We start from the raw sequence: 143,514 nt of genomic DNA on the forward strand, positions 1-143,514 counted from the left end.
CTGATCAGAAGCATGCACCCAGATTAATTACAATTATTTTAAATAACCTTATTGTCAATATCCTTAGGAAAGCCATTCATGCTATGATTGTGTATTTGTATTATATAAAGTCTCATGAGGCTGTGATTATCTTTCACAAAAGGTTTTTGATTTATTTTATGTTGGGTCAATGGTCTCACTAAATTAAATGGTTACTAGGGGGATTCATTCTCACAAAAATGCAATTGGACTCATTAAATCCACAAGAGTGTCATCCTTCCTGGTCCCTGTTTTGGGACTAGTGTGCAAAAATAATCAAATACATTATTTTTGGAATATGCAGAAAGAACAAATTATATTGCATGTTTTCCAAAACTGCATAGGATTATCATAAAGTGGGTAATTCTATGAAGGAGAGGGGCTTGGGTACCTTAACATGTCTTTTGGGGAGAAGTTCAGGGAATCCTGACAATACTGCCATGACTGTTTTTCCGCAACAAACTTTTGCCTTACTTCTGAGCGTTCTTTAGCCCTCTCCCGAAAACCATGACATGGTTGGTAACAATGGATTTTTTAAATTATCTGATTCCAATAAATAAATAAAAAACAGAAAAGCCCATCTGACACCTGGTGTCGACTTTCTTTTTTCTTAAAAACATGAAGTAAAACAGTCATTATTTATTTTTTCACAATTTCTTTTCATTTCCTACTCGGCTAATTTAATTTAACATTACATCATCTGATGAATCATGGACCCATACGTCACTGTAATAAGTACTTTGACAGATATAAAACAATGGACATTGGAGACGTTGCTATTATGTGCAACAATGTCAGCCTAATCTGTAGGTTTCAAGTAGTATTTCAAGTTATTATTACATTACATTACATTACATGTCATTTAGCTGACGCTTTTATCCAAAGTGACTTACAATAAGTGCATTAAACCATGAGTCCAAACTCAGAACAACAAGAATCAAGAAAGTACAATTTCTTCAATAAAGTTAAACTACAAAGTGCTATCAATAAGAGCCATTTAAGTGCTACCAAAGTGCTACTACGGCGCTACATTCCTTATTCAAGGTATAGTCGAAAAATATGTTTTTAGTTTGCGACGGAAGATGTAGAGACTTTCAGCTGTCCTGATGTTAATGGGGAGCTCATTCCACCAATGAGGAGCCAGCACAGCAAACAGTCGTGACTTCGTAGAGTGTTTAGCTCGTAGTAACGGAGCTACAAGCCGATTGGCAGAAGCCGAGCGAAGTGAGTGAGGTGGGGTTGCCGCCACGACAGGCACCGATGACCTTCTGGCCACAGCCCCGAGCAGCCGCGTCCACAATAGAGGCTTTGAACAAGGTCCACTCAGATTTCATGTCCCCAGCCTCCCTCGGGACTTGTGAGAAGTTCTTCCGGAGGTTGGAGTTGAAGACCTCCCGGACAAGATCCTCTGCCAGACGTTCCCAGTTCACCCTCACTACACGTTTGGGCTTGCCAGGTCTTTCTAGCCGAGTCCCCCGCCATCAGGCAGAGATTCGTGCTGCTACCTGTGTTTCAGATTGGGGAAACGAGAGGATCAATTGGGTGTCGTCAGCGTAGCTATGGTAGGAGAAGCCATGCGAGCGAATGACAGAGACGAGAGAGTTGGTGTACAGAGAGAAGAGAAGAGGACCAAGGACTGAGCCCTGAGGGACCCCAGTAGTCATAGGACAAGGCTCAGACACAGATCCACTCCAGGTTAACCGGTAAGTGCGGTCAGTGAGGTAGGATGAGACGAGTGAGAGTGCGGTGCCTGAGATACCCAGGTCCTGGAGAAAGGAAATAAGGATCTGGTGGTTCACTGTGTCAAAGGCAGCGGAAAGGTCTAGAAGGATAAGGACAGATGAGAGAGAGGCTACTCTAGCAATGTGAAGCTGCTCAGAGACAGCAAGGAGGGCAGTCTCTGTTGAGTGGCCTGCCTTGAATCCAGACTGGTGAGGGTCAAGAAGGTTGTTGCTGTGAAGATAGGAGGAGACTTGGTTAAAGATAGCTCGCTCTAGAGTTTTGGAAAGGAAGGGGAGGAGAGAGACAGGTCTGTAGTTATTGACTTCAGATGGGTCCAGAGTGGGTTTCTTCAGGAGAGGGTTGACTCTTGCCTCCTTCAGAGAGTTAGGGAAACAGCCGGTTGAGAGGGAGGTGTTAATAAGATTTGTGAGAAAGGGAAGAAGGTTAGGAGCAATAGACTGGAGAATGTGAGACGGGATTGGGTCAAGGGGGCAGGTGGTTGGGCGGGCAGAGGTTATCAAGGTAAGAACTTGATTGGGAGACAGGAGGGTGAAAGAGGAAAGCGAGGGGGAAGAAGATGAAGTTAATGGAGGTGTAGTTAAAGAAGATGGAGTAGTAAATGAGGAGCGTATGTCGTCTATCTTTTTTGTGAAGTAGTCAACAAAGTGGCTTGGTAGAAGGGTGGAGGGAGGGGGGGTCCAGGGGGGTCAAGGAGGTTGGGAAAAATAGAGAAGAGCTTTTTGGGGTTAGAAAAAGAGGATTCGATTCTGGATTGGTAGAACAGACTTTTGGCTGCAGAGAAGGAGGAGAGAAGAGAGTGATAGGCGAGCAGGTCGTCGGCGTGTTTGGATTTTCGCCATTTCCTTTCCGATGCTCGCATAGTGGCTCTCTCGGTGCGCACTGGTTCAGACAGCCACGGAGCCAGAGAGGACTTGAGGACCTTTCAAGTCGTAAGAGGACAGAGAGAATCAAGAGAGGAAGACAGAGTAGAGAGTAGAGTGTCAGTGGCAAAGTTAGGCTGCATGAGTGAGAAGGAGTCAGTTGAAGGGAGGGCTGACAGAACAGACGAGGCCAGAGAGGAGGGTGAGAGGGAGCGGATGTTGCGACGGACAGGTGCAGAGTTCGTTGTGGGAGGGTTGTCAGTTCCAAAGAGTGGGAGAGAGTAAGAGATGAAGAAGTGGTCAGAGACATGAAATGGAGTTACAGTGAGGTTAGATGTAGAGCAGTTTCTGGTGAAAATATAGTCAAGGTGGTTGCCAGCTTTGTGAGTAGGAGGGGATGGACTGAGCGAGAGAGCAAAGGAAGACAGTAAGAGTAGCAGGACTGATGACTTCTCTGTCTGGATGTTAAAGTCGCCCAGAAGGATGAGCGGGGGGCCATTTTCTGGGAAGTTTGATAGGAGGACGTCAAGTTCTTCCAAGAAGTCTCCCAAGGAGTCAGGTGGACGGTAGAGAACAACAATGGTTAGTTGAACCGGATGAGTAACCGTCACTGCATGAAATTCAAAAGACAGTGGGGTAAATAATGGAAGCGGGTAGAGAGAAAAACTCCATTTGGGTGAGATGAGTAGACCTATGCCACCAGTTATTAGCTGGTATTCTATGTAAACAAGCGTCATCGATCAATAGACCATTGATAATATGCTAAATATGTTATGGTGTTCACGGACCCAGATGCAGGATGGCTGTTGTGTTCGGGAGACCGAAGTAGAGCGGCACGAGTCTCTCAGACTCTCCAGCCGATGGTTTCTCTAGACAAACGGGACAGAAATCTCGGCCTCTTGCCTAGGTAGAAGGGGAGGTTGGTAGCCAATGGAGGCCTCAAAGGGTGAGAGACCTGTTGCCACGGAAGTATGGCTGTTGCAGAGCTGCCAACTTTTCAAAAAACCTTGGAGTGAGATTTTGTCGGGGGTGACCAACATTTTCCCGCGCACGCAGCCACACAAGTTGGTGGCTCAAATATCAGGAAATTTGAATTAATTTGGCGTTGTACCCATGTTGTGCCCTGCATTCTGGTGGTTTGTGGGGCCCATAGTCGTTGATAGGGGCGGCCTATTGGAGATGGACAACATTGGTTACATTCTGTGAAGCAAAGACATGGTGGTCCGCCTCCAGGAAATGTTAAGTAGGTGTTATTTCATGCATTCTAGTGGATTTGTGGGTGGTATGCTAAAGATGTGCAATACCTGACCTTATTCTGATTCATGCCCATCTGCTCATGACTTGCAGGGCCTTCTAGACTTGAGCTGAAACTATTGTTGTGCCTCAATGACTGTCTTTGTACCACAATATAGCCTAATTAATAGACCTGTGTTTAAGATTTGACCAAGGTAGGTTGATTGACATTTTGATTACAATGGTATTCAACTAATTCTTAACTGAAACATAACCTATATTCTTAATAATTGTATTCTTAAGAGCAAAAAAGCAAAAAATGACACAAGATTAGTTAGGGAGAAATATTTTCATTATGAAACAAAAAAGTGCAACAAATAAAGTGCTTAAACAGTAGCCTTTTTAACCAAAACAATGGTTCAACACATAAATACAATTTTAAAAAATGAGGTATCAGAGATCAGAATGTTTTACGATTTGTGGGCAAGGTTGTACTGGCCTGTGGCCTTCTTGGAGGCCTTGAAGACCGTTGAGGGGGGCTCACATCTGAAGCAGGGCTCCAGGTCGGCCATCTTTATGGCCATGATGGAGGACAGGGTGCCATCCAATGCCAGGCTATTTCTGGTCTTTGTTTTATTTAGTCCCACAACTGAAAACACCCTCTCAGCATCTGCATTTGAATGGGGCAACACCAGGACCAGCTTGGCGACGGCAGCAAGACTCTGAAATTCTTTGGCTCCTGTCACCTATTGAAAATGAACCAAGAACAAAATGGAAAAACATACCACATTTTGTTTAAGTATACTGTAACAAACTTTAGATATGCATAGTTTGCATCATGTATGACACACTATATGCATGCATCAATAAAAGCAACAGATGTAGTCAAGCCACACCTGCCAAAAAAAATGTATACCTTATGTTTCCTTGTTGCCATATCAGCCCAGAAGCTGTCCATATTTGTCCATATCTCTCTCTGTCCTGTCTGTTGCTCCTCTGTCTGTTGCCCTGTTGTTTCTATAAATTGTTCTGGCTGTTCTGACAGTGGCTGGTTCTTTAAATAATATAATAAATGTTGCTTTTGTCCTCGGCCTGGCAAAGGTCTTGTATAAGACATCTTTGCTACCTTAAATAATTAAAATGGTTTTCAATAACTACTCTCATTTACAAAAACATGCCTAATTCTATTGCACAAATTTCCTGTCTTTATGTTAAATTCTTTGGAATACATCTTACCTGTTCAAAGTGCTGTTTGGAAAATGATTGAGAGGGTCTTTTTCTTTGGCCTGTAAATAAAAAGATAAATTCTATGTGAGCAGCCTTAATAAACAATGCTATGATGTTTTGAGCATGCAGTATACCAAGAGGTTAACAAGGTGCTCTCCTGCTGCTTGTTATGACAGCTGAGTTTACATTCACCACACAAAACACAACAAATCATTTCTTTAAGAGAGTTAACATAACTTAGTCTCTAAGTTTAAGAGAGTTAACATACCTTAGTCTCTAAGTTTAAGAGAGTTAACATACCTTAGTCTCTGCTCCTCCAGAGTGTCTCTTTGAAAATCTTCTTCTGTTGCTAACTTCAGGACTCTTTAGGAATAAATAGGATGTCTATGCAGCGAATAGGGTTACAGATGCGCTCCTTAGCGCCACCTATCGTCGGGGAGTTTGAAAAGGAACGAACGTGTCTCGGGGACAGACCTCCCACTCTGCCCAAAATCATACTTTTTTTTTGCTGTGAGAAATTGGTTGTGTGGCGTGAGTGCGCGTGGAAACATGCAAATGCATGTGTTGCACGGCGAAACCGTGAGAATTGTCAGCTCTGCTGTTGTGTGCGTACTCTATCCAGACCAGGTGACGACGCCAGGAGCACGGATTGGCCGCTGTTAGACAACAGAGATCGAGAGGCTCCGTTGTCTAATGGCGGGATGAAAGCCGGAGGAGAGGCTAGCGGTGGCCAAAATCATTCAGTTTATTTTTCAATTCAGTTTATTTTGTATAGCCCAAATTACAAATTTGCCTCAGAGGGCTTTACAATCTGTACACATACGACATCCCTGTCCCAGGACCTCAAGAGAAGAGCAGAATGTTAGCATTGTCATTATGAGAGACCGAAAGCCAACGGGGTCAAACCTGATGTTATCCACAATGTCTCAACCCCTCTGGTGTCAAAGGTGAGTTACATCAAGAGCAGTATGTTAGCGTGCTGATGTTAGCATTTATCTCAAAGCACTGCTCTGTCTGACTATATGTGTATACTGGTTATATATAGTATTGTATATATGTTCTGAAAGATTGCGTACATTTAGTCACATAGTACCATAACATTAAATTATCTCTCATAACAATAAATCATCTGATGATATGATATCACTCGTATTATTTGGAGCTAGCATTGTCCCTCCAGAACAGGAAATGTCCTCTGGTTGTGCTGGAGGCCAGACCTTCAGCTCTCCTTGTCATGTGACCTGGATAATGTCTTTTCCATTGGCAGGCACTCAGCAACAAAAGCCAGCACAGCATCTCCTACACACTGTCACTGAGCCACTCTGTCATTGTGGAGTACACCCATGACACCAACACAGACATGTTTCAGGTCAGGTTTTGCACACCCACACACACACACACTGCATGTGCACATGTGCCATACCAACTCTGCATTTTAGCTTTGTGACCTGCAGAAAAGGACATTGGAAGTCAAAAGAAGATGCATGATAACTGTAGAAAGTAGAGAAAGGGAGACCCACGCTTCCCGCCAAGCCAACAAACACCAACAATTGTTTACCTAATTCTGTGAACATTAGGGAAAATGAATTCAATTCAATTCAGTTTATTTTGTTTAGCCCAATATCACAAATTACAAATTTGCCCTCAGAGGGCTTTACAATCTGTACACATACGACATCCCTGTCCCAGGACCTCACATCAAATCAAGAAAAACTCCCCAAAAATAACCTTTCACAGGTAAAAAAGGGAAGAAACCTTCAGGAGAGCAGCAGAGGAGGATCCCTCTCCCCGGATGGACAGATGCAATAGATGTCATGTGTAGAGAATGAACAGCATTACAAAGTTACATAAACACATTACATGAATATGACAATATATGAATGGAACTCCAATCCATGAAACAGAAGGAGGTAGAGAGAAGGGGGGCGGGTCATCAGCAGGGCCAACGTGGGAGGCCGGCTCACCAGGCATCAGACACCTCCAGGTCCAATGGACCCTATGAGACGTGAAGTCACAACGACTCCGGGGAGGAAGCAGAGTTAATAAGGTGCAATGGAGAGATGTAAATTCATCCATAAGGAGAGAGAGAAGAGGAGATAGGTGCTCAGTGTATCCTAAAACATCCCCCAGCAGCCTATAAGCCTATAGCAGCATATCAAGGGGCTGGACCAGGGCAAACCTGATTCAGCCCTAACTATAAGCACTATCAAACAGGAAAGTCTTAATTCTATTCTTAAATGAGGTGACTGTGTCTGCCTCTCGGACTGAAAGTGGAAGCTGGTTCCATAAAAGAGGAGCTTGATAACTGAAGGCTCTTGCTCCCATCCTACTTTTTAGGACTCTAGGAACCACAAGTAGCCCCGCATTTAGTGAGCGCAGCTCTCTAGTGGGGCAATATGGTACTACAAGCTCCTTAAGATATGATGGTGCATCACCAATCAAGGCTTTGTAGGTGAGGAGAAGAATTTTAAATGTGATTCTTGATTTTACAGGGAGCCAGTGCAGAGCAGCTAATACAGGAGTCATGTGATCTCTTTTCTTAGTTTTTGTGAGTACACAAGCTGCAGCATTCTGGATTAACTGGAGGGATTTAAGAGACTTATTAGAGCAGCCTGATAATAAGGAGTTGCAGTAATCTAGTCTGGAAGTAACAAACGCGTGAACCAGCTTTTCTGCATCTTTTTGGGACAAGATGTGCCTGATTTTTTAAATGTTTCGTAGATGAAAAAATGCAATCCTTGAGATTTGCTTAACGTGGGAGTTAAAGGACAAGTCTCGATCAAAGATAACGCCGAGATTCTTTACAGTGGTGTTGGATGCCAGGGCAATGCCATCTACAGAAACCACATCACCAGATAATTGATCTCTGAGGTGTTCAGGGCCCAGTAAAATAACTTCAGTTGTGTCTGAGTTTAACATCAGGAAGTTGCAGGTCATCCATGTTTTTATGTCTTTAAGACATTCTTGAATTTTAGCGAGCTGGTTGGTCTCCTCTGGTTTGATCAATAGATATAATTGAGTATCGTCTGCATAGCAATGAAAGTTTATGCAGTGTTTCCTGATCATATTGCCCAAAGGAAGCATATATAAGGTAAATAAAATTGGTCCAAGCACAGAACCTTGTGGAACTCCGTGATTAACGTTGGTGGTCATTGAGGCTTCATTGTTTACAAATACAAATTGAGATCGATCTGATAAATAGGATTTAAACCAACTTAGTGCAGTACCTGAAATGCCAATCGACTGATCCAGTCTCTGTAATAGGATGTCATGATCAATCGTGTCGAACGCAGCACTAAGGTCTAATAATACCAGTACGGAGATGAGTCCTTTATCTGATGCAATTAGGAGGTCATTTGTAATTTTCACTAGTGCTGTCTCTGTGCTGTGGTGTTTTCTAAATCCTGACTGAAACTCCTCAAATAAACTATTCTGATGTAGAAAGTCACACAACTGATTTGCGACTACTTTCTCAAGGATCTTAGAGAGGAAGGGAAGGTTAGAGATCGGTCTGTAGTTAGCCAACACCTCTGGATTAAGAGTGGGCTTTTTCAGGAGAGGTTTAATTACAGCTACTTTGAAGGAATGTGAAAAATCATAAATGCCACACGGGTGTTTGTGTCAAACAGGTGAACAAAAAGGGTATTACACTGGACACAATCTTCATGTTCTTGCTTCTGTACAATGAAAAAACAAAATCAAAATGACTTCTGTTTCTGTATGTCATCATCCCATTACTATCCAACTGCATTAGAAAGGAGTGCCACAACGTTGGTAAGTTCACTATGGTTTTTTAACATGTTTAAAGTTAAATATTTTCTCTAGAAAAATTATCCATACACATTAATATGTTAAGAATGTTTTATGGTCTACATATCTATTTTGATTTTATCTATATGCTCATTGTGTTTTTTCTTTCGTTGCCTCATGGGCAACATTGTGCCATTAGACAACTTGTGTCTTGGCAATATTGTGTGGAGATGATAATTATGACCATAGTCATTGTTTTTTGTTTACTATCTACTGATAATTACAGAAATGGACACAGGAACATAGTATAGAGCAAGTAAGATAATCAGGCAGTTGGGGTCCTTTGAGAGACAATTTCCTAGGTCAGGGGTCAGTCAGCAGAGTAATGTGTGTGTGTGTGTGTGTGTGAAGCTGTGTTTGTTTGCATGCATGACAGTGGATGAAGAAGGGTTAATGACACTTAACAATGTGTGCTTCTGCTTTCTTACAGGAGAATGTTTTTCTGTTGAATGACACTGAGTCTGTTGATGAAGACTAAAGTTGAAAAGGTGGCAAATCCTGGTGGAGAATGTCCCACAATGCATTATACAATGCTTACCAAGAACGTCAGGGTCTTTCCAGATGTGACACACACATGTAACTGCTGACTATAAAAAACCTTGGAGTTTCAATACCATCATGGCACAGTGTGGCACATTTTAACCCCTAAAACAAAGTGACACCATAGAGTGGTATATGAAAGTCCTCTAGTGGGCGAGAAAAAAAAAAAGTATCTGAAGTGAAATTATTTAGTAACTATGGACCATTTCCTTTCAAATCTAATCTGAAATTAGAGATAAATTGGCACCTTGAGATGGTCTATGTGGTGGAAATCAACCTTTTTCATTTCCTTGGAAAAAACAAAAGTGATGTGAAAACTCTTAAATGTCTTTAAGTATTTATTTATTTTATTGAACAGACACCTGGGATAATTAAAGTGAATGGATAGAGCGCTTTCCCCACAGATGGTTCAGATGTCTATCCACGTGAAAAGTTTTAATAGTCTATATGCACATTGTTTCACCCCCTTCGCAGGCTTCCTCTGTCCTCTGAAGCACCAAGATACAAGTCCCTGCCTTGGTATGTGCTTGGTAGGTGCTGCTGTCTCCAAAGAAGAATGTTACATCGAAAAATTAAAATAGCATTCATTTTCACAACATCCATCCATCCATCCATTTTCAATACCGCTTATCCTCATTAGGGTCGCTGGAGCCTATCCCAGCTGACATAGGGCGAAGGCAGGGGACACCCTGGACAGGCCGCCAGTCCATCGAGGGCACAATTTTCACAACAGTTTACTATTAATCTGGAGTGGAATCAGTTTGTAGCTATGGACCATTTACTTTAAAATCTGATCTGAATTTACATGGATATGAATTGAAGCTAGCTCATGAAGGATGTTTTGAATTCAACATCAGAATGTCTCGATTGTCCCTGGGTGACACCTTGAGGTGGTCTACTATTAATCTAAAGTGAAATTAGTTTGTAACTATGGGCCATTTCTTTCAAAATCTTATGTGAAATTAGAGGTAAATTGGTTCATTAAATGTGATTTGAAGTTAGCTCATGAAAGAGACTTTGACAGGTTTTAATTTGGAAATTCAACATCTGAATGTCTTTATTGTCTCTGGGTGACATCTTGAGGTGGTCTACCATTATTATGAAGTTACATTAGTTTGTAACTATTGACCATTTCCTTTTAAATCTAATCTGAAATTATAGACACATTTGCTAATGAATGTGATTTTCTAGAGCTTTTATTTTGAAATTGGAAATCAGAAAGTCCCGATATTGGTATGCTAGCGAGAATAGGTACAAGTATTTACACAATGGAAAGACAGTTTGCATGTGGTATTTTGTATTTTTTTCAATTCATCATTCATAAAATGTATGACTTTTCACTCATTAATTTACTTAAATGTATGACTATCTGTATTTAAAAGGGGGCTGACTATCACGTTCGGTCATATTTTGAAGTCAGTTCTTACTGTAATGCCTAGTATACACGCATATCGAAAAAAAACGTTTGGGGTGAACCGCAGTCCCATACGCCAAGTTAACGCTAGCCCCCGCTACGGTCAGCCAGACAGGGTAGTTTGTTAACTTTGTTAGTTAGTTTGTTAACTTTGTTAGTTCAAGTTAAATTGACTTAAATGAAATATCAGTAACCATAAGCCTAACTAAGTGTCTCTATTGGAGAACAAGCTGTTAGATACCGTTATACAGTGATAGAACAGGTGACGTTATAACTACATTAGCTAGCGGGTGAGCTTGTTACAGAGCCACGAGTCATTCATTCAAATATCAATATATCTCAAATAATTTGTATTGATAGATAGAAGATAGAAAGGACTGACTTACTTTGGCAATCTTGTTGATAAAAAGAAAACAATCAGTCGGCCGTTCTGGTCATTCACCGTAAGTGTCCGTGACCTCGCAGTTGAACTGACAATCTTAGTCGGGCTTTCTTGTCAATCATCGTGAGTCTCCGGGAGCTCGAAGACGTTGATTGGTCATTTTGTGGTTACTTCGTGGTTGCGAAATACGAGCACCGATTGGTGATGGGTGATACGAGCACAAGATGGGTGAAGGGAATAGACTTTCTATCAGCATCGGGGCGACACCAGCTGGGGTGGATATAACAACCTCTATTTTGCCCAAATTCAGCTGTAGAAAATTATCTGCCAACCAATTTTTTATGGTGTTGAGGTAAACCGACCTGAAGGAGAGCAAAGTCGATGTGACCCGTTAGTCGGAATGGCTACACTTATGAGCACAACACCCGGGATGATAAATGCAGTGATTTTCAGTAGCACAGGCAGAGAACTCTTACCGACAGAACATTTTGCTCCTTTTGATTTCCTCTGCCGCTGGGAGATCCATCTACATTTTAATGCAGCAAAAATGAACATAGCAAAATGCTCCTTTTTCCTCACTGTCAACTGTCAATCACAAGTTTCCTTCTCTCGAGTGCAAGCCTATAAAAACCAAACAGGACTTGGGGAGATCAACTTGTACATCTGGAAGTTGAGATATGACAAGAGCTGTGAAATTCAAGCCACATGACCCACCAACACAATCAGAAAAGCCAGCGCAACATTTTACCTCTACTTTGAGTGCTAGTAATGGAAAATAAGGACGAAAATATATGGCTCGTCCGCATCCACCCACACCACCATTTTATGCTGCTTTTTGTTAGTTTAACAGGTGAAACTTGCAGGAAACAATCCTTCTGACTCAAGTGGTTCTAGAGAGTCACTGTCATAACATTAATCCATTTTTGCAGAAGCCCATCTACTGTACACACACACACTGAGAATTGTACAGAAAGGGGGGTCTGAAGACCAGCTGTAGGTTATTTTTATTATGAACATAAAAGGGTCCGAAATTGAGCCCTTTCATGTTCATAATGTACATTTCTTGTAAGCTCTGCTCGAGTGTGTACGGTAGATGGGCTTCCGCAAAGATGGATTCAAATATATTTACAACACAGCCAAATGTAGTATTTTACATAACCAAGTAAAAACTAAATACAACTACGTTGGAGGTTTAAGCGGAAACTATAAGTTTCCTTTGAACAAATACATTTATTTTAAAAGACACTGAAATGAGCTGAAAATTAAAATTCCCTGTGGACAAGGAAGTTTATTCTGAAGAGACACTATGATATGAGCTGGAAGAGATTGTCGCACAAAGAATTTATGACTACAAAATAATGAAATGAATCGTTGACAAAGATCACAGATAAACTGCAGATGTGCCAGGGTGTGCAGATGTGCCAGGGTGTATTGGCAAACGAACATGAATATGATGAGGTATCAATAAGGCAGACACTGAACAATGTAAAAAAAAAAAAAGAAAAGACATTTATTTACAATTAGATATTTCGCAGAGTGACTGTAAAAGATTGTCATACCAAAACACGGTTCAGTCGTCTCTAACTTGAATTGTACAACAAGTGTGACACGGTGAGCATAAAATACATGCACATATCTATACACTCTGTTCCCGTCACCAAAATAGATCTGATTACAAAAGATAGTGCTTAATATAAACATCTGTGGAGTTCGGTTTCACCAGCTCACTCACTAGTCGCTTTTCACAAGTTCTGAAATATTCCTCCTCCGTGTGCTGTGTATTAAAATAACGGAGCTGCTAAAGCTTAGCAAAAATAGACTCTGCAGTGTCTCTCGCTGTCGCCGTCTGAATATTAAAAACAGGTTTTCCATTTTCAACCGCAAATACTGATGTGTTGTTGCTGGCTGAGGACGGGGTTCAGGGGGAAATACAGACGTTTCTTTTCGTTCTCTTTTTACAGCAGTAAAGGCCAAACTAGTGTTTCCCTAACCCCCGATTGTGTCTGAGGTGAAGCCGGTGACAGGAAACTGAAACGCTCAAGACCCGACACAAGAAGAAAAAGAAAAGTGTTTGGGATGTTGGCCAATAATATGTGGAGAGTTTGTGTGTTGGAGCAGTGCATGAGCACACAGAGTTAGAAAGAAAATAAAAAGGGGAGAACTTCGACCTGTGCCCCGCTTACAGAAATAAATATATAGATATTTGGATTAGCTGATTGGGGGGGTAGCTTAGACAAAGGACTTTAACAGGAAAGGAAAAGCTGGCAACATGCGATTCAATCTAGAAAGTCTTCAGATTCTGGAGGAGCACTATGAAAATACTATCCGAGACATCAGAGGAACCCTATCAGTCACAACAGGACCACCAACAAGCATGGCAGGTGGCCAACAAAAGGGATGAATAAAAGAAATCAGCCACATGAACAACGACACATGAAGAGCTGCAGACGATATATATAAAATTGGAATAAGAGTCACCGGACATAAACAACTCCCCAGAAACAGGGGCTTCCCTCCAACCGGAAATCTCCATGACCCCGGAAGTAACCGACCAACGGCGACTCACGGCCAGGACAAAGATCCCACAACCAAAGGACCCCACAGACCAATCAATAGACAGAATCCCTCCCCATCAGAGGACATAGGCGATTTTCACCTAAACCAGTCTACACACCAAGAACCATTCAATAACTAAACATGGGTACCCCAACATGACAGGGTCCACACAACATCCATTGGAAATAAGATTAAAAAATTATATATCCACACCCAGTTCCCAACCAAGAACCCCCATCTGAGAGATACAGACCCTCCCATAACAGAGACCCTAGACCATAACCACTCCAGTACACACCGGGAACCATACCGTAACCGTCCCCATAATCAACCCTCGACAATGCAAGTAGCCCCACGATCCAGATCAACACCACCTCCTCAGCCACCACGTGTTTGCTATTAAATGGCGCCCACCAGTGGTAGCATCGAAAAGGACATGGTGTGCCGACACCCACAGAAAGACAACAGTAACATCTGTCCCCTGCACACACGGGTAGTTTCATGACACATTAACACACACAGCATCGCAGCGTCATCGAGTACGCCAACATGCACAAAATATTCTGTTTTTTTGCCCTTATTCTGAACAAAGACGATATTCCTGCCAAGAATAAGGACTGCCTGCTTACTTTGGCAAATAAAAGGACTGGCAAGTAATAAAGCCTTGGTCTTTGTTGACATCTGACAACAATTCATGAATAAAACAATTTGTATAGAGCCAACTAAGATTTCTGAACCACTAACGTAGAACCCTCATTGAAAATGTATATTCTACTGATATTCCTAATAGAAATTTACATACAAGGCACCATGACGTACGTCCTTAAATAATACTTCAGTTTAAAAGCAGGTGTGTTTCTACGTCCGGGCTTTTTGGCACACAGCCTTAAACAGGCGAGTAGCAATCTGCCGTAAAAAAATAAATTTAGACGCATTCGGAATGCAACGTGTCCAAAGATATTAAATATTGGCATATCCCTCGTCTTAAAATCAGAAAGATACATACACCTTATTTCATAAAATGCTGCAACAATGACCTGCATCACATCTGGAATAATAGTGGAACATTAGTGTGCATGTAAACGTAGTCGCTACCGCCAGGAACCAGAGGCCAAAATCTGAAGCAAATTCTCAATAAAGAAAAATATGCTACGATTCATCTTAAATGCATTGAGAAATCTACACATCGCGGCTTTAAACAAGCGTTATCATTTCAATATAGTCCAATTTAATGTAAAAAAAACACAAAGAAGAACAGGAAACCGTCAAGTCACAAACTGGTTCAGCCAGCACCTCAAGATGATCCATTCGTACGTGAATGAAGTTTCATCTTGGGGCGAAGCTGTTCTTCCATTGTTGCACAGCTCATTTGTAAAGTTGAGAAAAGGAGTCCAGCACAATGTGGGAGGCAGAACAAGGGTTTGGGAACCGGATCGAGCAGCAGTGAGATTCTCCCCACAGGGTTCCTCCTCTCTGCATCGATCTCCTCTACATAATTGTGTTGAAGCTGCAGTGAAAATAAGTTAGAGCGGATTGGTTTCCCCAATGACGGATGACTGATGTCAGACAGGCCGATAAACGCAGAGTTCCCCTCAGCAGCCGCCTCAGGCGCCCTCTGCTGGCAGCTACAGGGAGGTTCAACTCACGTCACAATAGTTTTCTACATGCCAATAAATGACCTGCCAGGAATAAGTAACATACATATGAGAATATGACAGTCTACCGCTTTACTCTGTCACATGAAATGGGTCCAATATTGAGGATGTATTGCTGAAGACCCAAAGCAGCCCACTTCTTCTTCTTCTTCACAGTATCAGCACTCGCTCTCAGAAGCAGGGAGCAGCATACACACTTCTCACCAGTGGAGCGAGAGGTCAGCGAGTCAGATGAGGAATCATCTTCTAGTTTGACACCTTAATCAAATAACATTCATATATCAAAAAACAGGAAGAAAACAAAACCCAGTGATGCGACCTTGATGTCCCACATAGAGGACGAGAATATTACCGACCGCAGTCGTCTAGAGGTCTAGTGCACAATAACAGTCCCCAACAAAACTTTTTCTTTCTTAAATCTCGTTTTTTGGTTTTGTTTTGCCGGTTATGACATCTTATGACGAGCTATTGCTGAGTTATGGTGAAGCAGAATTATTTATTTTTTCAGCCTGGACTGTAAGTAACCATATTGGCTACGCTAAGGTTATTTTTATACACGTATAATAATTATACGTGTATAAAAATGACTCAATCCAGTCTGTTATTGTCTGACCACGTCTCGCTCGAAGAAGTCTTCTTCGCATATCTCGCCAGCTAAATATTCAGCTGTGACATTAAAAAACATTTTAGATAACAGTCTGACAACTGTCACTCACGTTTCTGACGTTGTCTTCCGGCAACAAGTCGCCTCACGAGATTTCCGAATGAGACTTCTTCGAGCGAAGGATTACATTACAGCCCGTTTAGTGGCGGCTGCGTTCTCCTTCAAAACTGAACCAATTGTAGGACCTCACAGGAAAAGATCTTTAAATATTTGACAACTAATAATCTCAAAGACCAAAACATACTCTGTGATGACACAAACGTTTCGGGCTACACAAACTCAAATTTGGGAGCTGCAGTGTCAGAAAATATGTTGCATAAAAATCCCAAAGCTGGAGATTACACTATGCACATGGTCCCTGCGGTCCTTCAAGGACACCAGCAGACCCAAGCAGCACCCAGACTGGGAAAGGCCGTCTTTTACGTCCTTAAAAACAAACTAACACGCAGTATGTTTCAGCAATAATGAACAACGACCCCCTTTTAAAACATACCAATACCCAGATAACCAGCCATGAAACATACAGAAGGTAGATAGAGAGATAGATATATATAAAACTTAATACATTGTATAAAACACTGACCGCGTCCAGCAGAACGTTCCTCGACATCAGCAGAGTCGTGGTGTCCGACTTCACGCAGAGAAGAAATCCAGAAGAAATGTCGCAGTTAAAAACAACGTTGTAGGTGATGGTGCACATTTCAACATCCCCACCAAAGTGTCCCACTACAGCCGGGGGTTTGTGAGCCTCCATGGACCACAATGCACTGCAGCCATAAGAAAAAGGGATTTCTCCAACAACCCACTTCAATGATTTCCATGCGTCACTCCAGAGATGCTCAAAGGCAACAAAGAATCATTCTAGCCTATAAGAACACAATAGAAACCTTAACCCGCTTCTTTGAGATTCAGCTGAACCCAACTAGTCCCGCCTCTTACCGTCACAAACCTGAACCCAAGCCTCTCGCAACTAAATGAGCCCAACCCGACCCGAAACCCCAATGAGACCTGGAGCAGAACACTACAGCTCAGGTCTTATTTGTATAGATTTAGCCATCGTTTCGATTGGATGAGAGGAGTGGACATGGATGTTTATCCAGATTACCTAATGCACTTTGTTGGAGGGCAATCTAAAAGAGAGCACACCTGAAATGTGCCCGAGTACCAGAGCCCACCCAACAATGGTTTCTTTTGGCCAAGATGTTACCATTTAAAAAGTGATGTCTTGGTCAATGTTTGACATTCAGCGTTGAGCATGTATCCTGTCAGTGTGACGGGCATTCTTAAAGACGTGACCATTGGATTAATCAATTAATGAAAAACACAATCAGCTGTTGCAGCCCTGATGCAATACAGCGGTTTAAAGTTGAAACTGTCCAAATGGACTTCTTTGTGACAGATCTCTGCTTATTGTATACTTACTGATAGACGCGGATGCTCACATTACAGAAATAAACTAAAACTATCCTTTAAAAAAAAGGTGGAGTTAGACAGAGTGGAACATGAGTACACCAACAAGGTACGTTCTCAAACTGAGAGCTTCATAGACCGCAGAACGCGGCAACTTAGTCCAAATGGCTGTTAGCGCTGTCGGCCCAAACTGGACTTCACCTGAACTCTTAAACTTGGCATAAAGAAGAAGAAAAACATGACAAGACAATAGCAGAGAAGTGGGAGGGGGTGAGGGTGGGTCAGGAGCGGCAGAGAGAGCTGGGGGAGGGGGTGAGGGTGCACACTGGTGTGGGGAGGCCGTAGTAGGAGGGGTCGGTGAAGGGGAAGAGGAAGAGCAGGAAGAGGAGGACCCCCATCAGGTAGGAGGAGAGGACGCCGACGCGGTGGGGGTGCTCCATCGCCGTGCTGACGGCTGGGAAACCCATGTAGTTACAGAAGGAGTGGCAGAGCACTGGACCTATCAGGTGACCTGCAACACACAAGAGAAGACACCATTGCTGGAGACAGACCAGTACACAGCGGGCGGGATGTAAGAGGACGTGGAAACATTTGGTACCAGGCGTTCGGTAGTAGACCTTTTTGGCTCTGGATAAAAGGTAGTGCTGGGGTGATTTGTCGCAACTATTTTATTTAAATACATCAATTCGCACAATATTAAAAAGGCGTTGCTGCTGGTCGTAGCCACTTAATAGATTTTTTTTTCTTAAAATCGCCTAAAAGTAATTTCTGCACCGCTGTTATGGCGACGTCACATTGCACCATGCATCATCTAATGTTTTAATTTCTGATTACTTTATCGGCCATGAATGAGTGAGAAAATGTCTTTCACCAACCTAACAGACTGTTGTTACTGTCTGTATATTGTTTATCTTACTCCCACTGATGCAACAATACATTTGGTTATCTTCTCTGATATTACTCCAGAGTCATAACCTTTTGAAGTCAAGTACTTCAGTAAAAACAGTCCTGTTCAGGGAAAGCGTTGCTACATACAGATTAAATTAATCTGTGTCACAACAATGCTCTAGAATTTGAGGTCCAGTATTTTTAGGGGGTGAGTCTATAATCGTGTTACATTTGTTTGTTTTGAAGATAAATTAATAAAATGTTGACATAATAAAAACAGACAATTTGGGTAAATGCGTTTGTTATATCAATCATGAATTTTAAAAAAAATTAGAAATGAAAGATTTTCTTCCCAAGTAAGGACTAATTGTTTTGTTTGTGATTTGATTTATTTTTTGGTGTGAAAATTATCAAATTTAAGAATCGGCATATCGCCGTCCAAACGTTATCAGCAGGTCAACAAAAACGACGTGTGACACAAGATGTCACTGAAAGCACCTCACCTGTTCGGATGAAGAGGAAGGCAGTGTAGGCCCCAAACACCGCGGTGTAGGAGAACTGGAACACTGAGGACCAGACAAACAGGGTCATCATCACATGATATATGTGAGAGTGGGATCGGCCACAATGCAAAGGAAAACCTCCAACACGGCGCTAACCTGCGGAGAGGAAGATCCCAGACAGCGTCCCCTGTCTGAACCTCAGCAGCTCGATCACGTGGTGGAAGTGAGCTGGAGGAGAGACGGTGGTGTTAGAGACATCAGGCGACCGATCAGCTGCTTTACGTAGATTCAAAACAGGAATGTTACTTTTAGACATGAAACCAGACCAAAGGCCTGATGGCAGCAGAATAATAAAGGGCAGCAGAATAATATGCGAACGCAGCATTATGTTGTTTCTTTTATGGGATGATTGCATTGGCATCCGTTGGTCTGGCCGGATTTCCATGATCAACTCATTGGAGTTATTGTTTGTGTCTACCGGAACAATTTCAATACAATTTTGAGTCTCCACAAACTCCAGAGAAAAATATCAGTCTCTGTTGCTCACCAACTGGTCTCCATTTGGAGTATCCTTTTGTATTACGCATCATAATACATTTTCTATATACACAAATATTGATCATGACTCTTCCGAGACTGCACTGACCTTTCCATATTCAAATCACAAATCAAAACCCACCTGTTCAGAATTGCTTTTAATGTGTGCTCTATGTTCTTATTTACTGTAATTTTAGTTAATTTTATTGTATAGCTTTTAGTATGTTTTAAATGTGTTATGTAACATGTCTTTGAGTACCTTGAAAAGAGCTATATCAATTAAATGCATTATTATTATCAAATCAACACAGAACTACATTTTAAGTGCAGATTTGTTTAAAAGCTCAACACGACATTAAGACATTCACTATATGCAGACCTGCGTGGTGACAAGATACAGAACAGAAAATCTGGAAATTTGAGGGATCATAATACACAAATGAAGCTTTGATCCTTTTAAAAATCAGAATACAACGAGAAAATAACGTCTCGTTTTGATGATCAAATACATTTTATTGCATTGCTAGATAGCTTGTGAATTTCCTCCTAGGGACAAATGACACCTCAGTGTTTCAATAATCAGAATTTTGATATTAACCATTTAATTAAATGGCATAATGTTGATCTGAATCGGCAAAGTAACTAAAGCTGGAAGAAGTAGGGTCAAATGTTTCCCACTGAGATGTAGATGGAGACTAAAGCTGCAAAAACACTGGCAAAACCCTCGCTTTTCCATCCCATAAACTAGACGTACGTCTACTACTCGTTCACTTGAGCACGAGCAACGCTGCGAGTCTCGTGAATCCGACGCCGGCAGAACTCACCCACTCCAAAGAAGAGCGGGCAGGTGAAGATGGCGGCGAGAGGACCGGCACACGGCACCAACATGGGCAGCATGCAGGCCCTGAACACCAGCTCCTCAGTCAGCGGCGCCACCACCTGATTCCTCAGCCAGCGCATGTCGCTGAGGCACAGCATCCAGAACCACGGGTCTGCAGGAAGACAGGCACAGAGGAGGGGCTTTAGAGACCACTGGGGGCTTGTACGGAGACATTTGTGTCATCAGCCAAAAAGAAAGAAAGAGAACGCAATCCAGCATGTTGCCGGTCTCACCCAAGGCCACCCGGATCCCATCCATGAAGCTCCAGGGACAGTCCATAGCTAATTGCATAAGGGGGCCCAGAAACAGGACCTGCAGCACGGGGCGACACACAAGAAAGGCTCTCAGGATTTGACCGTTATCACTACTTACGAGAAGAAACGGCCGTTGGTTTTGTTAAAAGATGCAGACTCAGTATTTGCTGTGTGTGTTTAAGTCGTTAAAGCGATGTAACAAGAACTGTGTGCAAAAACAAAAGTGCAGTCATTTTGTGTAACGCAGCAGGGCATTTTTATTTCAACTCTCGTCCCAAATTAAAACAGAAAACATAACGTGAAAGTGGTGGTTAAATTCTGACTCGTGACTGATCATAGGAGATGTGTTTCTTACCATGGTGAGCATCAGAGGAAGGAGGATTGCCGGAATGAGGCCTTCAAATCGGATCCCCATGAGAGCCAGTAACGATGGGCCAGTCTGACACACAAAAACACCAGACGGCAACATGACTAAACAGCACGTATAATAACTAATTAATCCGTTAAATCCTCAGGTGTTATGGTCAGTGGTTTCTGAGACCTGGACTCACCCTGACGTCGGTGAATTCCCTCCATGCAAACACGAAGAGAGGCGACAGGCCCGAAACGATGAGCACACTGGTGAAGCGTCTCTTTATCACGGTGGGGTGATCCCTGAGAAAGACCGGAAGAGACCGGAACCACGCATCACATCATAAGAGACCATGCTGAGAAATAAAAACTCCAGTTCTTTTTAATCTACATACTGAAGATCTGTCCGAGAAACTGAAAGCCAACGATGATGATATTTCTAGACAATGTCGTAGGATGTACGCACACGCAAACCCTCTCTCACAGGGATTTATTGTGAGTGTGTGTGTGTCCAGATGGAGTGAAGATGGTCTGTGACTAGAACATTGTGTACACAAATATATACACTGCACACAAAACAAGCTTATAGAGACTTCAAGTAGCTTATAATGCTGCTATGAGAATATCATTGGAAATTATTCCAAACCATTTTAAGAAATCTGATGTATGAATGCATTTGCCATCTTAATGACTCTGAAAATGAAATCCTCTTGGTTGGGTCAACACAAGGTTGAGTACTGCAGGCTCCCAGTCATTATGGGCCCATGGACTTCTTATTATTGGCTGTTGAATGTAATTGTATTCCATTTCTTGTTCCATCTCATCTCGACCCTGAGTCTGAATTAAAAGTTGGATTGACTGACTGATTGCTGTAAAAAGGTTTGTGACGTTGCTTTAGAAGTGAGCCATTTGATCCAACATGTCTAGTCCGAATGAACCCCGGAGCAGAGAGCGATGCGGCCCCAGAGAGGGTCTGCGTCCCCCCGCTGTGTGTGTGTGGTGGGGGTGGTGGGGGGGGGGGGGTCACTCACCTCGGCAAGTCACTCCTCCACACGTACAAGCTCCCGACATAAGAGCACGCCAGCAGCAGACAGGACAGCACCGACACCCAGCACAAGCCGTCCGGCGGTACGAAGTCGCCATTGCTGCGTTTCGTCCCGTCTGTCAGCAGACTGAGCGACAGATCCTCCTCCTCCGCCATGACGACTGCCGGTTGAGGCTGAAGCAAACGACTCCTCGGCACCGGGGCGGTCGGTGGACCATCTAACGAGATGAAACAGCCACCGGCCTGAGGCGTGGAGGTGTCAATACTCTCCCCTCCGAGGCGTGAGCTAATGTAGCTAGCTGGAGGGCGCTTTATGACGACGTCATCATATGTTGCTTTTTTCTACTTCTTCTTCGTCTTCTTCTTCTTCTTCTTCTTCGAGTTATTTTTTGCGGCTGGCTACTGTATCATTACTGCCACCTTGTGTCGTGAAGTGAGTTCTTCACTGGTATTTCCTTTGTTTCAGTTAGTTTTATATAATCAAAAAACAAGCTTTACGTTACCTTTACCTTTACGTTACAACCTTTACGTTACAACCTTCACGTTACAACCTTCACGTTACAACCTCTACGTTACAACCTTTACGTTACCTTTACGCTACCTTTACGCTACCTTTACGTTACCTTTACGCTACCTTTACGCTACCTTTACGTTACAACCTTTACGTTACAACCTTCACGTTACAACCTTCACGTTACTACCTTTACGTTACTACCTTTACGTTACTACCTTTACGTTACTACCTTTACGTTACTACCTTTACGTTACAACCTTTACGTTACAACCTTTACGTTACAACCTCTACGTTACAACCTTTACGTTACCTTTACGCTACCTTTACGTTACCTTTACGCTACCTTTACGCTACCTTTACGTTACAACCTTTACGTTACAACCTTCACGTTACAACCTTCACGTTACTACCTTTACGTTACTACCTTTACGTTACTACCTTTACGTTACAACCTTTACGTTACAACCTTTACGTTACAACCTCTACGTTACAACCTTTACGTTACCTTTACGCTACCTTTACGCTACCTTTACGCTACCTTTACGCTACCTTTACGTTACCTTTACGCTACCTTTACGTTACAACCTTTACGTTACAACCTTTACGTTACAACCTTCACGTTACAACCTTCACGTTACTACCTTTACGTTACTACCTTTACGTTACTACCTTCACGTTACAACCTTCACGTTACTACCTTCACGTTACTACCTTTACGTTACTACCTTTACGTTACTACCTTTACGTTACTACCTTTACGCTACAACCTTCACGTTACAACCTTCACGTTGCAACCTTCACGTTGCAACCTTTACGTTACAACCTTCACGTTACAACCTTTATGTTACAACCTTCACGTTACAACCTTCACGTTACAACCTTTACTTTACAACCTTAACGTTACAACCTTCACGTTACAACCTTCACGTTACAACCTTCACGTTGCAACCTTTACGTTACAACCTTTGCGTTACCTTTACGCTACCTTTACGTTACAACCTTTACGTTACCTTTACGCTACCTTTACGTTACCTTTATGTTACCTTTACGTTACCTTTCTGTACTACCTTTACGTTACTGCCTTTACGTTACTACCTTTACGTTACCTTTATGCTACCTTTACGTTACAACCTTTACGTTACCTTCACCCCGATTGACAAGTTTTACATTCCAGACTATGAAGGGCTCAATATGAATGACAATTTAAGGAATATGTATCCACACATAAATCTGCCACGCTGCATCCAATTGGTAAATGGGAGGTAAACCCTCTTTTTTTCCATAAGCATTTTCTGATTTCTTTGAAAACTGCACACTTTATTACTTTTCTTTCATTCATCACTTATCTGTGGTCTGATTTTGTAGGTATTTCTTATGTTTTGTTTCGTTCGAACTAGAGGGGCCTCCTGTAATTAGTGTTTTGATGGATAATGAATTGAACCATAATTATAGAACAATAATCACATTTAATATAAATCATCCTCAACCTCTGTTCTCAACATATCTTTGTGAACTTTAACAAACTTTCTCACAAATAAAACAGTTAAAGTTCCCGTAAGTTAACAACGTAGACCCTTTGTCACGGAAGACCTTTGGACATGTCAAGGTCAGAAAAGCAGGTTTGAAATGCAATCGGCTGCATTCCATTTAGGTTGGGCTGCACGGTGGTGTAGTGGCTAGCACTGTCGCCTCACAGCAAGAGGGCCGCGGGTTCAATTCCCGGTCGGAGCGGTCCTTCTGTGTGGAGTTTGCATGTTCTCCCCGTGGCAGCGTGGGTTCTCTCCGGGCTCTCCGGCTTCCTCCCACAGTCCAAAGACATGCTGCAGGTTAATTCATCTCTAAATTGCCCATAGGTGTGAATGTGAGAGTGAATGGTTGTATGTCCCTATATGTGCCCTCGATGGACTGGCGGCCTGTCCTATGTCAGCTGGGATAGGCTCCAGCGCCCCGCGACCCTAATGAGGATAAGCGGTATTGAAAATGGATGGATGGATGGTCCTGGTGTTGTTCCCTCTCATGTTTACTGGGACTCTTGAATGTTGTGGTTTTTAATGCCTAATGTGGCCAAGACCAGAGAGATGGTGGTGAACTTCAGGAGGAAGACGATGGCTCCATAACCGCTGAGAGTTCTGGGAGAGAATGTGGACATGGTGGAGGAGGATGTGGACATGGAGGAGGAGGATGTGGACATGGTGGAGGAGGATGTGGACATGGTGGAGGAGGAGGATGTGGACATGGTGGAGGAGGAGGATGTGGACATGGTGGATGAGTATGTGGACATGGAGGAGGAGGATGTGGACATGAAGGAGGAGGATGTGGACATGGTGGAGGAGGATGTGGACATGGTGATGTGGACATGGTGGAGGATGTGGACATGGTGGAGGAGGATGTGGATATGGTGGAGGAGGATGTGGACATGGTGGAGGAGGATGTGGACATGGTGGAGGAAGAGGATGTGGACATGGAGGAGGAGGATGTGGACATGGAGGAGGAGGATGTGGACATGATGGAGGAGGAGGATGTGGACATGGTGGATGAGTATGTGGACATGGAGGAGGAGGATGTGGACATGGTGGAGGGGGAGGGGGAGGATGTGGACATGAAGGAGGAGTATGTGGACATGGTGGAGGAGTATGTGAACATGGTGGAGGAGGATGTGGACATGGAGGAGGAGTATGTGGACATGAAGGAGGAGTATGTGGACATGGTGGAGGAGTATGTGGACATGAAGGAGGAGTATGTGGACATGGTGGAGGAGGATGTGGGCCTGTCTACCTGTTCTACCAGTCTGTTGGACCAGTGCTCTGGGATGTTGGAGATGTTCTACCAGTCTGTTGGACCAGTGCTCTGAGATGTTGGAGATGTTCTACCAGTCTGTTGTGGCCAGTGCTCTATACTACTCCATAGTCTGCTGGGGAAGCAGCATTGGAGCCGGAGACACCAACCGACTCACTAAACTGGTGAGGAAGGCTGGCTCCATCATTGGCTGCAAACAGGACTATAAGGAACAGGTGGTGGAGAGGAGGACACTGAAGAAAGTATTGTCCATATTGGAGAACCCGGACCACCCTCTCCACCACCTACTGCAGGGACAGCGGAGAACATTCTCTAACAGACTGTTTTAGCGCCACTTCACAAGGACAGATACAAGAGAACATTCCTGATACAGGAGAACATTCCTGATACAGCAGAACATTCATGATACAGGAGAACATTCCTGATAGGAGAACATTCCTGATACAGGAGAACATTCTGCTACAGGAGAACATTCCTGATAGGAGAACATTCCTGATACAGGAGAACATTCTGCTACAGGAGAACATTCCTGATACAGGAGAACATTCTGCTACAGGAGAACAGTCCTGATACAGGAGAACATTCCTTATAGGAGAATATTCCTGATACAGGAGAACATTCTGCTACAGGAAAACATTCATGATACAGGAGAACATTTCTGATACAGAACATTCTTCTACAGGAGAACATTCCTGCTACAGGAGAACATTCTGATACAGATGAACATTCCTGATTCAGGAGAACATTCCTGCTACAAGAGAACATTCCTGATACAGGAGAACATTCCTGATACAGTAGAACATTCCTAATACAGAACATTCCTGCTACAAGAGAACATTCCTGATACAGGAGAACATTCCTGATACAGTAGAACATTCCTAATACAGAACATTCCTGCTACAGGAGAACATTCCTGCCCACTGCAATAAGACTGTATATTAAATCACCTGTGGCCAGATTCTCCTCAAATTGAAAATCAATTACCCTTGCACTGCTTTCACTTTATACTTTAGATACACTTAAATACACTGTGTATGTTTTTATTTTTACATTTTCATTTCCTTTATTATTTAAATTCTTAAATGTAATAAGTCGTGCTATTTTATTGTATTGTATATATGTATACATGTTTGCTGCTGCTTCAAGAAATTTCCCCCTGGGGATGAATAAAGTACCCATCTTATCTTAGCTTGAATTTATGGTGCAGTTTATTACTACTTACAGAATTACTGCCGAAATCATATTTATCTGTTAGTCAAATGTAATATTCATGAATGAACTAGCAGTGCTCAAATGAATTAGGCCTCCGCGTACAGATGTGTTTATGAGACTGTAGTCCTCTGATGCCATACCTTTGTGTTTGTGGAAAACTGAAACTTTCGCCACCAGATGGCGCCAGAGTAATGAATGTGGTGCTTTGGTTTGAACTTAAACCAGTAGTTTATTAAAAGGTGATCATCTGGATCCTTCTGTGCTTTGTATGCAATGTTTCAGAATGGTATACGTGTGACACACATTGGTGACCATGGTTCATCCTCTGTGACCATGTATCGTTGGGATTCATCCTCTGGGGACCATGGATGTCCATGAGGTCACGACAGTGGACATTTCCGTCTGGGCTGATCTCTGAAATGTTTTTTGGGATCGAGGAGGATAAAGAACAACCTCAGCCTGGCAACCCAACCGTTGTTCCACATCAATGGCTAGTAAGTGACATGTTAAGCATTATGAATACATTATTTATTAACCAGTAGTAGAGCCATTGGTTAGATATTTGATATTGAAGCGATGCATTATGAGTTCTTGAAGGCACCAGATTTTGGAAACACGAATTTACCGGTTGCACTTAAAGGCAGCACAATATTCGTGTGACAAATTTATTTTTCTTTCTCGAGCCGAGAGAGAGAGAGAGAGAGAGAGAGAGAGAGAGAGAGAGAGAGAGAGAGAGAGAGAGAGAGAGAGAGAGAGAGAGAGAGAGAGAGAGAGAGAGAGAGAGAGAGAGAGAGAGAGAGAGAGAGAGAGAGAGAGAGAGAGAGAGAGAGAGAGAGAGAGAGAGAGAGAGAGAGAGAGAGAGAGAGAGCGAGAGAGAGAGAGAGAGAGAGAGAGAGCGACGTAGGCGTGACATCGGGGCTGTCCGTTCTATCCGACGGAGTGAAGGTGTCTCAGTCTCCGGTGTAACGTGAACGGAGGAGAGGCGATGCTACCGATCCTGATGCCCTGCGCTCCTTCTGCTCCTTTTGCTCCTTCTGCTCCGCTTCCCAGGCCGTGCGGGAACTGACAGACTCGCGCGCACCCACCCAGAAGGAGGAATTACACACAGATCCGAGCCGGTCCCGGACCTCCATTGGCAAACATCAGCGGGTACGGGCCTGTTTATCTCTCCATCACCTGTCTTCTCCTCTCGCAGCCCCGTGACACCGGAGCAGATGGCCGGCTGGCCTGCTGCTCCTCTCGCGTCCCGGTTTACGGTCGAGTCACCTTTGTGTTAGAGCATTGGGGTTCTCTCCGCCTGACGAGAATCTTTATGAGGTACATGGAATTGGCAAGTGACGCAACAACGGGGCTCTGGTGGTACTAACGGGTACTTTCGGCTCTATTATCGAGCGTGTGTTATTATCATTATTCGTATGATGTCCCTCTACATCTGTGTGCGTGTCAGGGAGATGCGTGGCTGTGCGTAAAGAGGGCGTGTGCGCGCGTGCTGCTGTCTTTCCTTTATGTAGGGTATGTTGTCTGTGCGGTGGAATCCCCCGTGTACAAGCCCCTCGCGCACGATGGGCGGATATTTACATGTTTAAAAAGGATGGATGTTCTCATCCCCTGTTAAAGCCTGTCAACGGTCCAATCCCATCCGGTTACTACATCGTGGCTTTAATGGAGACGACAAGAGGAAGTACGCGTGCATCCATCCACGCGCGGCGTGGCCCTGGGAAAAACGCAATCCGCTGCAATCCGCACAGACAGAGCGGCAATAAAGAGAGGAGACAGAGGCCATGTTTCAGTCATCTGGACCCGACGTGAAGCTCTCTGCGCATCAACAGCTCCCAGCTGCTTCCAGATGGTTCTGGGATGCTTTCAGGAGGAGAGGATTTAGTGCTATGGTTCACACAAAAGTAGCAGGATGTTATTCATGATCCAACAATATAGTAGTTTTGCTGAGTAATGAGTCATATGTGTAGCTTGCTGGGGAGGTGACAGTGTTTGGCATATGGGCCTCAACATACTTGGCGGTGTTATGATATGGGGGTGAGGCAGATATTGGGTGGCCGGAAATATGTAAAAGCAGATGGTAAGGTCGGTGTCGTCCACCTCTCCATTAATGGATGTGATGCAGCCAGGTTATTAATTCATATTGTGTGGGGATTGCCTGTCTAGAAGACAGCTGTGAACCTGAAGGGATTTATTCTGACAAGTTTGGATCAAATTACAATGTTTTACTTACTTACTTAAAAGTTGCCACAATTACATGTATGTGCCTCAAATAAAAAAAAAGGCTAATAGTTAAAGAGTCTGTAAGAAAGAAGAAATAACACAATATTCCTTATGAATTCCCAATAAAACTCACTTTTATTCAATTCAATACACGGTCTGGTATGACCATTAGCTCATGGTGGCTAATGCTATCTGTTGACAAAGTGTACATAGCTGTTGCTACATAACGGACTTAAATCTTCTTTCTTGTTACACTACGGTTTGAGCATCAAACCGCCGGGCTAGCTTTAAAGGGACCCTGTTGTCCCAAGAAATGTCCTTGACAATGATTGTTTGTTACTAAAACACATTGTGTGTATTTCTGAGGTCTAAACAAGTAGATACTTAGATGCAGTAGTAATAATATAAGTAATAGTGTTCTAGTACTTTAGTACCATTGACCTCAGTGACAGTAGCAGCAGTGCTAGTAGCATTAGCGCAATTTAGTCAAATCAACAGTCGTAGTATTGTTTGCAGCAGTAGAAGTATTAACATAAATAATATCAGTCAGGACTCAGTACCCAGTACCCTAAGGAACTAGAAATAAGAATAACCTATATTTAATTGACTCTTGAAAGTGATACAGCTGTTTCTAGAAAGATCTGGCAACAGAGGAAACTCAACGAAAAAAAGAGATATGATGCCGTTTGGTTGAAAGAGAAGTGGGAGCTATTATTATTATTACTAAGTACTGTAAGTCCACATATGAGCATCACTAAGAACTGGTTAGGGACGTGAAAAGAATGGAAATAATTTGATTACAATAAGTACACCCCTGATCATCTCCAACATGTATTGCGGTCTCCAAAAAGAAGTTGTGAAGTGTGTTTGTGTGTCAGAGAACGAGTCGGGCTCTCATGAAGCCCGAGGGGTCAAACTGAGATTTAAAATAACACGCAGAGAGTTTGAGCTGCTGGGAAACGGTTCTGGGGGGTTCCTCCAGCTCCAGTTCATTTCAATCTGAAGCCAGTTCTCTTGCAGGCAGCGGCAGTTTTCTTGGGCTACGTAGCGTTCACTTACAGGTTCCTTTAAAACACACATGACCATTTGTGTTAACTGGGCATGCCGGTGGAAACAGGAAGGAGATTGTCTAGTGTGCTGCTGGTTGCTTGGTTGCAACTCAACGGTGTAGAAGCAAAACCAGTCAAATATGTATTCTTTGATACTTAAGACCTACCTCGGTCATCCACACATGCACATAAACAGAGACACATTTAGTGGAAAACCCACAGTAACCAGGCGGCCACTATCTCAGGCGCACAAACTTACAAATCAAACTTTTATTATATTAGGTCAACACACATCTCACACGTTTCCCCTCGGTTTCGTCGTCCTCTGTTCTTCATAAAGCTGCAACAATTAATCGATACGTTTTCAAGTATTAAATTAACTATTTTGATGATCTAATGATCAGTTTAACTATTTATTTTAGAGAAAAAAAGTTAATTCTCTGATTCAACCTTCTTAGATTTGAATATTTCCTGGTTCCGTTACAGTACACTGGATAACGTAACAGTGATCAACATTTTGCACCATGTTCTGAGACAAAACAACTAATCGAATAATCAACCATGAAAATAATAGTTAGTTTAATAGCCCTGCTGGGTGGCTGGAGGTTGCTGTTGTAGTGCCGCGTTTATGCTTTGTTCCTTTACAGTTTCCCAATAGTTGTGCGGAACAGGGAAGGAGTGTGGTGAGCCAACCGGGAGGCCAACGTGGGTGTCTGCGTCATCCTTTCCAAAAGGTCTCCGTTTCTGCCCGTCCAAACGGAAACTCAACCCTGGGGTATTTAAAACTAAAACGTTTCAGTTTTAGGGGGCTCTAAAGTGTCTAAAGTGTCAGAGTTAATTTTCAAAACAAAAATGTATTAGTGTGGATGTAGCCTGAAGGAAAGTGAGTTTGTTGCGGGTCTAGGCTCCATTAGGTGTCGTCTTAGTGAATGCAGTTGAATGTATACAACACCATCAATCTGATATACTGCACCTCCATGCTGTACACCCTTCAGCTGAGTAACACTCACACCAGCAGCCAGTTCTGGAATTGCATAGTTAAAAAAATGCTGACTCATTTCCACAATAACTATGTTCCACTTTTACTCGAGTTTGATGTTGTTCATGTAAACATCGTATTCTGTTTGGATATTCTGAATTAGGCTTTATTCTGAATGGAGCTTTTTCAGATTAAAACATATCGGATATTATTCAGGTTTTCAGGAGCATTATTCGGACATGTATCCAGCACATTGGGAATATGCGTCTCAACGGGGGTTTCTACCTTTGCGACACACGGCCTGTTCGTTGTTTACGATCATCAGCTCAGAGCGTTGTACACAAGCCAACTCACCAATAGTTTGCAAAACGGGAGTCGAGATCCTTGCCCAAGCGAAACACAGAGACTTTACAATTTTATGTTTTTTTCCTTCTTTTTTTGACATAAATAGAAAAAAAACTGGATTCTTGGTCCATGTAAACATCCTGAACGATGGTCTCTCAGAGAGCCTGTAGCTCGTTAGAGCTCAGCACCCAGCCGTCATTGGTCATCACTCAGAAACCCAATCCCCATGAGCAAACGGGTTGCCCCTCCATAAGCACAAAACCCCGATCGTGACCTTCAGAGAGCCGTGAGGTTGGCGGTGCGTTAGCTTCTCCGTCAGCCGTTTGCATCTCTAGTTGACTGCCTTTTGAATTGCAGCGAGTAGTGCTTAATGATGAGAGGAGAGAACAACGGTTTCGCTTTCATCTCCACTGCCAGGGTTAGGCCTGTCTGCTGACAGGGTCATGTGAACCGGCCTCCTTTGATATTCAAATAGAGCCGGTGAATGCTACAGGTGCATTCTCTCCGTCTGAGCGTTTACCCGTTCTCCAGCTTTCTTGCACTTTTTCCCCCCTTTTCTATCGCCTTACTGCGTCAGGCAGGGCTATTTAAGCAGACAGGACTGCAGGATACATACTCCATCACAGCATAGCAGCAGCCACACACACACACACACACACACACACGTACGCACTCTAATATATTTACGTTGCTAGATGCATAATACATAATCGGTTTATAATCATGGATAGAAACGTCTGCATAATGTATGTGTGGTTAAAGATTTGTGTTAACACAGTGGAGCTGCTAAAGTAGCAATAAACGAGGTGTATATGATGCCGTTTGATTAATTACATAGTGGCATGCCCTTATAGAAACACCGTTGCATTTTGGGACATAGTTCTGTTTGACATCTGGTGCCTATTTCATACAAAAAAACACAAAAGCAACTAGTTTGTGCGTAAAATGAAGAGCATTGCCTATTCCTACAAAGCGTCAAAACTAGGACTACAGACTGCACCAGAATGTAAACAATCTAATATTCCCATTTTGTCGAACGAATAACAAAACTTTTTGTTTTGGTGCTAATTATCAAATGTTAGCATGCTAAACCAGTCTAAACTAGCATTGCCTTGGTGAGCGAGTTAGCATGCTGATGTTAGCATTTAGCTTCAAGCACCGCTGTGTTTAAGAACAGCTTCTCAGAGCGGATAGCATGGCCGTAGGCTCTTATGCCTCGGTTATACTCCCAGAAGGGCAGTTATACTCCCAGAAATACTCCCAGAAGGACGGTTATACTGGTTATACTCCCAAACGAAAGGTTATACTCCCAGAAATACTCCCAGAAGGAAGGTTATACTTTCAGAAGGAAGGTTATACTTTCAGAAGGCCGGTTATACTTTCAGAAGGCCGGTTATACTTTCAGAAGGAAGGTTATACTTTCAGAAGGCCGGTTATACTTTCAGAAGGAAAGTTATACTCCCAGAAGAAAGGTTAGTATAACCGTCCTTCTGAAAGTATAACCTTCCTTCTGTTATACTTTCAGAAGGAAGGTTATACTTCCAGAAGGAAGGTTATAGTCCCAGAAGGAAGGTTATACTTTCAGAAGGAAGGTTATACTTTAAGAAGGAAGGTTATACTCCCAGAAGGAAGGTTATACTCCCAGAAGGAAGGTTATACTTTAAGAAGGAAGGTTATACTCCCAGAAGGAAGGTTATACTTTCAGAAGGACGGTTATACTTTCAGAAGGAAGGTTATACTTTCAGAAGGAAGGTTATACTCCCAGAAGGAAGGTTATACTCCCAGAAGGAAGGTTATAGTCCCAGAAGGAAGGTTATACTTTCAGAAGGACGGTTATACTTTCAGAAGGAAGGTTATACTCCCAGAAGGAAGGTTATACTCCCAGAAGGAAGGTTATACTTGTACTTTCAGAAGGACGCTTATACTCCCAGAAGGAAGCGTGGTATTTTGGTTCAGACTATGCACACAAAGTGATGCACACGTTCCACGTGTACACAGGAGGTCGCTTTGTTTCACTTGAACAAATCACTAGCAAGTGAAGCATCTATCTTGCCAATTTCATTTCCAAGTCGACAAAGAGGCTGCAGCGTTTTCTTAGCAACAGTTTACTTGATTCTTCTTTTCCGATGATTCAAGAAGTATGTTGATTCATTTTGGCACATTTATGGATTCTACACATGAAGTTCAGTTAAGCCAGCTAGTTGCGAGGAGCCTGTGAAAACAGTTGTATGAGTTCTTCTGTGTCTCTGGAGTCTGAATAATAATAATAATAAACAATAATGATGTCATGAGGACTAGCTTATCTCAGCTTGGGCTTGAGACTACACATTTATGACAGAAAGCCTTTGTTACCAACTGGAGGTTTGGATCAAAGGTTTAATCAAAGAGTTGCATTATGGGACATGTAGAACTAAGTGTTTTGGGGTTTGGCGCAAGATATATGGACCTCTTTTTTCCTTTATATATGTCTAAAGACAAATCTCCTAACGGTATAGCTCCATCAATCTCATTCACACGTTGCATCTTTCCTAGATAGGTTCATAGATAGGTTTGATGCAGAGATCTGGAACTAGTTCAGATCTATCCTATCAATATAAATAGTTAAACTCAAGTTAAATCCATATATGTCATAGGTAAATTTAAGAGAAAACACTGAATGGAAGCAATTGTATGCAGAAAGAGAAAAATGAAAGAAAAGGAAGGAGTGGAGGCTGGGTTTGGTGGTGAGGGGGAGGAGGGGGAGCTGAGACGTTTTCATAACACTAGCTTGTAGGATTTGTACAGTCTAGTGTTACATAATGTGGAGCAGACATGCTCTCTGGCTCTGTCATGCTTTCAAGTATGAAAACATACGCAACCAATCTGTGTATGGTTTGCTGTTTCCCACTTAATTGTTAGATTTCTTTTGTATCTGCCTGTAATTGAATTAGATGTATGACTATAACCCTTCTCTTTATAACTTACCACCCAATAGCACAGTCTCGGTTCCAGTGACTAAGAATACATGCGGAGGGAAAAATCTTTATTTAAACAGGTTGAAGATGTAAAAATAGTGTGATGAGTTTTGTCATGAGGCCATAATTCACCGCAGAGTTCATTTGTCACTTGGAGTATATTTAGCCCTCTGTTCATTTGAGGAGACACGTTTGACTCTTCCTTTCTTTCTCTCTTTCGTCTTTCTCTCTCTTTCTCTCTCCCACACACACTCGCCCTGCAGTGGGCGGTGAGAGAGAGTGAAGGAGAGGGAAAGACAGAAAAAGAACATCAAATGTCCAAGAAAAACAGGATGGGGGGGTTAAGCTACAATATCGTAACCAATGATAATATTATAGTATACATATTTAGCATCTTCAAATGGTCCTGCTTCCTAATTGTAAAATCAGGATTAAAAAAAAGGACGTGAGTCAACTGACACTGAAAAAGACTTGTTGGTCTGTGTTTTTATCGTTCTTTATGTAAAGAAAAAAAAGAACTACATCATATCCATTGTTGATATCTTCATGGATGAGGTCATCTACCCTTTTTTAGTAAAAAGTAATTTGGTTATTAACCGAGTTACAGAGGCTGGACAGGAAGTGATGTCAGCAGATCCTTGATATTATTTTACTCTGTCTAGCTTATTCATTTATTGTTATATTAGTATTATTGTAAATATCAGCTGACAAATAATAAGAAAAAATAAATACTAAATGTCTTCTTTTTTTACCCATCATTTAATAGTTTTCATAATTATTTACAGGTCTTAAAGGCTTAATCCAATACTCTTTTATCAAATACCTGCTGGCGGTCCGCTAGACATCCTTTCTGTTGAAGCAGGATATTTCGTTAGATTAAAGCTTGTTTTGGAAATTGTAACATTGATCTCTTTTTAATACATTTTGAGTTTAGAGAGTACCGAGACAGCGGCACACACGGTGTACTGTATGTGTGTGTGTGTTCTTTATATGTAACTACATTATGTATTCATAAGGGAATGGAGAAAAAATGTTGAACAGAGTGACGGCTCTAGAGAGAAAAATCCAAGCTGAAACAGCAGCCCGTAGTTTACTGAAACATGTATGATCCTCCACACTGGTTGGACATTAAAGGTGGCACATCCTCTCTTTAAGATAAGATAGAAATTGTGCCAGCGTTTGATCAAAGATTACAACAGAAGAATAACAAACAAAACAATAGAATACAAATATAAATACACATGAACAGTAGAGTAATAATTAATAAGTGTAAAATAAGTAAAACTGACAGCTGTGCAAAATAGAAAAGCAATAAGAGATATATGTAAGATATATATATATATATATATAATTATATATTATATATTGTAAGATGTATATTGTAAGATATATGTATGATATATACAGTATATATATATATATATATATATATATATATATATAATTATATATTATATATAATATAATCTTTTAAATCAACTGAAATAGAATAAATTACAACAACAAAATATTCAAAATAAAAATATACAAGTACAAGAAGTAATACTTAAGAGATACTCATTAAACACAATTGGTTATTTTAAGAAAATATCAGCCAATATTAGATTTTTTAAATTCTTAAATAATTACAGGCTTCCTGATTTTGGCCCTGGTGTTTTGTTCCATTGTATTGAGTTGCGTGCACAACACTGGTGTGTGGTGCTGTAATGCTGCGCTCCAGATTGATGGAGTGTGATGTTGCGTCGGCTTTGCGTGGTGTACGGGGCGGTGTTATTCGCAGTGTGTTGTGTTGTGTAACGCCGTGTGTGAGTGTGAGCAGCTCCTACCACAAACCCTCCAGCCACTCCACTCCGCTCCTGTGGACTGCATTCCCTTTATCTATTTCTCTCTATTATGCTCCCCTTCCTTTGTCTTCCTTTGTCAGAGAGCTTTTCTTTGTCTGTCTCTCTCTCCCTCCCTCTCTCTCTCTCTCTCTCTCTCTCCACCCCCAGGATGTGGCTGTGGGTTGATTAGAAAATGCGTGGCACAGAACAGGCCATCCATCACCCTGCCAAAGCGCGCCACTTCCGCGCATGCGCTCGCTCCTCTTCATCATTTCCCTCCTCTCTCTTCATCATCCACACAGATTGTCCAAGCTTTGGTGTGTGTGTATATATGTGTGTGTGGTTTTTTTTTCTCCAGAAAGACCAGCAGCATCTCACATCTGCCCTTCCTTTCATCTTATTCCCTTCACCTCTCCCTTCCCTTCAAACCCACTCCTCCTCTTCCTCCTCCTCTGACTCCCACCTCCTCCTCCTTCTCGTCTCATTCACCCATGACAGTCACGGCTCTTTTGCTTTTATGGATCATGGTGAATCTCAGTGAGATCATTTGCAGTGCAGAGACTAAGAAAAGTGCAAAAGAAGCGGGGGACACGTGAAATATTGATTAACCTCTCACATCAGACGGGAGGTTAATCATTTCTCTGTGATATTGCTGTGGTGATATCTACTTTTTTACAACAGTTTTAAATCACCTTTATATTGAAAACCATTGACAGACCTTAAGGATAAAAGCTCTTAACCTTAAGGTTAAGACCTTTTATCCTCCTATCTTCTATGAAGTATGTCAGGACTCGTTGTTTTATTCCTGTACACATTTGTCTGTGGAAAAGCTACAGATTTGTTTGTTATCTTTTTAAATTATATCAACTTTGTTTCTTAGCATAGACTGTATACCGTAAAATGTGAGTTATAAGCCGCTACTTTTTAAATGTTTTTCCCTCAACTTTGACCCGGGGCGGCTAATATAAGGGTGCGGTTAATTTTGGGATTTATTTCCACCATCGCTCATCCCCAGAAATAAACATGTTGAATACACGACGTAATGCATACGACGCAGCTTTTAAACTAAAGGCTATCGATGTGGCCGTTTAAAAGGGAAACCGAGCGGCACTCGAACACAGAGAGCAGACGGCCGTGGGGTTTCCACAGTTCAGATTCGTCTGAAAGCAGAAAAGAACATGGAGGCAGACCATCGTGGTGTCGACGGTTCTTAAAACCAAAAGGCCTGAGCTTCAGAGCATGCATGCCTCTCTGCCAACAGCTACCTGTGGACTTTGAAGAAACACTGTCCGACTTTAGAAACTTCAAAGAGAGAAAATAACCAAGCATTTTATTGGCCCGCAGGATGTCATTACTGTGGATGAGGTTCCACTGACCTTCGATCTTCCTCTCACTCGTACTGTGAATAAGAAAGGCGAGTCGTCGGTAACCGTGAAAACTACGGGGCATGAGAAAACGCACTTCATTTGTTCTAAGCTTTGTTCCGTTCATTACAGGTGGTCGTTTTCCAGGGTTTGTTCGTGGCGTATAGAGTTTGGCACTTTGGCCGTTACCATTTTATTCAATTTAAACAAGCCTCCTTTTGCAACCAGAGGAGTCGCCCCCTGATGGCCATTAGAAAGAATGCAGGTCCAAGGCACTTCAGCTTTGGCTTTTTTGTTATTTTAGTATGGCGGAAGCTTTAATTACTACGACACCCATGAGTCTCGGCTCGCTTTAGAGAAGAGGCTAGTCAGGGGTGTAGGGTGTTTACAGCGAAGAAATGTCGTCATGTCGTCATGTCGTCCCACAACATCTAAAGGCAAAAATGTTAATACAGCTTCCAAGTGGCCACATTTGGTAGGGGTTTCCAGATATGGGGTCAGATCAGTCTCAATAATTGCAAATGCACACAGAGAGACTTACAAATGCAAACACAAAGATTTACAAATGCGCACAGAACAATTTACAAATATGTTTGATTTACAAATGCACACAGAAGGATTTACAAATAAATTAGACTCACAAATGCACGCAGAACGACGTGTCTGTGTTTATTTATTTGTCAATCGCACTGCATTTGTTTGTGGATTCTTCACATATGTTTGCGGATTTATGAGACTCCCCTGCCGTGGCTAGATTCGCAAATGCATTTTTTTTAAACAGACCTATCTGTAGCCAATCAGATGTCACCCTCATTTTCAACCAATCACATGAGCGTCATTCACTTTATTTGCGCCTTAGAGGGGCGTGGCTTATCTCCGTTATAACTTCCGTCATCCACTATTTCTGCTTTATACTTGTTGTGGACATCCCACAAACGTCGGAACATCTAATGTCCTCGTGTTTGGGTTCATAACATTAATATCATATATATATATTTATACATAACATCACAGCTCGGTGACTTTCACCGACGACGTCTGAATGACAGCGGGCGAACTTTTCGCTTCGCTCTATTCGCGTCATTCGTGCAAGATTTTCTACAAGATTTACAAGATTAAACCGAACTTTCAATGACTTACAACAATGGGGGGGGGGTACATTAATTGTGTATTCCTCTGCAAATTGCGCAACTGTAATGTTGGCAGCCCCGTGGGGAGGGGAGGGGGAGATGCGCTCATGTGATTGGCTGAAAATGAGGGCGACATCTGATTGGCTACAGATAGGTCTATGTTGAAAAAAACGCATTTGCGGATCTTTTCCATGGCATAAATCCACACACACATGAAGAATCCACAAACAAATGCAGTGCGATTGTCAAATAAATAAACACGGACACCTCGTTCTGCGTGCATTTGTGAGTCTAATTTATTTGTAAATCCTTCTGTGTGCATTTGTAAATCAAACATATTTGTAAATTGTTCTGTGCGCATTTGTACATCTTTGTGTTTGCATTTGGAAGTCTCTCTGTGTGCATTTGCAATTATTGAAACTGATCTGACCCCATATCAAGATGCTGTTGAACAAATTGATAAGCACTATAAATACTGAGGCCTTTTGTGGTCTATGCAGCAACATTTTAAGCTAGGTGATTATACGTACCAAAATGCAACTTGGAATTCGAAGTTTTTATTTTTATTTTTATTTATTTTTTATTTGTTTATTTGATTAGGGACAGTGCACATTAATATAAACATTTCTGTAAATGTGCCATAGTTAGCCAAGAGGCTATTTTTCATTTGTAGTCCCAAGAGGCAGATGTTATGAAATAAGTTAACTCCTCTCTGTACAGAGGCTTGTACCTTGTTACTATAAAAGTGTTAGCAGTTAACTAGCAACAATTTCCTCACGTTTGTCAGTAGCAGCAGGTGCTACGATTGTTAGTTTCCCATTGGAGATTGTAGCTGGCAAGTTGTTATAGAGTTTGTTCAGTTGTCATCTTTGTCTGGAACAAGTAAAAACAAGGGGTCCATTAACGGACCATGTGGTACGAATGAAGGCTCTGGAAAAGCTAACAGGCTTACCTTGAGTTAAGATTATTTTATTGAAATACTATTAACAATATATAGAATAAATGCTTTAATGAAATTTGGTTCATTTTATTGTCACTCCAGGGCTCCTAACATGTTTTTAACTATTGGATGGAGTATTGGCCGTATCTTCGAAGTGGTATTGTGGGCCGATAATATGACATTGTATCACCTGTTCAGGAATTAGTATTAGGAGAGAAAAAAAAACCTAATGCCTAATTTTCCCCACAGAGACCAAATATCAATGGTGTTTGGCATTTAGATTTTACAATGAATCATTTTGAGGCTATAAATATTTTTTTTTTTGTGAGGATGTAGAGGGCCCTGGAAGTTCCCCACAATTAATACAGCATTCTGCCAACCAGAGGAAGCCCCCTTTTCTATTTCTTCTCTAATCGTTATTTCTTCCACTTCTTATTCTCTTCCATTTGCTTCTGTCCACCCAGCCTCCCTTGAGTTCACTCCACCTCTGCATCGCTTCCACCGCTCAATAAGCAGCCAGGGCAAGAGATTGGGTAATGAAATGGCCACTAGCTGCCTGAATCTGCCTTCTGCCATCCATCATCTGATTATGACGAGGTATTCTCCTCATCAGGAACCATCAGATGGCCAAAATTCGATCAGGTCTAATAACGGCCATGCAGTTCACTCACAAGAAGTGTATTCCGTGTGGATTGGTTTTGTGTAAAAAGGGCCGTTCCTTAATGCTGACACAGAAAAATCAAGACAGGAAAGGAAGGAAGCGTCCAAACACGGGATAATATTTTCAGTATTATTACGTTCACACTCCCAGGATGATTATCTAATCTGCTCAAAAAGGAAAACAAAGCTTGTAGGGCTTTGTCACGCTTTTGCACCGCTCGCTTTCCACCGTGTAGGTGGTCTCGCCCACTTTTGATTAATAATAGGCTTCAGCATTAAGAACAGGCTCAGATCCTGTATGCAGAGACAGGGATTGAGTTTTGTTTTAAAATGTCCACATAGTGACTCATACTGTATGTGGTAGAAATGATTTAATGAGTTAATTAAATGCTTCTCAATTACATTTTGTTGGTGTATTATGAATTTGTTATCCCAAAACGGTATGTTGAGTCCAATGTGACAGGACTGCAATCAAACGCATGGAAATGCAATTGTAATAAAGCTCTAATTGAAATGAAAGGCAGTGATAGTGAGCCTGCTCCACCTCTGCTTGCTGCTTGCTAATCAGGGCCTCCTTGGCTTCCTTAAGAATCTCGGATACGACAGTTTGCCAGTTGATGTTTATCTGGTGGTAACTGCAGGAGTCTGAAGGGGACATGCTCTCCTCTCTGGGCTCCGTATCAGAAACCAGAAGTCACAAAGTGTAAATCACCAACGGGTCATGCATTTTAAGTATAAACAGCGTTTAGAGGTAGGTATCAGTTTATCTGCCTTGGTGGAAAAAGCTGTATCGCTTCCAATCATATTAGGAAGTTCTCTTGAGGCGCCGTGTCAGCAAACAGAAAGCACTTCAGTCACATAAAGAGGATGACAATTACCAGAAGAGCCATCGTCACAAAGACTGAAGCCAGCCAACCATCCTGCGCTACAACATTGTTTATTCCTGAATTACATTTGTTGGCTATTTTAGGGACTTTCACAGGGATGCAAAGCTAAAGGTCTGGAAGTGACCGATATATCAGCATCGCTAGTATCACCATTTGACAAGGACCCCAATCATTGCGCCCAGTTGGCAAATAAAATCAATGCTGTTAGCAGGCTCTTTTGCTGCTGTCAGGTAAATCTGTATGTGTGTTTGGATGTTTTAAAAGATAGCGTGTGGATCGTGGCTTTTGGTAGTCAGTCAGACAATAAACAATCTCCCTGAACTGACCTGTCTGCTGAGTCTCTCACTATCACAGTCCTGCTTCTGACGGAGCTCACGGCTCACATTAACGGAGGTTACGTTACATTGACTAGCATTATGATGCATTCAAATGTTATCTTGCAGAGTGTGTTAAACAATCATTTATTTCCTAATTATTTGAATTGTGGGTTTTGTAGAAATAGCCACTATGGAAGATCATTCAACAAAGGTTTCAAAAGTATCCGTTGGGTCACGTGGGTGATGTCATTATGACATAATTTCTCCACACTCTATGGTTGGAATTATTAATGCCTACAATCTGGGTGAATATGATAATTGTATTTACCCTTCGGAGCTGCACTTGTTTATCTATTATAAGTTTGACCCCAAAAACATCTCGATTCAAAATGAAACCTGTGTATACCGGTACCGATGTTTATGATGCTGTAATGTGATAGCTTTGTACATGTAATTTGTCCAATCTTTGACGAGTACCTACTTACAAACTAAAGTTTAAATATTTTGATATAGAAAGTAGCGGGCTAGAAACATACATTGTGTGAGACAGCGCAGAACTCACGAGGAACTAGTTGATTCTGATATTTTTCGCCACTTTCTCTCCCAAAACCTCTTTCAGGTATCTTGCAGTGTTTTATCGCATGCTATTCTGACACTGAATTGAGTTTAGCAGTAACAAAACATTCTCTCTCTCTCTCACTCTCTCTCTCTCTTTCTCTCTCTCTCTCTCTCTCCCTCTCCCCAGCAGCGAGCCCCAGTTGTGGCCGGTGGGCATGGTTTTGGAGGGCAGCTCAGAGGCGCTGTGTCCCCCCCCATCTCTGGAGCTGCGCCCGTCCTGCAACAAGAGCCAGCCCTCGCCTCCTCTGGGCTCAAGCTCACAACCCCACGACGGAGTTTTCCCTGAGGACAAGGAGCCCGTCAAGTACGGCGAGCTCATCGTATTAGGGTGAGATATTGAAGTGCCAAATGTAATCTAATCAATCTAAGAGGCTGCCTGGAGCTTGTGATGTGCATGTGTGAGTTATAGGGAACCCTGAACTTGAGCCGCATCTAAATTATATTCAGCCTGATCGGGTATGGAAGGGGCTCTGGTCTGGGTGTGTCCTTTGGTTCCCCGTCAAAAGACATCCTGTGTGAGTATGGCTTTTAAATCTCAAGCCCTGCCCTGTCACCAAGGTCTCAAGTAGACCCAGATTGGGTCGGGTTCTGGGATACCATTCACACACTGAGCCACAGTGGCCAAATGAAACCTTCACCTCCAGGAGGAACACCAATCAATTCCTGTGGCATTAAACATCATGAGAGAGAGTGACCAGTTTCTTTCCTATTTAAGTAAGCACAGTATTCTTTATCTGGACAATTGACATTCCAAAGACATTCAATACAGTAAATGTAATGCAATAAATATATTGGGTGTGATAACCTAGGTGGACTAGTTGGTTTCATTTTGCCCTCAGTAGTCATATTTAGCATGTATTGACAATCAAAAAAGTAAAAAGGTGCCTTCTGCCCATGAGGCTATAACTTAAATGCTCATTTACACACACTCACCCCGATGGCGCAGCCTTTGGCAGCTATTTGGGGTTCTGTATCTTGCCCAAGGACACTTCTACATGTGCACTGAAGGAGCCGGGGCTCAAAATGCCGATCGTCATCCGATTGGTGGACGATCCACTCTACCTCCTGAGCCACAGCCGGCCCAAAAAGGACAACATATTCTTCTGGAGAGTAAAGGATAATGCATGTATCATCAATCTAACCAAGTTATTAACATTATCACAATTACAGGCACAATGGGTCTCTGGCCAATGGGGACAAGGGTCGCAGAAGAAGTCGCTTGGCCCTCTATAAGAGACCGAAAGCCAACGGGGTCAAACCTGATGTTATCCACAATGTCTCAACCCCTCTGGTGTCAAAGGTGAGTTACATCAAGAGCAGTATGTTAGCATTGTCACTATGAGCATGTTAGCGTGCTGATGTTAGCATTTATCTCAAAGCACTGCTCTGTCTGACTATATGTGTATACTGGTTGTATAAGGTATTGTATATGTATGTTCTGAATGATTGCGTACATTTAGTCACATAGTACCGTAACATTAAATTATCTCTCATAACAATAAATCATCTGATGATATGATATCACTCGTATTATTTGGAGCTAGCATTGTCCCTCCAGAACAGGAAATGTCCTCTGGTTGTGCTGGAGGCCAGACCTTCAGCTCTCCTTGTCATGTGACCTGGATAATGTCTTTTCCATTGGCAGGCACTCAGCAACAAAAGCCAGCACAGCATCTCCTACACACTGTCACGGAGCCACTCTGTCATTGTGGAGTACACCCATGACACCAACACAGACATGTTTCAGGTCAGTGTTTGCACACACACACACACACACACACACACACACACACACACTGCATGTGCACATGTGCCATACCAACTCTGCATTTTAGCTTTGTGACCTGCAGAAAAGGACATTGGAAGTCAAAAGAAGATGCATGTTAACTGTAGAAAGTAGAGAAAGGGAGACCCACACTTCCCGCCAAGCCAACAAACACCAACAATTGTTTACCTAATTCTGTGAACATTAGGGAAAATGAATTCAATTCAATTCAGTTTATTTTGTTTAGCCCAATATCACAAATTACAAATTATCCTCAGAGGGCTTTACAATCTGTACACATACGACATCCCCGTCCCAGGACCTCACATCGGATCAGGAAAAACTCCCCAAAAATAACCTTTGACAGGGAAAAAAGGGAAGAAACCTTCAGGAGAGCAACAGAGGAGGATCCCTCTCCCCGGATGGACAGATAGATAGATGTCATGTGTACAGAATGAACAGAGTTACAGAGTTACATAAACACATTACATGAATATGACAATGTATGAATGGAACTCCAATCCATGAAAAAAGAAGGAGGTAGAGAGGAGGGGGGGGCATCAGCAGGGCCAACACGAGAGGCCGGTTCACCAGCATCAGACACCTCCAGGTCCAATGGACCCTATGAGACGTGAAGTCACAAAGACTCCGGGGAGGAAGCAGAGTTGACCCTTTATGCTAAGTTCCGCCCCTCGAACGTAGACTGGCCAATCGTAGCGTAGCATAGGTCGGCTCCGATGAGGGTCAGACAACTAACCGGCTGTGCTCCACAGTGTTTGGGTGGCATGAATAGAGGTTAGCCGTTTCTCCAGGTCTAAGATAGGCGAACACCGTCCTGGGCTGAGTCCCAAACCTCGCCCATTCTATACCTCTTCCTTCCTTCCAAGCTGAGTTATTACATCCTTGCTGTCTCTTAATGAAAGCAGATCAATCGGCTGGTGAACATCCATAATATATACAGACATGCGAAAGAACTCGGGAGGGAACGTGAGTACCTCAGGAATGAATGAAGAGGAAGCGCTGGAGAGAATGTATCGGGCAGAAGGAGGGAAGACAAAAGACTGAGGAGGTCACGGTTCACGAGAAGATGAGTCAGACCTGGTCTGCTCTCAGTAGCGCACAGTTGTGCTTTCTCCAACCACCTTCTCTCAACTTCAAGGAGATTCATACAAAGACACAACCAACAGGGCTCTACTCCAATCCATGTCTGTTTGTCTGTCTGGTCACATGACATCTATTGCTTCTGTCCATCCGGGGAGAGGGATCCTCCTCTGTTGCTCTCCTGAAGGTTTCTTCCCTTTTATTTTTGGGGAGTTTTTCCTGATCCGATGTCAGGTCAAAGGTCAGGGATGTCGTATGTGTACAGCTTGTAAAGCCCTCTGAGGGGAGTTTGTAATTTGTGATTTTGGGCTATACAAAATAAACTGAATGGAATTGAATTGTCTGTGCTGTGTTTCAGGGTCCTTTCCCCCACATGGTTTGTTCTGTCCATGTTTATAGATATGCTAGATATATTTCCTTTCTCAAGTTCAGTAAGACGTTCAGTCTGTTAGGTCATTATTTGTGTTGGTACTCATCAATCATACTTTTTCTAATTGGAGGAGGTGAGGGGGCGTATTGTAGCATTAACTAATCATGAGGGGAAACTGACCAAATTGAACAAAAGGGAGATGAAATTATCTAAAAAAAAGCCCCAAACTATCTTTACGCACACACTAAAATACTAATATGGAGCTCAAATGGGTGGAAAACCCATCCAATCTGGCAACGCTGTAACACAATGGAACTTTTAGTCACCATTGAGGGAAGCTACAATTTAAAAAAGAAGTGATGTAGTCAGTGACATGGTTGATTTCGTATTCCAAGGTGGAAGTCTCAGAGACAACCCCCACTAATAAAAAAAACATGGCTAGATAGTGAGCTAACCCTTAAGAGCAAACGTGACTATCCATCTTTTGGTCATTGCTTTATGATTATGATTCCCCTCTCTGGCTTCTCTCAGATTGGTCGGTCCACAGAGAGCATGATCGACTTTGTGGTGACGGACACGGCGGGCAGCAGCAGCAGTCAGGGCGGGGGCTCAGCAGGGGAGGGCGGCGGCGGAGGCCAGTCGGCCCAGAGCACTATCTCCCGCTACGCCTGCCGCATCATGTGCGAGCGCAGCGCTCCCTACACGGCCCGCATCTACGCCGCCGGCTTCGACTCCTCCAAGAACATCTTCCTGGGGGTGAGTGTTCTCCCTCGTGGGCTCTCCTGCTAAAAAAATGAAAGCGCACGGGGACCGGTAACCACGGCAACCGTGGTGAGAGCAACATCAGGGACGTGACTGTGCCACCCACGGGTGACATCATAGCTCCGAGGAAGAGTGTCAGTGTATGTGACCTGTCTCAAGGAAGCATGGGAGAGGAAGGAGCAGTGTGTGTGTGTGTGTGTGTGTGTGTGTGTGTGTGTGTGTGTGTGTGTGTGTGTGTGTTAATATGCTGCTTCTGGTCGGATGTCTGAAGCTATTGGAGATGTATCTGTTTACATAACCAATAACATAGTCAGTGAACATACATCATGTTATAACATATAGTGCATCAGCATATACGTATGTGTTGCTGTAGGTCATAGACCAAATACAGTCCTTTTTAACTTATTTAATTATTCTGCTATGATAATATTGTTCTAACCAAAATAGATAATTGAGCTCTGGTAATTTGGGGGTTGCTGTTGGCTTGGTGCCAACCAGCTCGCTCATTTCTCACCCTGTTGGACCTATTTTTAGCGACAAAAGTCACGCTCCTCCGAGCTCTTACTTTGATGAGTACAATATTATCATAAGCATAAGGATAAGGATTGTTATTGTCATTGTAAAAAGATACAACGAATAATAACATAACCAGTGGTCGAAGCTACAAAATTCAAACAAAAAATTGCAATCCCTCAATTTTATCCCAATTGTATCATTACTGGTAGGAGAGACTGCAATGGGAAGACCCCACGTGGAATGGAGCACAAGTACCCTGAAATAGAAAGCTTGTGTTCATGAACACAGCCGTGCACCATCCAGCCGACTCAGCACAATGCTCCGCTGTATCTCCAGTTCAGTGAGTCTGGTCACAGAGCTTTGCTTCCAGCCAGTGGCACATTATAAGAAACCCCAACCCTATCCCATCTGAGTATTGGAATGGCATTTGAAACATGTCATTTTTTCCAGTGACTGATCCAGAGAGTTATTATTTCCCCCTGTATGCTACTCAGTTATCAGACTCTTCTTTGATATTGAAAGGTTTCCAAACCTCTGCGGATAGCTGACAGGGCGGGGCCGTCTAAAATGTGACATGTAGGTGCACTGAAGGCCACGCAAGCCCATAATAGCCCTTTCTCACGATGGCATGACATCATCCCATGCAAGATTCATCAGGAACCCCGACAACTAGGCCAGCAGTCAGGGAGATAACGTCAGCAACCAGCGCTCAGCTAACACACACACACACACATCATGACGGAGGCTTGTATAACTCCACCAGCCATCAGGACTACATTCATGCTGATATACGGAACACATATTGTCCTTTTTATTAAAAGTCAGGCTCTGAGGTTCACCTCTGAACTGGATGAGATTATTGTGAATGAACATCATGCTGTATTGAAGAAGACTTGAAACTAGAGATTGAGACCATAAACTCATGTTTACAATGTTTACTGAGGGAATAAATCAAGAGAAGTAGAGTCATTTATATAGACTTCTATACAACCAGAGGAGTCGCCCCCTGGTGGACATTAGAGAGAATGTACATTTTAAGATATTTCCACATATCTGCAGAACCAAGGTACTCCACCCAATGCAGTCCTCAACATGCAAACCAAGTACTTGTCAGATAGTCAGAAACCTTCTTTCCAACAGTTCAAATGAGTCTTTTTCTTTCTAAAAGAGACAGTCCAACAATGACGCAGAGACACAGCTCATTGGAAGCCTTTCGTCTTCTTTATTAATTCAATTCAATTCAATTCAGTTTATTTTGCATAGCCCAATATCACAAATTACAAATTTCCCTCAGAGGGCTTTACAATCTGTACACATACGACATCCCTGACCTTTGACCTCACATCGGATCAGGAAAAACTCCCCAAAAATAACCTTTGAGAGGGAAAAAAGGGAAGAAACCTTCAGGAGAGCAACAGAGGAGGATCCCTCTCCCCGGATGGACAGAAGCAATAGATGTCATGTGTACAGAATGAACAGCATTTACAAAGTTACATAAACACATTACATGAATATGACAATGTATGAATGGAACTCCAATCCATGAAACAGAAGGAGGTAGAGAGGGGGGGGGGCGGGGCGCATCAGCAGGGCCAACGCGGGAGGCCGGCTCACCAGGCATCAGACACCTCCAGGTCCAATGGACCCTATGAGACGTGAAGTCACAACGACTTCACATATTAAAGCAGCTTGACATGATATTCATCCTCTTCTCCGTGGTTTGTTTGGCTGCTTTCTTAACAGATAGTTACTGTTTTATATCTGACACATCTATAGCTTCAGGCAGTGCGTCCTGCTGTCTGCCACAGTGTCTTCTCTGATAACATCACATGGGGCTTTAAAGTCTTAGTGAAAGGAATACACAGGCAGGGGGTTTCAAATGTGAAAGAAAGATTCACAATATTACACTGCTAGCTACTACGAGCAGCAAGCTAAGCAGCTTTAGTTTGGTTTTAAAGACTTCAAAAGGGGAAGCTGAACCTGAAAGGGGAGGTTTTAGCTTGTCACCCCAAAGATATCACATTCGATCGAATGCATTTATGTACACACCCTGTGCAACGTTTCAAATATTGTTACATGTTTGATACCAAATACACATATCAAGAGACAGCCCACCAATTAATGCGGGGACACAACATGTTTTTTATTTTTGCAGTTAATATAGTTTTCTAAGTTTTCTAAATAATTAATTTGGTCTCCACCACCTCCTGAGAAAGATGGTACACAGCTGGTCTCTAACATGTCTGTCTGCTGTTTGCTGCAGGTAGAGCACACTGGCTTCATCACTGCTTAGATAAGCTCTTGAGAATCATGGGGGACTGAACCCAAACAGTACATTTGGGAACCATAAAAAGAGAAACAATGAGCTTGTATTTTAAATCCAGCACAAATAGGCTAAAAGGAAAGTGCAGACTTGGTAATGATACTTCTTTACGGGTTTGTCTGTACAAGTGACACCTTTCACATTAGTCTTTTGACCCGTTGTTCATATGGTGTAATAAGAGCAGCTTTAAAGGACCAGTGTGTAGGAGTGTTTGGTTTGTCCCCTCTGGGCTACTGTAGAAACATGCTGCACTCCCTGTGAAGGGCTCATTCTAAGCTCAAGGAGAAACAAGGATGCTTAGTTTCAGGTGAATTCAAACCAATCCATTTCTGCTAACAGCTCCCCCTTAAATGCTAAACGCTGGTCCTTAATGTTTGGAAACTTTTTTATCTTTAGCCTTACACATTAATGTTGAACACATCCAGTGAAATGCTTCTTTCCTCCAACAGCTTCAAATAACTTAATCTCCAGACGTTTCTTTTACAAAGAAGCTACACACGGCAAAAAAGGTTCTGTTTCATTCCATCGGAGCTTATTTGTGTGCTTAATACATCCTTTGGTTCTGTCAGGGACGGGTTCTTTCTGAAGCGTGGGCGCATCTCCATGCATTAGTCAGTACAGTAGTCATTCTGTCTGAGCTAAGTATAGCAGCAGAGAAAAGCAGCATCAGCGCTTCTCCTCGCCAGCCACCCCTGACATCTACCTCCACTACCATCCCTCAGTATCCCTGTAACCTTTACGTCTGCCTGCTCCGTGTGTGTTGGTGTGTGTGTCTCAGGAGCGTGCTGCTAAATGGAGGACGTCGGACGGCCTGATGGACGGCCTGACCACCAACGGGGTGCTGGTGATGCACCCGGCGGGGGAGTTTGTGTCTGAGCCTGCTCCGGGCGTCTGGAGGGAAATCTCCGTTTGCGGAAACGTCTTCGCCCTGAGGGAGACTCGCTCGGCCCAACAGAGGGGCAAACTGGTAAGAATAAGGGGGTTGATGGGAAAATGAGTCCCGGGTTGTACCCGATACGGTCACAAAGTCTGAGGTTACTGACCTTGATTTGACCCATGACCTGCAGAGATTTCTGTAGAAATTGGTTCCTCAATGTAATGTAAAGAAGTGAACATCCTGACTGTAGAACCTGGCTGTCTTATATACTTGTCATTATTTTAAAGAAGATAGGAAGACTTGTCCCTTTTCCCCATTGGTGTAAACATCGCAGTTACCGCCAATGTGTGGATGCCCTCGATACCAGCATGATCATATACATCATACAAAAACTGGTGTTTTAGCTCTATATAGATAGAGATAGTTATATCTTTTGGTCCCTACTTAGGGGTCAACGGCTGGCCACTGTGGCTGTGACTCCGTCATAAGGCTGGCTCACCAGTACACCTTCATTGTGCAGTGTCATCCACAAACTTAAACCACTGGACAGGGAGTGGGATGTGTAAGAAGTTGTGTACAGCAGTACACAGTACCACCACGTGCACCCTCTCCTGTAGGGAGTCAGGCTGTCCAGGACATGCTGATGCTTTGAGGTAAGCCATTACAATAGATGGGTGTCTGAACCATAACCATCGTGCAGCACAGTGCCGTCATGTGGTGCTACGGAGGGGAACAACTCCAGTGTGGCCCAAAACACATTTGTCTTCTTCTTCTTCTCTTCTGCTCTCCAGGTGGAAAATGAGTCAAACACCCTCCAGGACGGCTCACTGATTGATCTGTGTGGGGCTACCCTGCTGTGGAGGACCCCCTCCGGACTGCGCCACACCCCCACCCTCAAACAGCTGGAGTCCCTTCGCCAGGAGCTGAACGCCGCCCGTCCCCAGTGTCCCGTGGGCTTCAACACCCTGGCCTTCCCTAGTCTGGCCCAGCGCGAGATCGTCGACAAGAAGCAGCCCTGGGTCTACGTTAACTGCGGCCACGTACACGGCTACCACAATTGGGGCTACCGCAAGGAGAAGGGTCCCGCCGGCCCCGGGGGCACGTCACCGGCCAGCACCGGGGAGAGGGAGTGCCCCATGTGCCGGCGAGTGGGCCCCTACGTGCCGCTGTGGCTGGGTTGTGAGGGAGGATTGTACCTGGATGCTGGGCCGCCTACTCACGCCTTCTGCCCCTGCGGCCACGTATGCTCAGAAAAGACAGTGGTGGGGTGGAGCCAGATCCCGTTACCCCACGGCACCCACGCCTTCCATGCTGCCTGCCCCTTCTGTGGCACCTGGTTGACAGGGGAGCAGGGCCACATCAAACTCATCTTCCAAGGCCCCGTCGACTGAGGACCACGAGTGATGGTGGAGGTGGACACGCTGAGTCAAGAGCGTGTGCTAGAACAAAAATCTGAACACTCAAGTGTGGGACGAAAGAGAAAGCAAAGAAAAGGACCGCTGACATGATGAACTGAATGTGCCAGGCAATAGTAGATCGCCAAGGCTTCAAATGGAATATGAGGTGTATGGAGAATATGTAAATAAATTGTGTTGAAATGAGCAGGCGTTGAGTGATCTTTTGTTCTTCTCTTTGAGTAACTGCTCCACACTTCATTTGACTGGATGACAGCAACACGACAAAGAAACAGACACGATGTTGGCAGCCGAGTGCGAGGCTCAAAGAAAGCTGGAAACAAAGGATGACCAAGACTGTCCAACCTAGAGTAGCAGCACTATTGAGAGGTGACCTGTGGAATGTTCTACAAAACAAACCTTTTTTTTTTTTTTAAAGTCTTCTTCTTCCCTGTCCTTGTTGGCGTACTGCAGTTAACCTCGGTGTGTCGCTGCCACCTGTTGACCAGTGGAGAGTGTGATGGGTTGATCCCAACAGTTGGGTGGTGGATTCAAATGTACAAAAGAAAACAGCTGTGTTGTTATTGTTTTTTCTCTCTAACACATCGCCTGGACCTTTTCTACTACATCCACCATTCTTTGATGTGTGCACCAGGTGCACTCGAGTGGTTCAGATGATCTGACCAAACTGTCCGGCTGCCTTCGCTGTAGCGTCAAGCTACAGACTCCACAGAGTATCTCTCAGCCTTTGCTCCCACTTTGCAGCGCCCCGATGCAGCTAAAAATAACTCAAGGTCACTGAGCACCCTGTGCCTCCCCACCAGGGGGGGGGGGGGCAGGGCAGTGTTGTCATCACGTCACCTTTTCAACACCAAAGCACTGACAAAGCCTTCAACTTGTCCAGGTTGAAGAACTCCACAAGGAGCTGCACCTTCACACACATCTCCAACACATATGCATATTCTGGATTAGATATGAACACATTGCTCATGTGATATCTGCTGAAAAGGTCACGCTGCAGAGCGGACGCAGAGGGCAGCTGTCATCATCCCATCCAGAGCCGCCGCAGTGTTGTTGTTCTTTATATCGGTGCCAGACCCCCAAACAACAACTGGCAACTTCAATGTCAAGTATCTCTTCATTTGCCCTCCATTTGACACGGTGATGTACTTCAGCCGAGCTGCTCACACCTACAGATGATCTGCTGTGTGTGTGTGTGTGTGTGTGTGTGTGTGTGTGTGTGTGTGTGTGACAGGCAGTCGGGGGAGATCTACAGTATGGTAGCGGGGTAACGGATGGTTCCTGTGGGGGCTCCAGTCGACCACAACGGTGCACGTACTGTATGTGTGTATGTAAGAAACATCCCTAATGACTGTCGAGAAAATTATGCTTTCATTAGAATTCTAGATATCTCAACTACTGGCCGGGTGGACATCAGATGCACCTATCCGGACAAAAATAAGGAACTTTAGTGGGACTTGCGAGGTAGCAGCTCCCCCTGCTGTCTAACAGTGTCTTTTTCCATGTTACCACTTGGAGGCGCCAACATGTTCACCCCCAACACCATTGTGTTCCTGTTCAGTACACATCCATCCCATGAGCAGAGAAAGCAACTTCATGCTTGCCATGCTGACCAGCTTTATGGAGATGCAGAACCTGGCACCTGACCAACAGTACCAATAGCAGCTTTCATGACCAGTGTGCTGTGCTTGATTGGCCAGTGAACTCACCTGACCTAAACCACAGAGGGTGCTGCGCCGCATTGATGTATTGAGGCATACTGGATACAGTACATGGACATACCTTTACATAGGCCAACATTGCAAATCCTTTATTTTAAAATGGTCTAATGTAATATTGTAATTTTTAGATACTGAATTTGGGGTTTTCATTAGCTGTAAGCCATAATCATAAACATTTAAAGAAATAAACGCTTTAAATATATATATATATATATATATATATATATATATATATATATATATATATATATATATATATATATATAAAAATAAATAAATAAGCAGTATTGAAAATGGATGGATGGATTTGATAATTTTTCCTATACATTGACCACTTCCATTCCAGAGAATATCCAAGATTTGTTGAGAATTATTTTTACTTTAATCTCGGAATATCCCCCCCCCTTCCCGATTGTTACCCACATTAATTGTTACCCACAATAGCGTTGTGGGTAACAAACATTATATAACCTGTCAAGTTGCAGTTTACATCTGTGTCTGTCCAAAATGTCAGCATTTGATCTTTTTAGATATTTCAGTGAAATTGTCATGATTAGCATATGAATTCTTTAGTTATGACATTTGACAACCACATTCCAACCCTCCGTGAGTCCAGGTGGACATTAAAGCTACATTTGAAGAGATTCCCTGCAGGTGTTCCAGAGACATGGAGTAGAATATGAAGTGAAACATAAAGCTCCCCAAGAACCCGTTACAACAATACCAGACCAGCTCTCATGTTGACGTTGATCTTTTTCATCATTTTATTATATATAGTATATTTATAATATGTACAGAAAGAAAAACATGATCAAACTCAGCAGGGAGAGCAGCCGAACAGAAAAAAAAGACAGAAGGTGACTTGACAGGCGAGCTCCCGCCTGGTGCTTTTTATTACCAAACAACACCTAGTGAGTGCCTTTATTCAGCCAACGAACAACGACGGACAAAGTGTGCAAATGACGTGGGACAAATACCCCTTTCATAACTGAACCAATACAAAAAGTGAACTTAAGAAGAAAAGTCAAGTGTTCTGTTTCATCAGAATCACATTCATAAGCAAAAGCCCTACTACCCCTGCGTGTCTTTGACCCCGCCCCAACGGGATACCCCGCCCTACCCAGCATCCCCCTCATACCTCCGTGGAATAGACGACACAGTAGTAGGATTCAATTAATACATTAAAATCAATAGAATATCAAGACTTGTTGAAACAAAGATTAAAAAAAAAAAAAAGAAAAGAAAAAAATCTGTCGTCAAACCCCAAAACATCCGGTATTATATATATATATTTATGTATGCGTGTGTGTGTGTGTGTGTGTGTGTGTATATATATATATATATATATATATATATATATATATATATATATATATATATATATAATATAGGCAAATGATTGCTTGTTTTGCATTTACTCTAGAGAGACTGGTGTGATGCCAACATGTGTCCAAAGAGCTCAGGAATGACTGACTGACAGACACACACGCGCACACACACGCACACACACACACCTGTATTCAGGTCTCAGGGGAACTGTGTTGGTGTCCCAGGCTTTTTCTTGCAGAGAACCAAAGCCCGAGCAAGGGGCGGCACTCGCGTAGCAGTGGTTTGCTGGAGAGGTGGGGGGTGAGAGGTGGGAGTTCATATCCAGTCAGCAAACCAAGACCAGTCAGTCCCTGGACCTCCGGAATGCCCCCTCCCCACTGAAGTGATGAAACTACGGAACAGCTTCTGCTCAGCGTGATGGAGGATGAGTTCTCACAATGCCCAGACGCTACTCTAGTACAGCATGTTGATCCTTTAACGATCTGTTCCAGGTCTTTGTAAAAAACTAAAGTTGCGACTTGAGGCCCAACCGAACCGTTTTGGGTGTGGAGGCCCCTTTGTACGGGCAGGGGGACGTTCTCCTACTCACATTCCTCCCGGTTTCCCAGGAGATCCGGCTGAGACCCAACACAGCTATGAGCTTCAGCGCTCCATGCACGTAAACAACAAGCCCATTCTCATCGTCGCCACGCCGACCACGCAGCCCCGTGTCTGATCCAAACAGTTCACATGAATGTCTCGTACAACAACGGCTGGCTCCAGTTCGCTCCTCTCAGGTGAAGTAACATCATCCTGCCGACGAGCACGGTGAAAAGACGGTAAGCGGACCTCGAGTTATGATTAACTACACTGAAAACTTCTTTTTGAAGATGTGTCTAGAGGGAGTCTCCCCGTGTGCACATGGGGGCCGGCGTGCTCGTGGAATCCCCCAACAGTGCCTGGAAAAGCTTTGGACAGTCATTTGTGTGAAGGACTCAAACAAAGAAGAAGAATCACAAGAACAAACAAAACCATAAAGCATCCGACGCCGATGGTGATGGACCAACAGGAGCCCCTGCACATGCCCCCCATGCTCAGCCAACAGACACACCCCATCTCCCCCTCGGCTTCATCTGCAAACAAGCAAGAATGAAATGACGCCCTTAATCCTCCTCTGTCACATACGGAACAGGAGCGCTTTGGGTTATTGGAAAAGTTGCATCAGGAGTATCAATGACAAAAAACTAAATAATAAAACCAATAATAAAAGTCATTGTAAGATCAATGCAGAATTTTGCCAATCGTTTCTCTTTGAGTTAAACTGAGAGTGCCCCCTCAAAACACACACAGGAATATTTAGTGTCATTCCAGGAAGTGGCCGTGTTAAATGTTACAGCATTTTCTCACGTTGCCTTCTTTTGTGGCTGAAATGGAGACTAGAAAACAGAAACACTAACACCATGTATTCTCCAACCCAGCTCTATATGTGGAATCAACAACAGTCTGTCTTTGCTCCTGTGTGCGATGTCATTACAGGTCCAAACCAAAGGGGGGGGAATCACAGCGCATTCACAACAAATGCAAAAAACATTTCAGTAAATCTGCCCAAAGCTTTTTTGTGAATTTCTGACGTTGAGCCCGTGAAACCATCCCAGCAGTTCTGACTTTGGGGTTCAAAGAGAGCCGAAGAGTCAAACACTGGCTACACATACTTCTCTGGGAACGTTCCCCACAAGAGACACCGCTTGCAGACCAGATGGTACAAACTGGTCTCTTGAGCAAAGTGTGTTCCTTCCGTCTAGCTGGCTCGCAGACTGGTTAGCACTTAGCCAACGATGCCAACTAGTCGTGAACAGAAGCTCAGAAAGGTGTGTCGGACGCAGTGAACAGGCACGGGGCTCGAATTCACCCCAATGACGTAAAGCGAGAATTTCCCCTCTGAACACAGCTGTGCCGAAAGGCCTTCCCCAGATCTTTGTCAATAAATAGCGATGATGCAGCAACACTTCCTAGAGCGTGTGACTCCGGCACACTGCAAAATGTGTGTGTTTGTGCGCGCAGGTAAATGATTCCAAGTTTGGACCTAAAATGAGATCAGCAAAGACAGACTTTGGCCAAAAGGCTTGAATCTCTTTTAACATGTGCCTCCCCACTAGTGAGTGAGTGTGTGTGTGTGTGTGTGTGTGTTGTTTGTTGTGTGGGTGTGTGTATAGAGAGAAGCTCAATTGAAACCTAATCTTCCACTGGCTCCATTCCAACCTAAATCAATACCCCCCCCCATCCGTTTTCTTCCTGCCCTCTTGGCAGAACGTGGGCGTGGCCCCGGCGTCTGTCGCTCCCTCACAGCGTTCCCCTCTCGGTTGTTTGATGGGTGCCCGACATGTTTAATCTGTCCTCTGTTGGAGCCAACAGTCTCTGGGTCTCCTGATGGACGGGGGAGTCGGGGAGTCTGGTAACAGGGTGTTTTTCTGGCAGAGCGGTGGTGTGAGGTTATGGGCGGAACACAGAAATGGAGAATTCAGTGGAGGGTGGTGGTCAGGGGTGGTAGTGGCGGTGGTGGTGGGGGGGCAAGGGGGGTCTCTTAACAGCAGCCCCCTCCGGACTGCCGGACGGGGGTGCTCTCGATCTTCAGGTTGGGCTTGTCTCCGCCGGCCGTGGCCCCGGGTCCCATGCGCTTCTTGATCTCCGCGGCCATGGTCATGAAGGCCTGCTCCACGTTGGTGGCGTTCTTGGCGCTCGTCTCCAGGAAGGGGATGGCCAAGGAGTCGGCGAACTCCTGCCAACGGGGAGAAAGTGTGCATTCAGAACATACAGGAGGGAGTCAGACAGTAACACGACTCTAGAGGACGAGAGCACACGTTGATGCTCTTGTGGGTTTTTCACTATTAACTATAAGAGGACAGGCAAAAACATTGTTATAATCATGCACTGGTCATTTTTAGGGACTTTGGGAAAACGTCTTCTTTTAGACTGGTGGTGAAATCTTTTTTGTATTAGTATATTTGACTACTTCTGTCTCTTTGCATCTGTATATTGACTAAATTCACCAAAAGTTATCATTAGATAATACAACACATTTCTGAAAACCTGTAATGCAAAAGATGACTGTCAGTGATCAACTGGAGAAGTTTCATGGTGATATCTATTTGTTGTATTTTTTACCCAGTCAAAGAATTTAATAATTTATGAGCTTTTTCTCAGCCAGAAATCTCCACTTTCATTCTTCTCTATATTTTGAAGGTTTTTCATCATTCATTGCCTGATTTATGCAGCAATTTAGCTCTAAAACACAGCCTAAAAATATATTTGAATGTCGTTACATTCTGATTAATGGAGTGATACAAAGAGACATAAGCACATCTTATATGCCTCATTTACACATTTAAACTTCAAATACAACAAATGTGTCTTGATGCAAGTAATAAAGTGGGAAAGATGAATAATTCCAATTCAAAATCCACATTGAACGCTGCGGTGCCTCTTTTTTCCTTTGTGTGTCTGTTCGTTGTGATGTGGAAGCTCACACCAGTCTAGCAGCAATCTAACAACATTCATATAACCACAATACGATTAGGGGATAACTTCCTATTGCATAACAGACATTTGAAGAAAGAAATAAGAAAATCAGTACAGCCCTAGAAATAACATTTTAAGAAAAAAACACAAACCAATTCAGTTGGATGTTTTCAATATAAACATTATAATAAAGTACATTCAATAATAAATATTATTGGCGGTTTTCGGATTGCTGATCATAACAAATACATTTCCCTGCACAGGTGTTTCACATTATAAGACCTCTGGCAATGGGCATAATCCATCCTTTTCCTTGTGGGCTTTTATTGTGACAGATCACAGCAATTAAAAAGATGGCAAAGCAGAAGCTCGTATACGTGTTGGAAAGGAAAACGTGCTTTCAGCAGTGATATGTTAATGTGCATAACGCTGAATTTACCATCAAAGATAGATAATTAAGACCATAAACGTCTATTTTATTAACTGATCAAAATGATTGTATAAAATCCAGAGGGATATCAAACGGGTTGACAGAAAGCAGCCTCACCTTGGCTGTTGTGTAGTCCACTACTTTCTTCGTGGTCAGGTCACACTTGTTGCCCACCAGCAGCTTGTTGACATTTTCACTGGCGTAGCGGTCGATTTCCTGGAGCCACTGCTTGACGTTGTTATAGGACTCCTGCGTGGCGACGAGAATGGAAGCGGGTCAGTTTACAGCTTTGTATCACAGCTGTGACTGTGCAGTGGCATTTATACAGTGGGGGGGCGGTAGTTTGTATTTTACCAACTGTAAAAATCAGAGGGTTTTCTTTTTTAGTTTGCCCCAGAAATGAAGTCGGACCAGATCATTACTTCTGCAAACTTATTCTCCTAATTTAAAAAGGCACATTGCAGCCCAAAATCAAAAACACACATTTTCCCTCTTCCCTGTACTGCCATTTATTAATATAGATATTAGCTGGCTAGAGTAGCCAAGTGTTGGAGATATTGGCGGTAGAGATGTCGGCCTTCCCTCCAATACAACGGGGACTACACGGTACGCACCTGTGGTCTGATGAATGTGAACCAAACATTGTGTTCGGACCAACCTCACATTAACAGAACCTCAACACACACAACAAAACTAAACTACGGCGTCACTTCCTTCTCTGAACCCACCTGATCTGTCACATCATATACAACTATGATGCCGTGGGCTCCGCGGTAGTAACTGGAGGTGATGGTGCGAAACCTCTCCTGACCGGCAGTGTCCCACTGAGAGAGAGAGAGAATGATGAGAAATAGATACCATGAAAACACGACATCATAAAGAAATCTGAATAAACAAATAAAGAACAAGTCTCTTGTGTATTGTTAGGAGCAGCACGTGATGATGAGCACATTATACTGAGTTGACCACATTCCATACAGGCTAATAGAAAACAGCTGACTTCAACCCCTCAGTGGTTTTCTTCATTCCCGCTGACTACAACACACTTATAGGAGAACTGGCTATTAGTTCATCTGAAGTATTTATGGAGTAGGACAAAAAACTGTGTGCTCTAGAACTTGTGCTTTTATGTAGTTGGCGGTTGAGGCTGCAGGTGTATGCCAGACTCCTCACAGTATCACCAGCCCCATGTCTGCGCCTGTGAGGGACACAGTGGATTCTTTTGTGGCCGGTTTCCTGCCACCGATGATTTGACGCGAACGTTCCTCCTCCTTCCGATTCAAAGTCACGGGAGCGCTCGTGTCATCTGACCACACGGACCCGACTAGCGTAACTTAGTTTCAGGAGGTCCTTCTTAATGAAGCAGGTCTTTCATTGCCAAGTCGGACCTCTCCTAAACGCCGGTTAACCATCCTGGGGTGTCCTCAGACTTTGTGAATCAAAATGAACAATATATTTATTTTCAACAAGCACCACCCAATGATCATATTTGTTCTACTGCAAAACAAAAAACTAAAATGATGTAGTCACCTCCTTTGAGGAGAGGTCCTGGAAAGAAATATGAGTGCTGATGAGGAAGTGATCCTGAATCTAAGTGCCAGGTGCTGTCACGTGATTGGTCGAACAGATGTGACATCACAAAAAGATCCAACGGCTCAAATCATTATGGTCCTGTGTCTGCAAGGAGCAGGTCACCAAATTCTTAAAAAGAAAAAGAACAGAACGCTTGATGGACGTGAAGCCATGCAGAGGGCGCTGAAGTCAGGGGGCTGCACACCAGTACTACCAGTACCAGTTTGAGAATACAATGTAAACACACAGAAGAACCCAGTACTGAAGCTTCACAAGGTTCTTAAAGCTTCAGTCGATGGGAAGCTAGAGAGAAATATGGAGGGCTACCTGTTTTATATAATCTTCCTGAATAAAAGCAGTTTAATATGAATTGAATATTATGTATTTATAATAGGCTACATATAAATATGCAGGTTAAATTATTTCTGTCAATAGTTAACTTGTTTCAACATATATTTTTACAAAGTGTTTTTTCTATTCCCAGATGAGAGCACTTTCAGTTTCAGTGTTTTTTTCTTTTTTTCACAGAGAGCTTTGGTTTCGTCTGGTTGCTATGATACAGAATATCCACAGCAAGTAAGTCGGCACTAGATAGAGCCCACTTGCTCTGGATGAAGGGAAAGCTAAATAAAACTACTTTAATGCTATTTGTCCTACCGCCTCAAACACTGATTGAAAGCTTGGATAAAAGAGTGACGAGCGCAGTGTTTCACCCAAAATGGAACAAAGAAAGCTGACCAGGTGTGTGTATGTGTATAAGCAGAGTTACAGTGTGTCTGCTTTACAAACTGGTTGTGTTTGGGATGGCAGAGCCTGATCCCCTTAATTAAGCCAGGCTCTCTCACACACACACACACACACACACATTGTGTGTTTTCATCGCAATGGTTGGATGTAAGCCCCGAGCTCAGGGGAGGGTTATGAAGTTCTGTCTGTCTGTCTGTGTGTGTGTGTGTGTGTGTGTCTGTGTGTGTGTGTGTCTGTCTGTGTCTGTGTCTGTGTGTGTGTGTCTGTGTGTGTCTGTGTGTGTGTCTGTGTGTGTGTCTGTGTGTGTGTCTGTGTGTGTGTGTCTGTGTGTGTGTCTGTGTGTGTGTGTGTGTGTGTGTGTCTGTGTGTGTCTGTGTGTGTGTCTGTGTGTGTGTCTGTGTGTGTGTGTGTCTGTGTGTGTGTCTGTGTGTGTGTGTGTGTGTCTGTGTGTGTCTGTGTGTGTCTGTGTGTGTCTGTGTGTGTCTGTGTGTCTCACAATCTGCAGTTTGATGGTCTTGCCGTCCAGCTCGATGGTGCGGATCTTAAAGTCCACTCCGATGGTGCTGATGTAGCTCTCTGTGTAGGTGTCGTCCTGCGGAGAGGGAGACAGGTTGTGGTCGGAGCATAGACATTTAGAGGTGACGGAAACACAGGCTTTGGGAGGGTCCAGGCTCTGGTCATCTCACAGCTAGACTACTGCAACTCCCTCCTGGCAGGTCTACCTGCTAATGCCATCCGACTGGTCGTTAACCTCCCGAAATTTACCCACAATCCTCCGCGACCTTCACTGGTTACCGGTGGCCGCCCGCATCCGCTTCAAAACATTGGTACTTGCGTACCGTGCTGCGAACAGATCGGGTCCGGTCTCCATCCAGGACATGGTCAAACCGTACACCCCACCTCGTTCACTTCGCTCGGCTTCTGCCAATCGGCTTGTAGCTCCTTCACTTCGAGCTAAACACTCTACAAAGTCACGACTGTTTGCTGTGCTGGCTCCTCATTGGTGGAACGAGCTCCCCATTGACATCAGGACAGCAGAAAGTCTCTACATCTTCCGTCGCAAACTAAAAACACATCTTTTTCGACTATACCTTGAATAGGGAAGGTAGAGCCGTAGTAGCACTTTAGTAGCACTTAAATGTCTCTTACTGATAGCACTTTGTAGTTCAACTTTATTGAAGAAATTGTACTTTCTCGATTCTTGTTGTACTGAATTTGGACTCATGGTTGAATGCACTTACTGTAAGTTGCTTTGGATAAAAGCGTCAGCTAAATGACATGTAATGTAATGTGAGGCGGAACTACTCACGGCGAAGCGGAGCAAGAGACAGGACTTCCCTACTCCAGAGTCTCCGATGAGCAGCAGCTTGAACAGGTAGTCACTGAAAGAAGAGCGGTCCAGGTTAGCACAGGGGCACTTTTCTATCCTTACAATACCACGGCTGATAAATAGCTAAATGTACACGATATAGAATGAAGCTGTAGTATTTTCCTGCAACAGCTGGATTCATGCATTTATGAGACTATTTTCAGCGGCGGAACAAATTAACATTTGGCACTTCAGTGAGTATTTGTGGTGTGATTTTAACAATGGAGCGCTATGGCACAGAGGGAGACGATATATCATGCTTTCACATTGCAGACTCGACGGGGTGAAATGTTTTTTTGCAGTGTTAACAATCCTGACATTACTCATTAGGATCGTATTGAGACAACGCTGTTTTATGTTGTATTTTCCAAAAAATATTTGTATTGTGAGGCGACCGCGAGTATAGATTTTTTGCTTTTGTCCGATTGTTTTTTTACAATTCAATAATAATGTCAATACTCAAACAATGCTAGGGCCAGGCAGTAATCAGCACAGAGTGGGAGTAATGGGATGGTTATCAGGGGACAAGCACACACACACTCGTGGCCCGGGGGCCCCTCCAGCAGATAAATCCGGCCCTGGAGTGAGGGCTGTTTATCACACTAGAAACTTTAAAGATGTATTTCGAGGAATATAAACCTTGTTTTTCTGTTGAGATGGGATACCCCACCCAATCACTGAGAGGTAAACAACATCACATGAATTTGACACACAGCACAGACAGCTGTGGAGAATTGCCCAACACCACTTCTTATGTCACAGTAAAATTGAGACCTGTCATGTATCACAGCCTGACACTCAATCAGCTGGTAATATCTCACACACACTTGATCAACAGCTCTGTTGCAATCAGCCCAGTTCACATTTCTATGTGGCTGTGTATTGTGTTGATTAGGGACGGATGCTGAGGTCCACCAGGACCAGAATCAGCCGACATTCATTTCAACAAGCTATCAAAGACCACCTGAAGTGCATAGCCCTGAATTTAACTCAGCGATGTGAAAAAGCCAAGTAGTAATTATTAATAAGTAGGGCAGTGTATCGTCTGAAACTTTGAGTTTTATTTTGATACAAACATTTAACTTTTTCTGATTCCTTACTTTGAGGACTATGAATAGTTTTTTCCAACTTTTCTTTAAATAAAAGAAGCCATTGGCAACCTTTTTGAAACCAAGTCTTGGCGGCAACCACTTTTTTTACAATTAAATTAAAACAAACACCCAAACATGGACCGGCCAAAATATATGGACCCCCCAACCCCAAAAAAATACAAAATTAAATATTGCTGTTGAACCAGACAACGCTGCACGTGTGTTGGTGCGTTTCTCCTACGATCCCGTGAACCGGGTGCCTCCTACGATCCCGTGTGTAACAGCAGGCGCTATGATGGCGTATTGAACCAGAGACGAGGTTATAAAGTAAACACACGGAGCAACACTTGTTTGTCTGTAAGGGTGTGGAGGTGTTAGCTTAGCCAGTTAGACCGGGTTTATCGGAACTCAGAGGGACTTCTCAGCACGGACCGACAGATTCGGATGACAAGCGGGGCTTCCTCTCGTTTCAGGGCGGCAGGCCCGCTGTCAAACGTCCGCTGTACCTGCCATCATGAGGCCAGAGCACTGGCCCAGACAAGGGGCGCAATGGAGAGCATTTGATCCGAGAAAGTAGCACACATTTAGCAGGGACAACGGCATTCAGCGTGAGAACCCCCTAACCACGTTTTGACAAAAAATAGTTATACAAACATATAAAGTGAGTTCAACACATCTACAAATGAATGCCAATGGTGCACTCTGCTCGCAACGTTAAGCATTTTAGTAAACCGGAAGCCATTTCTAGAAACTGAAAATGGTACTGAACGAAAACGCACTTATGGCGAATTTAGAGCAACGTTAGCGGGCAATGGTGGACTTACAGTAACGAGATGCACCGGGCTGTCTATCGAGGACACAGGTCTGTTACATGACTTCATGCAGCGTTACTGTCGAGCTAAAAGCTCAGGATTCAACCATGGTTTGCGAGCCGTCCGGCCGGCTCTACACACCGCACTGCTCGTTTACTCGTCCCGTGGAAAGGTCGCCTGCCACGGTTGAGGCACAAGCGAAAACGTCAGCTGACGTTTTCCAAGAAAACACGTCGGCGAGCCTGACACATTAAGGACCGGGTCCGCGCCCTGTTCCCGGGAGCCGGGCTAGCGTTAGCCGACGTTTACGATACGCGTATCGACAGCTCCATTAGTCTGCATTATTCATACAATGTTACACAACAGACCACACAGACTGTAGCCGCCTCACAATGGAGCGTGTTTAACGTGACTCACTATTCGGGATTCATGGTTTCAATCTGGATGTGTGTTTCTGTCGACTCTTCCTTCCTACTCCGGCGAAAAAGATGACTTGTAGGTCCGGTTGTCCGAGGCACTTAGCTAAATGACTGTGTTACCGTCTCCGTTATTGTCCCGTGGTCGCTCCCCTGTATTCGACCTTTACTGTTTCATATGTCCTTAATTCTAGCGGACATATCCCTGGTTCCTCAGGTTAGGCTGCTGTATTTTACTCCTGTTCTTTTTGCCTTTCTGTGTCCGTTGCTCGCTAGCGGCTCAAGATGGCTGCGCAGGTGCGGTAGTGACGTGAGGTGACGTGTCGCTACTCAGAAACCAGGCCGAAGCCACTGTTAAGGTGGTGCTGGGAGTTGTAGTTTATCATACCAAGTCGGTAAAAAACAACAACTAACGTCATGTAGCCTGCACTCATTGGGAACAACAGGATGTACTGTTTCACAGCAAAAGGTCAAGCAGCTGCTCGGTGCCTGGGTGATGTAAACACAATTCAAATTGCAATAATTATCAAAGGTCAACTCAATATCAATGAGACAAGCTTTTCATTGATGATTTGAATGTCAAATTAGCTCTGTTATGCTGGATTGCAATATATCCCTTTCATAAAATCACTGTACATGTGACAATATTGTTGGACTTTTGTCATTTATTTCATAAAATAAAGGAATAGACTTCCATAAAGTATATATTTTTTCTAGTAACAAATACTTTCTAGTAACAGGTATACAAAAAAGTGCAAAATAACTTTGTGTTCCTCTCACTAACTCTATATCAACTTCCATATTTAGTACCACACTCTGCCTCTGTCACACAGATCACGAGAGGTCCACAATTTAATTTCATAAAAACCCTGTTGTTTTTAGTAACCGTCGGCCCCTTTATCTGCTGAGGCAGCAGCAATATACTTAAGGTAGCCATCCTCTACTTCCACATTCTCATCTCTGGCTGCTGCAGCAGCACCCACAGGACTAGGCAGGTAGACATTTTCCCATCTTCCTCCAGAATCTGTTTGCAGATTCTGAGAGGCAGCAACAGCAGCAGCGACCTCCAGGCCATGGTTGATGTAGTTGGCCTCCTGGCTGGCCTCCAGCTCTGGCAGCTGCGACAGAAGACCTGTCAGCATCTCGCCCAGTTCCCCGAAGCTGGGCCTGCAGCTCGGCTCCTGGTCCCAGCAGCTCTGCATGACTTCATAACTGGGTTTGGGGCGAGATGGAGGAAAGAGAGGGAGGAGGCAGTGTGAGGCAGATACATACTGTAGATATATAATAATAATCCCCATGGCATCAGTGTGTGACCCGTCGTTACAGGGTTCATCTTTGTGTTGAGTGATATTTCATTTATCAAAAGAATTCTGGGAAAAAGTATAATTTTGTGTAATAGATATATATATATATTTCTTTATGTATTTATTTAATGTCTCTGACTCTGTTGATTTGTATTTGAAGAGCATCAGTATAACTCACATACCCGATGCAATTAGAATGCACAATACAATAAGGTAAAACATATTTGATATTTGTATGAAACCCTATTTAAAAATTAGAGGTAGAAGTTAAACAGGTATAAATAGTGTCATCTTGTAGTTATTGTAAATTTCTTAAAGATTCTCCACTAATACATTTAAATATTTAAATTGATAGGTAACAATGTCAAACAAATAGTCCCTGTCAAAACAGCCTGCTGTATACGTGCTGTATGTTCTTTTAGGATATACTAATGCATAGCATATATTCAACATGAATTGACTTCTGGTAACCCCAGCTTTCTGTTATTATGTATAACCAGGAGTGCCCCTGAACCAGCACAGGAACTCACAGCCCGGGGTCACAGTCCTCGGGGGGTTTGAGCCTGTGTCCGGACAGCAGCAGCTCCAGCAGCTCGTGGTTGTGAACTCCAGGATATGGAGTCCTCCCCCGGGACACAATCTCCCACATGGTCACTCCAAAAGACCACTTCAGAGGACAGGGACGAGAAAATCACACCCTCAGTGTACACATTAAGACTTTCGGGAGTTGATGTGGCAGTCTGAATATAGTGATGCTCCACGAAGCCTGGACTCACCACGTCACCTTTGGTGGTGTAGACGGACTCGGACAGGCTCTCAATGGCCATCCACTTGATTGGCACACGGGTAACTACTTTTTGACGATAGTAATTGCTGCTATTGATTTTCTTGGACAGGCCGAAGTCGGCCACACACACCCTGAGGTCATCGCTCAGCCTGTGGATGAAACATATTCTTTATTTTTTAAATGGACTCAGTGTAATCTGCACAGGTGATGCTCTCTAGAGTCAGATCAAATAATAAATTGAGAGTTCTGTTATTTTTTTGTCCTAACCACTCCATTCTTATCTCACATGTCTCCTCTGAGGGCTTCAGTCTGCTTTATTAACATTTTGAGCAGCTTCCTTCCCAGATACGAGCCATGGTTGAATACCAATGGCTGAGGACAGAGGCACAGTCATATACCAACAAGTAGTCCTTCATTTTAAACCCCCCCCCCCCCCCTCTCTCAATGTCTCCCTCTGATGGACTCACATGCAGTTGCGTGCAGCCAGGTCTCTGTGCAGGAAGCCCTGTGTGCTCAGATAGTCCATGCCTTCTGCAATGTCGATCATGAACCGCAAGAGACTCTGATGGGGCACAGACTGGAAGACAGGGTGACAGAAGGATGTGCTCATTGATTTCATTTCAACCATTTTGAACACAAATGTGCAGACTTAAGCATGTGAAAGTGAGAGAGGTGATGACAAGAATTAGGATTTCTGGGTAATATGTTGATGTTGTCCAACGTCAAGTCTTTATTTGATCATGTGACAAGAGGATATACCTAGTTTAGGCACGAAATATGTCAACACTGACAAGCTGAGCACATCTACAAGCCGAGCTATCAGTCGTGCCTTCCAAACATAAAAGAGCCAGTGAGTAGCGAGGGCCCGTCATATATGGCGTGCACCGGGTCCTCGTCATAACTACCTTACGTCACCACAACCGTAAGTGGGTTCCAGGAGCAAGATGTCAAGGTGCCCTTGTGTGCATCTGGATATGCATGTGCTGACTGCATCTCACCATAGGAATATCGCCATATCGTGTAGCAATTAGGAAGTGGCGCAGGTCTCCATGTTTCATGTAAGGCAGGATGACCAGAGGGATCGGCAGAGGAGAGTCCTGATCTCTCTGTAAAGAAACCCCTGCAGGAGACACACACACACACAAAACCTTTAATTGCCTCTAAAACCAAACAAACTTTCCCCAAATCAGATTTACGGACACACGATTTAAACCGTTTTGATATATTTGTTGAAATGCTCATTACACCCTGAAAGCAATCAATACATCAAATGCTATGGCAAAAAAAAAAATCCAGTATCTGGTATCTGTCGCAGGAGTGGCTTTGGAGGGAGGCCTAAAAGGCCGTCAGAGTTGCTGATTTGGCAACTTTCTTGCTAGAATTAGCTACTTTTGGAGCTAGCGCTGCTGGCTACTTTCATTGCAAAAGAGTAGGCAACATTGCTCACGGTTGTTGTTGATGTTGGATCAAATTTATAAAATAAATGTAATCTTGCTAGTTTCTCAAGATTACCAACAATTACATGTTCAGCTAAACATTTTATATAAGTTCGTTAAGGCTTTAGAAATCTTTATATTAAGTCATGACCTGAGCATAACTGTGGAGTAGCAAACCTCCCCATAACCTTACCGTAATATGTGCCATAGGCTAATCTAATGAGCGTCTGATTTACTCAACGGAATATTTTGGTTATATGCACTCTAGAAAGAAAAATAAATCAGTTCTATGACGTAGATGGTAAATGGACTGTATAGAGCTTTTCTAGTCTTCCGACCACTCAAAGCACTTTAACACTACATGTCATCATTCACCCAATCACACCTCTACCAATGATTCACAGTCGCCCCACCAAACCATAATCATAATTATAGTGTTGATGTGACAGCACTATGGTTACAGTTTGGTTAGATTTAGATACATAAAAACGACATGACCTTGAAGTTAGGGTCATCATGATAAACTAATTAATTTTATTCATGTAATCTTACCGAGTAGTCTGACCACATTTTCATGATTAAAGTTCTTCATGATCTCTGCCTCTCTCAAAAACTCATGTAAGTCTTCCTGGCTGTGGATTCCAACTATGTGGGACAGAGAAAACATACACAAATAAGAAGTAACAGTAGTCTTGATAGCGTGTTCAATTTCAGTACACACACCTCTCATGGTCTTTACGGCCACCTTGATGTCCACACCTTCGTCTTGTGTAAAGACGCCTTCGTAGACTGAGCCAAACTCTCCTGTAGAACAGAAATAAACGACTAAATGTGATCACTCACTTTTACTCCCAAGTCCAATATTTTTTTAAACATTCAGACTGTGGTGGCTTGGCTCTCGGGACAACAATGTCAGGATTTTTTCCACCACTTTGGTCAAGATTTGAAGGGTCAGAGCAACATTTGGATGGTTTGCCATGACAATTTGTAGTCATGCATGGTCTCCAGAGGATGAATCCTAATGTCACATTCCTTGACATTTCTTCTAGTGCAAGCAGGTCAAAGCTTTTACTCATTAAGTCAAATATTTCTACATCTACTTGATGGATTGGGACACAATTTGGTTCAGATGTCAAGGGTTCCCAGCGGATGTATCTTTAGTATTTTGGTAATCATGACTTTTTGACAACTACAATTGGATTGCCATGTAACTTGATAGAATCATTTTTCCTAACGTTAGCATTTAGCTCAAAGCCCCTCTTTGTATAGATTAAGAGAGGCACTAGAATGGCTGTAGACTATTAGTCTTGTTAATACAAGAATACAAAAAATGTGCAGGGAATCATTTTAGCCACCAGATGAAATCTTTTTTTTTATATACTTTAAAGATACAATGAGACAAACATACATACATGAACAAAAGGTTGGTCACCTATACATTCATGCCAATGGTATACTGATGGAAATAAATGTCAATTCACCCAATAACAGATCAGTGATGATCCTATGAGGTCACAAACACAATCCATTTTTACAATAATTCAAAAATTTATCGAACCGTAGATTCAGCGAGAAAGTCATTCTCTCCATATTCTGAACATCAGTAACAATATCTGTCCAGTCAGTCTCTGTTGGTGGCACGGCCTGCAGCCATTTTCGTGTTACAGCTTTCTTGCTGGCTGCTAGTAATATCTTTAACAAATATTTGTCTTGCACCAATAGGTGATCTGCGATGTTGCCCAAATACACTGTAGAAAAGGAACAATCAACTCCATCTCCAAAAACTGTTTGTATTACTTGCATTACCGCCTGCCAGTATGGCTGAATGGCTGGGCAGCTCCAGATTATATGGAAATGATCTGCCAGCTGTTCTCCACATTTCCTCCAGCATAGACCCCTTCCAGCCTCCCCTGTTTGTGTACATTTTAATTTGGGGGTTATGAAATATCTAATCAGATTTCGCCAACAGAATTCCCTCCAGAGACCCGAGCCGGTGGAAGTGGACTGCACAGAGCACATATTTGACCAGTCCTCCTCTGAAATGACAAGTCCAGATTCTTTCTCCCATTTTAATCTAACCTTATCTGTTGAGTGTTTTCTACTGGATTGAATACTTGAGTATAGTTTTGAAATAAGTTTCCTGTTGTCCATAGTTTTATATATGTCAATAAATATATCAATTACATTGGCATTACATTTCTCCTTTGTTTTAATCTCCTTATTAAAGTAGGTCCTGGTTTGTAAGTACCTAAAAAAGTCCAGTTTTTCTAAACCATATATCTCTGAAATTTTCTGAAAACTATCCAGTTCTCCCTTTGGTGAAATAGAACAGTAAGAAGTGATGCCAATTCTGTGTCAATGTTTAAACCTCCCATCAGTCCTTGCCGGCTTAAAGTCCGGAACAAAGGCGACCCAGCCAGATGAAATCTTTATGGCCTTTTTCTCCCCTCTGGTTGATTCAAATGTTGATTTTGGTGGAAAGTCCCAGGCTGTATGAGAAATCATTCACTAATTTATTATTCAAAGATGTCTAATTCTAATGACAGTATACTGAGTATTAAGAAGAATATTGTCTATTTTCAGTTGCCACTTAGGTCATTCTGGCAGCTATGCATAGTGGCAGTCTCTTTGGTTAGCAACGTCCCTTGTTGACTTTTTTATGCATTGTTGGATAATGTAGTCCATTACAGGGGAGTATGGTTGGGAAACTCATAATCATGAAAACTGAACTATGGTTGCGGTATGGTTTAAAGAATAAGCAACAAAAACACTTACCCCACGTTTTGGGAAAGAGAGGGTTTTTTAAATTTTTTTAAAGGAAACATTCCCCGCTGAACTGTGACAGGACATGAACTCTGTTTTCCTGCATGAAGGTCAACTGGTCTGCTTTATCTCAGCAGGAGTACTGAAGGAGAGGGTTCAAGATATCTATATATTCACCAATAACGACGGTTCTAGGTTGGGTGGCTATGACGGGATCATTATTGATGAGGAACATGAACTGACCTTTGCCAAGCTCCTTGCCCAGGGTGAGCTTGTTTCTCTCCACCAGGACCTCCTTAAGACTGTCCAGCAGCCTGCCGCTGAGCCCCTCCAACAGCTGGACCACACCCTCCGCCGCTGAAACAAATAGGAAGTCAAAGTATTCACTTCTCAAATGTACCAACATAAAGGAAATTATTCAAATAAGCAAACAATTTGAAGATGTTTTACAAGATAATTAATTCAGTGAAGCAACAGTCAATTGAAAGTATCAAACTAAACTCAATGCATTAACTAATTATTAAGAAGGGGTGTTAGGTATGACATTGGGTAGCAACACAATCTTTAACAATAATAAGCACCTATATATACACACTCACAACACTCGTAAAAAATAATATAAATAAGAAATGATGTACAATTGTAGTATATACTGTAAACCCAAAGGGAAATAAGAGAGGCAAATATAGAGGATCTAGGATATTGCTCAAGTCTTTGCTGTGCATGGAACTGTATATTGTAACGCCCAGACCTTCTGGGTAGTTTTTGTTGTCACTGTCTGTTTCTGTTGTGTTTTCTGTCACTCACCTCCCTCCCTGTGTGCCATCCTCCTGTGTGATTGCAAGCCCCGCCCTCATCGTTTCCACCTGTTTCTCGTTCCCTTGTGTATTTAGGTCTGTGTCTACTACTGCCAGTTTGTCTTGTAATGTTCCATGAGCTTACCAGCAATTTACCCCAGTGTGCCTTCCTGTGTTTTAACCTGTTTTTGTCCACCCAATGACTCTTTGCCTGGCCGATCCGGATTCCTTGTCTGATTACCTGTGTACCAAACCCTGCTTGAAGTAAAGACCTTGTTTTGAACCTGATTACCTTGCCTTGAGTCTGCTGTTTAGTCCTGCCCCCTCTGGCTCCCAGCTCCCTAACAGTACAAACTGGCCAACATGGACTCAGCAGACTGAGGTTCCCTCCGTCAGGCTCTCGCCTCGCAAGGCGCTCTCGTGGGCCGCTACAACCAACTTCTCCGGGACATGATGGAGTCCCTCCAATCCCTTTCTGCGGACGTGAACCAGCTCGTACAGCGGCTCCGTCCAGTTTCCTCACAGTTGCCCTCTTCAGTCCCAGAAGGCCCTGCTCCTTCTCTACCCCCCTACCCAGCCTTTGGCTCCCGGGAGCCACACGTTCCTGCGCTGGAGATCTGGGAACATACAAGTTTTTTCTTATGCAATGCTCCTTAGTTTTTGACCAGCAGCCCTCTAGGTATGTGACAGTTAGAGCTAGGGTTGCCTTTTATTATGGAGTCACTTACTGGGAGGAGAGCGCTAGCCTGGGCTACCAGCATATGGGACAGTCAGTTTTCCGCTAACTCCTCATACCAGTGTTTCTCTGAGATGCGTAGGTTTTCGATTACCCTGTTAGCGGTAAAGATTTTGCCTCATGCCTACTTTCTCTACGGCAGGTAGCGTAGCTGAGTTTTCCATTGACTTCAGAACTATAGCAGGTGGTCTTATGTATCTGTCCAGGAGTTTTTTCTTAGAGGGCAACCCAGTGAAGGAGGAACTAGTGGTGAGGGATTACTCGGAGTCCCGATGCCTTATGCCTTGCTGTAAGGTTAGAGAGAGACTTAGTCGCTCCTTTAGCTCGCCAGTCCTTTGCTCAGCCCCCCTTCTCCCCTCTCTGTCAGATGGTGTTTGTGGATTCCGGTTCGGACGCCAACCTGCTGGACAGTGGATTGGCTCGTAAACTGGGGTTAGTGAGCCGTTCCGCTATCCAAACCCCTGGAAGCTAGCTCTCTCGATGGGTGCCTACTCTGCCGGGTAACTCGCCACACCTCCCCGTACAGCTAACCTTCCCTGACAACCACACAGACTATCTGTTTTCACCTATTTCCAGTCCCTGCAACACCTGCTCATTTTGTCCCAACACAACCCCCATATGGGACTGGGCTTCAGGGATTGTGATCGCATGCCGGAAGGAGTGTTCAGAGAGATGCCTCCCCACCAGGTCTCATCAGACCATCATCGTCTCCAGCGGGAGCAGGTTGTTTTTTTTGTCAGCAAGAAGGACAAGACCCTTTGCCCCTGTATCGATTACAGGGGTTTGAACAAAATCGCCATTAAGAACAGGTACCCCCTCCCTCTTATCAGCATTTGTGTCAGGACTCAGCCAGCCGGACTCCCTCCTCAGCCCGGTCACACAGTGACACCCGGTACCTCAGAGCGCTGCCAGGGAGCTACGTGCTTGGAGGCGGGGACAAGCCAGGTGAGCTCCAACTCACACCTGAAGCCACTCAGCTCGTCTCACAGCTGCAGCTCGTCAGCTCGTAGTATTCGGCGGGGGGGGGATAAAGAGCAGGACTGTCTGTGCTGACGTTGCGAGTTCTTGGCATGATGTCCGTGGACTTTCCTCCTCGTGTCTTCACTGAGCATTCCCTTGTGTCTTTGCTGACTTTTTGTGTGGAGTATTTTTTATTTTTTTTTGTGTGGATTTATTTTCTGTTCGACCTTCCAGAGGATTACCTTTTTTCCCTTCCCCTGGAGAAGAAGAGTTTTTGGTTTTGTTGGGTTTGATGTTCGATCACCCGTGGACTAAGGGGACACTTCGAGTTGTTTGTGTTTCTTTTCCCAGCGACTTGTTGTGCTCTAATAAACTACGCCGTGTGTTCGGCGAAAACTAAACCTTCCTGTTGTCGTGCGCTTGGGGTCAGAGACAAGCCATAACAATTTGATCTGTTACAGGGTGCGAAGGTCTTTACTAAACTCGACATAAGAAATGCCTATCATCTAGTCAGAATAAGGGAGGGGGACGAATGGAAGACTGCTTTCAACACTCCTAGTTGTTAAAGGAATAAAGTTGTATGACAAAAATACCGATAACTCCCAGATCAGACAAGGCCATGGTAGTAACCTGTCAATCACAAGGTAGCCTCGCCCTAAAGCATAGCCTGCTTTATGGTCTATCTAAATGAACACTTTAAAGAAGAGATTGAGACCATTTTCTTGTATAGAAATACAATCTATAACAATCAAATTAGAGAGAATGCAAGTATCTTCATTTGCTTCACTTTTCAGAATCCAAAGTTGTAAACCGACGTGGATAAAATTGTATTTGTAAGTGATTTGATTTGTGTCAAAAGCATTGAGCAAAGATACAAAAACAAAAAAAGGAACATGGCGCTTACTGTTGGATATCTGGGGTGTAGCCTCCACCTCCTGTGGATGTCGGTAGGGAAATTCAGCATTCATTGGCAAAAGCTCTACTTCCTGTTCAGACCTATAGTAAAATTATAACTTTAAGTTTAGTCATCATCATTTTATGTGTAAACAGTGTATTGGGTTCCCACACATGGAAACATAATTCATTTAGTCAAGTTCAATCATTGGAAAATAGGTAATATGTTGTCTTTGGGGAAAAAAACTTCACTAAATGAATTATTATCCAATGTCCCCACACAATACAAATATGGTTGTAAAATTATGTTGATATACAATATAACCTTAAAACTTCTTAGAATAAGATCAAAATATTGAAATGTGATTAAAGTACATAGCAAATTGCAATTCTGTCTGCCACAATATTGTTAGTTATTTTTGATAATACACAGAACCCTCCCATTGTGTAATTCATCATCTTCCCCCATTCCCAGCATGCTGCTGTGTGCAGTCCACATTTAGTGGAGCTCTCCCTTGTGTACACAGAGTTATTGCAAAAACAAACGAGTTTTCCCTTTACAGGGAATTAAAAACGGAAGTGGACCTGAGTTTAGTGTAGTTGTTGCGTAGGACACACACAACGATGGGGATTAAAGCTATGAGCAGCAGGACGCCAAATAAAACACCGATTGTCAGCCATATGGAGAGGCGACTCTGAGGAGGAGCCGGCATTATTTGCTGCTCTGAGACATTTAAGGTCGGGGTCACAGCGATCACCACAGGTGGAACTTTCCCTGTAAGAAATAAAAAGAAGTGTTATCTATGTGACTCCCAAATAACAGCACTTTTGGCATTCTATTTACTTCAAAGATACATTTTTTTTGTGTAATAGTAACCAGAGGATTCATCTTCTTGGGACCATGAATATACACAGCAAATGTCATGGCCATATGGTTATTAGTTCTCCAGACATTTAGGTGTAGACCATAGACTGTAAGAAGTGTGACATCATCCATTGGTTTGTGGAGCCTTAAATTTGTTGATTTTGTCTTTGCCATCTTGGATTACAGCCGTCACGCTTTATGATCTATGTGACTCTAAATGGAGCACAATTTACTAAATGAACATCATGCTGTATTGAAGAAGACTTGAAACTAGAGATTGACTAACTTTGCTAGACTTTGCCACTAGTGGAACACATACTAATGTACCCAGTGCTTAACAACAACTACAGGACAGTGTTAAATGTAGTGTAGCATAGTAGAGATAAGTCATAAAGGTGGCAAACTGGCTCAGTATTATCAATCACACAGCAATATTATAGATTGCGAACGGAAGCTAATATTAGCTAACATTGGTCATACCAGATAAAGTAAAACCAAGGCAACAAATCCTGTACTGAATTGAGCGAGACTGTGTTTTGCTGCGTATGATTTTTTTATTGAATAAGGAAGTATGTGTTTTGTTTGTGTTGCAAAATCCTGCTTTAAAAATGAACAGGCTTTAGCTCATTCACCATGGGAACTGTTGAGAAATTAAACCAGAATTGAACCCTACTATTTGCTCACTGCACTGGCTGTCTCTTCCCTGTTGAGGAAGTGGCCAATATTTCGCAGACTTTTACTGGACTATCTAACGTATTGACGACATCTAGTCGGGCTTACATACATCTATGTACGGTGACAGTGGTAGTGGATGAAGGCTGCGCCCCCCTCAGGGTGGATATATCGTTCCGGGCTTGCACCGAGAGTCTGTAGTCGTGCTGTGGTTTCAGTTCTGTGATGCTGACCGACGTGTTTGTCAGCCCTGCCGAGTCTGGCAGGAAAACCACCTCGTCCCCACATGCCTCCCACCGACGGCCAGAATCCGCTTCCCTCTCACACTTGATGCAATACGTCACTTCCTGTCTGCCGCCCCGGTCATGCGGAGGATCCCAGGTCACCATCAGCACTGAGTCATTATGATGATAGGCCGTTAAATTCACAGGGGCGGAGGGCGGCTCTGGAGGACAAGACGGGGAAGCAAAACACATGTTATTAGAATCACATTAAATAAAGGTATACAAGTGCAGAAGGTAGACTACCAGTGTCATTGGTCAATTTTACAATAGGTATATAATCAAAGTCCATTACTGTCCACCACTGTGTCTTCCTGGTAGTCCCAGTATATACTACCAGCCAAAGTTGAGGATTTTCTAAGTCACAATAGTGGCTTTAATGTCCAATCCCATGCATTATTTGTATAATAAGAGGACACGGGTGTTTCTTACTGGTGCAGCCGAACTCATCAGGGTCAGTTGGCAGGCGGCTGAAACCCTGCATACAGTCGCAACTCTCTGATCCCTCACCACGCGTCCTGCTATTCAGCGGGCACGCCCGGCATTCTCCACTCTCATTGGCTGGTTTGTAGAAGCCCGTCCAACATGCTGGTGAAACAGAAATAGTGATCATCTCCTACCGCTGATGCTGGTGGTGTTTGTAAAAGCGTTGTAATGTTTGTTTTTGCTGTAAGATACAGCGTTTCCATTTGAAATGATTGCATGTTCCACTAGTGGCAGAGTTTGGCAAAGACACTTCGATCCAGACCTAAAGATCTCAAGAACTAATAACCAGATATACAACAAACACATTGACAACATTCTGGCAGGGACCCTAGAGCAAGGCAGCGAACCCTCTGCTATAAATGCTCAGATCAGATTGTAGTTGTAGTGGTTAAGTTTGAATGGGGCTTTTTGATCCGATGACATATCAGCAAATTTAGTTTTTCTTAAATTGTGAGTGAGATATGTAGTGATTGGGACATTTTACAGTGTCACAATAAAGTGCTTTATGACAAACTATGTAATGGCAACTCTTTTTATTCGACCTCAAACATATCTATGACATCTCTGCACCGACACTTCTTGATACTCACTTATTCCGGCTAAAAGCGCTAAACAAGTACAGGTCCATTTAATATTTACTTGTATCGTGATGGTAGGGACTACCATATGCAAGGGGCCACCTGCCCATCAGAACTATCTAACATTCATACCCATTCACCCACCGCAGTAACAGCCTGTGGGGGCCAATCGGGGTTAAGCATCTTGCCCAAGGACCCAGACATGGACTAGCGGAGCTGGGGATCGAACCGCCAATCCTTCGATTGAAGGACGATCCTGCTCAACCCCTGAGCCACACTTTATGGAACCACTGAGTCGTTACATTGTGCAATTAACATTTACTTCATAATGATGAATTAAAGTTTAAAATATGTCTATTGCCACTTTAAACTCTGCCATCCATTTGTATTCTGGTATTGATTGTTGTGCCAGGACAGCTCCTTTTTGGAATTTGAATAAAGTGTAAATCTCCATACCTTGACAGGTGTCATCCTTGACTTGATGGCCGGCTTCACAGGCACACACCCCATGCAGTGGACCCCAAAGTCCCTCCACATCACACTCTCTAACAGGTGGGAAAACCGCCACAGCTCCCTTGACGCAGGAACCCATCAATGGACCTGACGCGGCCCCGGTCCCCTTAAACGCAGCCAGGTGGGCCACGGTGTCAGGGCACCTCCTGTAGTACAGTCTGATGGATGTTACCAGCACACATGTTCCTGAGTAGGAGAGGGCCAGCTGGAAGCCCCTGCTGCTGACGGAGCCCAGACTCAGAGCCCGGCTACGGTTCAGGTAGTTGGCTATAGGAGGGAATGTGGAAGGGAACGGCTTGGAGGTCTGAAGGTCCAGGACTGTCATAGTATTTTGAAATGTTGCGATTGGTGTGTTTGAGTCCAACAGGTGAACTTGTAGAGGGCCGAGCTGACCGGACGACTCCTCTTCTTGGGCAAATGAAACATCCATCAGTAGATGGTGGGCATCTTTCCGCTCCATCCAGTGGCTTAAAATAGTTCTTGTTCTTCTTCTTCCACAAGCTTGGAGCACGGGTACGGAACGCGGTGTGCCCACTGTGAGCAGAACTTCACTCCACTGGGATGACGGGAAGATGCAAGAGAACATCAGTGAAACTACAAGTTCACACAAAAAAACAGAGGAGCCTCAACAACCTCAGTACAAGACAAATGTGGTCTTGTTTACCTATTTTTGTGGTATCACAAGGTGTTAACTGTTAATGTAATATGTTTGATGAAAATGTTGATATCTTAAATACCTCATCTTTTACCTCTGTCATGTTACCTTTGCATTTTCTGCATTTCGTTACCCACTCTTTTGTTGGCTAAACTCTCAGCCTTGGTGGCTTCTCGCCGACAGTAGCGTTGCCTTTGTACTCACAACATAACCAACTGAGCGCCAAACATATGTTTTTTAAGAGTGATTATTAATTTACTGGGAGTTGTGAGATAGTTGAATAACATCTGGGTATGTATATTTATTTTTCTTCCAAATTCATATCATATTACTTGAATCTTGATGAGCTACAGACAGCTTCCGCACCAATGTGAAAATGAGTTAAAGTCATTCAATAGTCATTAAAATGCTGAAATAAATAAATCACATGTTAATAAAGTACCACCTTGCAGGAAATGTAATAGCATGTGTTCATACAACTTGCAATTAACAATTAGGTCAACTGTTGTAATTACTAAGCGATAAATTAAAGTGTGAATTTACAGTACTTGATACAAGCCTTATAATGAAATAACCACTTGTCAGTTAGCAACCCAACTTACTTCACTCGCCGGCTCAGATTTCCATTCCAGCCTTGTTTGTTTATCAGAATGGAAAATCTCCACTAAACAAAAAGCAAAGACAGAGAAAGTTAATCAAGCTGGACTCTGTGTAAAAAAACTAAATTTTTCCAAACTGAAAAATAACTGTTCCGTCCAGCAGCACACCCATCAATTAGGCACAATACTCTGCATCCCATTGTAACAATCAGTATTAGGCTGCTCTTGACTCTTATTCCCAATTATTTCCCAAGTGTTTCCAGCTCGTCTTCATCAGGGTGCTGTCTGACTTTGTTTTCTCTTTCTAGATATACAAATATTTAGTAGCATTCCATTGATTAATTTGTTCCTGCAAAAATGAAAATCTTATGACAATATTTCAGTAAAGGCGAGATTATTTTGCCTCCGCACGGCTCTCAATATGGTGACGCCTAATAGCAGCTATCGGTGATAGCAGAGATAGCAGCTATCGGTGATAGCAGAGATAGCAGCTAACAGAGATAGCAGAGATAGCAGCTATCAATAGTTATAACCCAACTACTTTTAAACCTTTGATACAATCATGATATTTTGCTGGAAATACTTCTGCCATTTTAATCATTTTGAACTTTGAATTTTTACTCACAAGGTCTGAATAGTTCTTCTACCACTGCATTTTAAATGTAATCCCGCTCTTAAAAAATATACAAATTAAATATATGAAGTGTGAAAAGTCCCTTACGTCTGATGGCATTTCTATGATCATCTTATCAACAGTTTTTTCTAGCACACTCCTAACAATGTGCCTCAGAGATTATATATATGATAACACGGCCACATAAGCATGTCAAAGTTTTAAATATTCATTGAAGTGATGTTCAATCCCTGAGTGTCAAACACCTGAACACTCACCCTCCTCGGCCTGATATTGAATGTCACAGCCGGCTTCCCACATCCAGATCCACAATAGGATTAAAGTAGGCCGGACGCACCACAGCGTCGTGTGACACGCAGACATGATGCCAGCTGGTTAGAAGTGTGTTCTGCTTGTCATGAGCTCCTCATTGAGTTCTTTGCCCCCCCTCCCACTTCCCCCCCCCCCCCCCCCCCCCCCCCCCCCCCCCCCCCCCCCCCCCCCCCCCCCCCCCCCCCCCCCCCCCCCCCCCCCCCCCCCCCCCCCCCCCCCCCACGCACACACACCCTTGGGACCTTCTGAGTTCCTGTATTTATGTGCTGCTGCTTATAAAGGACACAATTTACTCCAGAACACACAAAATACAGAAACACACAAAAAAAACTAAAATATAGCAAAAATAAACGTTAAGATGTGTCCCTAAACATGACTAACATGTATATAAGAAACTATTTAGGCATACCTTTAGCTTAAAGAGCTACTGCACATTAAAACCTGTTTTTTGAGCAGTAAGATAAATGACATGATTGGACTGTGGTAAAACGCATCAACGCTGCTGGTGTTAATATTCCTATTTCTTACTAAATTTATACAAATCTGTATTTCACAAGTTGAAAATGGCTCCATACGCCATCTACTGTTTTGAATGGGCACTGAACCTCAGAAGGCCAATGCTGACGAAGAGTCCACCGGTCTGTACCGATCTACGTTGTATGTATTTAAAAGAATGTTAATGCCCTCCAATCAGAGACCAGGAGATGCCACTGAGCAACTCCTGCCACAAACATCCACATCCGCCGACATGAAGCTAGAAACTGACGCCAGACACGCTGTGTGAGGGGCTACAAACCACAGTTGAGCTGGCCTCAACTTTCTTTCAGTTAAACTAACCCGCCAGATGGTTGGTTACCTGAATGACTGAATATGAGAAGTGGACGTATTCATCGTGACGTCCCCCATTTGTGTTGTGAGTTTGGCAAATTTCCCATGGCCATCTTGGATTACGGCCATCACCATGTTGTTTTTTTTGCAACCAATGAAAGGAAGTTACCATATTTGGAATGCAGAGGAGTCTATTTGACTCTAAATGGACCATCATTTACTAAAACTAGATATTGAGACCATAAACTCTACATAAGTCTACAATGTTTACTGAGGTAATGAATCACGTGAGAAGTATAGTCATTTTCTCATAGACTTCTATACAACTAGAGGAGTCGCCCCCTGATGGTCAATAGAGAGAATGCAAGTTTTAGGACACTTCCGCGTCAGCTTCACTCTGGGTTGTAGTCTGTTTGTTACACAGTACTATCTGACAAGCTGTCATTGGACATTGTTTGGAAAGGGACAGGGATATAAAAAAATACATGGCAGGTGATTGGAAGAACATTCAATTCAATTCAGTTTATTTTGTATAGCCCAATATCACAAATTACAAATTTGCCTCAGAGGGCTTTACAATCTGTACACATATGACATCCCTGTCCCAGGACCTCACATCGAATCAGGAAAAACTCCCCAAAAATAACCTTTGACAGGAAAAAAAGGGAAGAAACCTTCAGGAGAGCAACAGAGGAGGATCCCTCTCCCCGGATGGACAGAAGCAATAGATGTCATGTGTCATCGCTTCTTTAAATTTAGCTACAGCACTGTCAGTTAGACATCTGGTGTAGAAACTTTTGACTAACGGTGTACACTCCGGGAGTATAAACTCAAAAGTTATGAGATAATGGTCTGACAGAAGAGGGTTCTGTGGGAAGACCTCCAAATGCTCATTGTCAATGCCATATGCAAGAACAAGGTCGAGGGTATGGCCAAAGCAGTGAGTGGGTTTCTGTACTCTCTGACAGAAGCCAATCGAGTCCAACAATGAGATAAATGCAGTACTAAGGCAATCATTATCAATATCCACATGAATATTAAAATCTCCTATAATAATAACCTTATCAGTTTTAAGGACTAAACTTGATAAAAACTCTGAAAATTCAGATATAAATTCTGAATATGGACCTGGTGGCCGGTACAGTATAACATATAGGATTGGCTGTAATGTTTTCCAGGTTGGATGTGAAAGACTAAGAACAAGGCTTTCAAATGAGTTGTAGTTTAGTTTAGGTTTAGGATTCATTAATAGGCTTGAGTCAAAGATGGCTGCTACTCCACCTCCTCGGCCAGTGCCTCGAGGAATGTGAGTATTAATATGACTTGGAGGAGTTGATTCATTTAGGCTCACATATTCTTCATGCCTCAGCCAGGTTTCAGTAAGACACAATAAATCAATGTGATTGTCTGATATTAAATCATTTACTAATACAGCTTTAGATGATCTAATATTTACGAGTCCACATTTAATTATCCTGTTTTGTTGCACTGTTGCAGTAGTGATGTTAACCTTTATGAGGTTATTTTGTATGACTCCTCTTCTGGTTACTTTTGATTTAATTAATTTAAGTGGCCGTGGGACAGACACAGTCTCTATAGAGTTAAGGTTAAGGGTGGGTAACTGCTCGAATGGAAGTGCAGAGAAGGGTGGAAGACTACAACTCTGCTTCTGCTTCCTGATCTGAACTCTGGGTCATGGATTAAGTCTGTTAATCAACTTGGCCATGTTTGCAGAAATGAGACGCGCTCCATCCCAAGTGGGATGAATGCCGTCTCGACTCATCAGATCAGGCTTTCCCCAGAAAGTCTTCCAGTTATCTATGTAGCCCACATTGTTTGCTGGGCACCACTTGGACAACCAGCGGTTGAATGACGACATGCATGTCATCATTGATCAGATTGGGGAGAGGGCCAGAGAAAACTACGGTGTCCGACATTGTCTTGGCATAAGTACACACCGATTCCACATTAATTTTAGTGACCTCCGACCGCCGCAGTCGGGAGTCATTACCGCCGGCGTGTCTTATAATCTTACTGTAACTACGCTCATCTTTAGCCAGCAGTTTTAAACAAGATTCAATGTCGCCCGCTCTGGCCCCCGGGATGCATATGACTTTGGTCCCTGGCTTCCCTATCTTCACGTTTCTGACTATGGAGCTACCTATAACCAGAGTGGGTTTCTCAGCGGGTGTGTCGCTGAGTGGGGAAAACTGGTTTGAAACGTGAAGAGGTTGGCGGTGCTCAGTGGGCTTCTATTTAGACATAAAACTCCTTCGAACAGTCACCCAGCCATCCGGCTGCTCGGGGGCTGCCGTGGGACAGCTAACAGAGGCTAATGCTAGCGGCTCCGCACCGTCTATGGGGGGTGGCGAGCTAACTAGCGTAACTGTCTGAGCTTCGATGGCGCGGAGCCGTGCATCTAACCCACTTAGAACTGCCTCCAACCAGCAAATGAACTACACTTGTTGCATGTACCGTTATCATTAAGGGAGGTAGAGGAATAGCTATACATGAGACATTCTGAGCAAGAGGGAGGGGGAGAGGAGGAAGACATCGCGAGCTGCTAAACTGGCAACCGGAAGTGATGCAATACGCTTACCGGAAGAGAGAGAGCGATGCGTTCAGGGATGTAGACCCAGAGGGATTCATCTGAGTTCAACCAACATGGATGACCTGCAACTTCCTCTGTAACATCTGTCAATCAAACTCATATTGATGCAACCATTTAACATAACTACTTCAACGAGTGCCTACACAACACTTCAATGGTGCCTTGCCAACCACGCTTGTTTTGTTGCTGTCTGCAGCCGGGAATATCTTTAGATAAACAGTGGGTTAAATGAGCAGTACAGAGCTGTGTAGGCACATTTAGTTGACAGACAGGGAGAGACATTCATTAGTAGAGGATTTTCTTTCAAATGCAGACCATTTTTCAATATTAAAGCCTATAATTAAAAAGTGTTCATGCTGACAACAGGACTGACATTAAACCAGATTAAGAGCGGACTAAACTCAAAGATGTGTTTAGAATTGATCCGGTTTAATTCAAAACTAGGCTTGAAGTTGAACCATACATGGTTGGTTTTGTTCGATGAGCGGGACTTAACCCAAATTAACTCTAGTCTTCCTTTTGATTTAGGTTTCCTTTCCTTACAGTATTGGGCAAGACTTTCTCACTTCTTCTTTCTATTATTTCTCTCTTTAGAAAAGCAGACGTTTGGGAAATTTTGCTTTTAGTCATCTATTTTTAAAGAGCACCATGTCACCCACGATTTAACTAAAACGATGGTAAAACTGTCAAAGTAGACAATGGTAAGTTATTATAATGTGAATTAATTGAATTTGATTGTAATGTAAAATTGTTATCTGATAAGAACTTTGCTCAAACATCCGACTTCATCATCAATTACCTCAGAGAAATCTGATCCATATCCCCTGCAAGAACACAGCGTCCAGTTCAACTTTAGCTAATCTCAAACACGCAGTACTCAATGTCAGATCTTTAAGTAACACTTTTTTTTTAAATTAATAGTTTTATTTCCTCTTACAATCTTGATTTTATGTTTTTAACTGAGACATGGCTTGACAAAAACACAGCTAATGCAGTCCTGATTGAACCAGAGGAGTCGCCCCCTGATTGTCAATAGAGAGAATGCAAGTTTTAGGACACTTCCGCGTCAGCTTCACTCATGGTTGTAGCCTGTTTGTTACACAGTACTATCTGACAAGCTGTCTGTGGCAGCGGGGTGTGGCTAGGCTCAGCTGCAGAGTGGGTGGAGCGGGGGTGTGGTTCAGGGAACAGTGCTGTGATGTGTAAATCAGCCTCAGCTAGGATCAATTGTGTGTGTGTGTTTTGTTTTCCATATAAGAGCAGGAGTAGCTGGAGAGGAGAGAAGAGCGGGTAGGGGATGCCCGGATCATTCGCTACCAGAAGCGTAATCAACACAAATAAAACCTGTTACTGCCCTCACGATTGTGTGTGTTGCCCTCTTTGGTGCCTGCCCGAGACTCAAACCTGTCACACTGTCATTGGACATTGTTTGGATAGGGACAGGGATATAAAAAAAATACATGGCAGGTGATTGAAAGAACATCTGTCAATCAAACTCATACTGAGGCAAGTTGGGACGAGCCTTCAGTGTCGATCTTTACTCTTCTTTAAACGTAGAAATACTCTCTGATGTTATTCCAGCATCTAGGCTAGCCTCTTCAGGAGTCACCATCGATGTTTAGAATGAGGAGCCGCCTCTCCGTATTGTGTCACTCACACCTAAGCCACGCCCATAGTTGCCAGTAACTACTCTCAGGACACTGATTGGTCCATCTTCTGGCTTACTGGCCACAAACACCATTTAACATAACTACTTCAACGAGTGCTTACGCAACACTTCAATGGTGCCTTGCCAACCACGCTTGTTTTGTTGCTGTCTGCAGCCGGGAATATCTTTAGATAAACAGTGGGTTAAATGAGCAGTACAGAGCTGTGTAGGCACATTTAGTTGACAGACAGGGAGAGACATTCATTAGTAGAGGATTTTCTTCCAAATGCAGACCATTTTTCAATATTAAAGCCTATAATTAAAAAGTGTTCATGCTGACAACAGGACTGACATTAAACCAGATTAAGAGCGGACTAAACTCAAAGATGTGTTTAGAATTGATCCGGTTTAATTCAAAACTAGGCTTGAAGTTGAACCATACGTGGTTGGTTTTGTTCGATGAGCGGGATTTAACCCAAATTAATTCTAGTCTTCCTTTTGATTTAGTTTTCCTTTCCTTACAGTATTGGGCAAGACTTTCTCACTTCTTCTTTCTGTTATTTCTCTTTAGAAAAGCAGACGTTTGGGAATTTTTGCTTTTAGTCATCTATTCAATTCAGTTTATTTTGTATTGCCCAATATCACAAATTACAAATTTGCCTCAGAGGGCTTTACAATCTGTACACATACGTCCCTGTCCCAGAACCTCACATCGGATCAGGAAAAATTCCCCAAAAATAACCTTTGACAGGGAAAAAAGGGAAGAAACCTTCAGGAGAGCAACAGAGGAGGATCCCTCTCCCCGGATGGACAGATGAATAGATGTCATGTGTACAGAATGAACAGCATTACAAAGTTACATAAACACATTACATGAATATGACAATGTATGAATGGAACTCCAATCCATGAAACAGAAGGAGGGGGGGCGGGGCGATCAGCAGGGCCAACGCGAGACCGGCTCACCAGGCATCAGACACCACCAGGTCCAATGGACCCTATGAGATGTGAAGTCACAAAGAGGAAGCAGAGTTAATAAGGTGCAATGACAAGATGTAAATTCATCCATAAGGAGAGAGAGAAGAGGAGATAGGTGCTCAGTGTATCCCAAAAACATCCCCCAGCAGCCTATAAGCCTATAGCAGCATATCAAGGGGCTGGACCAGGGCAAACCTGATTCAGCCCTAACTATAAGCACTATCAAACAGGAAAGTATTAAGTCTATTCTTGAATGAGGTGACTGTGTCTGCCTCCCGGACTGAAAGTGGAAGCTGGTTCCATAAAAGAGGAACTTGATAACTGAAGGCTCTGGCTCCCATCCTACTTTTTAGGACTCTAGGAACCACAAGTAGTCAGTCTTAGTTCTGATGGACCTGAGCGCTGCCTTTGACACAGTTGACCATGGGATCTTATTACAGAGGTTAGAAAACTGGTTGGGAATCTGGTACTGCTCTAAACTGGTTCAAGTCCTATCTCGAGGACAGGACGTATTTTGTTGAAATTGGTAACTGTGTCTCAGACCAAACGGCTTTGACCTGTGGGGTTCCCCAGGGGTCAATCCTAGGACCCCTATTATTCAATCTGTACATTCCATTAGGCCAGCTAATACGCAGCTATAACGTGTCCTACCACAACTATGCAGATGACACTCAGGTCTACGTGTCACTGACGGCAGGTGAATGGATTGGAGTTCCATTCATACATTGTCATATTCATGTAATGTGTTTATGTAACTTTGTAAATGCTGTTCATTCTGTACACATGACATATATTGCATCTGTCCATCCGAGGAGAGGGATCCTCCTCTGTTGCTCTCCTGAAGGTTTCTTCCCTTTTTTCCCTGTCAAAGGTTATTTTTGGGGAGTTTTTCCTGATCCGATGTGAGGTCAAAGGTCAGGGATGTCGTATGTGTACAGATTGTAAAGCCCTCTGAGGCAAATTTGTAATTTGTGATATTGGGCTATACAAAATAAACTGAATTGAAAACTGAATATGGGCCTGTAGATTTACTGCATCGAACAGATCAGTGTGTGGATGCAAAACAATTTTCTCCAGCTAAACTCAGACAAAACTGAAATCATTGTCTGTGGCCCACAGAAACAAAGAGAAAGTGTTATCAGTCACCTTGAGACTCTCTCTCTAAAACCTAAAAATCAGGTTAGAAATCTAGGGGTAATATTGGACTCAGAAATTAACTTTAACAGCCACATTAAATCAATAACAACAGCTTTTTGCCATCTAAAAACATTGCCAAAATCAAAGGAATAGTGTCTAAACCAGACTTGGAGAGGCTAATCCATGCGTTTGTCTCCAGCAGGTTAGACTACTGTAGCGGCCTGCTCACTGGGCTCTAAACGAGCTGTAAGACAGCTGCAGTACATCCAGAACGCTGCTGCTCGAGTCCTGACTAGAACCAGGAAATACGACCATATTAGTCCAGTGCTCAGGTCTTTGCACTGGCTTCCTATTGCTCAGAGAATAGACTTTAAAACAGCTCTGCTTGTGTACAAATCTCTTCATGGTCTAGCACCAAAGTACATGTGTGACATGTTAGAGCCATAGGAACCATCTCTGGCTCTGAGAAGCTCAGGGAGTGGTCTCCTGCTGGTCCAGAGTCAGAACTCAACACGGTAAGACTGCAGTTCAGTTTTATGCTAAAATCTAGAACAGTCATCCCAGGAGGACCCAGACCCCCAGCAGACCAGCAGCCCACCAGACCACTCTCAGCACCCCAGTGAGTCACTGACACAGTGACCACCACTACACCACCCGCTTCACCGGCCAGCCGAGACGACAAGGAGCGTCCCGTCCCCACCGTCACAGAGGGCGTAGTTTGTCTCCCTCTGCTGCTTCTGTGCTGGTGGGTTGGGTAAGCTCCTCCCACACAGGAAGCAGCGGTTTGCGTCTGCTCACAAGTTCAGACAGAGACGCTTCAGGCCGAATGAGAAATATGAATTCTGAAATGTTCAATGTGTTGAGTTTGTGACATAGACCACACTCTTTTAGTGTGAACCATATTACTGTGTGTGTGTCCAGAATAGTACGATGCAATACAAGACAAACCTTCTGGATATATTTTTGTATTATAGAAACAATATGATAATCTTATGATACACAAATCTGACGCCAATTGGGATTTAGCGTGTTTCAATTTTCATTTAACACAAATGCATTACTTGTATTACTATGGATAATACTATATATATATATATATATATATATATATATATATATATATAAAATACTCATAATAATACAAATATATGGGGATGCTTTAGATGATTGCCCGCACTCATAAATAATAAAAGAATAATAAGAATAATAAACATTTACTGTGGGTTTAAGGGAACAATATATCATATTAGGAATAATCTATGAGTAAATATAAAATACATATTTAATTCAATTCAGTTTATTTTGTATAGCCCACAATCACAAATTGACAGATTTACAATCTGTACACATACCACATCCCTAACCTTTGACCTCACATCTGATCAGGAAAAACTCCCCAAAAAACAGGAAAAAACCCTTTCACAGGGAAAAAAAATTCAGAAACCTTCAGGAGAGCAACAGAGGAGGATCCCTCTCCCCGGATGGACAGAAGCAATAGATGTCATGTGTACAGAATGAACAGGCCTGTGAAAGGTTATTTTTGGGGAGTTTTTCCTGATTATATGTGAGGTCAAAGGTCAGGGATGTCGTATGTGTACAGATTGTAAAGCCCTCTGAGGCAAATTTGTAATTTGTGATATTGGGCTGTATAAAATAAACTGAATTGAAATTCAATGAATATGACACAAATTATGAATAATTAGTAGGCATGGACCACGATCAAAACCTCCACAATCCATGTAAACAGAAGGAGGTAGAGAGGAGGGGCATCAGCATGGCCATGGCAGGAGGCATTGCGAAAGTGGTCAGACCAATGAGCTTGGCCTTTGAGACAGGAGGCACAGAGAAGGAGGCAGGGCCATTGGGAAGGAGGCCAGGGGCTGGATGCAGGAAGCAGGGACAAGGAGTCAGGACCCAGGACCAGCTTAAGACACAACCAGGTCAATCGACCCAATGAGACGTGAAGTCAAAAAAAGACTCCGGGGAAGAAGCAGAGTTAGTAATGTGCGATGGAGAGATGTAAATTCATCCATAAGGAGAAATTATTTATGGAACCAGCTTCCACGTTCAGTCCGGAAGGCAGACACAGACTCATTTAAGGACTTAAGACTTTCCTCTTTAATAGTGCTTATAGTTAGGGCTGAATCAGGTTTGCCCTGGTCGAGCCCCTAGATATGCTGCTATAGGCTTATAGGCTGCTGGGGGATGTTTTAGGATACACTGAGCACCTATCTCCTCTTCTCTCTCTACTTATGGATGAATTTACATCTCTCCATTGGACCTTACTAACTCTGCTTCCTCCCCGGAGTCTTTGTGACTTCACGTCTCATAGGGTCCATTGGACCTGGAGGTGTCTGATGCCTGGTGAGCCGCTGATCGCCCCGCCCCCCCCCCCTCCTCTCTACCTCCTTCTGTTTCATGGATGGGAGTTCCATTCATACATTGTCATATTCATGTAATGTGTTTATGTAACTTTGTAATGCTGTTCATTCTGTACACATGACATATATTGCATCTGTCCATCCAGGGAGAGGGATCCTCCTCTGTTGCTCTCCTGAAGGTTTTCTCCCTTTTTTCCCTGTCAAAGGTTATTTTTGGGGAATTTTTCCTGATCCGATGTGAGGTTCTGGGACAGGGACGTATGTGTACAGATTGTAAAGCCCTCTGAGGCTAATTTGTGATATTGGGCTATACAAAATAAACTGAATTGAATTGAATAGAAAGAAGAAGAGATAGGTGCTCAGTGTATCCTAAAACATCCCCCAGCAGCCTATAAGCCTATAGCAGCATATCAAGGGGCTGGACCAGGGCAAACCTGATTCAGCCCTAACTATAAGCACTATTAAAGAGGAAAAGTCTACTCTTAAATGAGGTGACTGTGTCTGCCTCCCGGACTGAAAGAGGAAGCTGGTTCCATAAAAGAGGAGCTTGATAACTGAAGGCTCTGGCTCCCATCCTACTTTTTAAGACTCTAGGAACCACGAGTAGCCCCACATTTAGTGTGCGCAGCTCTCTAGTGGGTCAATATTGTACTACAAGCTCCTTAAGATATGATGGTGCATCACCAATCAAGGCTTTGTGGGTGAGAAGAATTTTAAATGTGATTCTTGATTTTACAGGGAGCCAGTGCAGAGCAGCTAATACAGGAGTGTGGTGGCTGGGGCGTGGTTAGGCTCAGCTGCAGGGGGGGAGCGGGGGAGTGGCTCAGGGAACAGGTGCTGGGAAGAGGCTTAATTAGCCTCAGCTGCATTAGATCAGGGGAATGCGTCTTGGACCCTATATCAGGGTGTGTTGCAGATGGAGCAGGAGACCGGCAGAGCAGGATCACAATAAAGAATATTGCCAAACGTTACGCAACGTGTACTCATTCCTTGGTGCTGGGGGGGGAACCCGGGGAGTGTAACAAGTCCTGTCACCATCCCCGGGTTTCCCCCCCCAGCACCAAGGAATGAGCACAAGACGCATTCCCCTGATCTAATGCAGCTGAGGCTAATTAAGCCTCTTCCCAGCACCTGTTCCCTGAGCCACTCCCCCGCTCACCCCCTGCAGCTGAGCCTAACCACGCCCCAGCCACCACAAGGAGTAATGTGATCTATTTTCTTAGTTTTTGTGAATACACGAGCTGCAGCATTCTGGATTAACTGGATAACGCAGGTTCTTTACAGTGGTGTTGGATGCCAGGGCAATGCCATCTACAGATACTACATAATTGATCTCTGAGGCGTTCAGGGCCTAGTAAAATAACAGGTCATCCATGTTTTCATGTCTTTAAGACATGCTTGAATTTTAGCGAGCTGGTTGGTCTCCTCTGGTTTGATCGATAGATATAATTGAGTATCATCTGCATAGCAATGAAAGTTTATGGAGTTTCCTGACAATATTGCCCAAAGGAAGCATATATAAGGTAAATAAAATTGGTCCAAGCACAGAACATTGTGGAACTCCATGATTAATGTTGGTGGTCATCGAGGCTTCATCGTTTACAAATACAAATGTATCTCATAAATAGGATTTAAATCAGCTTAGTGCGGTACCTGAAATGCCAATCAACTGATCCAGTCTCTGTAATAGGATGTCATGATCAATGGTGTCGAACGCAGCACTAAGGTCTAATAATACCAGTACAGAGATGAGTCCTTTATCAGCACTAAGGTCTAACAAAACAAGTACAGAGATGAGTCCTTTATCAGCACTAAGGTCTAACAAGACCAGTACAGAGATAAGTCCTTTATCTGATGCAATTAGGAGGTCATTTGTAATTTTCACCAGTGCTGTCTCTGTGCTGTTTTCTAAATCCTGAGTGAAAGTCACACAACTGATTTGAAGGGCCTTCTTATATGTTTTAAGACTATCTCGCCAAACTAAGCGTGATTCTTCCAGATTGGTGGAACGCCATATACTTTCGAGCTTTCGTGAAGTTTGCTTTAGGTCGCGGGTCTGAGGGTTCTACCAGGGAGCAAACCTCCTTTGCCTCACTGTCTTTTTCTTCAGTGGGGCTATCGAGTCTAGTGTCATTCTCAGTGAGCCTGTAGCACTATCGACAATATGATCAATCTGGGACAAACTAAAGTTAGCACAGGAGTCCTCTGTCACATTGAGACGTGGTATTGAATCAAATGCAGAATATTGTATGAACAGATAGATACTGTGGGTGTGTTAGATACATATCATGTTCCTGGGTACAGTATATATTTACTGGGCAACAAAGATGGAGGTTTGGGGGAAGATGTAAATGAGTTCTGTCAACAATACTTTGAGACAAAGTTAGCGACTTGCTGTTTAGAAAAAAGGAACATTTAGCAGCTAATCAGACGGATATTTTCCTCAACGGTTCATAGAGCTCAGAGGAATGTTGCTCCGTGTCTGCTGGGTGATGAACCAATAGTGGAGGGAAAAGTCTTTTTAAGCCAGCAAAACATGCAATCCATAATACAATATGAAATAAAACTCAATGAGAAGTTAAAGGCGGTCAAATCTTTTGTATTTTCCAAACTTTACAAATAGTGCAAATGTAACATTAAAACCACAAATAAAAACAGCAATACTTCTGACAGGAAACGTTTCAGCATTACATTACAGAACGGCCTTGCACTGAAGTGAAATCACTTCTCAGTAAAAAAACATGGAGGAAGTTTCCCTTAATTCACTTCAAGCTAAAGTTAATATCACGCTGGCAAAGATTTGGCGTTGAGAATGAAGAAACGTTCACATCTTCACCTTTCATTTCAGGATCAAAACATTTGCGTAATGAAACAGTATTTTCAAAATAAAAGACAGGAGTCATTTAATGTGTTTAGACACCTTAAACCTCATCAGACATTCTCTCAATAGAAAATCCTAAATGTATAAATATTCCTATGTTACTGTCATAATTTACAGAGGATAAATGCTACTGTGCTGTGTGAACATTCTCTGCGGTAGACAAATGCTTTGGTTCAAACATCTGCGTGGCTACTTCTCCAGTTGACGACTTGAATAAATAGTAAAACTTTGAATTTGCCCAATAAGTTATTTAAAAATGGCTGCTTTCCTCGTATTTATCCCATGAAACAGTATGATGTAAACATTCCAACATCTCAAACACCAAACTCTGGCTGCTTCTCGTCTCCAAACAGCTTCTGTAACAGCAAACGTATCCCAACACAAGAGCAGGACGTTCCAATGGAATCACCACGGGGTGAAAACAATGCAGCACATCCTTCAGTGAGGCAACTATGTGTTCAAACGGTGGAGTTTCCTCTGGGGCTGTACCGTTATTGGTTGTTCCGTAACCTTAAAGGGACAGTTCACCCCGAAATAAAAACTACAGGTGTTTCCTCTCACCTGGATAGTTTTGAGTCGAGTTGTGGCGTCACAGCTCGGCCGAAGAGGAGAGAAGGCACCAAAAAGATTTTGTTTTTATCCCAAAGTCTTTCCTTAACCCTAACCCAAGTCTGTTTTAAACCTAAACTGAGACTCCTCCCCCTGCCACGACTAACGCTGACCATGAAACAGTGAATCCCTGTGACTATGAATGAACTGCCACTAGACCGCGGTTATCAGAAGGTCTAATCCCAACATGGTTGGAACTACTTTTGGCAGCTCATATCTGTACCAAACATCTCCAGGTCTCATACACTTTTAATCAATTCTGTCCGTAACAAGTCACAAAAAAACAAACACACACACTGCACAGAAACTGCAAAGCAAACAGTCCAAACGTGCAAGGAGCTCTCTCTCTCTGAGGCCCTGCTGCCTCTTCTGCTCAATGGGTGCTGAACCTCCTGTAGGGTTTAGTTTATGGACAACGCATTGATTTGTGGAAAATGACATTTACAGCCAACTTTGATCTCCGGTCATAAAATGGAGCCAAAACGCCCCAAAAAGGGGAAAACAAACCAAAAACAAAAAGTTGATTTCTCAGAGCCTCGTTCTGTTTGTGGCCCACCTCCCTTGGAAATACATCCGCCTCCTAATGGTTCAGAAGGACCGCCCCGCTACGGCTGAGGGTCCTCATCAGTCTGGCTGCAGGTGAAAAGAGGAACAAACTGGTCTTCCCACACACTTCCTGTCAGGTAGGTGAGCCGGCTTTTGTGGTTCACAGAATCACTGCATCACGCACTTCTCCTTCTGCTGCTTGGCGTACTTCCTCCTCCGCTGCTCCAGGCCTCGCTCCAGACGCTCGTCCTCCTCCAGAGCTCTGAGGACAAGGGGAGACAAGGAGTCACAGGAGCTGCTGCATTAACATGGAAGTGTGTGCATGTGTGCCCATGTAGACCACCAGGATCATGTAGACCCACCCACAGCTGTGGAGCCAGTCAAAGACTTCATTCACCCTACAGCAGAGGAAGTGGGTCTCACCCTTTCTCTTTGGCGTCCATGTTGTGGACCAGTTCGTCCCTCTGGTTGACCAGTGAAACCAGCTCCTGAAGCAGCAGATGCTCTCTGCGTTTATGGGCCTGAGTCTTCTGCCCCTCTGCCCCACAAAGACAAGAGAGGTAACAGGTCAAATGACTGATTCTGTCAAAGGAGTCTGGTGGCTTTGAAGAGAGCGTGGGTGACAGCTTCAGCTCCCAGTCAGAGAGGCAGTCTGACAGCAGGGTAGATATTCTAAATATAGTGTACTCTTTAGTAGTATAGTATACTGTTTTAGGTGTCTAAAATGCGCCCACAGCATTACTCTGGTGGTACTCCTTTCTGTTTTCTTTGAACTCCATCCACTGTAGTGACACACTACACTATGGAGACGTGCTACAGGCTATCAGAGTGTTTGGTGTTGTGGAAGCGGTGTGTGTTGAGCAGTAAAGTCGTACCTTCAATTGCCATCATGTCCCTCAGCTCTTTGTTCAACAGCTCAAATTTTCTTTCCAAGTCTTGTTCCTCCAGCCTGTCAATCACAAGAGATGCATGACAACATGTCTGACAACTGTGCCCAAGGAGGAGAGATATCTCAAAGTCCTTTATTTCTTTGCTTTATTGTCTCGCTATTTTCTTTTTTTCCACCAACAGAAAAGAAACTCTCACCTCAAAGTCTACTGAGTAACTTTTATCCAGAGCTGAACCAGCTGATGCGGTTTTCTCAGTTGTCGTGGAGATCGTGCTGAGGCATCTCCACGACAACTGAGCAAACTCAATCTGCCGATGAAGATGAGATGCACCTACAATTTCTAATTTTTCTTGCTTAACAATATTCAGAAATCCTGCACAGTGCCAACAGCAAACCTTTTCTCACATCGAGATCTTTCATTGACTCCCTTGAGTGGACAGGATTTCAAGTGAGAGACATTGAGCACAAGGAGCAGCAGCATAACTTCATGTTTAGTTCTCTTTCTTCTGTCAGTCTTTTAACTACAGTTTCTGCTTCAATGTCCCACGATATTTGCTGCAGTGACGTGACCTGTATGGAAACTCTAACAATTACTGAAAGCAGCCTCTCTTATCGTTAAAGAAAAGCCTCATTCAATACTTTATTTAAAAAGCAACGTAGCCTACACGCCCTGGTGAAAGATCTAAGAAAATGATGACGTTAAGTTAGTGGCGGGTGGAGGATTTATGCGTACATGTGGATTCAGATGACGTCAGGATGAAGCGCGTGCTAAAGATGAACATGAACAGTTTGTACTGTGTTCTAATGTTTCCAGCAGCGTGTGTCGTGGATGTCTTACAGTAGCTGCAGATGGTCCTGCCTCCTGATTAAAGCATTCTTCTTGTTGACCAGCATGAACCATTCCTGAATCAACCTCTCCTCCTCCACCTTGTCACTGCCTGCAGGAGAAGATCACATTACTATAATCCCTCTGTTAGTCATAATCCTTCTCTTTCTTTCCTACATTGGAATAATGGAGTTTCACAGTGAATACTGAATAATATCTATACCACAGCTAATTAGCACCTTCAAGTTACAAATCATTCCTTAAGATGTTCTTCCCTAAGGTATAATAATTTGTACAAATTCCACCCTTGTTCTCTCTAAATATTACTGTTACCCAGAATTTCATGTGCTTTTTGATTCATTGTGCAACCATTTGTATTAAGATGATCGTACCTGTTTCCAGTAGTTGTCGGAGTTTCCTCTCTACCACACCTGCTCTGTTATCAATATGACTTTGTTCCGCTTCCAGGGCTTCTATCTGACTCAGCACATACTGGCTGGGGTCCTGAATACATTAATACACGCACAAACAAACACAATTACCCAACAGACAGTTAGGGTCAGCGGTCGATGTTTAACCCTGAAACAAACGGTGACTGACTTGGCCCTCTGGTCTTCCCTCCTCGACTTCAGCGTCTGTTCTCTCTGTGAGACAAACACAAATACCACTTGTATGAATGAAGCCATGCTTAACATCTTTAGTTTCAACAGTGAACACATATTCCAAATCACCATGTCCAAATAAAGGCATCAAAAAAGGTGTTTAACAGTTCGATTTTTTTTTTTTTTTTAAAGGGATACGTTAATATATATATGTTAACACAGATATATGAAAGCTAACCAGTGTCTGACTTCCTCCGAGTAATCACACTGTCTTCTTGGCCTGCAACAACCTGCAGACAAAAAAAGTTCCTCATGCATCACAGATAAGAAAAAAATGCAATGATGAGAATAAAAAGGGGATAGATTTATAAGAATCATACCACCGATATTTCTCCTTCTTCTAATGACCCACTCCTCCGCTGTGACCTCCGCTTCTTGACCAGATCTGCATCTTTGACATGAGAGAAACCAGTTTTGGACAGGAAGTGAGTCCTTGGCGGTGCCACTGGTGGCTGAGCCCCAGCAACCTGCAGCCGTTTGGCTCTGGGAGGTGGTACGACATCCCTGGTTTTACTGTCTGCTGACTCTGCAGTGCCTGCAGTCCCGTTGGTGTCTAGACTTATACCCTCCTCCTGCAGCCTCTGGGCACAGTAGCGAACAGTCGCCTCGGGGTCCTCTTGGCTCTCCCGGTCCTCTGCTACTGCATAGCTAGACTCACTGCTATCCCTCGCTATGTGGAGCACACTGAGCTCCTGGCCCGTGAAATGTGTGCGGATCTGGTTGAGATAGGTCATGACAATGAGGCGGTCAGGTACTGCTAGCATGACCATGTCTGAAGGCTCCATCAGCCTGGAAATGCCAAGTTTGGCAAAGCCGTCAAAGGCCTGCAATTTGTAGAAAAAAAAGATCAGATTAGGAATCATCAACCAACACATGAAATAATCTGCAAAGTTGGTTTTAGCTGGTTTTATTTAACCGATAGCCAATCACCTTCTTGTTGTTGTGCTTGATGTCATACGGGTCCAGCATTTCATAATTACTACACACAAAAAAGACAAAATAAACACATAAAGTGTATACATAAAGAAGGGTACAATACTCTTTCTATCTATAGACCAACTATTGTCAACAAGTTTCTCACATCTTTTCTGGTTGGAAGTGATGTAAAATAGCACAAAAGGCAAGGCCGTTCCTCCAGGAGGTGCTGAAGTTATTGATCTTCACTCCCTTGTGACCCTGCGTGGCTTTCTGACACCAGTCCAGTAGAGACTGACTAGATGTCACTAAGCTGGGAGTGGGCGAAAATCCCTAGAACACACACAATAATAATATTGGGGTAGGATTGTGAAAAATAACTGCATAGTCAATGATAATTCTTCACTCTGAGCAACATCTTGCATTATTCTCAGTTATGTTATCAATTGTTAATATATAAATATTGACAGGTGCAGCTTTAACATACTTCTGGAGAGACCACCCCATCTGCAGGTCTTTTCTGAGGTGTTGTTGGTTCATTGGCTTGGTGGAGGCAAGAAACGTGTGACTTCTCTCTTTGCATGGAGAAACACAAAAACAAAGCAAAATGAGATATAACTTCCACAAGTTATTTGATAACATGTTTGTCTGGTTATTGATGATTTTGTAAACCATGCTGCTAATGAGACCACACCATGTTAGAGGATTATGAAATTCAAGGACATGATCATTTATATTGTGTACAGAGTTAGGTTAATTATTGTACACCCCCACACCTTAATGTTTACTGACTAATCTTACCTTTCTTCTTCTAAACAACCAGCATCTACATCTACAGATACAAAGCCAAAGTCCAACTCTTCGTCCCTCATTTCCTTCCTTGACTTTATTTCCATTGGTTCACTGTCTTTATTATCCTCTACATGTAGCCAGTCATCCTGAGAAGAGGCAACAGTGGAAGCAAGGGACCTATCAATCTCTTCTCCCAGGACTTGTTCAATGTCAGTTTGCTCAGACACACACTCTGCAGCCTTCTCTAAATCCTCTGTTACAACAGGTTTTTCTGTAAAGGTCCAGCCTTCAATGATTTCATCTAGTCCCTTCTCAGTATCTTCTACAGCGTCTTCCTGAGGAAATTCTTCTTCTCCCATTGCTTCTAGCACTTCACGTTCCAACACCGATGAACCATCATCTTCTCCTTGGATTGTGACGAAACCTCCTTCAGAGATCACACTTGAATCCAGCGATGTTGAGCCTTCCTTAGTTTCTTTGCCAGTAGCAGATGTTTCCTCTGGGGTTCTCTGAGATAATTCCATTTCAAGAGGGAATACATCATCTGCAAGTGGTGTGTTGTCTGAATAAGTGGCACTGAGACATTTCTTGGCCCGTGGCAATGGAACTGGGAAGCTTGACTGCTCATTCTGTTGGACTGATTCATCACCAGTGGTGCTAGTTACTGGGTCCGGCAGGCGGGGAGCTGGTGAGTCAGAAATTGTAGTACCATCTGGGAATGAACCACTGAGACGTTTCTTTACTCTTGGTTTTGGTACAGGTAAGCTTGAAGCACCTGGTGTTTTCTCTGAAATATCACCGTCCTCTACTTGAACCCTGGCCTCAATGGTCAATCTATTTCTCCTCAACTTTATGGCAGTCACTAATTCTGTCGATGAATAATGTTGATCACCCAAAGGACGAGGGGGAAAGCTTTTGCTGTCTTGCACTTTTGGCAATTCTTTATCTTGATCATCTTGCTTTGCTGCCAGCGCCTCTTCTCTATTAGAAGGCTTAGATGTGCTCGCCATGGCTGTAACATCATAGGGGAAGGAACCACTTAGATGTTTCCTCACACACGGCACAGGCATACAAAGAGTTGTTTGTTTGTCCTTCTCTACTTCTGCTATCTCTAATGAATCTTCTGTTTTCTGGGAAGACGTGATGTGAATGGTAACAACAGATGTGTCACGAGCAGCATTTGACTGTTTTATTTCTTCCGTAACAGTGTTTTCCATCTGGGAGGGTTTTACAGACTCTTTGTTACTGTCGATTTTGCAAGATTTGCTTAAGGGCAATTTCCTGCCACGTTGTGGAAGACGTATCTTCTTGATGATTGAGAGAGAAGCAGTTTGCTCAACATGAAACATCTCTGGTTCAGGATTTGGGGTAATGCTTTCAATTTCCTTTGTTTCTGAGGGAGGAATTCCATGAGAAGAGGCCTGGACAGATGTATTAATGTCTTTCTTAAGCCATTCCAAAGTACGAGAGGTTTGCTCCGTTTGCTTTGAGCAGACCAGTTCTGTGTCTGCCTGTAGAGTAGCACTCCCGACAAAATCTGTTTCGTGAGAGCGTTGTTTGATTGTTTTGTCTTTTCTTCCTACTGATTGTGAAGGGATTCTTTTAGTGGCTGTTTGATCAGGTTTATCGATGCTCTGTAAAGGTTCAAGAGCACCTGAGACACCATAGCTTCTCTTACATGGTTGAGGAGGAACAGGATTTGTAGTTTTCAAAACAGAGCTGACTTGGGCTTTCATATCCTGTTGGTCATTAGTTTTTGAAACAAATGTCTCTCTCGTCACACTGTCTTTTCTCCTCAGAGGCTTGAAAGGGGTAGTTTTCTGTGAAGTTTCAGGTGGCAAACTACCATCTCTTCTTTTCACACGAGGAGGCGCAACAACATCCATGGATATTTGCACAGATTCAACTTCTCCTTTCTGTCTATAGTCACTTGAGTATGAAGTTACTTGAGCACTAACACTTTCTTGAGCATGGCCATTCTGAGGTACACAAGTAATGCTCCTGGCTCTTTTCTTTATCCGGCAAGATGGAGCAGTGGCAGGTTGTATCTCACCAGAAGGATATTTCCCTAGAGATAGGATTGGAACAACCTCAGGGAGGAGAGTGACCGATGCAACATCAGATTTTTGTTTGCGTTCTGGAGTTAAACTATCCTTCCTTCTGAGTGGTTGTGATGGAATAGTGTCTTTTTCCTGATCAAACCTTTTCTGTTGAAGTTCTGGAACTTTTCTATTGGGCTTTCTGCCTCGGACAGCAATGCCAGCTTGTGGTCCAACAGGACTAATGTCCTGAATATATGAGGGTTTGTCCATGAGTTTCTCTATGTGAACTTTGGAATCTGTCAGTGACTCATTTGATCCAGGCTGCAGGGAAGTGGCAGAAATTCCTTCCGTGTTTGTTTGTTGGGGGCTTAAGGAAGAGAAAGGACAAGCTTCAGAATTTGCTGTTCTTTGTCATATAGGTGTACCATGCACCTTATCTCCAACCAATTAATATTCTCAACTGATTAAGACAAATAAGCAATAAGCTAATTTTATCACACATTGTAGAAAAAAACTGACCGTCATTTTCAATATTCTGCTTTACATGTGTACATGCACACTGTCATTGAAACAGCATATAAAGCACATACTGTATAAACAAAGTTTACCAAAGTTTACAGAATTACTTAAAACGCCACGAAAAAGGCAACACTACCATTCCATATCACAATGTCTTAACTACCATCACAGATAGTTGACCATCACTATTTACTGAGTAGTAAGCGCTCATAAGCATAACAAGAGACAATGTTATCACCAAAAACGCAGAACATATACACTATCACACCGTGCAACCAAACACTTTACTAGGTCACTGAACCCAAGCACTCACCCTTTATCCAGCTGTGATGAAGTTGACACGGTTCTAACCTCATCCTGTTCTGTCTCCGTCTGTTGCCTTGCTAACAAGCTTTCAATATACACTGTACAATGTGAGTCCTGCCCTGTGAGTGATCTTTCCTTTGTATGCCATTGATCAAGAAAGGCCACTTGTTCCTCAGCTTGTTCACTATCCGCCTCCTTTGATATTTCAGTGATATCTGCCTCTGTCAGTGGTGGCCATTTTTTTATGCTTGCACAAACCAAAAACCTGTCATCATTGTCGGTAGTTGGTGATGGAGACGCTGATCGATCACCTTCCAAGTCCAACATGTAAGGCTCAGCACTTGCTGGATATTCAATGTTATGTTTGGTGTAAATGTCTTCAGACTGGCCCTCTATCTTCTGCATGATGGCAGTGTTGCCAGAGAAATGTGTTGAAAACTCATCTGTAGGGGCCAGTGTCTTGTCTTTCAGATCCATAGAAGAGGCAGCCATGGGTTGGTGCTCCGCTTCAGCTAAAGTAGAGCTGGACGGCCCCAAAATGGATGCTACTGTTTCATAACTGTGAGACATGGATACTGGAGTGAGTGAGTGAAACCTGGAACATGCGAAAACAATGGTTCCAATAAACATGTAACTGATTATCGAAACCAGTGAGTACTGGAGAAAGTAAAATAAATTCCCATGCAAATGCTGTCCAGTTATTTTCTTTACCCCAAACTTTGAAATGTCAAAATCTGAATAGAAAAATAGAATGAGCATATTGTATGATGAAGTGGAATGTGAGATATCTCCATTTAGGGTTACTAATAATTGATGCAAACTATAACGCATGCTTCACACGATTAGCTTCAGGCCAGTCTTACACTTACCCTTTGTGGAAAACACCCGCAATAGCCTTTACTAATCCTGACTCCTCTACCTCTTTTGCTGACAAAGAGGACTTTGCTGGTTTTTCTGTAATCGTTTCCTCTGCTTCCAATACTTCCCAACCCAAAACTCCTGGTGGCTCTGATGTGTCCAATGGTTTCTTCCCTTTTGTCTGGTCTACCTCTGCTACTGTCCTCTCTAATTGTGATTGGCTGAGGACCCAGAAACCAGAGTTTAATGCGTGATCCACAGAATTTGGGCAGCAACACACATGTTCTTTTAATGAAATACAGCATTCACAGAGATACTGAAATTTCCCATGCATTGTATTGTCAAGTTAAAAAAAGCTACCGTCTATATGTCCAAAAAGTCCATGTTAGGCAAGCACTAAACTGACCCCTTTCACATCAAATAATGCAAGAGCACTGGGCTCTTCTACTTACCCATTTTCTACACAAAGGTCTATGTTTTGCTTCGCACCATCTTTGAATTTCTCCTCTGTCATAAAAGCAAACAAAGTAAAATACACAAAAAGAAACAATACATAGAAAGGTGAATCTTCACACTGTGAATGTCTCACCATGTGCAAGTGCTGTGCTGGGGAGGCTAAGAGATGTGGAGGGAACACCAGACATTCTTGGGTCTTTGTGATATGACTGAGTTGACTGTGCGTGAGGCAATTGTTGTGGTGCATACTTCCCAGTAGAACAGTGGACTTGAATGATCATAGTTTCTTTCTCTGCTGAATTCAATTGTGAAATGCTAGGGAGCCCAGGGATTTTAGTTAAATGTGGACATGATGGAGCCATTGCTACCATGTACTTCATTTCATCTTGGTCATGTTTGGCTGGGAATTTTGCAATGACACAAATCTTCTCATTCTGCAACCTGTCAGACAAGGACTCGCTGTGTGTTGTCCTAGTTTGTATATTTATACATTCAGAGCTAAGCATCCTTGCTGATGGGAAACCTGGGATGCATGAAACACATGAAGCAGACGTGTATAAGCTGACCATGTTTGATGGTCTGTTTACAACTGGAGCAGAAGGAAAACCACGTACTCTGGCTTCTTTTGGGCAGGATGTAACTAATGTCACCATGCCTGTTGTGCTGTAGCAAGGTAGCTGGTCATGTTCAGTAAGTGTGAAAATTCTTTCTGCCCTTTTCTTCTGAGGCTTTAGCAAAAGTGGTTTTGTTTCATTCAGCGACCCTGTATTTGGGAGTGTAGTCATGGAGGCAAATCCTTTGAGACTTGACGCACTGGAACAGCAATGTACAAAACTTATCATATTGGGTTCAATCTTGGATTTGGTTCGAGGTGCAGAGGGGAACCCAGGGATTGTCGATGCTTCTGGACAAGATGGCACTAAGGCCAACATTGTCTTTACAGTTTCTTTGTCTTGATTTGGACTGTGCATTATCAATACTCTCTCCTTTGATGGCTTATCACACAAAGTGTGTGGATCAAAAAGCCATTGGAAGTTTGAGGAACCTTCAAAGGATGCAAATCCTGGGAGATTGGATACTTTGGAGCAAACAGGTATAAGACTCAGCATATTGTATTTGGGTACAGATGGGAAGCCTGGAATCTTTGATGCGCTTGGGCAAGACGGAACCAAAGCAAGCATGTTGTTTGGTTTTTCTATGTTAACTGGTGAGCTGTTTATCCTAAACGGAATGTTCTTTTGTGGTCTGTGAATCAATGAACCCAGTTCAGCACACCATCGTTCTTCCTTGTGCCCTTCGACTGATGGAAATCCAGGTATGGTAGAAACTAGGGGGCACAAAGGAAGGAGGTTCACTACATTTAGGCCATAATACACCATTTGGGGATTTGGAATAGAAGGGAAACCAGGGATTCTTGTTACTTTAGGACAGGATGGTACAAAGGAAACCATAGTCTTCATTATCTTTTTGTTGTTATTTGATGTGTCAAATTTTACCCTCTTCTTTGGTAGGCTCTTCAGCAATGACCCTTTTTCTGTTACCCATCCTACACTTATATCCCCATCAACTGATTGGAATCCAGGAATTTTGGAAACTTGCAAGCACAATGGTAAAAGGCTGATCATATTTGGTGCACAATAAATGTTTTTGGGATTTGGATGAGAAGGAAATCCTGGTGTCCGTGCCTCTTTTGGACAGGATGGTGCAAGAGAAACCATTGCTTTCATTGCTCTCTTGTCTCCTTCACATCTGTCAATCAATGACAGCAGCTTTTCTTTCAATCTTGGTTCAAATAGTGGTTTCCTGCACACTGTCCATTCTTTTAAAGTGCAAGATGACGGAAATCCTGGAATTTGTGACACTTTTGAGCATGAGCTTGAAAGACTGACCATATTTATCATGTCAACGTTATTTATCCTTGGTTTTGGGACAGAGGGAAAGCCAGAGATGAGCGATTCTCTTGGGCAACTTTGTGCAAGTGACACAGCTCCTTTCATGTCTTCTTTCATTTGATCGTTTTCCAGTAGTAATGTAGACTTCTTTTTCATCTGCTTCTCCCATAATGGCTGATGAAAAGTGTTCCAGTCTTTGCTGTCATCTTTCTGCATTGAAGGAAAACCAGGAATACTTGATGTGGCTGGGCAAGATGGAAGGAGATTGACCCTAATAAAACCATTATAGATTACTGTAGGTCCCAGGGCAGATGGAAATCCAGGGACGCATGCTTGTTTTGGACATGCTGGGGCTAAAGCTGTCATGGCTCTCATGTTATCATTGTGAGGTTTCTCTTCAATCATAACTATGTTTTTTTTTGTCTGTGTTACCCCTAAGGGTTTGTAATCTGTAGCCCAACATTTGCTCAGTGGTTCAATTAATGATGGAACACCTTCAATAGAAGAGGTTTTGGGGCAAGATCTTAGAAGGCTCATCATATATGATCCATGATGTGCTAAAGTAGGTTGTGTAATTGAGGGGATGCCTGGTATGCAAGAATGTCTTGGGCAAGTTGGTACCAAACCTACCATTAGTTTAATTTCATCCTTGTATTTTGGTGATGCTCTCATTACAACAAATTCAGTTTTTACTTTGTTTTCTAAAAGTGGAGCCTGCTGAGATACCCATGGTCTGTTGTTAGCTTCATTGATAGATGGGACACCAGGTATACTGGATACACTTGGACAACTGGGATAAATATCTACCATATTTGGTCCATAAAAAACTAAACTGCATTGTGGTGTAGAAGGAAAACCTGGATGTATAGCCTTTCTGGGGCAAGAGGGTAACAGTAAAACCATTTGGTTCTTGTTCTTTTCTTCATCCTTTAATGTGTATGGCTGCATTATCTCCTTAATTTTTGATTGTTTCTCCCATATTGGCTTTTGATCTCTAAGCCAGTGTTTTTTATTTATGGGCAACCTGGACGGCATGCCAGCAATGCTAGTCACACTGGGACAGACATCCAAGAAAGTGAACTGTTTGTATTCCATTTCAGGCTTCACGTAGTATGGCACATATCGTGCACAAGGTTGGGAAGACATTTTATCCACAATGTCATTATCCTCTGATGGCGTATCCAAAGTATACTTGCTGTCCAGTAGGTATTCATCTTTTAGTTGAGCAGCAGCAGTGAATTCAAATATATCGCTAACTGTTTGATATATTGGCATTAGATTTGATATCCCAGCTGCTGTATTTGTCTTCATTTCATCACCAGTGTCCAACATCGTGGAAGAGAGACTAACCATTTCTATTGTCTTTTCCATTTCTTCTTCTAATGCGTTTCTAGTTGCATCTGTAGTCACCTTTGGTAGCTCCTCCCATAGTATGGTCTGGTCCTTAGGACATTTTACTGTAGGTGCCTTTGGTAGCTCCTCCCATACTATGGTCCTGTTTGTTGGATGTGTTTGTAACCGCTGCTCTGCATTATTTATTTGGGTTTGGGATGGGAGTTGTGCTGCACCAGCAACTGGGCATGATGGATGTAGTGAAACCATGTTTTCATGTCTAAAGAGAAGGTAAATTAAAGTAAGTTATGGTCAAAGTTTACTGTTGGAAGATGCCAAGTAAAAATTACAATAATGTAAAAATGTGTAAAAGCCTTCCCACAAAGTATTTTGTAATTCTACATATTTTTATCATAATAGAATGCAAGTCTCGTACAGTGTACCTCAATCAATTAGTGAGAAAGTAATCAGTGCTTGACAATATAATTACAACAAATTTGCCTACTTATTATCAATCCTATGATAGGTATTTTACAGTAATGCATGCAAGTTCAACACATGCAATTCATTCCATACAGCCAGTGTTAAAACAACCATCCACAAGAGCTAAAAGGTTGCACTGCAAACAAAACACAGCAGGTTGATTCAACAACTACAGCTACAACAGCCAGTGCTGTAAAGCCAGCATTATTTCTAAATAAAGAATTACTTCAAATTATTTAACAGTAATATTATTTACAGTATATCCCCTTTAATAGTCAGAATTGCAAAATATAAAAAGCAAAGTGCTTGAAAGTAAACGTTGAGTTAAATCTTTCCATGTAAATCATTTTAGATTTCTTTAAATTAAGAATCTCATGCACAAAGAACTCTTCTCCAACAACCAAATATTTATTTTGTAATTTTAAGTTTCTGTGGTAATCTGACTTCTACACTTAGCCTCATGGTGTCTTTGTTCGTTTTTGTCTTTTATGAATTTATTGATGGATTTCCAAACTGACTTGCACTTGTATTCCGCTGCCGTTTTGTTATAAATTTGATTGATCTCTGTGGCAAATAATTTAGCGGACATGCGCAGATGCTACAATGCTACAATGAACGGCAAGAAATAAAGCCTACCTCAAGAGGACATTATAAATCAAAACCATGCAACAGACATCACTACTCTGACAAGACTGTAATGACGGAGACTGTGAGCTGTTTTAGTTTTAGTCTAGACTGTAATGACGGAGACTGTGAGGTGGTTTAGTCTAGACTGTAATGACGGCAACTGTGAGGTGGTTTAGTTTTAGTCCAGACTGTAATGGAGACTGTGAGGTGGTTTAGAGCAGAGGCCAACTATTAGCCTCTCTCATACTTGCCCACTCACCTGATGTACCCTTTATCCACAGTGCCATAACTATTATTAATTAGGTCCATTTACTCTACTGACAAAATTGTATCTGACTCTTCTATGGGCATGAAACCATGACGCTCCACAGTCGCTACAACAGTTTCTCCTTCTTTGCCCATCACATACAGTATATTTATGTATTAGTTTCTTGAATATCCTTTTGACCCCAGGGGCTGACATAATGACAAGTGACAATAGGGAAAAACTGAACCACAGAATAACTCAAAGCATAACACACAAGGAATGCAGATTATGCAGATGGTGCTGAGACAAAGCAATTGCATGATTATGGAAATGCATCATCTAATTGCATCACTAAGCAAACCAAGGCAACCCACCTCTTCCTAACAATCAAGAATAGAGGCATGTCAGGAATGGAGTGCCACATTCTGCAATGCAAGTTTCTGAAAACAGAATTGAAAAGCAGATGTTTCAAAGCCTACACCGCTGACATCACAGAGAGAACTCCAACTCCAACTCCAACTCACCCTTTTTCTAGAACAGCTATTTCTTCTACCTCAATCGGTATCCAAAAGCTCTGTTCATCTTTATATCCCTCCAAAGCTGAACACACATTGGATTTAGTTTTCTCTGTGTCAAGATCTAATCTGATTGGAATGGCTTCATTCCATACCATCTTAATCCCATCAACTGTGGAGAATGGCTGGTCCAAAGAATTTGATGATGGTAAGTCTTTGACAACGGCCTCCATCACGGGACAAGTTGATAACTCTTTTGTCATTCTTGGTTGTATATCCTCTGGTACATCTTGGCTTGGAACTATCAACAGTTTGGATCTCTCTCTGACAGAAACCTTACAAAAGGAATGTTCTTCCAGTGACAGCTGTTGATTTGTACGTTTTTTTCTTTCATTTCCAATTCCAGTTGTTGTTCCTGGCCACCCATGTTCTGAATGGTGCACATGTGTGGATGGTACCCCAAGAACAGAGCTTTCTTTGGCAAGATGGCACAATATTTACCCATATTTGGAAGCCAATTAATTTCAGGCATTGGAACTGTTGGGAAGAAAGAACTGAGAGCAATGTTTTGACAAGAAGGAGAACGATACTTTGTATAAAATGTACTGCAGTTTTGCATCTTTATCATCACCACTGGCCAGTTCCCTACTTTAGAATCAGAAACAATTGACCCTCTTGAGGAGAAACCAATGATACTTGACTGTTGTGGGCAACATTGCAGCAACTGTACCATATCTGGATGTGTGTCCACAATGGCATCAACAGCTCGGGGTCGTGGAGCGGATGGAAATCCAGGGTTCAGAGCTCGTTGAGGACATGATGGAAGCATACTCAGCATTATTTCTTTTTCCCTACATGATGTATCCTTAACTGTTAAATCTTGGTGGACAACTCCATACCTTCTATTGAATGAGCTTTTCAAAACTACATCCTTGTTCACATACCAGGCATTCAAATATTTTGCTCTATTCTTTGCAGGTAAACCTGGAATTTCACTGTGGTTAGGGAAAGTGGCTACAGTTTTTAGCATGCTTTGAGCCTCTATCATCACAGCTTTCACTGGTCTCGCTCCTGCCTTAGAGGGAATTCCAGGAATAGATGAATGTTTTGGACAGGGTGGCAACATTGATACCATAATCCTAGCCACTGCCTTTTCTGTAAAATGCATTGTATTGTCATCTATTACTGACAGTCTCCCTGGGTTTCTTATCAATGGCCTTTCCCATATCTGCCTTTTAAACACATGCCATTCTGCTTCATCAGAGCAACTGTGGTACCTAGAGGGTATTCCACATACGCTGGAATGTCTTGGACATGTAGGCCATAAATTGATCATACTTGGTATATCTGCTAACACCTGACATGGCACAGATGGAAAGGGGCCTGTAAACAGGCTGTCTGTGAGCACGATGGCAATATTGATACCATATTTCTGATCATATCACAATCAGAATAGAACACATTAACATCCAGTAAATGGAATTGAACTGCCGACTTCTCCCTAGGAAGTAGCAGCGACTTACTTTCCATTAGCCACTTGAATTGTTTACTGGTGTCTCTTAGTGGCATTCCAGGAACTCTAGATTCTTTTGTACAACTGGGCAATAAATTCACCATAGTTGGGCCATCTGCTAATGTCAGTGTCAGAGCAGACGGAAACCCAGGGACACTAGCATTCTCAGGGCAAGAGGGTAATATTGCACTCATACTGTCAGCAGTGTTCTCATCAAAACTCAAAACTGCATTTCGAATCTGTACTTTCTTTTTGATAAATGGACAGCCCCAGTGTAGAATTTTAGAAGCGAACCATTCATTGCAGCTAGACAAACAGAGTTTTTGTCCAGTCTTTGTAGGCCAACCAGGGACTCGACTATGGATGGGACATGAAGGAATTACATTAACCATGCTGGGTTCTTGTGGAGCAGAGGGTAGGCCAAAAACGTTGGCTTTCTGTGGGCAACTTGTCAGCATATCGACCATATCTTTAGGGATATACGTATCTTTCAGTATCCATTGAACAAGGTAAGCTTGGGTTTTCTTCTCTGGTCTCTTGATAATCAATTGCCTCAAGGCATGCCAATCTTTGTTGTCTAAAATGTGTTGATTTTGAGAAAGCATTCCAGGAGTTTGGGTCTGTTTAGGGCATATAGGTACAATACTGACAATACTCTGTAATACCTTCTGGGGTCCTGTGGGCATACCTATACCTACAAGGTAGGTACTCACAGGGTATGAAGGCAACACTGCCACTGTACTGAATATTTCTCTTTTGGCAAGATCCTGCTTGCACCTGGGGAATTATCAGGAATACATACTTCCCCTTTACTTAAGGGATTCTCTATCAAAATGTGCTATTTATATCCAAACCCTCACCATGAGCACCAACTGGCTCCTTAGAGATTAAATCAATGACTTGTTTTTTTTCTTGGGAAATCAGGTTCTTGACATGGTGCAAAATGGAGTACTGGGCACACTTGTTCTTTTCTTGGCACAGACGGAAAACCAGGGATGGTTTCCTTCCAGGGACAAGATGGTAACATGTCTACCATAATGTTCTATATTTTCTTTATCCTCATTTGACTTTTCCTGAACCAGAGCAGGATTACTTCTCAATGGTCTATCTAAAATAAATTCCCTTAAAATATGCCAGCTGTCATTATATGCCATAAACCCTTGTCTACCAGGCATACCTGCAACAATTGTCTGTTTGGGGCATGTAGGGAGAAGACTAGCCATACTTGGAGTAGTTGAAGCCTCCTGTAATGGTGCAGAAGGAAACCCTGCAACACTACCCTTTCTAGAACATGTTGGCAACATGGCCACCATGATTTTAACCATATTAGTATCAGTAACCACTTGCTCCTGAACACCAGACTTATACGAAACAAATGCTTCTTTTATCTGAAACTGTTTCTTCCAAAGAGAACAACTCTCCCAAACATTATTTTCAAACCCAGTCACTGCTCCAACAGAAGCTAACCCTGGAATCCTGCAAATTCTGGGACATATAGGTAAAAGACATGTCATATTTGGCTCACATTTCAAAGCAGACGGGAATCCAGGAATACTTGCAGACCTGGAGCAGGACGGTGTTAAGTCCACCATTTTTGAGATTCCTGTACAACCCTCATAAAGAGAACTGTTACCCAAATTCAGGAGTAAAGGAAATCTGTTGCTGGGTAACTTAATTAATAACCTCCTATCTGGCCAATCTGGAATTTCTGAACGATGTAAAGATGGCATGCCAGGAATCTTGGAACATTGTGGGCAACTTGATTGTAACTTAATCATAATGCCTACTGTTTCTCCAATCTGAACTTCAGGCTGTAAAGTGGATGGTGAATGAGAAATAGAACTCCACGTTGTACATAATGGACCAAGTTCCACTTTAGATATGTACAAGGACATTTCTTCTCCACTGTCTTCAGAGCTTGGTAACACAATTTCCTGTGTAATTTCACACAATGGTCTCTTATCCATGGACCAAGACACTTTTTCAATTCTCCCTTGTTGTAGGTCAAAACCATGCACATCAAGAATGGTGGAAGATGATGCAAAATCCTCTTCAAATTCTTCTCTTTGTTTAGATAAATTGTCTGTTGCGTCTTGCTGTGCTGAGAGAAACCCAAAAGAGTCCATTCTTGAAGTGACTTGATCTGGGGCATTTATGTTGCATATGGTTTTCTTATCCATAGTGGGTATTGGAACAGCAGGGCTTATTTTTTGAGTGCTTTTTTGTAGCTTCTCCCGCTGTGAGTGTTTTGCAATGGACCACTCTCCAGACTGAGCAGCCATGCTCTCATTTCTGAAGGAATAAAGTTTGATGTCAGGAAGAAAAGTCTGGCGTGCTTAACATAGCTTTTAAAAATGCCTAAACAACATTGACTTATCTTTCATCATCATGATTCACTTTGGCATTGAACGTGTTAAATGTTGGAATGGGGATTTAACTGCTAGAGTAACAAGCTACACTTACCCCAAATCCATAGTTACAGCTTCTTTTGATGGGCCACTCCTGTCCTTGCTATCGGTTTTGTGTCAGAGGTTGTAGCAATTTGAGGCAAGTGCAACAAAGGTCCCTGGAGTGATCTGGAAGTTGGTTGGGGATTGGTAGGAGAAAGGGGTATGTGTTGAACGGGCTCTGGTTGGAGTATTGCATTTCCTAACTGAATGGACATCATGGAAAAGTGACTTCCTGGTTTATCCAAACTGACTGAAGCAGAGGTATAATCTTGACAATCAGGGTTTAGCTTAGGTGCCGAAGTGAAGGGAGGAGCTGTTCGCTGAATGCTTGGGAGTGTCCTTGCTGGCCTTGATTCTGTTTGATTCATCTGTGATTTTGGCATCTCAAAATATTTGAGCCCTTGGGCTACGGACTTTCTTGGGCTTAGGGACAGAATTGAGGCCATACTCTCAAGTCTGAGGGACAAACAAATGAAGATCAGAGTTAAGATATATGGAAGGTCTCCACCGCAGTAATGCAGTCCATATCAAGGCCATATTTGCAGAATTCAACTGAACAGCACACAAGCAAATGAGCAATGGGACATTGAACTGCAAAAGATAAGATTCAAACCAGAGTCACGAACCAAACAAGTATTTTGTGATAAATCACGGAATGAATGACCAGTGGCAATTCTAGGCAATTTCACAAGCAGCTGAACAAGCACCGTAATGCCACATGTTTGCAATGCTGAACCATTGCCACATTTTATAAGCCTTACAAGATACTAAACTTAGGGTACCACAGTCTAGCTTCACCAGATTTTACAGTAAAATAGATGTAAGGATTTTTTATATCAAAATGAGATATTTCCCTTTTGTCAAGAGACATGCAAACCATTACAAATATATTTGAATGGTAAGGCTGGACCCGAATATTCAACTATTCAGTAAAATGTTTGTTGGGTAAGTTTGTTTGGTTTTCAATTTTGGTATTCAGGCATATGCTTATTTATTATATATTGTTTAGCCATCACATTACAAACATGCATAAAACACACCAAACCTTTTGTAAAACGCTTCTTATTCAATAACAAAAATACAAACAACAATACTGTAGAATAAAAAAATCCCTAAAAATAAATGCCTTTAAATAAACCGATGTTGCAGGGCAAAGCCGTCCATCTCAGCTGATGTAAATGAAGTTGCTACAAGTCGAGTCGCTTCTGATTACTACTATTTAACCGAGAATTATTTCAAACATTCCCAGAAACACTTTGAAGCCATACAAATGGTGAGTTTGTTTGAAAGGTAAAGCAATTAAAAGCCAAAGATAAAGCATCTTACCACTGATGGCCCATTCATGCCAAACACACGTGAGTAAGTGTACCTTAATGTTGTGTGGCCCTGGAACGGGTCTTTGCTAAAGCTGCATTAAGGTGTTTTGATGGCTAGAGGGAATAAAGTAAATCCCAAAACAAGCGCAAGCCCTGACACATCCAGCAAAAACATAGTTGGATGGACATTCCTTTGGAGTCCTCTTTTTTGCTGAATATCAAATGCAAGTCTACAATTTCCAGTCCACTAACTTTTGAAAATAATATTTGGTTCTTAGCCAGTCACTCATTTACTTTGGCTTCCCCATTTCGCAATGGCCAGGTAACAAATAACCAATATTTGAGCATGTGAACTTCGATCGGTATATATCGGTTATACAAATCGGCAAACCAAAACAATTATCTGGAAACTGCACAAAGCTGCAGAGTGGTACTAGCAACCCTTCCACTGTACAGTGAGTTATTTAATTCAATGGTCATACACAAAGTGTTGCTTTGCTGTGGCCTCAGCCTCACAATCTGGTTTATCAGGAGATTTGCAGACACAATCCGTTCATGTACAAAGTGTTCTGTGCTGATCTTCAATATTCACCAAAGCTCTGGATCATATTTCGCCAACAATTGCTGGGATGAATCAGGATAAATCATGTCTAACCTCACCTAAGCCCGGCTTTACTCTGTGACCCTACATAGAACCACACAAGCGACCATTTAAATACATTGAATAACTTTTGTCATTGTCGAGCAACATAAGCCCATGTTTGTCAAGAAATAAATATCAAAATAACATCTATGGAGGGTAAATATTTTTAAATATATAAAAACATAATACATTATATAATGAAATGCTGAAGTAAATAAATAAATAAATAGTACACACATTATGTAATGTAATGCTAAATTCTCACCATAAATAAATAAATCACAAATGAAATGCGACATTAAATATATAAATGTAAAATGTCTTTGTGTATTTATGTACAATTCTATTAATGTACACGTTTGTAACTTTAATTTAATCATGTTGCCATGTGTGTCATTGTTTCTTTTGTTGATCTTGTTTCTGTGGCAGTGGGGTGTGGTTAGACTCAGCTGTAGAGTGGGTGGAGCGGGGGTGTGGTTCAGGGAACAGTGCCGGAATGATGTCTAATCAGTCTCAGCTGGGGCTGAGGGTTAATCAGCCTCAGCTGGGGTTAATCTGTCTGTCTCTTCCCAATAAAGAGCAGGAGGGACTGAGAGGCGAGAGAGAGGAGCGAGGAGCCGTCACTGAGCCTGTATTGTGGTTGTTGCGAATGAAAGAGCATTTTGAATTACATCGAGCTGTGTTGCTGCCACTGTTAAAGTCCGCGACTCACCGGGTAACAGGGAAACCTGTTACAGTGGAGCCAAACGTGGGGCGGACAGATGGAACACCGAGAGCAGCAGCCGGAGGGGCCGAGCCAGCCGATCGTGGCGCTGGGGCAGATGTTGGCGGGGATCACTGCGATGCAGAGGGACCAGGCGGAGATGAACCGTCAGTTCATGGGGGAGCTCCAGGTCCAGGCGGAGAGGCAAGGGTTCGCCCTGGAGCAGCTCGCAGCCCGCACAGCTGCGGTTCCACCGCCGGCGGCTTCCTCCGCGCTTATATAGGTGGCCCTACATTGGATGACGGCAGGGGACGATGCACACTTCCTCGACTCTTTCGAGGCAACAGCGGAGGCATGTGGCTGGCCTGCTGCCGAGTGGGCGGTCCGGCTCTTGCCTCTGCTGGGGAGGCACAGACAGCGGCCCTGGGGCTCCCCCCGGCAGCCAGGCGGAGATATCCAGATGTGCGCAAGGCTGTGATCGACCGGAGGACCACCGGCGGAGGTTCCGTGAGGCCAGGCTGGGGCCGGAGGACCGTCCCTTTGCTTTTGCGCAGCGGCTCAAGGACGTGGCCACCAGATGGCTACAACCCGGGGGAGCGGCGCAGGAGGTGGTAGAAAAGGTCATCCTCGAGCAGTTTGTGGGCGGATTGCCGTCCGTAACCTCGGCGGGGGTCCGCTGCCACCTGACGTCGCTGCTGGGGACCGCCATCACCTTGGCGGAGGACCACCTGGCGGTTCATTCCCCTGGGCAGGGGGACAGCGGTCTCATGCCGGCTTCGTTCCGGCCAACACCTGTCCCACGGAGGAGGCTACCCACACAGGCCCTGGCGGGGTCGACGCCAGCACAGTGTCCGGCACCCCTCCAGCAGGTCCCCAAGCCACCGCCCACCGCCAGCACCGGCACTCTTCCTGACCTACAGGGGGGTTCTCGAACACCAGGGCAGGAGTGTTGGAGGTGCGGGCAGCCCGGGCACTTCCGGAGGCCAGGTCCAGGTGATTCGGGTTGCCGGCTCTCCAACACCTTCCCCCGGTCCGGGAGCGACGTACCGCGTTCCGGTAAGAATCCAGGGGGGACACACCAGGCGATGGTGGATTCGGGAGCCTGGACACCCTAGAGCCTGGTTCGACCCGGGGCATTGATGGAGGCATTGTGGGTGAAGATAATGTGTGTGCATGGGGACGTTCACGGGGGAAAAAAACATGTAAACAATGTAAAGGTCGCGGTTAGCTCCCGCCTTACGCACCCCCTAATCTTGGGAACGGATTGGCCGGGGTTTAACAAGTTAATGGGACAGGCTGCGGGGGTGCGTTCACGGCCGTCAGGGACGTGCGATATCTGCGCTGTGCTCAGCGGCGACGCGAGGCCGGCCGACAATGCAGACTGGGAGGGGGAACCGGCGGAGCCTCCCGTGGAGACTCCACCGGCTCCCGAGTTTCAATCCATGGCGACACTCTATGCTCAGCCTTTGACCAATTGATAAGAATTGATTGTCACCTGGTGCGTCCTGACGCAGCGCAGTCATATCCGCACTTTTCATTGATTAGGGGTGGACTGTACAGAGTGAGCCGTGACGCTCAGACAGGAGAGGTAAACACCCATATGGGATATGAAAAAACACTGGACCGGATAATGACCCGATTTTATTGGCCGGGCATCCGGGCGGATGTGCGCCGTTGTTGTGCGTCCTGCCCGAGTGTCAATTGGTAAATCCCCCAGCCATTCCATTAATGGAGGTTCCATTCGAGCGAATCGGCATGGACCTCATCAGGCCATTTCACCGGAGTGCACGCGGATATCGCTTTGTTAGTCCTGGTGGATTACGCAACACGATATCCGGAGGCAGTGCCGTTGCGTAACATTTCTGCAAAGAGTGTCGTGCAGGCACTGTTTTAGGTCATCTCCCGAGTCGGAATCCCGAAAGAGATTCTGACTGACCAGGGCACCCAGTTCATGTCACGAACACTGAGAGAACTTTACGGGTTACTGGGCATCAAGTTGATTCGGACCAGTGTGTACCACCCACAGACAGACGGTCTGGTGGAGCGTCTCAATAAGACTTTGAAGTCCATGATCCGTAAATTTATTAGCGAAGATGTGCGTAATTGGGATAAATGGCTTGACTCTCTGTTGTTTGCAGTGTGGGAGGTTCCTCAGGCCTCCACGGGATTTTCTCCCTTTGAACTTTTGTTCGGCAGGACTCCGAGGGGGGTGCTCAACCTCATCAAAGAAAACTGGGAGGAGGGGCCGAGCACCAGCAAAAACGAGATCCAGTACGTCCTGGACCTGCAAGCAAAACTCCACACACTGGGTAGGATCTCACGTGAGAATTTGCTCCAGGCCCAGGGACGGCAACAACACCTGTACGACAGAGGGGCCAGGCTGAGACTATTCGCACCGGGAGAAAAGGTACTTGTATTGCTTCCTCCTTCCAGCTCTAAACTCCTTGCCAAGTGGCGAGGGCCCTTTGTGGTAACACGGCGAGTGGGGGATGTTGACTATGAGGTGGTGCGTTCTGACAGGGGTGGAGCGACACAGATTTACCACCTCCTAAAAGCATGGAGAGAGGGGGAGTCTGTTTCTCTGGTGTCTGAGGTATCTGAGAGAGAGGAGCTGGGGCCTGAGGTCCCAAAATCCACCAATCCGGCCTCGCTCCTTTGTGAAGATCATCTCTCGGGAACCCAGAGAACAGACATTGCCCAGTTGCAAGAGCAGTTTGCTGACGTGTTCTCTCTCCTGCCAGGACGCACAAACCTCATCATGCACCAGATTGAGACTCCTCCGGGCGTGATGGTGCGGTTGTGGCCCTACAGGTTACCTGAACACAAGAGAAAAGTGGTTCAGAGGGAATTGGCCGCTATGCTGGAGATGGGGGTAATAGATGAGTCACACAGTGCCTGGTGTAGCCCCATCGTTCTTGTTGTCAAGAAGGATGGGTCTATAAGGTTCTGCGTGGACTATCGCAGGGTGAATGACGTGTCACGATTCGATGCTTACCCAATGCCCCGGGTCGACGAACTCCTGGACCGACTGGGCACTGCGGGTTTTTTTACGACCCTGGATTTAACCAAGGGCTACTGGCAGATTCCTCTGTCGCCAGAGTCCAAGGAAAAAACGGCCTTCTCCACTCCGTTTGGTTTGTACCAATTCACCACGCGTCCCTTTGGGTTGTTCGGGGCTCAGACACCTTTCAACGCCTCATGGACCAGGTGCTGCGTCCGCACGCTGCATATGCTGCCGCCTACTTGGATGATGTGATCATCCACAGCACCACCTGGGCGGAGCATGTGCAGCGGGTGGGCGCGGTGCTGGAGTCCCTGAGACTGCCAACCCAGGGAAGTGTGCAGTTGGACGGAGGGAGGTACGGTATCTGGGGTACTACTTGGGCGCCGGGCAGGTGCGCCCTCAGGTAGACAATACTGCCGCCATCGCCGCCTGCCGCGCCATCCAAGACAAAAAAGAGGTGAGGCAGTTTTTGGGGCTGGCGGGTTACTACAGGCAATTCATTAAAAATGTTGCAGAGCTCACCAGCCCCTTGACTGACCTAACCCGGAAAGGTGCCTCAGATCCGGTCCAGTGGACGGAGCAGTGCCAGTTGGTGTTCGAGAAGGTAAAACAAGCTCTCTGTGGGGAACCACTCCTTCACACACCTAACTTTTCTCTTCCTTTTACTCTGCAGACTGATGCGTTGAACAGAGGGCTGGGGGCCGTTTTGTCCCAGCAGGTGGAGGGGGTTGACCGGGGGAGTAGGTTAGGCCAGATGGCGCCCTGGCCTAAGGCGGGCGGTGGAGGTATGTGGCAGTGGGGTGTGGTTAGACTCAGCTGTAGAGTGGGTGGAGCGGGGGTGGTTCAGGGAACAGTGCCGGAATGATGTCTCAGCTGGGGCTGAGGGTTAATCAGCCTCAGCTGGGGTTAATCGGTCTGTCTCTTCCCAATAAAGAGCAGGAGGGACTGAGGGACGGCAGAGAGGAGAGAGGAGCCGTCACTGAGCCTGTATTGTGGGTTGTTGCGAATAAAAGAGCATTTTGAATTACATCAAGCTGTGTTGCTGCCACTGTTAAAGTCAGCGACTTTAACAGTGGCAGCAACGCGAGTTTCTTTTTTTCATTCCATTTTGTTGCTGCTTCGTCACGATAGTGCCTGTATTTGTTTTGCTCAAGGATTTTGTATAGCACTTTTGTTACTTTTAATTAAAAAAGTTATTTGTAATTAAATCAGAAATTTGACCAATCAAGTTCCACTCACACGTTTTTTTAAAACCTTTCAACCCTATCACATGTTCTTCATTGGTGAATAGAGTTCTCTCAGCTCCGCCCCCCTGATGAGTTTCCTCAGCTGTTATAAGCGAACTACTCATTTAATACATCTGACACCACAAATTGATGCCATTACCAGCGTTGGAGTATCTGGGGCGGGATTAGTCCTTTAGAGCCATGCCAACCACACCATATTATTTTTAAAAAACCACACCCGATAAAAAGGAAACCTTTCATATGAACTCACCCTGTTGATGCCTTCACAACCTCAGTTCCAAAACGTGCATCTCTTTCCCGCTCTGGAGCCTCTGGCCTCTGGCTGGCTGGTGCTCTGGGATCAGGGTCTGAACAGCACCACAGTTAGCCAGGTAGTCTGACTGAATAACTTATTCTACTTGTGTGTGTTCACACTCACTTGTGGAAGTCGTACACTGGTTGTCCTCTTCACTCAGCGTGCTTAACTGTCTTTTGAATTCTGAAACGAAAGAAAAGCATAGAAGGGATTATATGTGATAAGCTTGATGTTCATATGGCACGAGTGTATGTGTTTTTATTATTTAGCTGCTTTGATGAAAACAACCAGCAGGGGGAGATGTGTGCTTGTATATTGGCGGGGTTTAGTCACTCCTTGTTGATTCTGTACCTGCATCTTGGTCATTGTGGAAGGTTGTGGCACTTTGGGATATATGAGGCTGAGAGGGAGGAGGAAGAGGAGGAGGAGGAGGAGGCCCAAAGAGCACAAGAGCAGAAGAAGGACTTAAAAGAGAAGGTGAGATGGTCTCTACTGTAGGGGTGCCCTGGGCTCTCCAGGAAGGAACGAATCCAGACCCTCCCTGGGGTTTCTGCTTCAAAGAGGATGAAGCTGATTGAGGGGAAACATGATGGGAAAGAGGAGAGTGGAAGGTGGAATATCAATGACACATGTGCTTTCCAAAATCAGTCCATTAGGCATTTCTCCAGTGTTTATGGTCCATGTAAAGACAAGAACATGAGAAACAAACGCTACAAAGCTCGGCCCACTTTTCACAGTGAATCCACTCATACATCCTCACCAGTGTCCTCATGTGATACATACAGGACCATTTATATGAAACCTACACTATGTCTATATTGTAATATAAACATACTTAATTCAGTTTAACTTACAAAGCATCATAGTCTTCTTAAAGCTCTGTCTAATCATAGTCTAGGGACTCATCCATATCCATAATGCTTTATAACAATAATCAAAGCAATCTTAAAGCATTTTGCAAGGACAAGTATTATTATACTTCATAATTGCTGGTCACTCACTGACAGTTGTTGTTTTTTAAGTATCATAGGGTGTTATAATACATTGCATAGTGTGTTATAATCTCTGTTTAAATGCATTCTAATGTGATTATTCTGAGTGGTCATTGGTAAATGAGGGTCTACATCAGATACACATTACAAGCTGGTTAAACCCTCTAAGTGGTCATTGTTTGTTAAGTAAAGTGAATAAACAATTGTGAAGTAATATCAATATGAAATGTGTTATGATTATTGTTATGAAGCGTTATGCATACCGTTCTTATATCTATGATTATGCTATTTGAACACAATATAACGATGTGAAAGAAAGAATTCTGCTGTATCTGGGACTCGTTTGCTCGCACAATGTGTGTCAAAACAACTGCATGGAGATTTGGCTCCTACCGAAGATATGAATCTTAAAAATAGCTTTGGAATTCATTTCCCTAAACAGCTGGTCAATGTGTAGTTTATACCAAAACAAACAGGAAGAAATTGTGCGTCTGTTGGGGGACTATTTTCTGCGGCGGATTGATTCATGTTAGGTGCCCTGGTGAGTATTGTGGCAGCAGGAATTCAATGACAGTCATAACCTAACGTCTCGACATCTCCAACTACTGTATTGGTCACTGTCGGTCATCGATCACATAAACAGCAGAATTCTTTCCTCTAAAGGCTGAAGGATGAATGAAAGTGCATCAAATGTGATAGCAGAGAGGCTTCAGGTGGAGCACAATTACATGGCGTCTCTTTCTGCTTTTTCTGCAGCACAGCAGGCTGTCCAGGGTCGTTGGCAGAGAGATGCAGAAACTTAGGGGAGCAGGCAGGCTGTGCTAGAGGCGCCTGAGATTTAGGAGGCCTCCATTCACTCTGCCAAGAAGCTGGGAAAAGATAAGAGAATGGAAATCCGAACATGGAGGGACGGAGGGAGGAAGAGGAATAAATGCGTAGTAACAGGTGTGTGTGAACGGCCTCTGACAGGATCTGTCCCTGTACCTGTCTCGGGGGCAGATGGCAGGCTGGTGGGCCTGGTGAGGGCGGAGCACAGCTCCCCCACGGAGGAGAGGCGAGCTTTGGGCTGTCTGGGAGCACCGGGCGGTGGAGGTAAAGGAGGGATGGAGCTGAGAGGAGCTGAAGAGGAGGAGGAGGAGGAGGAGGAGGGTGCAGAAGAAGGAAAGCCCTGCGCTCTCCAGGCACTGAGACAGGCTGAGAGAGGAAGACGAAGAGATTTAAAGAAAAGTAGGGATGAAGAAATGGTAGAACTCGGACTAATGCTGCAGCATTGTGATTTAAAAGAGCTGAATTCTAAAGAGCCACAATTTGAACAGGCTGTAAACAAGAACAAGAAGAGTTGGTGAGTGTTGATTTATTTATTATATATAATAATATATGTAATATTTATTACAAAGAACATTCATTTTAAGAGGCCAAAGATGCTTTCTAGAGATATGAATTAGATAACAGCTGATTGAAGTAGGGGCTCATGTCTTAGCCTTAGCCCAGAAGCAAATCAAGGCCAACAAACAGCACCATGTACTATATTCTCCTCAATTAGAAACCAATCACAACTCTGAATGGAATCACGCAATACCTGTTTGTGAGGTATCAGAGGAGGTGGGAGTGCGGAGAGATGGATCGGAGGGGGAGGAGGAGAGGGAAGAGGTGGAGGTGGCTTTAAAAGGGGTGAAGGTGGCAAAAGACTCCAGGCCTTCGGCTGGAGAGAAGTCGCTGTGGAAGCTACGAGGCCTTCGAGGAGCTGATATGGGCACTAAAAAAAGACAGCAGAGGACGGACAGGAAGTGGCGGGAAGGTAAAAGGAAAGGGGAGAGCGGAAAGACAGACCAAAAGACAGAACAATGGTGAGTGGACCGAGAAATACACAGAATGTTTCCAGCCAACCTAATCTCTTTAAACGTAGTTCTGCATATGAGTGTATAATCTGTCGGCAATGGGTCAAGGTTTTTGGTTTTGTTTTCTGTTTATAGTCCGAAGAGTATTGATCATTCAAGGATGAGCGTTCTTTGGTTGGATGCAGGTAAACATTCTGTGTGGAGAGTGAAGAGGCGGAACACACTGGAACCCATCGCTCGTCATCTAACGACAATTTAGCTTTTTATTAGCTAAGATATGAACTGTTGTATCTCAACTCCAACCTCACTCTTTGCATCTCAAGTTGCTAATTGGACTGTAGACAATGGCCAATGAAAAGGAAGAGGAAGGCCTGAATATCTAGTATGTCTGATCAGAATATCCACTGGTTACACTTGAACCGTCTGTCAGACCGATACTGCAGACAGAATAGCGATGACACGAGATCCAATACGTTGATACCAATTGGGTTTTCTCCAGTATTGCAGGCACCGGGGATCACAGTGTCCCATCGAATCAGGGAAGAAAGAAAGAAAACGTCTCTCATACCGCTACATTGTGAACATCAAGACTGTTTTGGCAGCAGGAGAGTTAGTTAACGAGAGCAGTTTTTTTTACTGTGGTATCGGAGACCGTAGAATTTCACCTTTATTGGTATCGACTACTACATTTCTGGTATCGTGACAACTTATACAGTATTTTCAAACTGATCTCCAGTGAAAGTTTTTGCTTCGTGGGAAGGAACCAGAAAGAAGAAATAAATGACCTTTCCTTTTCAATACAGATAAGAGCATAAGGCTCTACAACGATCAACAGCTTCACAGGCCTTGCAACGGTCCTGGAGAGAAACAAAGAGGCAAGACCCGAGTTCTGCAAGAACGGACCGTGAACAGGACATTTCTGATGGATACTGATGGAGAAATTGATTATAAGTCTGTGTAAGGCACAGAGATTCAGAATAAGGGCAGTCAGACATATCAATTAATAATGTATAGCATATTACATAACTCCAGATCCCATGTTTGAAAGTCATGTGCTTGTTCTAATTACTTGATTCCAGGGTGTACACTGATTTCTTTATGAAAAGCTGGTTTTAACTGGTTTAGACTCAGTTGTCCAAACCTCGACTCACCATGACAGTGGGGTCTATCCCTTCGCTCACTAAATGGCCTTGTACCTTTAGGTTTAGAGAGTGTGTGGCCATTTGAAATCCTTCCAACATTTACTGCCATTTTCAGTAAATGTTACTGTAAATTCTTTAAATTACGCCAGTGTCAAATAATTGAAAAATAAAAAGAAGCGCCTTGGTAGCTTACAGTGCACGCCACATGATCACAACGTCCCAGATGAAGGGGCAAATGGCCACACAAAAATCTGTATTGGAATTGTATCCGTAAAATATTTTTAAAAATTGGCATGAAAGCCTGTCTCTAATGTACCTAGATATGATAATAATAATAATAATAATAATAATATTATTATTATTATTATTATTATTATTATTATTAAACATTATGTATGCACATTTTAAAAACAAACAAAATGCCTTGCATGGTAAAACCAGATGCAAAAATAAAGTTCAGGTCAATAATGGGCCACTATTTAAGGATTTACTGCATCTACTACAAAGTATTGAGATTTCAATTCTTGTCAAATCGTTGTAATGTTAATATTTGAGTTGCTACGACTTAGCTAGTTATGCTCAAACTACACTTGAGTTGGAAACAGAACGACTGGAAGTCATCATCAAATCCATCTACTATTCCTGGCAACACAGAGTGGTATGAATTAAACAATTCTAAAAAAGAAAATGATCTACTAAAATAATGTGACCCTAAAAGTGAAAAGAGACCACACAGGAGCAGCAATATCTGTGGACTGATACCTGATCCGGCAGCGGGCTGGAAGATTTTGGGAAGCGCAGGAGGGTGAGCACGTGTAAAGGCTGGCAAAGTGTAGGCAAAGGGGGAGGGCCGAGCCTGCTGGGTAATGCTTGGTGGCCGTGTGCATAAAGAGGATGGAACAGAGGGGTCTGGGGGGTCAGGCAGAGGAGGACGAGATGGGGCCGAGATGGCGGAGGAAAGGCCAGAGGACGTTTTCCCATCCATCTCTGAGGTTACTGGGTGAAGACGAGCAGAATGGAAGGACAGGGTGAAAAGAGGAAGATGGGGAGAAAGGGAATAAATGAAGGTTTGAATGAAAAGAAGAATGATACAAGGAGCAGTAAAACAGATTCAAGATGAAGAGATGAAAGTGGGGATGAGGTTTTGTTGTAAATGTGAGGAAACACAGAGGAAGTAAAAAGGGGAAGAGGAATGAAGAAAGAGTGTTTTTTTTTTTTAAATGGACTATGATGTGTTTGTTATTTTTATGTAATGAATAGTAATGTCCGATAAAGATAGAATACTGTGCAATGTGTGCTACCAGGAAGGTGGAAGATCAATCAGCAGACAGTTACCTGTGGGGCCTGATTTAACTACAGGCCTCCAAGCCAGGTCCTGTACTCTGAGGACAGAGGAGGCAGAGGCTGAGAGAGAGAAAAGGGAACAGCAGAGAGAGGATCAATGAAAAGGGAACTGACTTTCAAATAGGAAACAAAAGGCAGCTTGAGAAAACACTTTCTAAGTGACAGAAAGGAGGAAGTCTTCTCCACAATGAATGAGACCTTGAAGAGTGGAAGTTGTAAATTGCAGTGTCATTACAGCTGGTGTTGGAATGGAGCAGTGGGAGGGTTACATTAATAGAAAAAAGCTCAAATGTACAGGATTACTCTTAAATATATCAGAGAGAAGCGTGGATATTCTTTCAGATTACTGTGCTACATTTACAGTAATTTATTAGGTCTGATGTCTGAGTCTCTCTTGTATTTATGAAGAACAGGTGAGGAAAATATGCTAGGATAATCTTTCTAAATTTAAAAAAAGGTATCTGCGAAAAAGTAAGTTTATTTGTGAAAACTGGTGTGGAAAAAGGTTTGTCAGGTTTAAAAGCATTCATGTTTTCGTCCAAGTGAGTTATCATCTCTCCGTGTACTCTAAACACATATATTTAGGTCAGTAGAGACACATATATGAGATACATATGTATATTGTGTGTTAGCAGGTTATGCAAATGTTCACCTGGACCAAAACATAAGTGCGTTTAATCCTGTTCAGAACATGGGGTAGTGGTGATGATACCGGCAACAAAATATGTAAATGTCCTTTTCTACTTGCATCACAGATGAAAGAAATTAAAATAAATTTAAAACGAGTATCCTGGCATCCGTTAACTGTTCCTAAATCCTAAACACAGAAGAGAAAACAATAATCAGTCTATATGTTCTCACTTGTCTCTCGGGCTTCCGTAGGTTTGTATACCAGAGTTTACCAAAGGTCATGTGTGAGGGAGTGTGGATTTGAGTTTATGTTGTCCCAACAACTCCAACTGAGGGATTCACTTCAATTTCAAGAGTTGCTTTCTTCAGTTTAAGTTTCATTCAGCACATATCAATAATGTAGGCGTATAACCTTTATAGTTTTGAATCAGGACCTTCAGTATTTGGATCAAGTAGCTCCTGAACACCTCAGACTGTCATTGCACGTTAATTTGGTGTATTCACCCAGTCTTACCAGTAACATGAGTAGCTTGTCCAAAGCTGGCCCTCCTCTCCTCACCGCCTTCATCATCACTGTCAATGAAGTCATCCAGGTTTCCAATGTCACTCTGTTTCATACTCAACAGACTGGCCAGACTCTGCATGTCCTCATCCCTGTGGAGAGTAGAAAGAGAATCCTCTTCAAGCATCGGATGGCCGTGACATATCAGGATCGCCATCCTGATTGAAATAATGTAAGCACACAGCTTTGTGGACATGCTGCTGGGTGGACGACTCACGTGGCCTTGCCCTCTTTGAGAAAGATACAAGACAGGTTCAGCTTCAGCGTCGCCTCCACCACTTTGACGGACAGCGGTTTGAGCTTCAGTGTGACGTCGTACTGGGCCGGCGTGGCGCTGGCAAACTTCTTCATGTTGACATCTGCTGATGCCAGCACCTTCCTGCGCCCTTTTGTCTCCTAATGAATGAAATCAATGGACAAGGAGGTTGAGATTGAACACAGGAAACAATCATTTTTCCAGAGAAGATGTTGTTGTTGTCCGATTAAAACTCAATAAATTGAAAGATCCTGCTGACTCACATTTTCAATGACAAAAGTCCAGTCTTTGTCCTCAAACTCATCTGCAGTAGGTTCCTGTTGACAGACAAACACATTAGTTTGCGCATTTCCCATGTGTAATCCAACCAATTTGATCAACCGCGACTACTTTGAGGCTTTAAGCTCATACCTTGAAGAGCGTGACGGTGATGTCTAAACTCTCTGGAACCTGCCAGAGCACCAGGCCTCTGTAGGGGTTTTTGATCCCTGGCTGCCAGCTGTGGAGCTGATGGAAGACATAACACAAACAATTGTTGCCTCCATGTTGCCTTTCCTATGGACTGAATTTCAACTTCTGCAGAGCACACTTTAGATACCAAGACTACACAACTAAACTGCATTCTCAAGGACGGAAAGGTTGAGGGAAATGTTTTTTGTCTCTGGGATTGCGGGCGCAGTTTTAAACCCGACAGTGAACTTGTGAATTGAAATCAAACCAAATGAAAAGGCAACAAAAACTATGTGGTAGGTTTAGCAAAAGACTGTGGTTTGGCTTCATAAAGGTACGTAATTTACATATGAAATCAGAGTTGACTTTTTGTTTCACACCGAACATGAACAATGCTCTCCTGGGTGAAAGTCTCAGGCTTTTGACCCATACATCCACCCTGACCACCTCACTATGCTGACTTTAATTTGAAGCATACTTGTGATAGACCTACATAGAAAAAAAATATGAGTTCACTCAAAACGTAATTCACAATGCAGTTTTGTTTATTGGAAACATTATTTGAATGAATCTCATCTCATTGCTCTTTGCTCGTTACCTTTGTGCTGTGACGTCGGCTCCTCCTGATCCACGACACTCTCAGTTTGTCTGGTTGCCTGCACAGCAGAGCACAAATAACATCTTCCTTAGTTTCCAGTGTTTCTTCCATCACTACCTTCTCCGTACCAGCAGGGATGCAACAGACAGAAAGAATGTTCCCACACACATGCAGGTAGATATGCAAACACATTTGTGAAAGGATGTTTCAGTTCCATTCTCAGTTTGATTGTTGACCTTTTAAAGCGGAAATAATGTTCTATAGTGAAGAATCAATGATCACAATCAATGTTACGATTAGTGCAGGGTATTGTTTAAAAGATGGCTAACAATACCAGTAGTCATTTTCTCATAGACTTCTATACAATCAGACTTCTTTTGGCAACCAGAGGAGTCGCCCCCTGCTGGTCAGTAAAAATAAAGACACATCGCATCATCCTCACTCTTTAATAACCAAAGGTTGCCGCCTGACACAACACAGACTGTATGGCTTTTAGCTGCTGTGGTCGTGGCCCAATCACAGGCTGCATTAAACCAAAGAACGTGAATGCAGTGATTGGCTGCAAGCAAAACCAAACAAATAATATAAAAGTGTATGAATCTCACACCAAGAATTTGACACTTAAAATGGTGAAAAGTAAATATAATGTACTACGTAGCAAATAGTGAGTCATTGGGGACAGAGACAGCATTGCTTTGGGCTGAGTGCTAATGTTAGCATGCTAACATGCTCACAGTGACAAAGAAAACAGACGAGAATTCAGGGGGATCCCTGGAGTGACAACAGTTCCTCCTGTGATCCATCTGGCGGCGGTCGGGATAAACCTTCATCTAACTTCATGTGATCTAATTATACGGTGGTCTGAGGAAGGGCCAGGAGACGGTGACTGATCGTAGCATGCACACATGCTTTCAGAACGCTGAGGGGAAGAGCTCAGCCAGGAGAACATGACTGTGTGAGCAAGAGGTCAGTGATGGAGAGGAAGTCTCCTGAGAACAAACAGCTCTGATTGGGCGAATGACCGTGTGTGAGAGGGAGAGAGATGCTGTAAACACTGTGGGAGACCTCTCGTATGACTTCCCTTCAGGGGCTGGGATCTCACTCTTACATAATCCTGAGAACACTGTATACACTGAGGAGAAACACAACCACGATGGCGTTGAGGCTTGAGGCTCCATTACGTTTCCGTTCCAACGATTCGATCCCCGGCTCCACTAGCCCAAGTCAATGTGTCCTAGGTCAAGACACTTAACCCCAAGTTCATTGATACACTTCCTGAATGTGTGTGAATGTTAGTTAGTTGACCCTTGCATGGTAGCAGAATGAATGTGAATGACATGAAGACTTGAAAAGAGATAATAAGGACATTTATTTAACACTGAAACAGAGCGGAGGGGATCAACAGACAATGCGTTACGATTTCTTAGCTGCTTGTTTTTCGTGGTTTCAAACTTTTGCCCATTATTCCATTTCCCCCCCATTGTAGCAACCCATAGACAGAAAAGACACGACGGCGAAGTGATGGTATAAAACAGTAGAGACAAAAACATGAGATCTTTGTAGAGCGATGAAGAGACTGTAACCTTATTCAAATGAACACGCGACTCAAACATAAATGTCCCATTTCCATATGGTTTCCCACTCTTTTCATCACCTCATCTTGTTGTGTCCTCTTCTTTGGTTTAATGGCCCTGACTGGAGAATAAACACCAGCAGCTGTTTATCTCTGCAGCTCCTAATGTTCTCACTCTTATGATTCCTTTACATTTTCTTTGCTTACGTTCTGTCAAATCTGTGAAAATGTTTGCTATGTTTGGATGTAAGCTTGACTTATGACAACATGCTTTTCTCCCAGTGTGTCTGGTAGGAGCAGGCAATGCAGAAGTGTCTTAAAGCTGCATTCTCTCTCCTGGCCACAAGGGGGCGACTCCTCTGGTTGTATAGAAGTCTATATAAATGACTCTACTTCTCTTGATTTATTCCCTCAGTAAACATTGTAAACATGAGTTTATGGTCTCAATCTCTAGTTTCAAGTCTTCTTCAATACAGCATGATGTTCATTTAGTAAATTATGGTCATATAGAGTCAAACAGACCATGAAGCAGGGGATGCTTTAGGGCGGGACTACAATGTGATTGACAGTTCTCTACAAACACAACCATTCACGGCGTCTCTACGTCACTCCTCCGTAGTCTAAACGTGGTGACCTCCGTTCACAGGTATTACAAGGTGGCGACAATTTAAAACAAAGAATTCGAGACATAACTGATAAAAACTCCCCAAAAAAGAGCCTAAATTGTATTAAACCAGAATTAGAAATAAAATAAATGAACGGTAGCTACAGTACTGGCAGCTTCAATCCACAGCGTATCGAATCCATATTGTCAGTATTGGCCTTCAAAGACGGGGGACAGCGGGCCTCCTGCTCATGTTGCATGACTCTCATAACTAACATGTGGATCGGCGAGAAAGGTTGTGAAAGAGTGAGAGCGAATAGGAGAGAGAACAAAAATAGACGTCTGCAGCGCTGATCTTCACAGAAGCTTAATATCAATCCTACACCTGCTGCAAACAACTCGAGTGCTTGTTTCCATCGGTTTGAAGTATGCTTCACCATGTAAGGGAATCCTGGAGGTTGTTGATCATACAGCTTCTAAATAGTTTAGTCTGAACACTCACTCCAATGTAGGTGGCTTTTGCTAATCAGTTAAGGGAGGTGGCCCAGCTAGATGATCCACATTTCACACATTCTTGTCTTTGACTGTAGAAAACTGTGACTTTTATTTCCAAACTTAAAGCCTCTACAAGTCTTTATTTTGCATGATGAGCCTACTTTTTAGGACCGTGTGTGTGTGTGTGTTCGCGCGTGTTTTTGTGTGTGGTGTGTGTGTGTGTGTTTGTGTGTGTGTGTGTGTGTGGTGTGTGTGCGCTTGTTATTGTGTGTGGTGTGTGTGTGTGTGTGTGTGTCTGGAATCTCCCTTGCTTTGGCTTGGTTGCACATGTTCAGGTGATTTAGGTCATTTTCAAAACTGACAGCAGATTTCGCCTCCTCGTTCACTCCAACGAGAAAAAATAGTGACAGCAAACAGCGTGCACCCCAAAATAAAAACATTGTTAATATTCGTTGCATTGGTGTGCATTACTCGCGTGCACACAGGCCTCTGTTTTAGAGACGATGAGGAAGCAAATGAAGTCGTGGAAAAGTTTGACGAGCGATGTCATCACAAACGATTGTGCAAATGGTTCAACCATCAAAGTTAAACAAATAAAAAAATAAGAACACCTCTTACGCTCACTGATAAACATGTTGCATCTATAGACTGTATATAAGAAGTGGACGTAGTCATGGTGACCCGTTGGTTTGTGTACTGCCGTTTTGAAGCCTCGAATTCAACAATTTGGCGGTCGTCATCTTGGATTACGACCATCGTAATGTTGTTTATTTCACAACCAATGAACAGAAGTTAGCATTTGGAATGTGGACGAGTGACGTAAAGACGACGTATACGTCTCTAGTAGTAGCAGCGACCTGCCAATCAACTTGTAGTCCCGCCCTAAAGCATACCCTGCGTTATGGTCTGTGTGACTCTAAATGACCATCATTTACTAAATGAACATCACGCTGTATTGAAGAAGACTTGTAACTAGAGATTGAGACCATAAACTTATGTTTACAATGTTTACTGAGGGAATAAATCAAGAGAAGTAGAGTCATTTGTATAGACTTCTATACTATCTTAACTTATTTTTTAGTCTGGCAACTGGAAACATAGCCAGACACGTGGCGCAGAAGTACTTGGTGGATGAAAAAATTGTAAATGGTAAATAATAAATGGACCTATACTTGTATTGATCTTTTCTAGTCTTCCGCTCACTCAAAGTGCTTTAACACTACATGTCATCATTCACCTATTCACACCCGTTCATACACGGATGGAAGGAGCTACCATGCAAGGAGCCACCTGTCCATCAGGACTAACATTCACACCCATTCATACAGGAACAGCTGCGGGAACAACTTGGAGTTAATTGTCTTGCCCAAGGACACATCAACATGGACTAGGGGAGCCGGGGATCGAACAGCGATCCTCTGATTGAAGGACACAGTCGACCCACATACACTGTGGTTATAAAACAACAAGAAAGAAAAATAAATACCTAACTCCCACAAAACCACAAATAGCTGATTCCCATTTTGGGTTCTGCCCGGATTAAAGAAACAAGAGAAAACATGTTGTATGATCGGCCTCTCTGGCTGTCTTGCTGGTTGCCAGATCCGGTCCGTGAGCACAGGTTTTGGTCTCTGTACGGGCACGATGGCACCAAGCTGTGATGTCAAGACTCGAGGAAGCCTGCCTCAGAATTATGAAACTTATGAAATGAAAACGTCCACTTTCTAAATCAAACATAGGACTGAGGGGAAATTCTGAGATACTAAGAGAGTTAACTTAAATTATTTTGTATTTATCATTATGACCAAGAAATGTACAGGGCAGGATATTTTATAAAACATGTTATTGCTGATTTATCTGCAACAAGTTAATATAAGCCGACATATCAGTCTGGATTGGAAGTATTTAAAGCAAAGTTATCAAAATGTTTGTCTTAGCTAACTGTCATCTGGACCAGTTATCTCTAATTATCAAATTAGAACTCATTTTGACTTAAAAGGTGATCATTTTGACTTACAATCACGTATTGTTAATCACTATTTCACAATCTTGACTTCGTAGGTCAAAGTTTTAAATAGTTACTTTTTAGTCAGCGCTACAACCGCCTTCAGAAAACCCGTCGTCACCTCAGGGACTGTTAGCTCAACACTATTTACAAAACACACACAATTTCCTACGTACATTGTTCTATATATGTCCTGTATACCATGTACAGTCTGCTTCCCTATGTATCATATAGGTACTAATATGTATATCTGTGTGCCTAAGGGGGGCATGCAGCACAGAACAAGCCCTGTGAGGACAAACGCCCTCGATGACGAGCAGAGGCAGCGTGTTGATACTGGCTCAGTGTGAGCGATGCTTCTTGGATCGCACAGAACAGAGTGATGGGAAAGGTGGGCCACTGTACACGCCGGGGCTGGGGGAGTAACCGTGAGTAATGGGAACGGTATGGAAGGAACTGGTGCAGAGCCAAGACTGAAGCAGTCGGAACCAACAGAGCAAAGACTTTGTCTCTCTAGGACTCCAATAATACACTCCAAACCATAAAGTTTCCTTCCATCAGTACGCCTCATCGTATCTTTCTCAAATGGAATGACATGTCGTACACAGGGGCCCCACAATTTCAGATATGTAGATAACATACAACAACAACAACAACAACAACAACAAGCTGAGCCCCGGGGCCCCCAACCGATGAAATACAACCACGAGTGATGGTCTACACTTGTGTTCGTTTTGTCAGTCTGAACCCCGAAGATGTAGTGGAATGCTGCAGGAATGAGTCCTAAAACCCAGACACGAGTCAGCATTTGTGCCTCGCCTCGAGTGTGTTTCTGGTTACAAGCATCAAATAAGAGCATTTAAATGTTTTGTTCTACAAAATGAAAAGCTTCGGTAGATATACGCCTCTCTTGAATGTTGATGTTAATTTATTAAATGATGAGCATACTTTTTTTTAAGTGAATAAATAAAGAATAAGAATAATAAACTGTGTCATGCTAGTGCTACTGCCTAGCAGGGCTGAGGGGAGGAATATGATCCCCAAAATGAGATTTGCCTCAGGGCCTCTGGTGACTGGTCAGAACCATGTACTCTGTGGGTGTGGTGGCGTTGAAGCAGCTGGGATGTAAATGTCCAGCTGTGGTTCTGAAGGGGAGGATGACACACGTCCTCTCCACCTGACAGCTGACCGTCCACCAAACATCGTGTTGATCCGGCTCTGGGCTGCCTGGTCCCCCCCCATAACAACGACAGTTACTCAGTAATAAACAGACGCGGAAGTAATGCCGCTGAAGGAGCATCACCATATTATTATTATTATGTATTCATGTACACTCTTCTACTAACAGAAGTATGGTTCCGATGACAGGGCTGAGCACTTTCTAACAGCACACTCCACAGATGGGTTGTCATCTTTATTCAGGACCACGCAACGGCCGATATCAACTCTTACAAACCGTTGAGGGTGTTCGCTTCCGCCCCTGAGGTAATAACGCCGTAATAACAATAACAGGTTTACTTTTTTATCGACAACATTGCTGCTGGTAGCTTATGAACGGGGTCGGTAAGGTCCCAATGCCACTTTTATTTGTGGCGTACATGCTCCTATCGGTGAGTTCGGCATCACTTTCTCCTCCCGTGCACAACGAGGCTGTGAGCCCGGTAACGTCGACAGAGGAACCGCCTCGCGCAGCCACCATGTTACCGTCGCGAGCGTCGCTTACCATTTGTGTGTGCATTCTATCGTCAGCTCTTGAAAGGAGGCGGCAAACTGGAACTTGGAGGCTTTCTTTCCAGCCCGCTGGAGCCGCTTCCACACCGAAGTCATGGTCGGGCTCGTGCAGTAACTCTCTCAAAGACCCGCTGGAGCGACGCTGAGAGGAAGGGAGCGCGACCCCGCAACCGGGACTTCACCGGAGGAACTCCACCTGGTGCGCGGACAGCTCCACTGCGGCGTGTGTCCCTCTGCTCGCCCGCGTCCGCGACTCCCCTGCCCGCAAAACAAACACACGCCTAGCGAGCACGCGTCAAGCTACGCAGCAGGAAGCCGAGGAACTGAAGAGTTTAGCTTTCAAAATAAAGCTCATTTTTTGTAATGAACGTTGTCAAAGGTGTGTTCCAAAAGTCTGGATACATGTTTTTATTTACCAACACAAAAGGTGTAAATGGTGTTCTAAAGGCCTGAATACATTGCCACAAATAACATTCTGGGAAACAAAAGCCTTTCTTCAGTTATTCAGGTCTTATATATTTTTGTTTTAATCAGGTGTATCATTACTGGAAGCTAATACTGTAAATATATTGAGAGATAAAGAATGCTTTCATGTACAGGGTCCAGAATGTTGTCCCACGCATCTACTTTCTAGTAACAACTTTTCTTCTTCATCATCATCATCATCAAGATGGCACATATGTTTTTCTTCTTCCAATATGACAACTCTCCGGGTTCAGCGTTGAGTTGTTAAATAACAGTAATCAGTAACACATTATGAAGACATTAGGACATAAACTAAGAGTCGAACTGTGTGCACATATTTTATTATGTTCAATGATTGAACTGGTGAACCAGCAAATGTTGAACGTGAGCTCATTTATTTAATGTTTATATATTTGATCTATCAACTATAATAATACTAATTCAATTTTATTGTGATTTTCTTTTTTCACTTGAAGGGCAGTACTTCCTGTTTCACCACCGTTGTTGTGTCTGACTTGACTTAGCTGAGATGGTTAGGCAATACATTTTACTTCGCAAGTCACACCTACAATGACTTCATGTTCTGCGAGTTAATTTAATAACAATAATAATGGGATGTTGCTGATATGTGACGTTTAAGCTAAAGTTCTTGAAGCATAGCAATAATGGCAGTTATTCAGCAATAGACATGCAATGATACCACAGAAATGACAGCCATTGGAGATAAAATACCATAATGTTGAGTGTGTTTTGTTTGACCCGAGATAGTTGGTGCAGTGATGTTCCATCAGGGCTAGGTTACTATACAGGTGTAATTTGTTTTTATTTATTGATGAATGATGGATGATAACACATTCTCCTTGGCTGGATCCTTCTCCTGCAGATGACTTACAAAGAGTTTAAGTGTAACAGATGGCGGGGTACGCAAACAGGCCTGAGACGAGCCAAACAGGGATTAGTGAGTTCCCATGAAGCTGTGTTTAGGGATATTACCGAGGACTGACTGCAAAATAGAAATTACCTGTGTGTGGTGTGTGTGTGCGTGTGCGTGTGCGTGTGTGCGTGTGCGTGTGTGCGTGCGTGCGTGTGTGCGTGTGCGTGTGTGTGTGTGTGTGCGTGTGTGTGTGTGTGTGTGTACGTGTGTGTGCGTGTGCTTGTGTGCCTGTGTGTGTGTGTGTGCCTGTGTGCCTGTGTGTGTGTGTGTGTGTACGTGTGTGTGCGTGTGCGTGTGTGCCTGTGTGTGTGTGTGTGTGTGCGTGTGTGGGAAACTTTCCCCATGTCATGAGTCCACTTTTCCAGTTTAGCCCATAGTCTATTTATAATCAGTCGCTGACACATAGAGCAGCTGGGAATATAATTTAGCCTCCAACGTGCACACGTCTGCGCCCGCACACGCACGCACACACCTATACACACACCCTGTTTGCACCCTGAATGATAAAAGTTAAATATCTCATGTCACGCATTGATATTTGCATATCATACAGTGTCCTCAATGTGTTCCCAAATATAAAGTCTATTTTTTAAATTACAAAACACAAATTAAGGTTAACTGACAAGGTTGAAGCATATGTATGTGACAGGTCACATAATAAATTCCACATAGCATTTTTGAAGTAAAGCTTACAAATCATTTTCTAGTTTGAAATATGAAGTAGTATTGATGTAGAACCTTTGGGGTCTGGGAACTTGAGAACTGGGTCAGTTTCTGAATGTGGTCTTATCTGGTTCCGAACATTCAGTACATTACAGGGAGGAATGTTTACATTAGTCTTAGTAATCATGCCTCACATAAATATGACTTTTGTTTTTGGAGTTGCAAAAGGAAACTGTCTGGGCCCCCTACGTTTCTCACTACACATCCTGATATTATCACTCAGTACAATGATCATTCATTTCACATCGACAGTGAATGTTAGCCATATGGCACACCTTGTCTGGGGTCTGCAAACAATACATGGATGAAGTACGAATCTTTATATATTAACTATAAACTCAACACATAAATACTTTTACTCGTGGCCTTGACGGAAGACGTGCTGCAAAGTGTTTGTTTAAAATAATCTGAACGGATCAAATATGGGGACAAAGACCTGACTTTCCCGGCCTGTTGGAGAGTAAGTAAACTGTATTTCCATCCACTGACTTTGAAAGAATAACAGATAAATATGTTCTCTCAATTTAGTAAGTCAGAGGCTACCACACCGCCATGTTTGTTTGTTTTTTGAGTTGAAAACAGCTTCTGGCTGAGCATTGTAGGTTAGCTCTAACACATAAAGCTGGGTGTCATCTGCGTAATAATGAAATGAATGATATTTGAAAAAATCAGGGTACTTTTGAGATTAGGTTCAGCTACGTGTTTTTACATCAACGTTTTTAAATATGTTTTACTTTCTTCAGCATCTGTACATGGGAACTTATAAGTCATAAAAAGATCATCGTTAGGCAATAGAAAACTATGGTTAAAGTAAGGTTCGAGTTAATAATAATAAAAAACTGTTACTGGTACCCTGACCTCCACATCTTCCAATTACATTACAACATAAAGAATCGTCAAATATAGAACGTAATAAAATGGGATTCTTGGGGATACTGGGCTTATTAGCACAATCAAATATTTTTTGAAAAGACAAATAATAAGAAAAAAAAATAGCACATACACACTATACGATCGGGCCAAATATCGAGCCTTACACATGACCAGACAGACCAGGGGAAGAATTAAACTAATATTTTGTAATATAGTATTGATACCACAGGTGGACCAGATTGGACCAGATGTGCTGCTTATAAAAATACATCAGCTCCACATACTTGCAGTGCCACACGGTCTGATCCCAGCACCAGGCCAGTCCCTGGTGTTTCCGTTAAGAGACCGAACCTCCCTGTCAGTGTCCCTCCATCCTCCTCGTCTCCCAGCAGTTTACTCTGCAGGCACGCTGGGAAACAGCTGCACTTTGGTGGGTAAAAATAAAGCAAGAAAGAAGGAAGAGCCAAGTAAAGTAGAGTCTCCACATGTGGGAATAGCAGTTTTTTAAAGTTGGTGTTTTGCCAAAGCTCAGTTATGTTTATCTGAAACTATTCTGGGAATTGCATTTCCTTGTTCTTCCGCTTCAGTGACAGCTCTTAATTTGGACATGAATGCATCGTGTCACATTCAAATGGGGATTTCCCTGCATATAGGAATGTAATGGTTAATAGACATAAAGCAGCTTTGTTTTTAGCTTGATCTTTTTATTTTTATCAGTTCAGTTTTGGGGGAGGGGCCGTGGGGGCAACTATGAGGTGAAGTCATTCTTAAACAATCCACTTCCTGTCTGCAGGCGAGACACCAGTTGGTGTGCATCCTGTTTCGAAGTCCAGTGCATTGCATTGTACATTTTGACAAAGATATAAGGCCAATAGGGGACCATTAAAAATCCTATTTTCTAGGTGTGGATGAACGTGTTCTTGAGATGAGTCTACCAATTGTGGAGTAATCAGATCCCCGCCCGTGTCATGCCTCACAGCTCCATGTATGACCTTGGTAAATATAGCCTGGCTAAGCCAAACACCTGTCAGCCGTTCATCAGAAGCACAGAGACGGCGACAGCCAGCGAGAGCATGCGCCACAATATTAATAAGGTCACAGAACATTGTGCCGTCCCTGCAGCCATATGTCAACAGTCTACGGCAGTCACATGTATGACCTTTGAGCAGACACTACACACCATTAGGGTATCACATGTTATCAAAGGACATAAATATATGTGCTCATGATTTCATTAATTTATATTGGATCAAAATAACTTTCTCCACTATGTTTGCAAATACTTAACTGTGGCTATAAAAGACGCAGTCGGTTGACAGTATTCCGATATATAACTTTAGGATATTTGGGGGTGGATGGGGGTTCTTGGCAGCTTCTACAGCATTTCTTGCTCGGCAGTTGCTTTGGGGTGCAGGTGGATGCTCGGTGTTTGCAATGGGCATTGAGATAGTGGAGTGTTGGTGACGGTGTAAAACGTTGCAGTTTTAATGCTGATAGGTAGCGTCAGAGCTTTTACTCTGAAAGCTGCTGGAAATTTGGTCAGGTTCAGGGCCATAAAAAACAAAACAACAAGCTAAAAGAAGCTAAACCATACCTTTACCATACTGTCGTTGTCCCAGACAACTATTAATGGTACAATTGTTCATAAATATGTTTCATTGCAATAAACTACTCATGTGATACTTTTCACATTACATATAGAAATGTAACCTATTGTTTAGTGCAGCTAAAGTTAGCAGCAGTGGTAGTGTTAGCATTAGCTGCAGGCTAACAGCCGTTCCGGTTAGCTTCCCCTGAGGCGGCATGGTGTTGATCCTGGTTGTGTCTCAGGGCTGCCGGGGACAACAGTTGTCACGGTGGTTGACCCAGCTCATGAGTCTGCTGACCAGCCATCACAAGGCTGTCATGATCATCAGTCATCTGTGTGTCTGCCTCAGCGCTACAGACTGTTGACTGGAGGAAGAGGACAAAGAAGCCACTCAAGAGGGACTGAGCTGAAAACACAACAAGACAATTTCCTGCTTCATGACTTCAAATTGGTTTCCCCCCCAACAAACTTCCCCCTGCTTAGCTGGTTTGTTGATTTTACTTCCAATGTTGCATATTCTTTCAAGCTGTAACTGACAAGTGGGTGGTTCTAGCCCCGTGTAGTCTAGCTCCGTATAAAGACTGGGAGCCTAGCTTCATCAAAAGTAAGAGAAATAGCTCCAAAGGGTAAGCTGACTCTTCATTCCTCTCCCTTTGCTTCCAGTCAAAGCTAGAGCATCCTCGACCCATCTCGTGTGATTGTGGGTCAGACACCAAAATGTCAAATTGTGTAGCAAATGGCGGAAAATGTATCCACTGCTAGTTTACCACGTGTTAATGTGATGGAGGAACTACAATACATTTTCCAACCATATGCAACACCTCTGGGATGACCCGAATAGCCAATTACAAGCCCCCCCCTACACTGCATGTAGGTGTTGCTAATTTAACAGCATCTTGTTGAACCGTTTTGTAGCAGTTTCCTTTCTGAAAAGCTAGTTTTAATACCTTTATTATTATTATTCCGGTTTATATTGTTATATTTGGGCCGGGTACAGGTTATTTAGGCTGACCACAAAATCAATGTTGTATGTATGTTCATTAATAGTTGGGGGTGAACTGGACTGAGGCTGAACTAATTAAACTATGAGTAAACAACCTTGAGGTGCTCACATTTAATATTCTAAATAAATATTGACAAGTTGATTTATTAGCCTCAAGGCTTTCACTGAATAATTACAATAATGACGTTGATTATAACAATGTTTTCTCACAAGATGCATAATTACACACGACTAGGAAATATCATGCATCTCAACCCTATAACCTAAATGTTTACACTTGATATGACAAGGAGGTGAATTTACAAGATTTATGACTGCATACATGAGTGTGAGTGAGTGTGTGTGTGTTTCTAGGGAGGGGTGAGAGCTGGCAGGGCTGGTCACCAGCTCAGATTCACAGTCCTCGGTGCCTTGTACACACGGCCATTGTAGGAGAAGGGAACACACAACAGGCCTCCAAGTAAAGCACGCTGCACCTTCAGCTCGACGGTTCATTAAAAGGAGCATTCACTACCAAATGTGCAGCTCCAAACAGCACAGGAGCTGTGGAGAAGAGTGAGAGAGGTCAATCAACAGAGATTTGGGTTTTAGGGAAACTTCTGGATTTCCGATGCTGTATTTCTCTCCATATTTAAGGAGATGAACCGTCAGTTCATGGGGGAGCTCCAGGTCCAGGCGGGGAGGCAAGCGTTCGCCCTGGAGCAGCTCGCAGCCCGGACAGCTGCGGTTCCACCGCCGGCGGCTTCCTCCACGCTTATAGAGGTGGCCCTACATCGGATGACGGCAGGGGACGATGCACAGTCCTTCCTCGACTCTTTCGAGGCAACAGCGGAGGCGTGTGGCTGGCCTGCTGCCGAGTGGGCGGTCCGGCTCTTGCCTCTGCTGGCCGGGGAGGCACAGACAGCGGCCCTGGGGCTCCCCCCGGCAGCCAGGCGGAGATATCCGGATGTGCGCAAGGCTGTGATCGACCGGACCAGAGGACCACCGGCGGAGGTTCCGTGAGGCCAGGTTGGGGCCGGAGGACCGTCCCTTTGCTTTTGCGCAGCGGCTCAAGGATGCGGCCACCAGATGGCTACAACCCGGGGGTCCGGGAGCAGCGCAGGAGGTGGTGGAAAAGGTCATCCTCAGCAGTTTGTGGGCGGATTGCTGTCCGGAACCTTGGCGTGGGTCCGCTGCCACCACCCGTCGCTGCTGCGGACCGCCATCACCTTGGCGGAGGACCACCTGGCGGTTCATTCCCCTGGACAGGACTCCTCGGGGGGTGCTCGACCTCAAAGAAAACTGGGAGGAGGGGCCGAGCACCAGCAAAAACGAGATCCAGTACGTCCTGGACCTGCGAGCAAAGCTCCACACGCTGGGTAGGATGCCACGTGAGAATTTGCTCGAGGCCCAGGGACAGCAACAACGCCTGTACGACAGAGGGGCCAGGCTGAGACTATTCGCACCGGGAGAAAAGGTACTTGTATTGCTTCCTCCTTCCAGCTCTAAACTCCTCGCCAAGTGGCAAGGGCCCTTTGTGGTCACACGGCGAGTGGGGGATGTCGACTATGAGGTGGTGCATTCTGACAGGGGCGGAGCTACACGGCTCTACCACCTCAACCTCCTAAAGGCATGGAGGGAGGCGGAGTCTGTTTCTCTGGTGTCCGCGGTATCTGAGAGAGAGGAGCTGGGGCCTGAGGTCCCAAAATCCACCAATCCGGCCTCGCTCCTTTGTGAAGATCATCTCTCCGGAACCCAGAGAACAGACATTGCCCAGTTGCAAAAGTAGTTTGCTGACGAGTTCTCTCTCCTGCCAGGACGCACAAACCTCATCATGCACCAGATTGAGACTCCTCCGGGCGTGACGGTGCGGTTGCGGCCCTACAGGTTACCTGAACACAAGAGAAAAGTGGTTCAGAGGGAATTGGCTGCTATGCTGGAGATGGGGGGTAATAGAAGAGTCACACAGTGCCTGGTGTAGCCCCATCGTTCTTGTTGTCAAGAAGGATGGGTCTATACGGTTCTTCGTGGACTATCGCAGGATGAATGACGTGTCACGGTTCGATGCTTACCCAATGCCCCGGGTCGACGAACTCCTGGACCGACTGGGCACTGCGCGTTTCTTTACGACTCTGGATTTAACCAAGGGCTACTGGCAGATTCCTCTGTCGCCAGAGTCCAAGGAAAAAACGGCCTTCTCCACGTTTGGTTTGTACCAATTCACCACGCTTCCCTTTGGGTTGTTCGGGGCCCCAGCCACCTTTCAACGCCTCATGGACCAGGTGCTGCGGCCGAACGCTGCATATGCTGCCGCCTACTTGGATGATGTGATCAGCCACAGCACCACCTGGGCGGAACATGTGCAGCGAGTTGGCGCGGTGCTGGAGTCCCTGAGGCAGGCGGGGCTGACTGCCAACCCAGGGAAGTGTGCAGTTGGAGGGAGGTACGGTATCTGGGGTACCACTTGGGCGCCGGGCAGGTGCGCCCTCAGGTAGACAAGACTGCCGCCATCGCCGCCACCCAAGACAACAAAAAGAGCTGAGGCAGTTTTTGGGGCTGGCGGGTTATTACAGGCGCTTCATTAAAAATGTTGCAGAGCTGACCAGCCCCTTGACTGACCTAACCCGGAAAGGTGCCTCAGATCCGGTCCAGTGAACGGAGCAGTGCCAGTTGGTGTTCGAGAAGGTAAAACAAGCTCTCTGTGGGGAACCACTCAGGGAACAGTGCCGGAATGATGTCTAATCAGTCTCAGCTGGGGTTAATCTGTCTGTCTCTTCCCAATAAAGAGCAGGAGGGACTGAGAGGCGAGAGAGAGGAGCGAGGAGCCGTCACTGAGCCTGTATTCTGGTTGTGGCGAATAAAAGAGCATTTTGAATTGCATCGAGCTGTGTTGCTGCCACTGTTAAGTCCGCGACTCACCGGTAACAGGGGAAACCTGTTACAAACACATTCAATGAATGACAGAAATTATTAATGAGTAGTAGGCATGGACCACGAAGGCAGGAGTGATCGCGTAAGGGGTATTGATTACTTTATTTGTAAAGTAACTTTATAACTTATTTCTAGGCCCAATTGCATATTGTGACTATTGTGAAATTGTAATTCCACACCCCATTCATAATGCCACTCTGTAACATTCGCTTGAAAGGGCCCCACGCTCTTCCTGGGGTCTTGACCACACCTACATCTCCCACACAGCTGTGAACCGTTGATATGCATTTTGACAAGGAAGAAGAATGGGTGTCATGGGTGTAGTGTCTCTGGTTCTGCTATCAGTGTGGTACTCTTTAAAGAACAATTCTGCTGTATTACAACATGAAGTATGAGAACTCATAGCTCTGGATCTGGTGCTACCATGAAGTCCATTTAACCGGAGCAGTCAGTTGGAAACAACTTAACGGTTTATCCACATTAGATAAAACACTTTATTTGGAGGTCAAACTGAAGTCAACACACCCTGACTTTGATGTAAAGTTATCGCGTTGCATCATGGGAAGTAGAGGATCCAGCATCTGAAACTAGAAGGACACAAGGTGAGCGCAGACCTCCGCCAAGGCCGATTCCCATAGTTTAAAAATGAACGCGTGTATCCAATCCTCAACTCCTTGGTCCATGCTTCACCCTTCCACCAAGTTTCAGGACAATCAGGCCGGTTTTCTGTAATCCTGCACAGCACAACAAATATCAAACTAAAAACATGAACACAACCTCCTTGGTGGAGTAAAAAGGCAGAGTTAGAGAGTTGTTTGAGAAGGAAAACCGGTTGTAGAAACAGTACAAATATTCCACACCCTCCTTATCTATGCAGAGCACATGTTTCATTTAGCAGCTTTTATCTGATGTCTGAACATAACGCGTGTATTAACCCAGAAGGGGTCCTTTACATATATAAAGTTCCATATACAGCTTTATCCTTGATTTTAACTCATGAAGTCCCTAAATGACACCTACTGAACATCTTGGGGGGTCATGTGACAGGTCATGTGTTTTTGTGTTCCCATAACATTTCCAAGATGTCTGCACCCATTTAAGAATTATAATGCTTACATAACATGTCCTGTATTATACATAGCTAGTCAGTCTCCACACCGGCCTGCAGATGTACATTAGTTGGACACTTGTTGATAGACAGGCAGACAGGCGATTCTACAAGCCATTCAGATTGGGTGTTTGTTCATAAAAAAAAAGAAAATGTTATATAAATGTTGTGTTATCAGCTTGTTCTACTGCCCCCATGTGGCCAGAAACAATCACTGAATGCAGCTGACATCCAGAAGGTAGTGTAAAGAAAACAAAAGATGGAAACACAGGACTTGGTCGCTGGTCAGAAGCTGGTGTGGTGTCCAGCCGTGAAGGTCAGTTGGATTCAGGAGTTGAGGTTCTGGCTCGGTCTGCCACAGCGGGGCCCGTCAGCTCTAGTGGATAGGAGGAGACTGTGCAGATGGACTGGGAGTACTGAGGCTCCTCCTCACAGGGTTCTTCACTCAGTGCCAGCTCACTGAGGTGGACACCTTCCAGCTCCGCACAATGCGGACCAGAGAAGAGCCTCAGCACCGCACAGACCCGGGGAACCTGCAGCACAGTATCTTTGACGGTAATGATCACCACCAGGCCCACCAGCAAGTAACCTGCGGAGAGTAGAATAAAAAAATTAATGTCCAGCCTGTCAACGTGCATATTTAGGGTTTTAATAAAAATACAAAAATATTTTATTATTATTCATATATATATATATATATATATATATATATATATATATATATATATATATATATATATATATATATATATAATTATATTGACTTCATTCATATTTTCTTAAAGCTGCATCAATATTTTGGAGACATAGAGTTGATTTGTGTATATTTACACTCCCGTTAGCTCCGGCTTTGGTCTCCACCACCTCCTGAGACAAATAGCTGCTCCACGAAATCCACTAGTGACTTTCTCTAAAAACAGCTGCCTGCTGCTGCTGGATACACATTTGTTTGCGGCAGAGTTCACGGGCCAAAGCTAAAAAGCTCCGTAGAGCCGAGGGGTTCTGGAAAGTGGTCATTCTCTATGAATTCTTTAATTGAAACAGTGCATCACAATTACTTGCCTTATGATTATAGTTCAAGGACTGGAAAGGTACACAAGGTCGAGTGCTAGAATGTGGATTGAATGAACAGAACCTTAAATTGGCCCTAAAGTGAGAGTGCACACACGAGAGGTACACCAGCCATAACCCAAAGTGTGATGCCAGCAGAATGCGACATCATCCGTGGACAGACCACCGGGCTGCACACTCACTCAGACGCATACTCCCACTTGACCTCCTGGCGGAGATTAACACAAACATAACGTGTTCGTAGAAGGACATCTCCACTTACAGGTGGTGAGGAGCTGGAGCATCTCCTTGGCCGTCGGGCCCCAGTTTCTCCCCAGAGAGTTTCCTCCCTGGCCAACGGTGCTCAGGACCACAAAGCAGAAGAAAAGAGCATCCAGGAAGCTCCAGTCAGGCTGCAGGGCACACAGCAGGAGGGCGGGGAGGAGGAAAAGGAAGGAGAGGACGAGCACGGAGAGGCAGGCGGCGTGGACCAAGATGGCCCGAGTGTAGGGCAAACCCCAGTGAGTGTGCAGGTGGTGGACCGGAGCGTGGGCGACCGCCGGGAGGAGGTGGTTGGAGAGGAGGGTGAGGAGGAAGAGGGTGAGGGGGATCCCCAGGGCGCAGTAGAAGATACAGAAGAGCTTGGCTTCATCGGACTTGGGGGTGTAAGAGTCAGAACCTGAGGAGGAAGAGCGGGGAAAAGGTCTACAGGAAAGATTGCCATAAATACACTTTGAGGTCAAAATCACAATCATGCTGTCGGGGACACAACAGGCAGCGATGAGAACAGATGACATCAATAGAGAAACATTCACGAGTTGCTGCCCGATTTGAAATCTCTTGAGAGCACCTTACCCACGGTGGTCAGGGTGACGATGACGAAGTAGAGCGTCGACGTGAAGTCGTAGCGGCTCTCATTGCCGTCGGCCTTCAGAACCACCACGTCGCTCCGGTGAGCAGAGAGCGCCCTCCCCAGCAGGGCGTTCAGCCCGCTCTCCCGGACGCAGGGGTTGTCCAGCAGGAAGGACCGACGCAGCTCCTCCACCTCGGCCCTCAGCTCCGTCTCCATGGGCTTCTCCACGGCCGTAAACACTAGAGCTCCCAGCAGAATGAAGAGCAGGTAGCCGAGAACCAGGCAGGCAAACGCGTTGAGCCGGCAGAACCGGCCCAGCAGAGGGGCCATCGTTGTGTTTCTCTCCAGACTGAAACCAGACACTGAAAGCTAGTTAGGCTTTAAATATTTAGAGCGGTAGCACCGGTCACCGTGGATGGATGACTGAACGGTTCTACAAAAGGCCCAAAGAATCGTACCAACCAAGAGACTCAAA

General features: G+C 43.6%; 6 protein-coding genes across 20 annotated transcripts; 1 reads left to right on the top strand and 5 right to left on the bottom strand.

The window, feature by feature from the left end:
* Positions 1-14,988: 14,988 nt before the first annotated feature.
* On the bottom strand, positions 14,989-22,336 carry rce1a (Ras converting CAAX endopeptidase 1a). Its single transcript, XM_034557061.1, has 8 exons — positions 21,957-22,336; positions 21,126-21,228; positions 20,930-21,013; positions 20,554-20,632; positions 20,265-20,432; positions 19,060-19,131; positions 18,904-18,966; positions 14,989-18,023 (listed from the first exon to the last, which is right to left on the bottom strand). The coding sequence occupies exons 1-8, from the start codon at positions 22,124-22,126 to the stop codon at positions 17,794-17,796; spliced, it is 969 nt and encodes a 322-aa protein (XP_034412952.1). The 5' UTR covers positions 22,127-22,336; the 3' UTR covers positions 14,989-17,793.
* Positions 22,337-27,335: 4,999 nt separating this feature from the next.
* On the top strand, positions 27,336-51,092 carry peli3 (pellino E3 ubiquitin protein ligase family member 3). Of its 3 annotated transcripts, none has more exons than XM_034557837.1 (7): positions 27,336-27,641; positions 41,906-42,106; positions 42,949-43,078; positions 43,424-43,525; positions 45,546-45,770; positions 49,394-49,582; positions 50,284-51,092. In XM_034557837.1, exons 2-7 carry the CDS (start codon positions 41,934-41,936, stop codon positions 50,881-50,883), a joined length of 1,419 nt encoding a protein of 472 aa, XP_034413728.1. In that variant the 5' UTR covers positions 27,336-27,641; positions 41,906-41,933; the 3' UTR covers positions 50,884-51,092. The 3 variants fall into 3 exon arrangements, with proteins under 3 accessions (XP_034413728.1, XP_034413729.1, XP_034413730.1); XM_034557838.1 differs by having other exon boundaries at positions 27,424-27,641; positions 41,909-42,106; positions 50,284-51,059; XM_034557839.1 differs by lacking the exon at positions 27,336-27,641 and adding an exon at positions 30,479-30,536 and having other exon boundaries at positions 50,284-51,059.
* A 2,884-nt stretch (positions 51,093-53,976) lies between these two features.
* On the bottom strand, positions 53,977-64,197 carry rab1ba (zRAB1B, member RAS oncogene family a). The gene is made up of 6 exons (XM_034557545.1): positions 63,891-64,197; positions 61,511-61,583; positions 60,698-60,793; positions 58,611-58,706; positions 58,000-58,131; positions 53,977-56,712 (listed from the first exon to the last, which is right to left on the bottom strand). The coding sequence occupies exons 1-6, from the start codon at positions 63,902-63,904 to the stop codon at positions 56,518-56,520; spliced, it is 606 nt and encodes a 201-aa protein (XP_034413436.1). The 5' UTR covers positions 63,905-64,197; the 3' UTR covers positions 53,977-56,517.
* A 345-nt stretch (positions 64,198-64,542) lies between these two features.
* On the bottom strand, positions 64,543-79,273 carry si:ch73-40a2.1 (tyrosine-protein kinase receptor TYRO3). 4 transcript variants are annotated; one of them, XM_034557542.1, is made up of 15 exons: positions 79,107-79,273; positions 78,219-78,280; positions 76,905-77,517; positions 75,817-75,972; positions 75,216-75,548; positions 74,152-74,341; positions 73,577-73,668; positions 70,423-70,536; positions 68,140-68,220; positions 67,969-68,061; positions 66,979-67,100; positions 66,448-66,557; positions 65,970-66,129; positions 65,724-65,860; positions 64,543-65,101 (listed from the first exon to the last, which is right to left on the bottom strand). In XM_034557542.1, the coding sequence occupies exons 1-15, from the start codon at positions 79,210-79,212 to the stop codon at positions 64,768-64,770; spliced, it is 2,703 nt and encodes a 900-aa protein (XP_034413433.1). In that variant the 5' UTR covers positions 79,213-79,273; the 3' UTR covers positions 64,543-64,767. The 4 variants fall into 4 exon arrangements, with proteins under 4 accessions (XP_034413433.1, XP_034413434.1, XP_034413432.1 ...); XM_034557543.1 differs by lacking the exon at positions 67,969-68,061 and having other exon boundaries at positions 64,589-65,101; positions 79,107-79,255; XM_034557541.1 differs by having other exon boundaries at positions 64,591-65,101; positions 67,969-68,220; positions 79,107-79,255.
* Positions 79,274-91,327: 12,054 nt separating this feature from the next.
* ehbp1l1a (EH domain binding protein 1-like 1a) lies at positions 91,328-131,814 on the bottom strand. 10 transcript variants are annotated; one of them, XM_034556685.1, is made up of 30 exons: positions 131,525-131,811; positions 125,125-125,182; positions 124,488-124,583; positions 124,340-124,393; positions 124,038-124,216; positions 123,773-123,912; positions 122,620-122,688; positions 122,047-122,280; positions 119,884-120,060; positions 119,289-119,498; positions 119,033-119,173; positions 117,664-117,882; positions 117,436-117,495; positions 117,268-117,364; positions 101,179-104,549; positions 101,042-101,096; positions 100,601-100,810; positions 99,739-100,290; positions 99,067-99,273; positions 96,560-96,647; positions 96,239-96,405; positions 96,088-96,136; positions 95,478-95,981; positions 95,336-95,387; positions 95,096-95,139; positions 94,888-94,999; positions 94,508-94,607; positions 93,656-93,729; positions 93,204-93,318; positions 91,328-93,042 (listed from the first exon to the last, which is right to left on the bottom strand). In XM_034556685.1, exons 1-30 carry the CDS (start codon positions 131,626-131,628, stop codon positions 92,949-92,951), a joined length of 7,632 nt encoding a protein of 2,543 aa, XP_034412576.1. In that variant the 5' UTR covers positions 131,629-131,811; the 3' UTR covers positions 91,328-92,948. The 10 variants fall into 10 exon arrangements, with proteins under 10 accessions (XP_034412576.1, XP_034412577.1, XP_034412578.1 ...); XM_034556686.1 differs by lacking the exons at positions 101,042-101,096; positions 101,179-104,549 and having other exon boundaries at positions 96,874-99,273; positions 131,525-131,814; XM_034556687.1 differs by lacking the exons at positions 100,601-100,810; positions 101,042-101,096; positions 101,179-104,549 and having other exon boundaries at positions 96,874-99,273; positions 131,525-131,813.
* Positions 131,815-140,996: 9,182 nt separating this feature from the next.
* Positions 140,997-143,369, bottom strand: LOC117748167 (potassium channel subfamily K member 1). Its single transcript, XM_034557803.1, has 3 exons — positions 143,042-143,369; positions 142,470-142,865; positions 140,997-141,725 (listed from the first exon to the last, which is right to left on the bottom strand). The coding sequence occupies exons 1-3, from the start codon at positions 143,367-143,369 to the stop codon at positions 141,454-141,456; spliced, it is 996 nt and encodes a 331-aa protein (XP_034413694.1). The 3' UTR covers positions 140,997-141,453.
* Between the last annotated feature and the right edge of the window lie 145 nt (positions 143,370-143,514).

Source organism: Cyclopterus lumpus, chromosome 18 (genome assembly GCF_009769545.1).
Source record: "Cyclopterus lumpus isolate fCycLum1 chromosome 18, fCycLum1.pri, whole genome shotgun sequence".
Taxonomy (NCBI): Eukaryota; Metazoa; Chordata; class Actinopteri; order Perciformes; family Cyclopteridae; genus Cyclopterus; species Cyclopterus lumpus.

Excerpts from the sequence above, each read along its gene's own strand:
- rce1a (XM_034557061.1), bottom strand. The coding sequence starts at position 22,126 with ATGGCGGAGGAGGAGGATCTGTCGCTCAGTCTGCTGACAGACGGGACG. Across the intron at positions 21,229-21,956 it reads TGGAGGAGTGACTTGCCGAG|GGATCACCCCACCGTGATAA; the intron begins GTGAGTGACCCC and ends GGTCTTTCTCAG. Across the intron at positions 20,633-20,929 it reads TTCCTCTGATGCTCACCATG|GTCCTGTTTCTGGGCCCCCT; the intron begins GTAAGAAACACA and ends CCCGTGCTGCAG.
- peli3 (XM_034557837.1), top strand. The coding sequence starts at position 41,934 with ATGGTTTTGGAGGGCAGCTCAGAGGCGCTGTGTCCCCCCCCATCTCTG. Across the intron at positions 43,526-45,545 it reads CCAACACAGACATGTTTCAG|ATTGGTCGGTCCACAGAGAG; the intron begins GTCAGTGTTTGC and ends GGCTTCTCTCAG. Across the intron at positions 49,583-50,283 it reads CCCAACAGAGGGGCAAACTG|GTGGAAAATGAGTCAAACAC; the intron begins GTAAGAATAAGG and ends TCTGCTCTCCAG.
- rab1ba (XM_034557545.1), bottom strand. Across the intron at positions 58,707-60,697 it reads AGACCATCAAACTGCAGATT|TGGGACACTGCCGGTCAGGA; the intron begins GTGAGACACACA and ends TCTCTCTCTCAG. Across the intron at positions 58,132-58,610 it reads TATATGATGTGACAGATCAG|GAGTCCTATAACAACGTCAA; the intron begins GTGGGTTCAGAG and ends GTCGCCACGCAG.
- si:ch73-40a2.1 (XM_034557541.1), bottom strand. The coding sequence starts at position 79,212 with ATGTCTGCGTGTCACACGACGCTGTGGTGCGTCCGGCCTACTTTAATC. Across the intron at positions 77,518-78,218 it reads AATCTGAGCCGGCGAGTGAA|TGGAGTGAAGTTCTGCTCAC; the intron begins GTAAGTTGGGTT and ends CCGTCATCCCAG. Across the intron at positions 67,101-67,968 it reads AAATGTGGTCAGACTACTCG|GGGTTTCTTTACAGAGAGAT; the intron begins GTAAGATTACAT and ends TGTCTCCTGCAG.
- ehbp1l1a (XM_034556682.1), bottom strand. The coding sequence starts at position 131,628 with ATGACTTCGGTGTGGAAGCGGCTCCAGCGGGCTGGAAAGAAAGCCTCC. Across the intron at positions 96,406-96,559 it reads ATGGGGTGGTCTCTCCAGAA|GGATTTTCGCCCACTCCCAG; the intron begins GTATGTTAAAGC and ends TGTGTGTTCTAG. Across the intron at positions 95,140-95,335 it reads TCGGAGGAAGTCAGACACTG|AGAGAACAGACGCTGAAGTC; the intron begins GTTAGCTTTCAT and ends TTTGTCTCACAG.
- LOC117748167 (XM_034557803.1), bottom strand. The coding sequence starts at position 143,369 with ATGGCCCCTCTGCTGGGCCGGTTCTGCCGGCTCAACGCGTTTGCCTGC. Across the intron at positions 142,866-143,041 it reads CGTCACCCTGACCACCGTGG|GTTCTGACTCTTACACCCCC; the intron begins GTAAGGTGCTCT and ends CTTCCTCCTCAG. Across the intron at positions 141,726-142,469 it reads GCTCCAGCTCCTCACCACCT|GTTACTTGCTGGTGGGCCTG; the intron begins GTAAGTGGAGAT and ends TACTCTCCGCAG.